Source organism: Nothoprocta perdicaria, unplaced genomic scaffold (genome assembly GCF_003342845.1).
Source record: "Nothoprocta perdicaria isolate Ctin4 unplaced genomic scaffold, notPer1 scaffold_201, whole genome shotgun sequence".
NCBI lineage: Eukaryota > Metazoa > Chordata > Aves > Tinamiformes > Tinamidae > Nothoprocta > Nothoprocta perdicaria.
Window position 1 is genome coordinate 759,660 of NW_020455217.1, and position 144,179 is coordinate 903,838.

Genomic DNA, 144,179 nt, shown 5'->3' on the forward strand with positions numbered 1-144,179 from the left:
CCCTTTAAAGGTCTCCTGAGCAAAGAGGGGCAAAGCAGGGGGGGCACAAGGCAGAGACAGCTGCTRATCCCTGCTTTTCTGCCCTATCTGGACCTAGATCACATGGTGGTCCTGGGGGGTGAGAGACGGACGCCGTCTCTCACCTCTCCTAAAATTGGGCACTTTGAGCTGCGGTTTCCAGCTTTAGAGCCCCAACTGCCACCACCAAAATGGACCCAGGGCTGTTGCAGGCTGGCTTCCCTTTAACGCAGGGAATATAGTTCTGTGTGCTTGCTTAGTACTCTGTCGACACAACACCAGTTTTATTTGGTTTCTGCGCAGGCCCGGGTAGCTCAGCAGTGCCTTGTTAATGTCCCCTTAAAAACATCTACCTGCGCGCCCTGAATTCGGCTCTTTTTATACATTCCAGGGAGCGCTTTGTCCCCGTTTGCTTGTCCTTTCGCCCCTTGGCTGCGGATCTGTTTCAGCAAGATAAAGAACTCCAGTGCATTCAGGCAGTACGCGCTTTCGCTAACAATCCTCATGTTTTTGCACAACTTACCTATGTGATTTAGTTGCTGGGAGCAAGAGGGAGAGGGAATGTACTTCAGCCGAAACTGGCACCAGCAGGCTATATTTTGATGCGAAACTCGCTTTGCCTGCTGCTTTCTATAGTTACAGATCAGGCTGATATAAGATGCCTGCATTAACCTCCACTGGGTCAGCGCTGCAAGTGTGAGAAAATGGCCAGTGTATTCCCTGGCCTAAATTAAAGACCGCTTTAATGGGGACTGTGCAAGTCAGGAAATTGTTTGCACAATATAGTCTTTCACCTGTAGGTGCCAGCTTGAATTCAGCCCCAGCTTGCAGGGATTGAATGCGCTTATCATCAGCTTTCTTGTTGTTCAAGTGAAATAACTTTGACGGATCTCAAGCTACTCCTCCTTAGAAGACAAGTATCCACTTGCCAAAACTTTTGCAACCCTTGGCAGACGTGGGTGACCCCGTTCTGGCAGGCTCCCCTCTTTCCCACAGCCACCTCCTTTGGGATTCAACAGGCCATGGGAACCAGAGTCACCTCTAGAGATGCTTCTCCTTTGTCTGGCTTGGGAGGATGTTGACGGGATGCTGTCAGGGATACCTACAACGTAACTCATCAGCGCTGGAGCTGTCCCACTCAAGCAGGACAAGGTCCAGTTATGAGGCTATTCTTCCTCGGAATTCATGTTAGGTGAAAAAGCAATTTAGGTCCAATTTCATTAGCCTGCTGCTTTTAGAGATGGACTGGATGAAACTCACTGACAGAAACATCCCCAATATCTGAAAAAAAAATTGCAGTCAAGAGCCTTTTCCAATAACTCATACTTCTAATGTACCACAGATAAATGTCACTCACTGTGGAGGGGGGAGTGAGGGGGACAACAACTTACCAGTGCTGAGCAGGTTCATGAGTTTGTAAATACCAAGGCTAGAAGGGAGACACAGCTAACATCCAGAAAACAAGGCACATACTCCCTTAATTTCCATCACATTTGATTTGTAGCAGAGGAAGTGTGCTCTTGAAAAATTACCTGAGAGGGAGAATTGACCACAGCCTGTAAAAAAGACATTCCAACGCTTAATTACTCACAATGTTAACCATAAAGAAAATGTGGGCCTCATTCTAACCAGAGTGAAATGGTTAAATCCAGTTAATTCCCAACTCATACTGATAATGCTGTACAACTCTTGCTGTCCTCAGGAAGCAGCATCAATGCCCAATGTGGGGAAGCCGACCCACAGAGAACAGAATTTCTTGAAGTCACTCAAGTTAACAGCAGAAGCAGTGGAAGGAATAGCTAATGAATTCTGCTAGTTGTCAGAATAATTTTTGCCATATTTCAATCACCAGAGGTTTTGGAGGGGGTGAGGGAGAAGATTTTGAACATATGCAACTTTTTTTTAGTTGTTTTTAGCTTTTTGATCCTTTTGCTTACGGGTTTGACAACTGCAACTTTCTTCATCCTTGGAGATTATTCTTCAATTCCTCACAGAGGCTTCAATTTTCTCACAAATCTCTCTTCCTTTCACTTAGTTCAAACATTTTTGGCCAATTTCATGATTTAATAATGAGAAATAAAATTGGAGCTTTAATAAGTATTGAGAGAAGACCTTTCATTCCATCTGGGGATTAAGCAGGGAGTTAAAGGTATGAATACTGTTAGCCACACTGGCCTAACCTGAGATTTAGCATGTTAAAGAGCGCAAACCAAGAGATATCAAGTGCTCTTTGCCCCCACTGAGGTCCGGGAGGTCTTGTAGACTCAGAGCACATTGCAGATTTCAGCCTTGTAAAACACCAGGCTAGCATATAAATCTATAGCAGCACACACTCATAGATATTTTGCTAACAACTTTCAAATCCAACCTCATTTAATGCTACTGCCAGCTGATCAACTCAAAGCAGCTTTTTACTGCATCATTAATTTAAGGTAACAATTCACTAAGATCTTTGGTTCTGCATAAGTGCTTCTCAAATAATTTTTTGGGGTCTTTGCTGATTATCTGAGACTAATGCACACCTTTAAGTTATCTTTTAAAGCAAGCATCACTAGACTGTAATAATGYGGAGATATTATCAATAGGGAAAAGACAGGATTTATGTACTTTTCACTTCAGAAATTCATACTGAAGCTTACAACACTGAAATAAAACATATACCAGTATTGATACAGTCTAAAGATCTCTTGTCTTTTTGCAGTTTGGCATTTGCTAGCCATATTAACAGGACCACGCGATCCTCAAGCTTTTATTTAATCTCATTTCATTTTCTGGATGACTACTGTTAGACAAAGACGGCTTACCGGGTGAGTCTCTGAGATGGTGCTGGCTATCAAATTGTGGTGCCATCTGGACTCTATTGGTAACCTGGTGCTCCTCACTCCCAAACCTCCCCTGCAATGAAAACTCCTTGAAAAAGCAACCTTTTTTTYCTGAAGGGAAATGGCCTTGCCTCTTCACTGCTGGCAATATCTCATTTCAGATCCCTATTTCTATTCTGCTCAGTCAGACAAAAATGGAAGCAGCAGACAGAAACGAGTCTAGACATGGAAATGGCTGAAGCCTTCCCATGCCAAACGCTCTGGACACAACATTAGTTGTCACAACAAGATTGAGAAGTTMTGCTACTCTCTGCTCCTGGAATGGGACTTTGGCTGGGAGAATAGGACAGAAGCAGAGTGAGAAGCTGTCTCTTTATGTCTTGTGTTTAACAACTCCCTAACAGGTCTGGATCTCACTCGGAAAAAGATGCGGGCTGAGTATGTAGGCTGCCAACTTTCATAATAATTAACCGTTAATGTTAGCAAACACTTGGCAAATCTCCACCAGCTTTCACATGAAACACTGAGTCCTCTGCAAACATGAATGAATTAAATCTCACTGTCCCCCTCCAGTCCTACACACCAACCCTACAAATTTCCTTCACTTCTCTATTCTCTCACTACCACAATATCCAAAAGCCTCATAATCTTCAGGATATTTAGTAACCCATGGGAGGTTCTGAAGTACTAACATCATCCCCATTTTATGATGCAGAGTTGAGACCCAGATTCCCCAAGTCCCAGAGAGAGCTGCTGTCACAGCCGTGGAATGACAGACCCTAGTTTGCTACAATATAGTTAGCACCTTGAACCCTCTTCCATCCTTCCTCTGCTYTGCAGCTCCTTATCCCTGTCTGATTGCTAGAGATCAGGCACAAGAGACACGGGATTAGCACGAAGTCCCCCAGAGATCGGCAAACCAGTAGAACAAGAGCTTTGCTGCCATTTTGACTGCCAGGACACGATGGCCACTGCAGACAGAAATAAACACGAGCAAGACAGAGACTAGCCAGACCGTAACATCCCCTCTGACAGCATCGCCTGCTGTGCTTGATAGGCACTGGTGACATTTTTGCCATCCGCCTAGGCCATCCTTGCTGTTGCTATTTAATAGATCCCTATAGGCAATTTTTTTGGTTTAAGAAAAAGAAAAAGAAAAAAAAAGAAAAAAAAAAGAAAAAAAGACTTGGTTACAGAATTACAGAATGATTCTGATTCTCCCTTGAAATATAGTGTCCACCTTGGGAAATTATAATGACATAGCTAGATCAGAGTGACTATTGTGTCTGCTAAATGAGCGAACTTCCCCCTACAAAGACAGTCCTTTCCAAAACTCTGCTTTTATCTTTAAAGCTTAACTTCAAAAAGAAATATCCATCCCTTTGACCCAGTCACGTGGCCGACAGCATGCCAGGGCCATCTGAAATGGCCAAACAGATCTTCCTCATGGATGAGGACAACCTGGATCACAGGACTTGGAAGCCCAAACCCTTGGTAGTCTTATGCCAGTTTCTGTCTCCCTACCACTTTCGGACCTCCAGTTTTGGCTGCATGAAGGTTAAAAGCTGTTGTGACCTATAAATAGCTCAGGAATAAAACYAGAGGCTGTGTGTTCACTTGCTTGTCCCAGTTTAGTTCAACAAGCAATTATCAAGAGCGTCTTCTGCAGCTACACTCACAAACGTGCAAGGGTATTTACTGTAGATGCTGGAAGAACAATCAGTTTTAGGCAGACAGATAAGTCATCTCACTGCTCACCTGGGAATAAGAAGTCTTTCTTCTTTTCATCCCCTAGATCATTCCCCTCATTTGCATTCACTTTTGGCTCAGAAATAAATTACTTGAAATCTCGGCTCAGCTAGAGCTAAGCCTGAAAATCCAGAAGACTAAATTCATGAACATTTCCTGGGAGTTCAGGCAAAAGCCAATTTGAGATTTTATTTTCCTTTAACAGAAACTGAGCAACATGAAGAGTATTTTTGGGGATGAATAGGGAAGACAAAGGTGCTTGTAAGGAAGTGACAGAAAAAGAAAAAAGACTACAGGGCTGAAAAAGGATGTGTCTCCCCATAGTGGTTCTTGTTTACCTTCTCCTCACTAATATCAGGTAGTTTCTCCCTTACCTTCATGAAGATTTTGTCCCAAGCAGAGCAGTAACTCCTCTCTGTTCTCCATATTACACACATTTTTTTTTTTAGCAGCTATTTTGCACTAGTTCAGCAGCATAGCATCAACTGATTTAAAGGAGATAAGTGGTTGCAGAGTCCTAACAGGCTGTGAGCAAAGCCTTGGCCTGCCAACAATGACCCTATATACTATCTTTACTCTCCAATAGACATTTTCTCTCCCCTGCAAACTAAGCTCAATATATGAGAAACAGAAAACATACCAAACACAACAAAAAACAGAAAGGATTAAAATACACTAATCAATCAAACTAGGAAAGTACCATTACCAAAAAATGTAAGTCAAGAAACAAGTAGATCGTACCTCTTGCCGTTGTAATAAACTGTTATTTATCACCTTGTAAAGGATATTTTTAAATCAAATGGCCAAATAGTTCCCTTTATAGATGGAGATGCTTCAAGATAGTTATGCAATAGCAAACCTAGTCAGAAAATATATACCTGCTAGTCTGACAAGAGCCTTGCCAATCTTTTTACAGCCACTACTATGTCATGTCGGTCCTTAAGAACTGCCAGCTACACTGGAAACTACAAACCCAAACACAGGAGAGAAGTGGGCATTTRTTGTTTTTGCTAGCTTCCTTCGTTTCTGTAGTGACGGGATTTTAGGGAACGCTTTGGAGAGCCCGTGCTGCTTGGCCCTCGGTGCTGTGGATGTGCYGCGCTCTCCCAGGAGACGGCCGCATCTCAGCAGCGAGGCAGGCGCTCCTCATCCCAGCCTGGAGCGTGTTCTGGGACCGAACACCACAATCCTCCTGTAAATCAGGCTGTTAACTCAATTGGAGCGCAGCGCGCTGCGTCTTGGAGAGGGAAAAAAATCTCCCTGAAAGACGTATAAACCTGATCATTGTCTGATCCAGCAGACACTGATTTTCCCATTGGCATATCAAGTTCCAGAGGAGCCTATTTATACTGAATTCATAAGTGCCACTTTGTACCCAGAAGAGTTCAGCTCTGTATTTTCAATCAGTTAGTGGCCATCAAATTATAATGGGGTTTCTGGAACTGTGGGTGCTTTATACTCTAACTCAGCAGGCATGTAGGCACACTTAGCCTTTGCTTTGCTAGCTCTGCTCAAGTACATTCAGAAGTGCCGTCCCTCTCGCAGTTAGATATTTCCCTGATTGACAGAAACATATTTCAGCAAGAATGGACAAAGCTCAGCAGACTTTCAAGGATCAAGTATAAGCTCAAATTTACATTTTACCATTTCTAATGGAAGCTTGAAATTTCTTTTGCAGTTTGCTCACATCCTCACATCTAACCCCAGTTACCCTGTGCCCATAACTGCCATTACCCAGGCTGTAGGTCTCTTCACATGCTTATATGCAACTGTTGGGACTGGCACCCCTTCCAGACACTTTTTGGGACTCAGACTCTCTGCAAAATAAAGCAAAGCAAAGCAAAACACAATAACAAGTTTTGTGGCCACTTCCTCCAAAAAGTGCTGTCTGGTCACTTACCTATTGAACCACTTTGGGTACAAGGAGGGGGAAGGAGTTGGGAAGGGAGAAGCTGCTTGTATCCGCAACGGRCAAAACGATATCTGTCTCAGAAGCAACACCATCAAAAGGCTTCARTCTCCATTTTATCATTTTCAACAGKTTTTTTTTTTTTTTTTTYCCCATAAAGTCCCATGGGTTCTCAGTCCAAGAACAACCCCTGCTATCTTAATTGTGTCACTGAGTTCAGTAAATGCCCCAGCCTTGCCCTGAAGAAAGGTGTCCAAATCTTGCTAATACTTTTGCCCATGCAGCCTCAGGGGAAAAAGCAGCTTTTTATCATCAAGCCTGGAACAAAAACACAAACCCAGATTTTATCCCAACAGGAGCCTTTCAGCTAGGGCTTCTGCCTGAGCAGCAGCAGCAGAACTGGGTTCAAGTAAGTAAGGCTGAGACCCTCCTGCTGCATGGGGGCCAAGCAGCCCTGGGAACGCAGGTTAGTGTCATCCCCACCTCACAAACCCCCAACCTGCAACGTGGGGCTCCTGTAATGGAAGGGGCAGCAGATAGGCCAAGCACAAAGCTGGAAGGGATAAAGCAAAGTATTACATTTTAATTGATCTAATCTTTGGCTCCCAGCGGAATCTGCAGGGATATCTTACTAGAATTACTCAAGTTTTATCAAGAGATGGCTATTCTGGGAAAGTGCATTTTGGACAGCAAACCACTCCAGATCTTGAACTTCATTAGCATGAGGATTGGCTGAGCAAAAGAGGCCCCTACAATAGTTTCAAAGTTGAGAGAAAAAGCTAGCGAGAGAGAGAACACATGATGTGTAAAACCATACTCCTGGGCATGCAATGCATAGGAATACAAAACCTGGGCATATACATAATAGTGTCTGTTGTGGTGTCCTCCAGGGTGTGTAAAAACCTGTATGTATTCACTGGTGATAAGAAAATGTAGGTCCTACACACACACACACACACACACACACACACACACTAGAAAAGGCACCCCAGATAAAGCAGCTTTTATCGGTCTGCTAGTATTCTGAGGTCCATTTCTGCTTTGAGTGTAAATAATCTGATAATAGCTAGAGGAAAAAGAGGGAAAGAGGATCATGAAAAAAACCTCCTTAAAATACASATCCACCTATATGGGAAAAGAAAGCTAACAGGAAGCAAAAAATAAGAATTAAAATAGTGAGAACATAGAGAAACCAGGTGGTTTCTCGTCATTTTTTTCCTGACAGCTTCTGTCTGAGGAGATCACTGTGAGATCTTTGGAGAAGCAAAGGAAAGATGTCTGGCTCTGTCAAATTCTCTCTTTATTCATCACAGTGAGGTGGTGAAAAAAGAAATCAGGTCTGATAAATGATTCATGGAACCTTTTCTTTTGCTAATCTGTAAATAAATTTTAAAAGCAGCTCCTTTTTGATGAATATATTCTGCTGCTCATAAAAACATGTCAGCTTTTAAACACTACACGGGCACCTTCAGATGTCTCTGGTGCTCTTGTCAGTGCACCTCACCAAGGGACAAGAGTCCTTTGAAAGCCAGAGCTCGGCTCCTTGCAGAGTACCAGCCTCCCAAAGCAATGGAGGACATGCTGATTTGCACCAGCAGAGGATCTGCCCTCTWATCTTGCACACCAGATTGCCAGGCTGTGACAAACTCTTACCTCATCACCCTCCTSAAACACCTCACCTCCTGCTCCCAGCATCATTGTGGCATGTCCTTGTATGTCCTCCTCACAAACATCTGTTGGAGATGGAATACTGCACCGTGTAGGGCCACTCGTCCGATCTGCTGTACCTAAACCTCAACCCAAGGCCAAAGGAGTTCCAAGGAGGAGGTTTGCAAGAGGCAGTAGCTGATGCTGTCCTCCTCTTGCTGAGAACCTAGCCCTCCTGGAGATACTGCAATGTGGTTTGTTATGTCCTGTCCCACCCCCTCCCACCTCCTCCTCACCGTTTATATCCTGGGCATTTTTTTTTTTTGCCTCTCTTCCCCATTTCCATCCAGCTGCAGACAGCAGCATCAATGTAGGTGAGGATATAATCAAGCACAGAGACCTGCACCGGCTACAGCACCTCCTCTGCGGCAGCAGAACCTGAGAACTGTCASTCTCCCTTCAGCTGGGGACCTGCTGCGTTTCTCCCTGAGCAGACGGGACTCGAACTGCCTCGCGACTTTTGTCAGTGTGGACGAGAAAGAAAAAGAGAGAAAAAGGCATAATTATACAAGGACATCTTTATTTCAGTACATTCAAGACAAAAAGAAAAGAAAACAATTCAAGAACAGGATGTACCTTCACTCAAGGCTTCTGTTCATCTCCCCTACCCCTCTCCATTTCCATTTCTTTCCTTTTACAATCAGAAATTGCATAGAATTTGTTTTTCAATCAGAAAATTAAACTCATCAATGTAAAAACCCATGTCTGTACCAAGCAGAGGGTGAGCTGCTGCTGTTGCTAGGGAAGTAAATATTTTCCTTGCACAAGATCCCAAGATTGGTTTTCTCAAATGCTGTGTGACATCTTTGCAGCTAGGCATGGGCAGGGAGACATCCTCAGAGCTGAGGATGCTCCATGGGTCACAGACATGGGGAGCTCCTGAGCTGGGCTCAGTTGCTTGGTTTGGGCAGGTGCAGAGCACGGGTTTCTACAACTTTTGGAAGTGACAGCGGGCAGTAAACACCACCTCCCTCCACTTGTGGGAAAGGGCAACAGCGCCCAGAGAATCTACGGAAATGCACAGCACCAGCTGCTCTCTCCTGCTCCCATTTTGCCTTTCGCAAAAGACTTCCCCACCCATACCCCCAAGCCAGTAAAGAAATAAGCAAAGAATAACCCCAAAACAAAGCAAAAAAGAAGACACAGAACCCCTGAAGTTCCAGGCGTTTCAAGGCCTCTTTGAGTTCACTGTGTTTGTTGGTTGGTTTTTGGCATCTTAATATATATATATCTGTTTATATATATATATATATATGTATATGTGTTTTAACAGCTCCTCAAAAGGACTTTTGTTATATGCTGTTTTTAACTGGGACCATGTCCCATCGCTTCTTTCCTCATTCCACCAGCCAACCCACCACAAAGGAAGAAGAGTTTAGCACCTGAAACCTGGTGCGTGGGAGACTAGGTCCTGAAGTACCCAAAACAAAATAAAATAATTACTCCTCCCTTCCCATCCCCTTTTCCTTCTCAAATAAAAACACCCTCCCCCCGCCCGTTGCCAACACCCCCCTGTAAGTCTATGTAATTGGAAAAGATAGCACTAGCATCCTTTCTCCTGGCCTGGGACAGAGAAGTTCCAGGAACAACTCTTGGCCCGGGGTGGGCAATACCTGGTACAGGAATTACCCAGTCAACGCYTCCTTCCCACCTTGGAGCTGCAAGGCAGTAGGAGATGACTGCTGAAGATGGGCCAGCCAGAGGAACCTCCTCCTGGCGCGTCGCAACTCAGCGGGACGGGCGTCCTATCAGACCCCAATAGCAAAGCCAATGCTCTGGCCAGGCCTGCTCGTCAGCCCCGAGGGTTTTGTCTTGCTCTGGAGAAGCTGGGTAACTGCTTTTGATTTAAAAAGGAGTTTGACATTATACAAGTCCATGTTCTGTAAAATGGAACAGGACCCTCTTGGCCCACCCCAGTGCCCCCGCGCCAGCTTTACTCAGGCTCGCTGCTGTTGGTGGTCTTCTCCCACTCCAAGCTCTCCTCGCTCTGCGCCGGCGAGCCTGGGGTCGGCCGTGCCCGGAGCCCCTGGAACCTGCGGCACTCGGGGCACACGCGGATGTGCGTGCAGCCCCGCGCCACGAGGGCAGCCTCCTGCGCGAGTCTTTGTGCCAGGGCGTCGGGCTCTGCCCCGCTGCACAGCTTCCCGTTGCTGAGGGTGGCCGTGCTGCGGGCTCGGCGCTCCTCGGGGATCGCGGCGCGAGTCCGAATGAGCCCCCCTCGCCTCCTACGAGGGTGGAAACTGTCCTTGCAGAGAATGATGTTGCGCAGCTCGGCCACCATCTCTTGGCACACCGACACCTGCAAGACAGGCCCAGGAGATGCTGCTCACTCAAGTCAGCTGCAAGCCCCGCACGGTTGCGTCTGCTCTGCTTTTTGATGCCAAAGTGCTACTTGAATCTTGCCACTGGCTTTAAGATACCAATGKTTGGACATTCACATCTGCTTTATTCCCACCCGTTACCCCTCTAATCAAAGACTATCCTATATTCCAGATCCCCAAATGAACATGAGACCCAAACCTCCAGAAGACTGTATTAATGAGGCCCCACAAACAGCAGTAAACACATCCCGCTTCCAGGACACTTTTAGGTCCTACCTCTGACTGTTCAGAGTGCCGAAGGCTCCACAAAAACTCCAACATTGCCATAAAAATTGCTACGATTAAGCCACAGATGAGAACCACGAAGATTCCACCAATATTCTCCATTCCCAGGCCTAAAATAAAGTAGAGGACACAGTGCTGTGGCAAGACAGACCAACATAAATTGCACTCATCATGTGTGCAACCCAACTCTTTGCTGTTTAATTGTCATTGCACACATCCAACCAGGGACCAAAAACTCAGACAACACTGTCCATTAAAATCAAACCGCTCAGGTTGCAAACAGAATGACTTGCAATAACTACTCGATCGAAGGTGCATTCTCAGAAATGATGATTTTGCAGATAAACAGCAAGTACATTAGAGGGAAGTACAAAGCAATTTGTGGACAAACTGAAAACAGGAAAAAAAAATAAGATGGAAGATCAATTGGGCACATTAATCCTCACAAATTATTCACCCAGCTCTAGTTGCTTTGAACTTTGCAAAGGGAGATGAGGAATGCTGTTAAAGAAGCAGAGATGAAGACGACAAGAAGGAGTACTAAAGGAAGCTGGCACCAAGAAAAGCTCTTTTGATCACATTAGAAAGTGCTGTTGAAAAATGACTACAGCTGCTTGTATTACAGCAGCAAGGAGAGGTCCCAAACAAGACCAGGGCCCCGCACTCTTTGACAGCACATAGGGAGACACAGAGGTTCACCGTGGTGGTGTTTTTGGGCCTCAAGTGGACTGGGCTGCTGACTGAATTGATTACTAAAAAGCATGCCATGCTTTGCACCGAGGTGTCTGTAGGAGGCCATTAGTCAACTAGAACATCTATAAACATCTTCTTCTCCCCTCTGTAACACTAAATCAAAGTGCAAGAAGCAATGATTTATTGACTTAATCTCTASATGGCTTTTAGACATAAAATCTCACCAAAATCCTTGTAAATTGCTGACCCGCTTTGTTTTAAAACTTACGAGGTCACATTTCTCCCCGTTTTCCGTCATTCCTTTGTCATTGCCCCTGCGGCAATCTAGAGGCTGCGTAAATCAGCCTTTTGTGGAGAGATGCCTCCTCTAACACAGAACTTCTCCAGTTGCTGCCCAAATGAGTCTTTCTCCAAACACCTGAGCTTTCTCTCAGCTAAAATATAACTGAGTATTTATTAAAACAAACAAGCAAATAAATGGAAACATTTTCTCATTTTCATTCCAGTTTTTTTCACACAATCAGCAGGCTACAGACTTCCTAATTTCCCAGGCTGGGAAACCGAAGCATGAAAGGCAGAGAAAGGAAGAAAAAATTGTCCAAGGTCACAGAGCAAGCCAAACAGTGCAAGAAACAGAGCCCTGTTTCCCTGCTGCCCCTGTCAAACCCATCTCAAAATGGAGTTGTTTTTCACACAGGCTATGAAGGAAAGGACTCCCACATGTCTGCTCTCCTTCAAACGCAGCTCATTTAATATCCCATGACATGGTGCTCAGGCATTAYGCCTTGCTCTGGACCTGTATGTGATGCCTAGAGGAAGCACCAGCTCCAAGGCCCCACAGTGCCTCACCCAGCCTAGCTCATCAACCACACACACACTGAGATCYGCAGTGAGGGATATGCTAATGTCAGAAAACAAAACAGCTATCATAGACCCTTTTTGGCTCTCTATCTCTGCGCTCAGAAAGGTCAAAAGACTTCTTTCAGCTGGGGAACCTTCTGGCCTCCCAGAAAAATGCTTGCTGAGGTAAGGATGACTGCCAAAACCAAAAAATGCAGCAACTACGTTAAGCTGGCAACAGTTGCAGTGCTGGGACATCAGCCTAATGCGGTGGCTTTTATGGCAATTAGCATAGCATTACCCAAAAGAATTTGCTCTTCAATTTTACAGATTTACTAATAAAGTCCTTGTGTCCCTTCCTTGTCTGTTTAAAAGGAGCTTTCACTCAGAGCCATTAACCAGCAGGCCTGTGGTGGAGACGCATCTCCTTTTAAAGGAATCCAGGATTTTGGTCTGATCCCTTTAGCCATCCATTTTCCCATGCAATGCTCCAGACATTCATTAGAAGCTAATTTACCCTCCATATGCCTCCAATATTTGTCATTTGGTCGTTCCTGCTATCTTTGCCCCAAGCAAAAAAACACAGCATGAGGCACAGCAGAGCTGTTTGGCTTTCTCCTTGAATTGCGAAGAAAGTAAACTCAGGTCAGAAAAAGGGGGGAAAAAATAGCAATTCTCAGGCAGAAAAACTGTGCAAGCTCATGTGCGAGCTGGTGAGGATGTCCCCTAGTGCCAGATACCTTGAGCAAACAAACGTAGAAGAGTGCTGCATACCTTTAGCTCTGTGGTCCTCCTCCTTGGGACACTTTCCTCCTTCCCACCACTTGCGCTTCAGGATTTCCAGGCGGTTGTTCTCTTGCAGCTGGAGAATGGCCAGGTCAAACTCATCCCGAAAGACAGAGCCTGCAACACCAAGAGGTCCATTATAAAGTACTGCCTCAACCAGCCTTCCTGCCCATTCATTCCCACCACAAATACCTTGCCAAAGTGCCTGACTACCAAAGCTCTTCCCTGGAAGGTCTGGAGGGGAGTCTATGTGCGCCATGGACACTCACAGCCTCCTTTTGTCAACAAATTAATGCCTGTTGCAGGCAGTGATTTTACCTGGCCACCAGGACCCACTTAAACCATTTTTAAAAACTGCATTACAAGGGAGAGCTCTGGCTTGCTAGGCAGGATTCAAAGGAACCGTTCAGTGTTGCACTCCTCCTCCAGACCGTTTGGGTCCAACTCCTGCCATTCAGCCCCTAATCTTCCCCTTGCTCTAAGGATCATTCCCTCCAAAAGGAGCACTGCAACAGCAGCGAATCCAATCAACACACCAGCCCAAACCTCCTGGAGAGGAGGCTCAGTTCCACGCTCAACACCACACACTGCTCCAGTCTTCATAATTTCTACTTATCAGAGATGCAGAAGACAGACCGTGGGAAAGACTGCAGTTCTCCTCGTAACTCTGCACTATTGTAACAGGGAGAAGCTTTATACTCGTTTTATCTGCTACAATTTCACTGTTTAACAAGACAATGTCAGAACAAATTTTGTCCTGAAAATAAGGATTTGTACTCATGATCAGGTTACTGTGACTTTACAAGCTTACGCATGTCAGCTAAACTATAGTGACTRTTTGTGTGACTGTTCTTATGTAATCCGACTTAACTTTGTATTGCTAAGTGCAGGTGTTTAAAGGTCAGGAATCAGGCTTCCTGAAACTGAGAGACTGGCCCAAAGGATCAGTTGATCATTTGGAATAACAAGTATTACATCCTCTTTCTTTGCTACCCTGGGAGATGATGTTCTCTTGTTAGCTCTCATGTTTTAAAGAAAATAGACGAGCATTTGTTAAAACCTGATTACTAGCTGAGATAATCAGTAAATTGCCTGATTCTCTGTTCTGGGATTTTAAGAAACACCAGCTGTTAAGAAACTTGTGCTAAAAACTACAAGAATTGCAATAGCGTCACTTTTAGAGAACTTCCAAGATATAATATGAAGCACAAAATAATTCAAAAACACTGATTCAAAGGGGAAACAGTCAGCAAAGAGCATATATACAGAAAACAAAGAGCAACTTAGCAAAATCTTTCACATGAATTACTTATAGAGCTGCAGTCACATGTTACACGGCTCTGGACCAGTGCTGGGTCTCCTGCATTCAGCTCAGAGTGTGCACCTTGGACAACTGCAATGTATTTGATTTTCCTCCCAAGAYAAAAAAGACCCTGGGCAGAGCCGTGAAACGTGACATTGGTTTTAGAGCCGGGTCAGCCTTTCACATGCTCCGGTCCTCTGCTGACAGCTGAGAAGGACTAGAATTTTTCTTCACTGCCTACCGACGGGCATGCCAATCCCGTAGCCCTTGGTGTCCAGAAGGCCCCCGACCTGCGTGAGGTTGCAATTGCGCTGGCGATAATACTCGTTCATGGTGGACTCCAGCAGGAAGGCGTAATTGGAGTTCAGCACCCGCGCAATCCCTTCCTCCGTGCTCTTCACAAACACGCTTGGCTGCTTGGAGTACATGTAATTCCACATCCGCTGGTATGTCTGATAGCGGGAATTCTGCAGAAGAAAGGAAGCACGTGGAGCTAAGGCAGGAATGTCGTTTTTGTAGCATAACCCCCTAAATTGGATGCTATTAAAAATGCCATAATGTGGAAAGCAGTCAAAGAGATTTTGTGCCAAAGCCACAAAGGGATTTAGCTGCCTAACTGCTATTTATTCTGATGCGATTTACTCTTAAACTGCTCAATGATTGCCATGCAGCTTACATCATATTGTTTGTCAAAGCAACCTTGTGCTTAAGAGTCACTGCCAGAGCAAGACACTACCAGCCCAAGAAGGGCTTGGAGTTCTGTGTGTAAAGCCAAATCATGAACTAAAATGAAGTACCTATGTAAGTGAACTGGAGTCTTTTCATTGACTGCAATAAACTAAAGCTCAAACAGACACAAATCCTGAGACTTTGCAGGTGTGGAACCCATTTTGTTGGGAGTGAAGGAAAAGCTGACTGCTGTTAATCTCTTGCTTGGGCTGAGTGAAAAGTGAAACCTGCTTGCACTGAAGCTGTAAATGGTCACACTCCGGTCTGTGCTAGGACTTTCCAAATTTCGCTTTTACCTCTCACACTTGTATTCTGCAGCACATGAATCCCTCGCACCAGCCTTCCCTCAGTTCTGGCAACCACATCAGGTGAGCGATGCTCTTAACCAGCCTCCTGGACAACCAGATGGCCATTGCTCTTTTAAGAGCTAATTTCCTGTGGTTCATGAGCTACGGTGGAGAGTCTAAGTCGATCTTCTGCTGACCTAGTTACTGTCCCCATCTGGGTCTTCTATCCTCTGGGTACAATCACTTGTGCAAGAGACAGATGAACAGGTTGTGTGCTTGTTCCTGAATCACTGTACTTTTAAACCCTGCGTATTAGCAGCAGTGGAAACTGCTGCCAGCAGAGGTTAATAGCCAAGGTGATTTAGGAAAGCACATATGTTTCAAACAGCCAGTAACTGAGATGAGGACAGCATCAGCTATGCCTGCTTAATCYGTCACTGCATTTGACTCACCGCCTCTATGAGCCATGGAAAACAGATCCCAACACAGTGCAAACTGCTGCATATGGTACTGAACATGTTTTGCTAATTTCTTTTCTGATCCTACTGACTCCAGCACACACAAAGCAATGTAGAGCTGCAGACAGGCTTCTTTACTTGAAAGCCTTCCTGAAAAGAACTAAGTGCCTCATATGCAACTACCTTATTCACTTGGGCTCTGCTCAGCTTATTTTAGATGTAACATTCTGCTTAAAAGCAGCTTTTTGCCAAACCCCTGAAGGGTGTAAAGTCAGGCTGAAAAGCTCAGGATCATTCGAGAGATTTCCCAGGCTCCTCAATTCAGTTCAGACTGGGAGGGGGAAAAAAAAGTGAGAAAAGCTTTATATTTTCTTGATTTTTCAACATATAATTAATAAATAAATAATTCTCAACAATTCTAAATGTGTTTAGAGCATCACAGGAAAAAATCAATTTGTTTTCCTCTATACAGAAAAGGTAAGATGRAATTAAAACTGGGCTAAATGCCAAGCATCCTTTTACACATACATGACTTGTGTATTTTCCATGTTACTAAATACATACTAATTATGTTTTACACATGCAATTTTACCTACGTGAGACTGCCTGTAGTTTGTGTATGTTTCTTATCTAACATAAGGAATGTACACGAAGAAGTGAAAAGACACATCAAAATGCATAACCATTTAAATTATGCCATCAACATCCACTGTGAAACTAGCCAAGTCCTGTGCAACCAACTAGCCAGGGGGTTCTCCAAATAACCCCTCCATGCCAGAAATCACAAGGCAACACACCAGACACAGGTATAACTGGCTGGGACAAAATCCGATTGGGATTAAAGAGTGCCATTTGCACCTTCTTCCCAGTTAGCAAGAGAACAGGGTTTACTTGGAAGAAGGTCATGCTGGAGCCTCCGTGAATGGTGCCGTACTCGATCGCCGTCTGGTCRGCCAGGTCATCCACAGACTCAATGGGAACATCCATCCGCTGCACAGTGAGGAAGGCTGCTAGATTGGCTGTGTAGGAGGAGATGATGATCAAGGTGAACGCCCACCTAGGGACAGTGGAAGCAAAGAAAGCAAGAGAATCTGTAACCTAGGATTTCTCCATGGTAGGAGCCTTATCTCCATCCCTACTGCCTGCTTTTCCATGCGTTTTTGTCCAGAAAAGGCCCACAGAGAAGCAAAGCATGTACAAAGTTCCCTGAAAATGCAAAATTTCATCAACCATTCCCCTATTTTGCTCACAGCAGGCCTACTTTGCCTAGGTCCCACTCTGRCTAAAGAGTCCGCTCGGATTGCTCCTTGAAACGAAAGCTGGACCTCCTTACCAGACTCCACTGACGCAGCGCGTGGATAGTGCTTGGGGCGCGATGGTAGAGCCCTGCTGCATGAACCCTCCGACTGGGAACCACAAGCTATTGCCGAGAGAGTACTGATTCACGAGAAGATTGCATCTTCCTTGCGAGCAGGGGTGAGGGCTGTACCACTCGTATGGGGTCAAGCTAAAACAACAACCACCAAGAAGCCCGGTTAGCTTGCTAGAGAATGCAGCACTTGGAAGAAAGAAAGCAAAAAGAGAAAGTGTAAAGCCCTAATTCTGCTGAAGGCTGAATTTTCTGAAGAGGAAACTCTTTGCTGTCATTTGAYGCCCAGGGCTCTGAGCAGAGTTACATGCTGCGAAATACAGAAGCCAGAGGCTTTTTTGTAAAGTTTACCAAGGTTTTCAGAGGCTGTGCTGGAAATCTGGCTGTGGAGAAGCTAGAGCCCTGTTTGCAGGCTTGTACCTCAGACAAGAACAACAGTAATGCAATAGGTGCACAGATTTGATGTGAAATCAAATGTCTTCTATTGCATTCCTTGCCGGAGAATGAACATCAACAGCAAACTCAAACATATCACACCTGACTGCAGAACAGCATCAAGACAAATACTCGTACTGGTGCAAAAGGCTGGTCCAAGGTCTACTTGGCAAAGGCGCAGACCCTGGAGGGCAGAGGCCAGCGGAGCTGGGACACCCTCGCCCCTGGCACTGTGGCCTCCAGGTGCATGGCCCAGGGGTCTTGCCACGCTTCCCCGCACGGGGCCAAGCGCATGACGCTAGATGGCACCGCGAGGAAAGGAACAGCGATGCGAGCCACGTTACCGAGCTACCAAGAAGAGGACACAGCTGACGGCCAGGTAGGCGAGCAACATGAAGAGCCAGACGCCGGGTGAAAAGGGATCCAGGAAAGAGAAGTAGCCAGGTTTGCGGCCCTGGAAGGGAAGCGAAGAAAGAGTTTCACCTATGTTTATTTCATTAAATTAATTGGCACTGCTAAAAATGGCACAAGGAAGCACGTCTGCCCTGATGCTTACAGAAGACGGGAGCAATCGACGGGAAGTAAAGGAAAGGGGATTTGCAGAGGTCTTGCACAGGACTCGGGTGAGACATCACGGAAACACAGATCACCGAGTCCTGCATCTCACCAGGTGGACATGTCTCCTCTTCCCACATCAACAACTTTTGTTCCTCCAGGCAAACAGAAACAGGTAAATTGTCAAGAAAGAAAATTTAGAGGCCATGCTAGGGCCATGCACAATGGTATAAAGCCTTTTAGAGACACACAATTGGCAGCCTAAGGGCTCCTGTCCTTGCTAAGAACGGTGTGGGCTACTGTCACCTCCTGGACAACGTGACCTTGGAGCTTCCCTTCACCTCTCATCTTGCAGAACCTCAAAAGGGGATGCCCAGATGTGCAGCCCTGCTTCATCCAGGCGGTCTTTACACCCAGAAGGGGTCCCCTGTGGGGAATATGCCGGAGCTGAGAGGTGGGTGGATTGTCCTTTGCAAAAAGCCAAGTGGGAGAAAATATTCCTATGGAGAGTGGAATAAAGGAAACGTTTGCAATATTTCTATTTTTCTTTCTTCAGCCTTGAATTGTTATTTCTTTACATAACCTGATAAAATGATTACTTTTATCTCAGGGAACATGGTATTTTTATCTTCAAGATGCGTCAGAATTTCCTGCCTTTTTTTTCCCCTGTAAAACCACCTTTACTTGAAAAATAAGACCCTCACTGACAGAAACAGTGGGTTGGTATTCTCCTAGGATAACTTAAACTTTCCACTGCTGCCCCTGAAATCTTGTCAAGTTTCATGAAACTTGTACAAAGGGAGGATGAATCTCCAGGAGAAATTTTTCCAAGCTGAACACCTCCCAGGTGTGCATATGCATGTCCTCTGGGACACAGCCAGCTCCAGGATGTGACAGTTCCTTAGTCCACTGTGCTATCCTACCCATCTGTGACACCACACGAACTAAAAACAGCTAGCAATAATTAACATCTGACCTCAATTGCCATATAACACCCAGTATTGTCATACAACCATGCTTTCTTTTTTTTTTTTTTTTTTTTTTTATTTTATTTTATTTTTTTTTTTTTTAAAGAACTATGCTTAAACCAAAGGCAGAGAATGATTTAATATTTTCACAAAAATCCTCTGGAAATAGAGCTGGAACTTTTTTCCTCCCCTAAGCTCAAGAGGGTCACTTTAAATTCTGTTCCCATAAAAGTACTGTTTTAATATTGAAATATGCCTGAATTTATGCAAAAAAATACAATTTTCACAAGGTTTTGGTAGTTCTTATGAAGTCTTATGAAGATGCTGCTAAAAGAAGGAAGTAGTACTTGCAAAAAAACTTCCTCCAATAAAAGTATCTACTGTGATATTCAGAACTCTAGGTACCAGCTGGGACCAGAATATTTCAGAAGCTTTCTAAAGTAATCCCTGCCCTGTAGGAAGCCAAGATCCAAACCATAATCACTTACTCCATATCCTCAAGGACAAGAAGTGTTTGAGGTTGAGATCTATACTTTAAAAAATTCTTTTTCTTTTTCTTTTTTTTTTCCCCCTTTTAGAGAGAATCTTGCCTTTTAACAAATAGATGAATTAAAAATCAGTGGTTCAGAACACTCTGCTTCATTTTTGGGTTAATTTAAAACTATTGCCCAAGAAAAGGTTCATATTCTCGTGAGGATAACTCCAGAATGTATCTCTTCAAGACTAGCTTTCTTCCCTATATGGAGTTATCACATATTGTGTGGTATAAGCATGTGAGTGAATCCGATAAACCATGGAAGAGATTACATTCTTCTTTTGTTCTTTTATCTTTTTCTTTGGTTAATTGCTGCCACATTCTGCTTTTCCCTCTATTCTTCACAGAATCTCAGAGATAGACAAATGATTACCAAACCTAACATCTGGGCCTGAATTAAGGTCTTTCTACCCTTGGCCAAACGAGCTAGAGCTTCTCAAGCAGAAGATTCATCCAAGGAACTTATACTTCCCTGGCATCTCACATCATGTGGACAAGGGGAAATTCTCAAGTATGCCCAGGTAACAGCGGAGGCTCCCTTGTGAGATGTTCTCGCAACAAAGCTCCTTTCTGTAATTAGAGCCTTCATGTCTTCTCTATGTTTCTGGGGCAGTTTGTCAATAAATTATACTCATTACAGAAATCGAGTTGGAAGCTTTAAATTCCAGACTTAGCAATGATTCTCTCCGGTGATTTTTAAGTAGTAGTTCTGGGTCTTTTCAGCTACAGTCATTTTCAAGCTGCTGCTACAAATTCTTTTCATTCACAGTAGTGGATAAGAATAAAGATGCTCTGTTCCCACGGAGGGTGCAAATTCTCTCTTATCTCTGTTTTGAAGATGGGAATGACAATATCTGGTGTCTATCAGATATTTTTAGCAGGTCCCAATACAGCTTTGTTAATTGGAAGAGATATTTTTCCTGGAATAGAAGTGTTCAAAATATCCAATAATTGATGAAGACCTCCTGCAACGCCTCAGATGGAGGCATGGGAGATTCATTTACCCTATTCAGCACTTCCTCTAAGTCATTTGCAATTAGGGAAGAGAGTTTTCTGGAGGGAGCAGATACCAGTGGCCGAATATCCAGAATATACATGAACAGAGGAGATGCTGAGCTACACGGTGTGCTCACACACCGTAGGTCTGTAAGAGACCTCCCTGCGTGGCCTGCAGACTCACCYACACATACAAAAAGCAGTCCAGAGGGACTCCACAGCTTGTCTGCTCCCTCTCGGCAAAACAGGCAGCTATACCTACATCACTTCTAATAAATGCTCCTTAAAAAGTCGTCAAAAGTGTCCTCTTCTGTCTCATTAAGGAAGAAGAAAAGAATAACTCAGCCTYAGGTCAGTTAGTCTAAAAGCAATTTTCCCAACTAAGGACTCTCTAGGGCTCGCACGCAAAAATTTCAACATATCTCTCTGCAGAAATGACATCGGACACCAGCGCTCGGCCCTGTGCTGAGCAGAGTGACAGCTCAGGGCTTGTCACCTGTSTCCTGCTGTCCACGAGATCCCACGCACCGGCCAGAGCGGGAAAATAATAAAAGAGAACAAGCCTTTTCTTTCAGCTGCCCCCAAGTCAGAAAGCCTATTAGAGTCCCCGTGTCAGAAATCCATGCTTGATTATATCACAACAAATGAAATTGAGAGAAATGACAGCCCCATTTAAAGCTGCCATATTTGGTTATGTGTGATAAGAGAGACATGCAACGTGGTGGCTAAGCTGGGGGAGGAAGGAGGAGAAGGGGAGGGAGAAGTCATTTGCAGCTAGAGTTATGTGGAAATTAAAATAAAATGTCATCACATTGGGAGGCAACTAGGGCATGGAGGCAACTCCTCAGCCAGGGTTTTATTTGTGCTTGTTTATTAAGCAAAGTCTCATCCGTGCTGTGATTAACATATGACAGTGCTTATTTTTGACACTGCAAAGATATTTGTTGGGGAGGAGGCAGGAGWAGGGAGAGGGTAAAACCAGATTTGGCTGTGGGGCTGCCTTCATCTCCTTTGCAAACTAAATCCTTCCAGAAAACACAGAGCAATTAGCTACCTTGCCTTTCGCTGTAGAATAAATATTTACCAGTTTAATTAGTTAATTGCCACACAGCTCTCAGATGCTCTGCTCATGCTAGGCAGGAGAAGTCTGGCCAAAGAGTCTAAATGCTGGAGAGGGAGGAAAGTGCTTGCRAGACCCCACAGAAAGACACGGTTTCCTGTACAGTGACACTACTGACTATGAGAGACCCTGCATTCCTCCTGCCATCATCTGGACGCCTGACATCTGGAAAAACCAACTACAGAAGGTCTCTTCTGGCTCCTTCATGATGCAACTGAAGAGCAAGTCCTCCATGACGGCAAGGGACTATCGGCTAACACTTCTTAGACTCTCTCAATATGAGGTCCAAAGGCCAGACTGGAAGGTGGCCTGTTGCATTGCTGGTGTACCAGCAGAGAGGTGCAGATGGTCCCTGTCCTGCAGACCTTACGCTAGCTAAACGTGTCAGATAACATTTCTATCCAGCTTGCACAGCAGGAACAGCAAGTACCTCACGAGCGGATCACATGCAAGCCCTGTACTGCTATTCTCCAGAGTGGAGCTACACCAACCTCACACCATCCTGGCTCAACATTACAGCAGAAAATCAAAGACAGAACATGCACGTTACCCAATMCCAAACTCCAAAAATGCACGTGGAGGAGATTGTGAAAAAAACAGTTTCTATTTGATGTGCAACYGAGTGATATCCAAAGAAACAGTCTGCAACATAGGGACAGCTGGAATGGAATAAAGCAAGTGACAGGGAAAGAGAGATTTGCAAGTACTTGATCACTGGAGGAACAAAAGAGTCTGAACCTTTCTGATCACTTAACCCATTGATCCCAAATTCTGCACGTACCAGAAGAAACAGAATTTTAACTACATTTTAATTACTTGTTTATTCTTGGCAGGAGGAACTCAGCACAGAGATGCATGTGCAAGTCTGTTCCTGTTCATACTACATCTTCACCAGCCCTGTGATTTGAGCAAGGGGGGACTGTGAGATGCAGCTCAAATTGCTCCATCCTTTTGGCTGCTGTTGTTGAGCAGCCAAGTGGGAAAAAGCAAGACACTAATTCCCATCACACGTGGCATCACATGGAACATGTATTCAAAACAGAGTGGGAATAAGGCAATATGCTGTTACAAASGGCCTCAGAGCCAGAGCTTGCCCGCGGTGACACCTGGGACACACAGGTGTCACCAAGGAAAATCTCTGCCCTTCAGAGCTTTGTAAATAAGAGAGCAGGAGAAGARCTGGGAGTCCAGCATGGCCTAGGCAATGACACATGCATGGCTYGCACAAGGTCCCACGGGCTCTACCACCAGGTTCAGCCCAGGGCTCTACCCAGGTTATGCACTGCCAAAAAACCACCTGTGTGACCAGAGGGCACTGAGTTAACAGCCTCTGCTCACCAAACTTCTCCTAATGCCCGAGAGCTCTGCGTGCTTGGAGAGGACAGGGAACTAACAGGGATGGAGGTTTGAATGATGGGAGCTAAGGCTGAAACAAGGCAGAGAAATTGAGAGAGGGAGAGAAGGAAATAAAAGGTCCAGCACATTTGCGTTTAAATAAGAAACCAAAATATTTTTATGAGTCATTCATTATTCTTCCATAACCAGGCACGTTTGCAAGCAAATAATGGAACCACATAAACGGTTATAAAATAAGTCTCTTACCATATGAACTCGGTAGAGAATGCTAATTCCCAAAGTCATGAATGGTTTAGAGAAATCAATCACCTTCTCCCGCTCAGCGGTAATCGTCAGCCCAGCCACTGCCAGGTCGGCTTTCTGAGGAGAGGAAAGGAAAGCAGAGAAAAATCAGGATTGCCAGTTCAGGGCAAGGAAAGGAAGCAACAGAGGCAGGTCCTGGGGAACACCCTGCTCCTGAAGGGTGGGCAGCCCTCCATTTGGGACAGAGCAACACAGGTAGGAAATTATAACAAAACAGAATCATTATCAACACACACTATGTCATGACATTTGAAAGTCTCCCAATCCAAGACTTCCAAAATCGAAAAGCAATCACCGAAAAAAAAAAAAAAAATTCAGAGCAAAAATTAATCCAGATTGACTTGCAAAGAAAACGACATTAGGGGAGAAAAAAAAAAAAAAAAAAGGATTTCTTCCAATGTTAATAGCCTTGGAATATAGATAAGGGATTTGAATTTTAAATATTATTTTTATTACTATAGCTCTTTTAATGTCTATAATTGCTTTCTGTAGAAAACGAAGTATCCTTCATTCCCTTGCATATTTGTTTACCTCTTTTGCGGGAGGGTGATTATACAATGTGGATCAAGAGAAACAGGGGAAACAGTTTGCACTTTTCTGTCTCTGCATTTCATAAGGTGTGCGCAGAAGCCAAGGCACCATCAAGGCCTGAAGACTCAATAAAATATGCAGCTTATCTCCCAGGATCCATGCCCTAGTTGTAAATGCACCATGCAAAGGCAAATTTGTGTGTGCCTCTCTTAGCAGGCTCTCTGAATCTGCTGCTGCACTCACTTCCCACAAGAAAAAATAGCATTCATCACCTGCTGGCAGAGGTTCTCCAGATGTTTCCTTCCTTCCTCTCCCAAAGTACCTGCCCGTTTAAAGCCAAGCAGAGAGAAAGGACCAATAAACGGTAGGAGCTCTGAGAGGTAAAAGGAGTGCAGTGTTTCTGGGCTTGCAAGAGGAAGAAGAGGGAAAAGAAAGGCTAAGAGAGCTGCAAAATGCCATAAATACAGTGCAGGGGTCAAGGGGAATGTATCTTTCACAGTCCGTGCAGCGCTGCTTTATTGGACAAACCCAGTGCCAGGTTTTGCAATTGCTTGCAAGCAGCTATTATATTCCTGGAGGTTTAGGCTGGAATGAATTACGAGCTAGGAAGAATTTCTGTCTAGCCAGACATTTACCCACAGGGTTTTTAAAAGGCACCAATAATCATAGCATGGAGTGTGAGCATTTAAGCCCTATGTAAACACCAGCAGATTACAAAGATGGGATCAATTCATCTATGGAACATGGCACATGGGGAATTTTATCTGCAGGGAAAGCCTAAAGCTTCCTAAACCTCTCTTGTCTGACTTAAAAGGGTTTACAGGTACTATTGTCCCAGTGAGAGCGCTACCAGCAAAGCCCCTCATGAAGACACAGCTTATTCTGACAACAGCTTTCTTCCTCCAGTTCTCCAAACTGAGTATGATTCCACCAGCAAAATCACATGCTCGATAAATGTCAAATACACCACATCAAAGGTGATTCTCTTAAGCTCTAGGGCCGTTTTCATTCCCCGATGTGGCCAGCACAAGGGGTTCATGCAAAGGAGCATCCTGGCCCTATCCTTACCCTGCTCAGTGGGGTGACAGCCACCCATGCCGGGGCTCTGTCCCTCACCCGGCCACCATCCACCCCAGGGSTGACAGGGGATGCCCTCAGGGAATCTGTGGGCTCTGCTGTTCCCCCTTTGGGGCATTTCCAGACCACACAGGCAGCAGCATCTCCAAAGCTGCTCTTTCCTATGCGAAATATGATTCAAATCCATCGCTGTCGCTTTGCCTGCAGGGCTGCAGCTCAGCACGGCGGAGCTGCCCTTCCCTGGCACCCCGTGCTGGGGGTGCAGCCTTGCCGCCCTCCAGGCTCTCCGTTCTGTCCGCACGGGAGCTCCCACGGGATGTACCTTCCACCTGCTCGGACGCTCCCGCAGCCCCGGCGGAGGTGTGAGGGCTCTCAGGGCTTTCAATCCCTCACGCTCGCTCCCTGCCTAGCCAACGTCAATCCTTTCAGGACTTGTGGCAAGGTCCGAGCTCGCAGCAGCTTCCAAGGCTGCTCTGACCTATGCACAACTCGATGCAAATCTGCCTCCTCCTCCGCCAGACGCGTCCCGCAGTGGAGACCTGCAGTCCTCGCAGCCCCGTTTGGCCGTGCGCCGTCAAAGCCTGACCTTCCCTCCCGGCTCAGGAGTCAGGCAAGTCAAGAGCTGATTTCTGACGGCAACAAACTCTGATCTGGGAATCGCAAGCCACATCCTCTCTGCCTGAATATCATCCGTTTCACGCTTTCAACTTTGCTTCCTGATGTTCACACAGCTTCTGGGGCCTCCCTGAGGTCAGCACGTCTTAGCTACAGAGGGAGCTCTGCAAATCCTGCTGCTTCCAGCTCTGAGCAGAAAGTAGCATTTTACAGATGTGAGGGGGAAGGGGCTTTGCTTGGCACTCGAGCACTCGGTCCAACCCAGATCTGCGTCGCTTCCGCGCGTGCCCCTCCGCAGCCTCGCACGTCAGCGCTGCCGATGCCTCCCGCGCCCCCCGCTCCCCTCGCCCGCGCGCAGCTCTGCTCGCCGAGCACCAACACCCACTCCCCAGCGCGGAGGGGACTCTGCCAGCTTGGAAATAGCTTCTCCCTCCTTCCCGCTCCCATCCCCTTCCTGCCAGTACTGCTTTGGAGCGGAACAAGGCGAGAGCCAATCTACTTGATTGCAAAACACCTTGCCAGCATCCAGCGACCAGCAGGCAAAAAGTAACCTCGGCCCCTGAAGGCAAAAAGTCCTGTAAGTTCCTAGCATTGCTCCTGCCGAGTTAGAGACAGTCCTTGTGGCATGAGAGGTGCCAACCTCTTCAGCACGTGCACCAGCCACAGCAGCAGAGAGCCAGATGCTCTGGACAGGGGCGCCCAGCAGCGCGGGGGCTGATCCCTGCTTGCAGCAGAGCTCAGATGTCCGAGGAGGCTCTGCAGAGTCACTGCAGTTTCAGACGCTTGCCAGTAAAGCTTCCTGGCAAAACCTAGCCAAACCACCCCCTGTCAGCTCAGCCTAGCTCTGCTCTCCACCAGTGACTCCGAGACGGGGAGTTGCAGGAATTGCTGCTGAGGGACTTCTGGGCACAAGCTCACATCAGCCTGGCCAGGACAGCAAGGTAGCTCATCAACAAGGCTCATTGCTGATGTACGTACAGGCACCAGGTACACGCCACGACCAAGACAAAAATACAATTTCAGCAAAGAGAAAGCTGTTGTGTTGCCTTAAAAACACATTCACCGGCTCATATCGGACTAGTGAATTCATTCCAGCTTGAGGATGTAATGGAAAGCAAAGAAAGTGAAGACGAGACAACCATTTGGGATTCAAAGAGAGAGAGACTATACGGCAATGGGAAGAATTGAAACATAATTCTTTCAGTCCTTCCCTATTGTTCCTGAAGGCTATGACACCGAACAAGAGGAGACAACAAGATTTACTGTTTCTTCTGCTTTTCTTGGTACAGATAGCACACGTGTAAAGTGTCATCCTGACTGCCCGAGACTGAAGTCTTCTGTTCCAGGATCTGGCAAGGCTAACTGTACACCATCCAAAAGGGCTTTTATGTCCCTGCTCACTGATGGAGTCCAGAAAGGAGCTCAGGCTTCCTGCCCTTTATCCCTAGTGGGACCAATCTTTCCCAATTTGGGACATCTTTTATTTAGGAAGAGGTCTGAGCCCTTCCAAGTGATTTTTCCCAAGCCAAACCTCCATCAATTTGTAACAAAATTTACAGGTGTGCTGAGTCAAATTGCTGACCCAGATGTGGAAGTATCTGCAGCCTGTCCACTAACCCCCATGCCATGCTGCTCCCCGTGTTCCTTAGCTCTTAATTACTTTTGTGAGCAAGTCGATAAGATATGTACTTGTGAATTTGGGTCAACAACGAATTTATGTTTATATAGCTTCCTCTCAATCATATTATAGTGCACAATTAGCTGTAATAGAATTTTCAGCACATAAGAATAAATCAATGGCTGGTTAATTTAGAAGCAATAAAATAAAATGTTTTTCTCATATAGCACATAGTTGCTCTGAGGACATTCCTCAGATTAGAGATAAAAAAAAACCAAAAAAACCACCACGTAGTGGAAACATACCACACAGATCTGGGGATTTTACTGATATCCAACATCCAACTGATCAGGGGCAGGTAAGAATCACTTTCTTGGGCAGCAGAGCACACAATCTGGTGCAGAGCTCTTAGGAAACAAATGCACTGAGAAAGTATGTGTGAACCCAACATATCATCTCCTAGCTCTTCTGTTAGGAGTGGTCCTTAATATAGCTTCACAAATAAATAAGGAGCTGGAACAAGGACAAACCCTCTTCTGGGCTATCCCAAGCAAAGTGAACCCCCTAGGGCAGTGAAATGACCTCAAAAAGCAAAATCCTAAACAATCCCAAATAAACAGCATGACCACGGCCAGATTTGTCCTGGCTAAACTAAGTCAAACTGCAGTTCCTCGGAACAATTAAAAAACTAGCTGAAACTAATGGAATTACTTTAAAAGGTTTAGCAAGAACAAAGCAGAGAAAGCTTTTTCTCTTCTCTCATTTTTGATTCAGCTTCACACAGGATTTGCCAGCTGTCCTACTGAAGCACAAAATCCTCCTAAATAAGGCTAGAGCTCAAGAAATAAATTTCTATGTGAAGATGAAGTTAAAACACTTATCTCTCTCCCCGCTAAATAAACCCCCAGCATTTCCCATTTGATAGAGAGGCACTGCCAAGGTTATCGGCCAAAAATCTGATGGCTATTCCTTCCCTTTGTTTGCAGAGATCACATGCTGCTTTGCATGCCTTCCTGCTTGCCTCCCAAAAGAAAGATCGCAGAACAGTTGTATATGTATTTGTATATGTACATGCATATATGTATATATAAATGTAGATGTACAAAAACTATGCCAATAGCCCAGAGCATTTGCAAACAACCATAAAGAAAATTCCTCGGAAGAGCCAGACAGAGGTAGAATTTCAGCTGGCGCCAAACACTATCGCACTGCTGAGGAAAGGATGCTACGGGAGAGAGGACATTGCTTAAGCAGGGCTTTGGAGTCAGTATATTCCCTGTCCTGTGTGAACTTAAGCCCCTCATTCCAATCCCAACTACAGACACTTGGTTGAAGCATTTTAGGAAGTCTGTTGCTCAGGATGCCTGTGGAAGGACTACGTTTAGCTGTTGAGCAAAACATGAACAGAGACGGGGGTACAGCCTGAGCGAGCACACACGAACACAAAATTGTTGTCAAACCCAGAAAAAAGCATCAAGCTTTCAGTCTACTTGCTGTGCTGCAACACCTCGGATCAGAGCTGTGAAAAGAACTCCATCTACGTATTTCAAGCAAACCAGAATGTTCCCCGCCAAAAATGATACCAAAAGTTAAGGTGTTGAAACAAATCAGTCAAAACTTTGCTGGGTACAAGTGTGATATTTACTCCCTGTCCAAAAAGTCTGTTACTGGAAATTTTCTACAATTTCCACCTCCAGAGTCTGCATATTGGCCTACTTCAAATTTCATTCATTTTTTCTTGCACTCAATGCAAAAAAAAAAAAAAAAAAAAAAAAAAAGCGCAGTTCTGCAACCAGCTCTTACCCAGGGAGCTCAATTTCTCAAATTCTAGGCCAGTCTTCCAGCAAGAGCAGACATCCCCTACCAGAGCCCCCTGACTGGGCCCTAGCTCGTCTGCTTCAAAAGCTGTCACAGCGATACAAATGCATTTGCAATTAGGAGACTCCATTAAATGGAGAACCTCCTGTCAGAGTCTCACAAATGAACCAAAACCCGAATCTGACCTTATCATCTCGGAGCACTTAATAAAGCATCAGGGCTTTTCACTGCCAAGTCCCGCTCGAGCTGAGTTAAAGAGAAGGGCTAATTCACTTACCCGAGCAATCAGCTCCCCGACCATCCCTGTCCACGTGCCGTTCGCCTCTGGGACTCCATACACTCCATCGCCAACCAGGTGGATCTTGTAGTTGAAGCGCAGGATCTCCGCCAGCTCCTTCAGCATGTCCACGCAGAAGCCCTCGTAGCGGTCGTTGCCCTCCAGCTCCTGATGGTTCCACTTCAGCATTAAGTAAGGGTTTTCCTGCATCGAAACTGGGCAGCTGTCATTCCCATCTTAGCTGAGGAGTCCCAGCAGCATGGCACCGGACAACAATATGCACCCAGGGCCATCTCCAGCCCACGTATCTCCATTTGACCATGCTCTAAGAGAGCCTGAACGCTGCTGCAAGCCATCCCTGGGAACCCAAGGGACTGTAAAGCCAATAGAGCCATTTCTACAGCAATATTCCCTGGCCGTGCCAGGGATACACAGCAAATTTATGCCATGTTAGGGAATAAGTTAGAGCTCAGCGGGCATACTTTGGTCACTTTTTCCAACTAAAAGATGATAGAGCAGCCTTGTGACTGCTCCGAGTTACACAGGAGATATTAAAACATCTTTAAGAAGGAACAGAGGCACTAGAAGAAAAAGTCACGGGATAGGTAGCAGAGTGCTGGATAAGAAGCAAATGAAGGGGGAATTTCATTATATGTGGACAGTAATGCCTGTAGATGCAGAGTCTCAGGTTACACCCATGGAAGGCTATTTTAGTAATTTTATGTATAGAAGGGACAACTGTCCCTTTCAACTTACCAGCTGTACACAGAGCAAGAACATCATTCACAGATGAATGTAAAATGGCAACTTATCCCCATCCCAGTCCTCTCCCCAGCTGCTTCTGAACTCATCAAATATCATTTCCATATGAAACATCAACTTGAATTTAATTACACTGTCATGAATTGTCCTCAGTGCTGTAATTAGAGATTTGATCTTCTGTTCTTTATAAAATCAGTGTGCAATGCTGCATGCTGGGGGCTGAGGGGGGAAGAGGAGGAAATAATATTCTAGCTGATTGACACCCCTAAACACTGGGCTGGTAAAGAACTAATGGGAACTGTAGGTGACTCCCCTCACTTACCAGGATGGTTGTGACAATGAGTGTGGTATTGAACAGGCTGTCTGATACGTTGGAGGAGAAGATTCTGTTGTCCATGCTGAGCCCTTCGGAAACATGCCAGTGGCCAATCTGGAAACACAAAGAGCACGATAATCAAATTTACAGGAGAAATTACTGTACGCACCCACCATACGGCTATTGTGACTGATAACCATCAAGCCAGCCCTGAAAGGCGTATTTAGGGTCCCAGGCACCTGCATCGTAGCAGTGGGATTGTCTTACCAGCAGCCCCATGGCCAGCACCATCTTCTACTATCTCCGTGACTTCCAGCAAAGGATTTCACCTGCCTGAACACAAGCACAACCTCTCGCTCTCCTCCACACAGTGTCATTAAAAGCTGGTATAGAGTGCTATCAATCCTTGTAGCAAAGAAAACACTTCTAAAGGACTATTGCAGCATCACAGACTCTGCTATTAAGAAGCAGAGACTAGTAGCATTGATCTGGGGCAAAATGCTTTCTGACCTTGATCAAGCACCTTCACCTTAAGAGCAGGTATGAAATAAAGCCATGTTCTCAACAGTGCTACACTGTGACTCATCTGTTCTCTGCCTGGTATAATGGATGCCAACTACTATGATTACCACTTGATTGAAGCTCATCACGCCCAACAGTTCCACGGACAGGTTAATTCACCTCATGCAAGCATCCATGTCACTGCAGTAAGCTCAAGTCACGCCATCAGTGTGAGGGGACAGCTCCCCGCTTCAGCGCTCAGGAGAACATCGTGACTCAACCGTAACTCAACATAACCAGTGGCTGACTACAGCAAGGAGGAAGAATATTCACAGAATGTAATTTTAGACTCCCAGGGCCTAAACTCCCTCAGAGGACTGGACAGGGAGATGAACACCTCCAGCATCTGCTCCACAATTCCCTCACGCTAATACAAGCGGTTAGGGACACTGTCGGTCTCAGGCAGGTTATCCTTTTTCCGTGCCACAGTTGTCAGGCCGATAGGAACAAATCAATTTCTCTTCCTTCGAAGAGTAATCCTATTACATTCAAAGACGTGGGTGGATAGCAACGCAGAGGTACGGTCCAGGCTAGTGCATCATCACGGAAATGGATGGAAACCATGCTGATTTACACCGCCCTAGGATTTGCCCCATGTACTCAGGAGCTCTTTTTGGCAGTGCTTTTCCTCTGGCATGACTGATGACTTGAAGACCTCAGATTCACTTCCCAGCTTGTACATCTGAATGGAACATAACCTGAAACTGCAGCGATGCTGTGCTACTGCACTGACGGGCACTTGAATTGCTCTGGAAGCTGAGATAAAGGCAGGCTTTTTTTTTCCCTCTTGGCTGTAGGTTGAAATTGAAGAGCCTCAGAAATCTCCAGATCCTAATTCTAGAGCCTCCTTGTCTCTAGGCAGAGGAACAATTGGGCAATGGGGGAGTAAGAACCAGACCAGTTACAGTCCAAGTCTCTGCAGCAAGGCATGGAAAGCAAGGACAGGGGCATGCATTTCTCTCCGCTCCTGGCCGAGATAGAGACACCTTGAGGTAGCTGCACAGGTAGAGGCAGCTGAGTCCCTACAGGAGGTCTTGTTTACTCTGCAGATGACACAACAAAGATTATTCCTCGGTTGTCAGTCCACCCCCTCCACAATATTAATATCACTCCACTAGAAACACTTATCACAGCAAGGACCTCCAAGTGTTTTGCAAGCATTAACTCTTCAAGGCTCACCAGGAACATGAAAAGCGCTGAGCACTCATTAGCCTTGCCTGACAAACAGGGAGATCAGAGCAGTGACGGATGTGTCAGAGCACTGGCAGTAGAGGCAGGAGCCTGTTTCTCTCCGTAGCTCATTGGGCCTTAACTATAGCGAGCTTGTAGCAGCACAGTGACACCGCAGCATGGGGCTAATCTCTAGTAAGGACAGTCTCAGATCAGGAGATTTAGTGTTTACTTCATGGACACAGAGCACTTGGAGCACAACTTAAATTGTACAGGTGCAAGAGGATGGATTTGTTCTGGTTCGCATTCCCTGGCTCTGCACAAAGCTCTTGCTGTGACTGCCAAGCAAAAGACCCTCTGCAGCAATTGCATCTCTGAGTGAGCGATCACTCATAAACCCTGCCTAATTCTTCTTTCCTCCAGTTTTCACCACCAGAGATTAGTGACAGATTAACTTTAATTTCAACAGCCCTCACTGTTCTCAAATTTGTCCCTCCCCTGCTGGCATATTGAGACTAATTGACTGCCTCCTCCTCTGACAGCGCAGTGCATTTGACCTTGCTTTCAACACCGCGCCAAGGCTAAACACTTCTGTGGGTTCTTCCACCTCATTCTGGGCTTCTTCCAGCTCACCACTGACCCCCTTGCCAGTACGATAATGACACTACTTGTGTCCTCATGCAGTTTGGTATTTCTGAAGTTTAATGCATCAGTATGTATCTGGGATCCTCAAGCTCTCTCCGACTGCAAGACAGAGGCCAAGGTGATTTTATTCGTATCTATATGTAAAGGACCTCTGAAAAACAGCAAACGTGTTAATCTGAAAAATGCTTTAGAAAACAAGCAAATGTTTTCTAAACAATCAAACAATCAAACGTTCTATTCAGGTTTGGATAAGATGGCCCCGTTGTTAAGGCTCTGGAGGAGCACTCAGGAGTTTTTAGGATTTGGGAGTTTTTAAAGGAGGATGTGATTGGTTTATATAAATACAGCAGGTGGAGGAGGTCCATAGCAAGTAGTAGAACAGCTTTTGAAGCTAAAACGATAGTGTTGGCACAAAAATAAATAGATATAACCAGCCAGGAATAAACAGGCTGAAAATTAAAGGAGGGTTTCTAATGATCACAAGCGCTGAAGTGAGTACCTTTTCCAGCAGAGCAGAGAGAGTGACATAACCACCTGACTGCAAGCTGGAGCTCTGCACCTTTAGAACAGGAACAACGCAACTTGGCGGCATGCGGCAGCCCACAGCCCCAGCAGGGACATCTCATGCCGTGTCCCCTCCTGCTGTCCGGCTCTCTGCAGACACTCCCGTCCCCTGGCCTGTCCTCGGTGCGAGGGCTGCCATGTGTCTCGAGGCAAGACGTGTTTCTTGTTGCTTGTCCTTGTCACTAGGCAGGAAGCTAACAGGCAGATTCAGCGCAAGCCAGCCCAAAGAGCAAACACAGAGCATGGAATAAGCACAAAAGTGACATTGCTCGTGACACTTCCCCATCTCTGCAGGTAGGCAAGATTTCTCAAATTAGCTGCTCCTCAACAGGCATTCTTGGAAACGGTGACACTTATTCTCGTAGGAAACTGCCAGTGCCTGACGCGAGGCGAAGTGCGGCGTTCCAGCCTCCCTCCTTCAAGGAGTTCAGCTCCTCCAGATCTCACGGTGAACACTAATGACGCCGAGGCTTTCAAGCTCCTTGTAGCACAAGATGGCAAAACACTGCTCACACTAATGACGCTAAGGAAGTCTTCTGCTCAGTGCCCCGCAGGCCTGCAGGAAGCTGGTGGCAGGGAGAGATGACATGGAGAGGACGCTCCATGGACTTCAGAGGCACCAGGGGCACTTACCAGCCCTGCTCCTCACCCAAATTCACATCCTCAATATGGATCTCTTAAGAGAGACAGGAAACTCCCACTGTGAAAATGACAGATATTTTCCGGGCTCTGAACAACAGCCCCAGTCCCGTAGAGGTTGCACTGGTGAACCTCTTGCTCCCCCATGTCTCCAGAAAAAGGAAGGAGAGCAAACTCAATCAGTTTTCACCAGGTATACATTTGGGAATCCTTTTCAGTGCTATCGGGAAAGGGACTGTTCCGGTAAGAGATGCAATTAGACAAGTACTTCTAAGTAGGTGCCTAAAAAGAGGAGGCCATTAGCATCTTTGTGTGGAAAAAAAGGCAAACTAGCAAAGAACCTACTCAGAGGACACCACAGAAGCCTGTCATGCTACTCACTTGCCCTGAAGGACACTGAGCACTGATACCAACAAGGACTTTCCAGAAGGGGCATGGCACAGAGCACCATCTCCTCAAACCTGTAAAACCACCAATACACATGCAACCCAMCTCTGAGACCACCCACCACTCCCTGCAACCCCTTCTATTCCCAGAGATTCCTTCAGACAACAGGATCAACACCTAGCTTAGTCCAGAAAGGACTCGAAGCCGGGATACACTGATTTCACTGAGTCCTGGGAGGTAGAGAGCATCACCTCTTTGCGGGATCTGTCCCCAAATTCTTGCTTGAGGTAATAATAGAGGAGCAGGTCCCATCGAGACTGATTAGCCACATATAAGTTAAGAAGTTTTGACGTGGCAGGGATGATAGAGGGTCTCGAAGTTATTAGCTGCTAGCTCATCTGTAACTCATCATTACCACACCAATTAGGCAATCCCCCTGCCACAGCTCTGGGTCAGGGCATCCTCCAAGCCCTCTAGCTAAATAGCAACTCATTGGCCATGCCTAGGACAGGAAGGGAGCAGGAGAGAGCAGCCAGAGCAGGGCCACTGCGAAGGGTTGTTCCAGAGAGCTCCTTTCCTGGGGTCCTGCAAACAATATCTCCTTCACTCCCCCTCTCCTGCTACAATGCCAAACCTAAGCCCTTGTTTTACTGCAAAGCACTCACCAGAAACATGCTGCAAAGTGTTGGCTTTTTTCAAAGGGGCAAAGAAAGGGAAAAAATAAAAAGATGACATTTACAAACCCAGCCCTTGTCAGATTTACGGATCAACGACATATTAATGAGCCTGTGCCTTATCAGGCATCCTACGGACGGACAGCAGTTCTCATACGGTTGGGGAAAAATTTCCACTAGTTAAGCTAAATCAGGAAAAACATGTTTGGTGCATTACATAAATATATTAAAAATTAAATGCCATGAAGTTCCATCCCCCCCTGCCCAAAAGCAATAGCAAGTTTGAAAATCTATGTGTCTCTAATTTGTTTGCTGGCTGAGATCAGAATCAGCTTCAAGACTTGGTGAATTCTCTATCAAAGCTGATGAGCTGAAAGTCCCTATAGCTTCGATAGATGGAGAGAGAGAGAGAGAGAGAGAGAGGGAGAGGGAGAGAGAGAGAGAGAGAGAGAGAGAGAGAGAGAGAGAGAGAGAGAGAGAAATGGGCAGAGAGCACGAGCTTGATTAAAAAAAGGAGGGAATAAATGCGTTTCAAACAAGAGTCTGTGCAAATCAGTTAATATGACCCTCGGGAACAAGATTGTCTCCAGGATGTGAATATTTGTTCCTCACCCCATTGCCTCACGGTGGGTTTAATTAAATGATTTTTAATGATTTATTCAGTTATTTTCATTACAACAAGCTTGGATGCTGGAGAAGTACATAACCATCTGTGGCACGGCAGAGACATTCCAGCCCCAAGGCCTTTGGTTTCCCAAAGGATAGAGGGAGGGAGGGCAGGGCAAGACCATGTGGGCGACCACGCCAGATGCTGTGCCTGAGCCCTGTGGCTCCGTCTGCATCCGCAGGGAGATAGCTGGGGAAAGCTGCAGGATTTAGGACCAGGAGATGTGTTTTAGAGGTCTGCATGGAGCAGCCTGCCTGTGGAAATGCCTGGAAGGGCTGGCAGATTGGAATTGCTGAAGAGGAGCAGAGACTCTTGCCTCAGAGATGGGCCAGAGAGCCCATTTGGGATGCGCCATCAGACACTGCACATGACAAACACAGCAGCCATAGGGGTTAAAGCTCTTGGTTCCCCCGCTGCAACTGAATGGATACTCTTATTAACACATGTGGCTTTGGACCTGTCACTTTTACTCAGCATATGCTGGGTTCAGGAAATGATTAAAAGGGCAGTGGTGCTATAAGAGACCTCGCTGTGGGGAAAAGGCCACCCTGATCCTCTGCTGGCTCACAGCGAGCTATAGGCAACATCAAAGTTGAGCTGGCACTTGACAGGTAAGAGCTGGCAGGTAACATCCCTGCCAAGACTAAAATTGGCTGCTGCCAGCAGAAGAGACTTCCTAATCTTAAATTGCTGTGCTGGTGTGGGGTAGGATAGCTTGTTCTCTGTGGTGTTCTGAAAAAGTGGCAATGCCAGGAAAAGGAGGGGTATAAAGCTGTCAGCACAGAAATAATACACATGAAAATCCACTTTCTAGGACTCCACTGTTGCCCAAAAGAGATTCGGATTCACCAATAAAATGCAAATTGCTCAAACGTGTCCTTCAGTCCCACCAATTCCATACCTGTGGTACCATGCAGTACCCCAACTAYACCTCAATCCAAAAAACATCTCTCAGAGAGAAGGCAGCACAGTGGAAAAGGGTTAACCACGTGAGGAGCCTTGCAACGTGACAAGAAGCAAATCCAAGTCCGAGAAAAACAAACAACCTAAAGAGGTGTATGCACATAAATCAGAGGTAAATTATCTTGCAGCTACTCCAGCATGCCACATACCAAGCACAGATGGCATGCAGCACCTGACATGGAATTTCYCCCTTCATTTTCCCTCACAGAAGCAGAAGAATAGCTGAGAAAGGTTGATACAACCTTTTTCCACATTTCATGGGCAATGCTCACCTTTTTCCCCACCCAAAACACATGGAAATCATCCTGAATAGGGGCACCCCACAACCTCAAGCAGCAAAGGGCGAGGAGGCCAGTCCTACCTGTCGGAAGCCGCTGCGCGTGTACTGCAGAATTTTCAAGGCGTAGTTGGATCGCTGCCCTTTGCTGTTGAATTCGATGTGGCCAGTGAGACCTTCCAATTCTACCTGTCCAAGAGACGGTGAGTTACAGCGCCCATTGGGACAGCTCAGCGCCTGAGCACCCAGCCTCTCCCTCCAAACACAGGATGGCAGAGGAATGCAGGTTGGATACAGCTCTCAGAGCCTGGCTAGGGTGGCATGGAGAGAAGTGGAGCAGAAAAACCCACCAGGAAAGCTGCATCACACCTTGACATTCGCCCTCCCCAGCCCCTTGCTGTCTGTCCCCATCCCAAAGACAACAACACAGGGCTCTGCCACAAGCTCCAGCTTTTAATCGCATCTTACTGCATCGCTAGCTGGGGATTCCTCCACAAACTGTTACATGCTGTTTTACTGCATCAGGTTCATGTTTAACACAGGAGCACGTTGCAAAGGGAGCTGACGTGATCGTGTAGCCTTGCGGTGCAGATTAAATGTTGCTCGCTTGCTGTTGGAGCATCTTTTCAATARGTGCAGTGCACTAACCATTACTGAACTAAGGGGCCTCCTGGAAGAGSCAGGGGAAGCTGGAAAATTTATTTGTCTTTGGCTAAGGGTGAGATTTAAAGCAGGGTTCACATGCCTGGGCCAAAGCACCATAAGGTTCAGGTTTGGCTGATCCTCACTTTGTGAAAATGTCTCTTGAAATTTCTTCTCATTATTTCAGTTGCATCTTAAACAGCACCAGAAAGTATGCCCCTCTCACATGCCTCCAGTCTAAAAATACAGTTTATGTTCTGCTCTGAGGGATCAGAGTGACAAACTCCAACCATTTCATGGAGCTAAACCTGGAGGTCTGCTCTTTTGCCAGAAAGACGTTTGATCTGTTCCAGTAACCAGTGTCTTAGGTTCAAAGGAGACCAGACCCCTCCATAGGGAAACTCACTTCTTGGCACTGATCTTTAAGCAGTTGTACTGCATGACCTTATATCAACTTAAGTTCGCTCAAAATAGAGCTCAAATCACTGAGAAACGTTCACTATTTAAAAAAAAAAAAATCATTGAATTTCATTTTTCTGTAGCAAAGCCTGAAAGATGGAGAGTTTCATGTCGTTCCAAGGCCAATGACAAACCACCTCTCAGATCTCCCCTCTTTTCACCTCCCCAGTGCTACCTTCAAACAGACCGATTCTTGCGCTTGAAAACTCTGCCAACATCAATGCGTACGTATGTATTTTTTGTTGCTGGCAGGGAAAAGCACTAGCTAGTGACACCATGGCAAACTTCAGTCCCTTCTCACCATTCTCAGGTAGTTCATCAGGCTGGTGCCGTGCTGCCAGATCTGGGAAGATCCACAGGACAGGGGCTTCACACCAATCTCTTGGCTCCGGTTCAGCTCCTGCACAGCACTCACCACAGCATAAACAGCATCAAAGAGCAAGGCTGAAGAGAGCTGGGGGCAAAGGAAGGAAAAAATGAGATGCTGCAGGACTGGCACTAAAGGATAGACAATTAAATAAGGCTTTCCATTATGCTCCATGTYGTTGCCCCATCCACACCAACCTGAAGGATACCAAAGGGCAAAAGCGAGGACTGCAGTTTTGTGCAAGTATGCACAAAGGATCACAGGGGCACATGTGATCCCATTGCCAGCCCCTAACCCGTCCTAGCCTGTGACATTTCTCCATTTTGCTTGTTTCCTTATCCCTTATAGCTCTGCATGCTAGTTCCTCACTATTTCTTCAATTATTCTTGTTCTTTATTTGCTTGTCCCATTCCCTTCTATCAGTTCCCTGAAGACACTTTCTCAGCCCTTTGATGGCACCAAGAATGGGCAGAATAAAGATTCTATACCTGCATCCACAACACAAAATATGACTACGATGCTCCAGCCTTTATTAAGCATCAAAGAAGTCTCATTCAGGCACCTCTGAGATGTAAATTTGCAAGAAATGAAGCTTAGCTGCTCTCAGACACCTTGGTGTTGGCTGTCAGACCCCACAGAGACCATTTAGTCTGTCACCACAGCCTGTGGCTTCCTGCCGGCTGTTATCCGCACTGTAATGGCTCTGCTGAAGCAATGGCCAGAATCCACGGAGCTCACCCCCACTCCTCCTTGCCTTTGCTTTGCTTGCCCTTCATCGGATTTCTGTCCAGCAAGCCTCACGCACCGTGTTTCTTAGCCAAGCACAACATTTTTGATGTTTCCGATCTAGTTCCTAATCGGTCATTTGCTCTCTCATGTTCATTGCTGTGACTAAGATTTCGCTTTTAATTATTGTCACCTCCTGACTCCGATGGAATTAAGCCGTTGCAGCTCATTACTACGAAGGCGACATTTTCCTCATGGCTACTTCYGAGGGCAGCCTCTTGCCATCCCAGATCCCAGCAAAGTATTCATTGTCCAGCCTGAGGCTCATTCCCCCCATCCTACCCCGTTTGGGGCTGATGACAGGTCACCAACATCTGAAACCTCCTGTTTCTCCCCGAGCCCGATTAGGTTTATGCATTTCTGCCAGCTGCCYGACAGGGACAATCCCACCCGGTTCAATCATTCCAATGAGCTTTTGGCTCCTACCAACAGGACTCATTTGAAGAGGGAGAGACAGATTTAACCCTGATTGATCTTACTCAGATCAGTGGTAAAATTTTGGTCATCTTCAATAGTCTGGCATTAGGCAGTTAACAAGCAACCTAGGGCTTAGAAATGGACTAGCCAGCATGAGTTAAAAGGCACAATTACAGCCAAGTACTAATATATTAAAATATATTATAAGAGAATATATTAAAGTATATTAAAATAACATCCCTCACCATGGCCTCTGTTCAACGAAGCTCTTCAGTAGACACTTAATTTTAACCGTGGACTGAATTCCATTCAAATTACAGGTTACCATACATGATTATCAATTGCTTTCCTGATTAGTAGTACCCATACTAATAACAAAAGGCCAAATGAAAATGTTTCTGAGAGCAAATACAACTCCTGAGGTCCCAAAGTCTCGCCAGCTCATACCAGATATGAAAATTGGCTCCTCACTGGATGGAGAGCAGCCACACGGGCTCCTGTGCCTTAAGCTGCAACCTTTAGCAGAGCAGCACAGACAGAGCTGGAGRCAGCATCTTGTTAACTCACCCCAAGCCAACTCAGGAGGGAATATCTGTCCCTGCTCTCAGGTACACGGCCTCAGGTTTCTGTACACTGCCTGTAAAACCTCTCGCTACTCTTACATTCTTGCTTTAAACCACAGCTTTGTCACTCTGTCATAAAAAGCCAATTTGCTTGCTAACAAATTGATCCTTTTCCTTGCCTGCCTCACCTGATTTGTGCAGAGCACTGTAGTTTTTATACTTTTCCTGCAGTGTAATAGCTGCACAACAGACTGCATGCCAACGACTTGGTAAGCCTACTACCTAGCAGCCTCCTCCGTCTCAGGAGACCTCCCTCAAAACTTAAAGCCTAATTCTTGGTGATGAAAGCTGCTGATGAAAATTGCCACTTGATGGATGTTCATCAGAGTAAGGCTCCAGCAAAGGGAGCAGACCGGCTCTTCACATGGAGAGCAAGTCACTAATTCAAACAGGGCAAGAAGCACATCTCTAGTCCTTGCACACACAGCTGGCAGGACCATTCTCCCCTGTGCAATTTCCMAAGGAGGCAAGGGTGGTACCTGATCTCAGCCCTCCTTACTGGATGCAGCACAGCTTCCTCAAAATGCCAGTTCTGGCCTTCTAGAAATTAACAGCATGGTTGAGTGGAAAAATCCCACTGTAGTTTTTATTTACAGAAATATCATACATAAAGGCCATCTTTAAAGGCAAACTGTTCTCCAGGGAAATGTGGGCAGGTTGGGTTSGTTCAGAGTTGGTGGTTTTGCTTTGTTTTTTTCCTTCCTTCCTTCCTAGAATATTGTCATCTGTATCTTTGCCCCCAAACAAAACACACAGAATTTAAACCATTAAAATCCTSTGAAATAGACTTTACAATCTGGATTTTATTCAATGAAATAAACACTTAATTACAAACATCTGTTTTAGCCTAAATTCTAATTACCTAATCTAGCCATCTGTAATTTGAATGATTTTGTCTGATTTCCTTTCTTTGCAATGTGATTAATGAGAATGGCATTAGAGCGAGCAGCTCCCTCCTCCTGTCTGAGATGCCTTCTCAACCCTTGCAAGAAAGCCCTGGGATTCTGCAGCTCAGAGGAAACCTCCCTCCTGTCACTCACAGCTGTTGAGCTTTTCTTTCTCTCTTCAGTATGAGCTATCTCAACTTACTGCTTGGGAATTAAAGATAAGTTTCCCCTTGGTTTCTCTTGACACATGTTCCGGACACATCTACTGCAGCTTTTGACTAATGGAAGCTGTGTTTGATGTGAAGGAGTTTACTTACTGCTGGCCCAGTAAAGGGAGCGTGATCGCAGTTCTCCTGCCAGGACTGGTTGAGACTCTGGACAAACTCTTGGAAGAATGCATGAGACTGGTTGAAAATGGAAAATCCCAGGATATTGACTCGGTCATCCAGCAGGTTGTCCAGTCGCTGGAGGGAAAACTCCTAAAGCAGACCAGAAATGCAACAGAATTAGTGAAGAAAACAGGCACTGAAATCTCAAAACTATACAATACCTGGGGACATACGGCCAAGAAGCTACAAGAACTTGCAGCCAGACTGGCCATCGGCTAGAGATGGACTCAGCTGGCAGCCTTTCTCAGTCTTTTTCTAAAGCTGCCAGCTAAGTCCTGTATGCTACCTGACAAGCTTCATAAAAAGGTCGCTCTAGAGTTGCAGAAACTTCTCATTCTTGAGCCATGGTTCTTGCTGAGAACACCTGATATCTACAAGAATGCCAAGCAAGAGAAATTTAGTATTTAGTAGGAGCTGCATCACATAAAGTTCCTCTTTTAAAACAGAAAATAGTGCTTTCCTTGTAGTTTGTAGACCAACTCTCTGTCAGGCCAGCAGGAGATCCCCTGTAACAGAAAGGCTACAGTAGATATAAGAAAATGCCTAAATGATTTCAGGTGAAGTGCTGCTCCACCGCCATTTCCAAACTCTTGATACCAAGTTTTAATTATTAAATTAAAGCAGATCCCTCACACAGGGCATGCATACACGGCTCCTACTCAATGGTCATACAGTCTCCTAAYGCTCCTGCAGACAGGATGCTCCACAGAGTCCTACTTCTATGGTAAGATGACAAGGGCAGAGGGGAAAAAAAGAAAAAGAAAACCTACAAGCAAAATGAGAGAGCTGTTCATGTCAGTGGAAACATTATTTGACAAAATGCCAATTTCCTGGAGAAGAGTCCAGCCCTCCTTGTCCTATTAGCAGGAAATAATGGTGCCTTCTTCACTAATTTCTCTTTTGCTAATTGCTAAAATGGAGTGAGAAGGTGGGAGTAATGGTTTCAGAAACTGCTGCATACCCATTCTCTTCCATCACTAATATGAATGTCTTTGGCTTGGTGGACTCTAAGATCTCAGTGAGCCTAGTCATTTTTTATCTTTCCTTCCCGCGCACGAGGGCACGTAGGAACAATGTCCGTAAATCTCCGAAACGGGGAGTTACAAGACTATTGCTGTACAGCAAACTCCTCTGAGAATGTGATCAGACACAGGATTAAGTGCATTTTGGACACAACTGTGTTAACGTTAGGTAACATGAAATTGCCTGTGAACTATTGATTCATTTGAATGATATTATCCCTCCTGCCTTCTTGACAGGTTATCCATTTCCACCTGCATCCTGTCAACCTGCAGAACGAGGGCAGATGGCTAATGAGGGTCTGGGTGCAAACAGAGCAGCAGCAGACCTGTTAGTCCAATTTCCTCAGTTTCAACTATGAATTCCTTCAGGACAGGAGTCAGCACCACTCTTCTCACCGTAACAAGGGGGAAACTTAGGCACAAATTGCTGTGATTAAGCAACAAAATGGTCACAATGCCAAGACCTCTAGTGACCTGATCACTAGCGAGTGTCCTTGGCAGGGATTATTCCCAGTGCTCATCCAGGCTCCTTACAGAGCCCATGGCTGGACAAAGCAGCTAAGGATAGACGCTGTGCATGCTGCCCATGGACTCAAAAATCCAATTCGAGTGCAAGTTTTGGTCGGGTTCTGTAGCCAACTCTCTACACATCTTTCTTTTTCTAGGCAAACCTCCAGCTACAGAAAACTCTATTTCAGCTGCTGTCAGGCCCGTAAAGCATCCACTCCATAATGCAGGGGATTGCATGGCCTGTGTGAACCCAATTCCCTGTGCAGTGTCCCATTCTTTCCCTCTGTTCTGGCTCCAATCTCCTTCCTTTACGTGCTTTTTCTGTCAGATGTGCACCAGAACCATGTGCTCCATCAGAAGTCCTGTTCTAGAGCCAAACATTATATCTCCCTTCTTAGGGGGTCAGTAATCACAATAAGTGGGCAGAGTTTTGCCCTCCGTTTCAGCCCAGCTCCTTAGCAGAGCCTTGTGCCAACTCAAGGCACAAGGACAACCATGAAGGACCATTCATTTCATGTACAGTAACTCTGGCCACCTGAATTGCAGCCCTCTCTGGGCTTAGTTTTTAGAGTGCCCAGAAAAAGTCAATAGAGTGGTTTGTGAAATCTCAGAAAATGCAGGCCCTTAGGGTGTGCAGCCAGAATTAATGAATTTTTACAAAGGAAAAAAAATCCCCAGGCTTTGTTCAAATCACAGCAAAGTCTGCCGCAGCACCAGGCAATTACAGCGCAGATTTTCTGACTTCTACTACAGGGCTGCAGCCACTAAATATGTGCTGTTAAATAACAACACTTAGCAATTCTATGGCACTCTATATTTTCCAAGTGGTAGGCACACATTAGCTAATTGAATACAAAGGGGTTCCCTGGGAGATGGCACTGGAGGAGTTATTAGAGGATGAAGTCACTCTTGGGTTTCTGCTCCTCATGCAGCTCTCAGCCCGCATTCTCCCTTTACAGCATCAGGCAAAACCTTTGGAGTGACCGACCTTTCAGACCTTTTAGTGACATTTAGATCATCGGCAGAATCCACCCAATAAAATATACACAACCAAGCTCTGTAATTCATGATTCTAAAGCTGTGAGCTGGATTTTCTAACAACAGTAGCTATGAATTACGATCTGCAGATTTACAGGCTATAGTCTCCCTTCCATTGGGAATATAAACCCATAAGGTGCGAGCACATTGCTCCATGCAGGTCGCTAGAATCGCATGTTCAGACCACAATACTAGCCTGATCCTGACYGGGACTCAGTACCCATAGCCCCTCTCCAGTTGCAGTCAAGGCTGGCAGGGGGAATCCTGCAAAATCTGATTGAAATTCCACTCCTACCTTGTCAGCTCCATTCTATTTCTCAATAATACAACATCAATATGCTCCTCTTCACATTGTCACTGTCAGTGGACTTTTGCAAAACGCTTTATGAATGTGTAAAATCACTAGCATAACTCTGTGGTTTTATATGCCAAGGAATTATTATAGCCTCAAAACAGAGGAGTAAACTGAGGCAGAGAATAGTAAAAAGCAAGCAGTCAAAAACTGGGGATTAAAGAGAGTGACATTCCCAGGGGCTGGTGGCCTCCCACCTTGCCTTCATGAAACAGAGACCCATCAGAGACCCCATCCCACTACCTCAGTGTTGGACTCATGGGCAAAAACAGGGAAAAGAGCTGCCTTTGCCTCTCTAGGTTTTGCTGCCTTTAGGGCCCAGAGGCCGAGTCTGTTAATTATTCCTAACCTGCTCTAAAAACATATTTATTTCCTGAAGTGGACAATATTATGCTAAGTGCTTTATGGTTTTCTTGAAGGGCCTGGCTTATTTACTGACAGAGTCAATAAGTTTATAATGGGCCATATGTAAAAATCAATTTCTCTGGAAGAAAAAACTCATCACAGCAACAAATTGTATCCTTTTGAGTACATAAGTGGATGGGAAAGATCTATCCAACATACCACATGACTTGGCTATTCATGTAGTTAAATAGGATCTGTGAACTCAATGAACTTAGTGGCAGGTTAGGGGAATTGTCCTTATATAATCTGATTGCTTTAGGAAATTATCGCCTCACAAATCCATCACAGTATGCCATATACAAGTAAGGCTGAGTCTTTCATCCTGGCATACAAGGAGCACTACTAAATTTTGGAAGCTCTTCCTCAAATGAGAGCACTTGCACTTTAGCAAAATACATTGGGCAAATCTGTGGTAAAAGCCATTTCCTTCAACTTCCCTGCAGGGAGCATGAGGTTTGAAGAGTGACAAATGCTCCAAGAAGGATCAAATGCTAACACTGGGACCTGTAAAGTAACCATCTTGGAAAACCCAGGGTAGAGTCTGAAAGACCAACAGGATGAGGYATGCAAGGGAAAAACAAGAGATTTGCTCTCCCAGCAGAGTTAATGGGCTGTAAGAGAATGATTTACTCAACAACTGGAAATCAAATATAGGACAGACCGGGAAAATGATATATAAAGAGCATCCAAGACTGGTAAGATAATTCAGGCAGAAAAACAGAGATGTAGGATTCACGGCTTTGTCAAAAAATTCCTTTCTTCACATTAACTAAAATAAGAAGAAATTGATTTGGCACCCTCACAAAATCTGGACGTTCATCTGTCCTGCTAACATGTACCACAGAAAACATGAACCRTAAATCCAGGGAATGACTAGGACTTTGCAAAAAGGTTTGCATCAGCTACCGAAAATCTGGAAGGTAAGCAGGTCTGCAAGGTAAAATATGTCATAGGATGACAGAGCTTGAGCTCTTGACCAGCCCTGGAGAATACAAGAGCGCTGGGGAAGCTTGGACAGGCAAACCTACGTGTAAGCGGAGTGCAAACCTGGCTTGTGACAAAAACTGAGTGACAGAACAGACAGAAATGCAGGTAACTGAAGCATGGGGGCACTGACATACCCAAAATGGCACTAAGGAGGGCTAAAACCCTAAGGTCTGCCATTCCATTCAGCCAAGAATCTTTAGACCAGTTTATCTCCATTTTAGATTATAATTTCCCCTTTCCATGATTGAGACAAAATGTGACTGAAATTTGGGATACTTTTGGGGTGATTTGGACACTGGACTCTCAACCTATTCCAATGGTGGTATCCAGATCCACAGTGTCATCTTGAAAATCTCATCCTAGAGAAAGAACATCCTCTTTGTAAATCACTAACAAAGAAAAACAAAACAACAACAAAATAAACAGCAAAACTGATTTATCTGGTCTCTGGAAATTGAATACAGCAGCTGTTTTATCAGCAACACCACCTTTGTGCTGTATTGTTGGAGAAGTAAACTAAATCCAATGAATAGATTGTCTGACTCAAGGCACTAGTAAAACTCCTTTACATCTTCTTCCTTACAGTAATAATTTTAATTGTTTCAATTATTTCCATCTAATCTCCTTGATAAAGGCTTTGAAATTTAAAACCAGCTCAAGTCCATATGTTATATAAAAAAGCAAATGAAAACAAAAAAGGCAGACAAAAATCAACAAGCAGCTACATAGAATTAACAAAGCCACCAGAATTAATTCTAATACAGGGTTTTAGATGTATCCAACATCACTCTTGCTCAGCATTGCTGTTAATGTCAAGAATTTCCAGACTAGGAGAAACAACAGTTTTCAATTCACAATACCCAGCCTGTAATTCTCTATTACACAAATGCCAAGGAATGGCTTTGCTCCTTGAGTTTCCTTAGGACTCCTGGAAAATCTGCTGAACTTCTGTTCCTACTGGAGCTGAGATGTAAATAGCTAACGGGTGGGCTATGCTTATTAAATAAAATTAAGGCTGGGATATAGAGAGAGAATTCCCATCTACTGCCTGAGGGCAGGTGTTTAATGCAGCATTTTATCCCCTTTTCTCTTCTTTCTGGCCTGACATATTTTACCATCTTCAAGTGGTTTAATGCTATACAGACTGTCTATTTCCTTTCTGATGGGTTCTGCCTCCATTTAAAGTCATCTTTTTGCTTGCTCCCCTTGATAGCAGTTCACTATGATTTTATCTTTTCTATTAGGCAGTGATTGCAAAATCTCAGAGGGTTCATTAGGAGCTTGATAATCCCTCTAGATTTATTAGCCTAAATTGCTCACTCCCATCTCTCATCCCCATTTAAATATTACTAATTTCCTTAACCATCTCTTCCATCTGCCCAGGTTTTGCCTGATGTCACCTTTCTTCTTTTACGATCCCTGTCAAAAGTCTGGTTAGTTTTGCTGAGGGCTGGTCTTTCGGACAAAACTGTAAAATAAATCAGGGTAAACAGATTTATCTCCTGTGAGAGGGAGTAACCGCCAAGTTCACTTCTCTCTAATGTCCTCACAAAAGCAGTACCGGCTTTCAAAGACAAATTTCAGCTCTTGACTGACATACAAATGCTAACCAARCTCACAATAAAACTAGGACCAGGAGGAGGTAAATAATGTTTTAGTTATTTTGTTATACAGGCCCCATACGTGAACATACATCGTGCTAGGGGATATGCACAGCGATATGAACATCCTTACTATTTTCCTTACAGCAACATTCATGCACCAAATGAGGAATAGGGGACCACAAAATGTTCCCAATAAATCAACATTTTGACCGGGAAGGGAGAAGGACAGTTGCTGTCGTGCACCAAATATCCAAGCAGCACAGCCACGGTCTGATTTGGAGCAGGGATGGGAGAGCAGAAACACTAATGCAGCAACTCGTGTGGTAAACAGAGGACCAGGGAGCTACATGAGGCTGGACTGACACCAGGCAAGGTCAGGACCTATGGATTGAATGCTGCRCAGGGAGCTGAACTCTCTTAGCTCAGGTGGAAAGCGTGTGGGTAACACTTTTCTCTCACTGMCATCTCCTTGCTCTCTCCCCGTTTCCAAGCTGTGTCCCCATTGCTCTCCGGGCTTTCAGCCCTCCGTTCCTCTCCTCCCCCTCCTCTTCTCCGCTCTCCTTCCTACGCGTTTGGCTCCATCCGCTCCCGTCTGTCTCCCACCCAAACACAAAGCGTGATTCAGCTCTCGGCTTTCCTGGCACACGCAGGCGCTGGCATAAATATTAATAGAAATTAGAGAATATGAGTATCATTTGGGCTTGGAAGGCACCTCCACTTCATCTTCCAGCCTGTCCTGCCCCACTCAGGTTTCCATCATCCCTACAGCAGCATTAATAGGCAGGTATCTGCTCTCTCCAGGGGCAGCATTTCCCTCATCCCACTTGGCAGCTCGTTCAAGAGCTTTGTAGCTGCTGCAGCAAGAGAAGTTGTCCTAATGTTTATTCTGGGCTTCCCCCTGCTGCTGCCTAAACCCATTACTCCTTGTTTAGCACAGTACTCGGGGATTTAAGTGCACGATCCCCCCATTAATGTTATTAGTAGCTGTAAAACCAAACCACCAGGGGCTGCATCGAAAAGATATACCCTGCTCCGCACAGGCAGCAGGAGGATGGTGCAGCCTGAGCACGGCGCTGAGCCGGCAGTCGTCCGGCCCTGTTGGTGGCTGCTGAGCACGCACACAACTCATTGCACAGGCTTGGAGAATCCCATCTGCAGTCACGCCTATGGATGCCTCCTCGGCCTGCCGCCCTTGCAAGGATCAGCTGCCATTAACAGGTCCCTGCCCGCGCGCGGGAGAAGAGCCGAGAAAAACGTCTTACCAGATTAGTGAAGATGTACGTGTAATAGGCAGACGCCATCCCCAGCTCGGCTGCCTGTGAAGGAGAGGGAAGGAGATTAGAGCACAAACTGACAACCCTCCATCTCGCTTCCCGCAAGGCATGGACCGGCTCGCGTTTGCTTTTCCATCCTTATCACGCCGCACAAACGCTGCTGTCTCCTGGCAAGCAGGGAAGGGGGGAACACAGCAACGCCATTTGACCTGTGAAATTAACGTCCTGGGAGCCAGTTTTTCAGCAGGACTTCACCTCCCTCCGAAACTAGGAACACAGACAGTTCTCCAGAATTTAGACAAGGTTTTCATGGCCAGAGAATAGAGAGCAAGTCAGCAGAAGTACATGGAGATGGAAGGAAAAGGGCGGTTTACGCAGATTTTAATTTGAGGCGACCCATTCTAGAGGTCAAGGGCCAGACCATCCAAATTTTTCTCCAAAATCTGCATTCTCAGCACACAAAGAGTTGGTTGTGGGAACAGATGCTCAGGAAAGTGGGGGATTAATCTGCAAATCTTTCTGAAATCAGGAGCTTCTGTTGCATTGCCAAGCACAGCTGGTCTCAAATCGTGCCTTGGACCTTGGCAGAGAGGCCTGCAGATCAGCTTAGACCATTTAGAGGCATTGAAGGCGAGATGGACGGACCAAGGGGAGCACCCTCCTTTCCCATCTCCCCCACTAGCTGGAGGATGGACTCAGCAGAGAGTGAGTGAAGGAAGAAGGTTCAGAAAAGAGGGGGCTTAGAGTGCACCTTGACCTATTCCTATGCACTAGCTTTGCCTATTCCCCTACAATTAAATGTCGTGGGCACTGTGCTGGATGCACACGCCTGCTTTTTGAGGGGCTCCACGAGCATCATGGTACATTTGCTTTCAAGGGCAGAACATCAAATGTGTCTTACTCTATCCCTCGCTCTCGGCCGCCTCATGCATCCACCGCCAGGTGGGAAGCCCAGACAGGCTGGTAATCTGGGAAGCAACCGTGTGCCTCGGCACCATATGTGGAGGGCGAGAGACGAGGAATTGCAATCTCTCTCATTGCCCAAGGCCAGCAAAGGACTGCTAGTGAGGTCTGAGCACAGGCACATGCACATCTGTGGCGCATTTTCTTTACATTTCCTTGCTCAACCTTTGCGCTGGGGACTTTCCACTCTCTCGCTGTGCTTGCTTCTCTAAAAGGAAACCACTTTCCAGGCTCCCTGGGTACAAGAAGTCCCTAGTTAATAAGCTTTTTATTTTTTACCCCTTTCTGCAATCCTTTAGGCGAGAAGGCTTGCTTAAATTCTCTGGACCTGCTGAAAGATCTTGGCAATCTTCGATATCCTTATCGGTCACAGCGCTAGCGCGCTGGTGAGCGGGGAAGGGAGCCCGTGTGCGCCCGAAGCGCTGCTGCCGCTGCACGATGGTGGCAAGTCACTATGGCAACAGATGGAGGGGACAGCCCGCAGGAGCCAGGCAGCCCGTGATTAGCTCAAAAACCAAAAAATAAATTAAAATAAAATAATAATTTTTTATAAAGTTGGGGAGGACCAAAACCTGCCGTCACTCCAGCCAGAACACCTTTGGAACATGATGAGATGCCTCACTGATTCTGGCATTTTCAAGTAGCAGATTTGCATTCTACCTTGAAATAACTGCTCATTTGGAAGTATAAAATTACATTCAGTGGGTAAAACCATTCTAATGGTTTCTGCTGGCAGTCAGCAGGGCTGAATTTGATACATGTCAGGGCCTTTGAACGACTGACTCCTTGCTAACGAATGCATCCAGGACACTGTGTGCAGCGCATGCAACAGCAGCCGCCCCGCACCACGAGCTGACTCCACCTCCTCCATCCTGCCTCCATGCAGAAAAGAACTCCTTGTTCCTTAGAGGATCTGGGAAGCTAGGCACAACTTTAGGCTCCATCTGGAGCCGCTGCTCAATTTTGAAGGGCTAAATAAACAAACGATAAAAACTGTAGCAAGAGTCCATTGAAAAATAAACATGACTAAAATAAAACCTTGATTAATAAGATAAAGGGAAACAAAAAGTTAGAAACATATTTCAAGGGGGGAAAAATTCTCCTGCACCAATTGACTGATTTCGAAGTGTTAAGCTAGAAACCAAATAGATGAGCTCAGAGCAATTACACTTTTCCTTCTATAGACAGCAAATTATTTTCCCAGGAACTCTACCAGTGGCCAGGCTATTCCTTTCCTAGCAGACATCACACCCAGTGCTACAGCAGAAACTTTTGCATTTGAACATCACACAGTATTTGCACGTTCACACTCATATACATGCACAGTATCTCATTCTATGGAAGCAACAGCATTGACAAAGGTAGCACTTAATAGACACTTACCTTCTGCAAAATGGTATGAGACATGGAGGCATTGGCATGTACTATGATGGTAGCTGTCTTGTCGTCTCTGATTTCTTTCAGGAGCGGGGTAGGGTCCCGGCTGTCATCTAGCATCCGGACTGAGAGGGTATCCTTGGAAATGAGGAACTGGCGAAGCAACTTCTCTAGGTTTAAAAGGCCTTGAAATAAAAGGGAAAATAAATGGGCGCTTTAAAATGGGTGCTTGGTTCAAACAGCTTCTCTCCAAGGAGTTGTGGTCACCCCGACAGGAACAGTTCTGCCCCATACTAGCTCCACATCTGCACACTGGAAAGGCTAGAGTCAACCAGTGGTATGAAAAAGATGGAGTTTCTCCAGTTGTTTTCCAGCTTCCCAAAAAAGTAGCTTTGAAAACCCTAAGGGAAGAAATAACATACAAATTCCCTCAGGACTGCATAATTTAGGCATGTTTTCTGTTATCTTATTGCATATGGAGGCGTTTTTTGGTTATCATTGGTTGTTGGAAGATGATTCTTCATTGTAAGCCTTTGCATTACTAACTCCTAAACCAAGGGGGCACAGCCTGACACTTTGGAAGATCCTGAAGTCCTATGAGAGGGAGATGCTCATTTTCCAGGACGTGTACCCCCAGGGGCTGAAATGCTCCGCAGTGTGTCAGATGAAGCAGAAATCATGTTAAGAATACAAAATTAGGTCTACATAAAAAGAGCTATGGTTCCATGAGCATAGTCCTAGCACAGGGCAGACTTAATTATGGACTGCGGATTCCTAGAGTAAATCCTTAAAAGAAAGAAAACAAAACAGAAAATGAAAAAGAAAACAAGTAGTAGTATGTTTGCTGCTTCACAGAGAAATCAGGGAGCAAAGTAGGAAGGTGATTGCAGACCAATGGTTCAATCACTGGGCAACATCTCCAAAGACCTGCTTTCTACCTCCACATCACATCACTCCTTCCTCCTTCTTCCCTGCCATTTATCTTTCCATATTCCCTGTATTTCCACTGAAAATTCCCTCACGCAAGACATGAGCAGCACAGAAAGGGGCCATCACTCAGGGTAGCTCAAGACTCTCCAAGTGGCCTACAGACCCGGGAACTGCATGTGGCCAAGGAGAGCGCTAAAGAAAAAAATCAATCATTAGTGAGCATGCACATGAATGAGACTTGACTTCCCTGGACTCGCGTCTTATTGCCTTTGGCATTTCTGACTGAAGTTTCCTCCTGCAGTTAGGTAATTGCAAAGGCTCCTTCCAGCATGGCTTCTTTGATGTCTAATAAGAGATCAAAGCTCCTGCTGCAGCTTTGCTTAGTGAAGAAAACATATTTGATAGAATCTCTTCTATCCAGCTGCTTATTTTCATGTAGGAAATAACCCCCTCTCTCAAATTTGATTGACCAAACAGGCTGCCAGATTTAATCATTAGCAAGACACAGACAGCTACATGGTCATGCACATCTTGTTCCTACAGGAACGCAGCTTAAAAAAGAGGGGAGAAGTTGAACTGAACAAAATTAAAATTGTGAACAGTAAAAGAACAGAACTAAGAAGAATCAAGGCCCAGCTGGCGGAGAGACAAGAAAAGAAAAGCTTAATTTCGAGTCACAGCTCTTCTCTTAACCTAAACATAGCTTTGAGTCTATTAAACAGTTCATTCACCCAGAAGGTCCAGGGATGGGGAACCGATACAATGCAGCAGATTAGAGGTAAAGTGCTGCTTTCAAGGACTCCTAGCACTTCACAAAGGTAACAAAGCAACATATTAAAATGACTACATCCTAGACGAGGAGCCTCTTATTCACAGCAAAGAGTTTCTCAGCAAGACAAGTTTGTACAGAGCTCTTTACAACACATTGTCTCTCACCTTGTCCCTTTACTGCAGTTTGGAACTCCACAGGAAACCACTAAAACAGCCCTAACCAGGACTTCTCTGGATCACACAGGCTTCATCTTTTCCAGGGTGGGGGCATTTTCTCTGTGCAGAGGACACAAGACCTAGACTCTACTTAAACACTTTTCTTTGGATGCTTAAGTTAACCCTAAGTTTTGCCTAAACCCTCCACTTGATTTCCGTAGGGATAATTTTTCACCTTATTCCATAACCTACATAGGATCAGAAAGGTTGCTGTGAATAACAAGCTTAGTTTGGGCTCAACACGGCAAATTGTGCTCCTGCAAAGCTGCAGAAGACTTTAAGAACACTTTATTCAATAAAAATCTTGGACCGAAAAATAAGAAAGAAAATAAAGATAGGAATTTACCCAGGTTTCTCACAGTGGTCTCAATTTTATGGCATTTTGCGCTATACTTCTTAAGATGTGGGAGCCAAGCTAGATGCAGCTCCCCAAGTACCCATTACCAAGCCTGAACCGATTTCAAGTCAGTGAGATGAGGGCTGAGCAGATCTGTCCCAGTAAGTGATGCCAGAAAGCATCATTAGAGCTGGCACTAAAATCCAGGAGCCTTGCCTTGCTTTCACCAGGAAAGATTCAGGTTGCACAGCGCATCCTAGACCCTGGGCTATCCAGGAATACAGTAAAACAAACTGGTTTGACTCAATTAAAAGGATGTTAGTTTAATGCAAGTAATTTGGTTCCCAAGGTTTTTGATCCAGTTAAATGAAGAATCAAATTAATAGCATGCTGCCTTCAATGGAAAGTACGTGCATGTTTCTGCAGGCAGCTGTGGAAGAGAGCAGGGATCCACAGAGATGAGACACTGTGTGCCCGTGCTCCATGCCCGGCAGCAGTGCAAGGGCAGAACTATGAATGTGTTGCACTGCAGGTGAGAAAATCCAATCGTCTTCCTTGCTCCCATCTATCTTTATTTCTTCTTCTTTAAGGCTAGGGTTATACAATAAAAAATACCAGCACTGAAAGTAAGGTAGGAACATTTGCATTATTTTGATTGCATCATTTTAGGCCAGGTCCTCTATTAGGGTACATCTGAGCATACCTATTGAGATCCATTTCCTGATTTATATCAACTGAGGATGTGGGCTCCCAAGGGTCCATAAAGCCAAATGAAAAGTCAAGGACTCTTTTACTGTTCTGTCTATGTTGAGGATTTAACCATGCTGCTTTGTGTTACTAGCACATCTGGAAATGCTGGTAGATGGTAGAAAGGATGCCACCTTTCCTACATGTGCATGAGACCCACAGACAAAGGCTGGAATAGCATCTGCTGCTAAGATATTGCCAATGTCCCAGAGCTCATGCAGGATCTGTACATTTTTTCATTTAGGGTTATTTGTTCACTCTTGTCCTAATGAATTTGACTGCAGCATAAGTACTATACCTATCCACATGGTGACATTAAGAAAAAAAAAAAACACTGAAACCCTGAACACTGAACAACAGCAGAGAAAGCAAGACATCAAAACAGAAACAACAACAACAAGCTTTCCTCTTCTAAAAAGCACTACAGTGCAGAGCCTGCTTCAGTTGTTTTAGGCGAGTTACACAGAGATGAATATGGTCTTGCTGAGGTGAAGGCTGAAGGCTCCAGCATCCAGATGCACAGCTGCCAGCAGATGTACTGCTGCAGAGCCCAAGAGGGCGGGCAGCGCATCAACTATTAATCAAGTCCTGTAATTAGGCCACAAAGCGTGTGGTTTGGGGAAAGACAGATAACAAAAGAGGAATACTTGCCTGAAATGATCTCCAGAAAAACGCTTTAGCCTTTACCCCCCCCCCCCCGCCCATTTGGAAAACCCACCCGTGCAAGAAAACCACTCCTCAGATGATCAAAGAGAAGGCAGGCAGTCTCTCCCCATCCCCTTTCCACCTCTTGCACGCACCAGGAACACCTCCACGCGGCAACAGGGTGCAAAACCTGCCTGGCAGGTCGCCCTGTTCCAGTTTGCTCTGCCTCCACAGGCAGAGAAACAAGCAGTGGGATTGGYGGCAAATTCTCCATAGCAGGAGGCACCAGCCACACAGAGGGCAATAAAACCCAAGGTAGTCGGGAGCAGGGAGATGCTGAGCCCTGCCTGGGAACTACTTACATTCAGCTTTGGCACAGATGAGGCAGGCAGTGGTGCAGTTGAAGAAGTTGAGGATTCCTGCCACAGCCACGCTGATATCGGTGTTGCTGGGGTGGAGGTTCAAGGTGGTGAAGCGCTGGAATTGCAGCTTCAGGAACTCCTCTGGAGCCACTTTGAAATGGGGAACCTAAGCGGGGAGGAGGGAAAAGAAAAYATAATCAAAGAGGAAAGAGAAATAAAAACAAGTAAATCTACCATAAAGAACCTTTGGTGTGAAATGCTCAGCAGGCAGAAAGTGAAATATTCCAATAAAACTACAGAAGAATCACCGGAGCGAGGAAGGGAGGGTGGGATTTGTTCAATGGCAAAGGAAAATAATTATCACAGCAACAAGAAGCCCTGAGAAGAAGCGGATCAGGAAGAGTCTTGCCGAGCCACTCAGAGCAAGGCAACAGGGGATGTGATTACTGCACAGGAAGCCATTTCGGATGAGTTCARCATAATTAGCTCGGGAACTAATTGTAACCAGCCCCACACCTGATTTTGGGCTTGTTACCTCAGTAAATTCCGAGGATGCTTTGCAGGCAGGCAGTTACAAAGCCTGTTTTGGAGACCCCCGGATCATTGCTCTTGGGATCCCAGCTAGACAGATGACGTGCTGCAAATCCGCCCGTACCAGGAGTACCAACGTGCCGTCAGATAATTAGAAGAGATGAAGGGAAGAACAAGATGACTCCACACTGGTAAGGCTCGGGAGATGGAGAAACAGATGCGGCAGCCAGAAGCTTTGGGTTTTTCTTTGTTTTTGATCAGAAGTGAGGAAACAGGTGGCCATAAGGCAGGCAAACTCCAGTGGGACTATAAATGCAAGTCCTAATAATACGGTGCTTGCCATTAATAAATTAGAGCAGGCAGCACGAGTGGGATGCTGTTTCCCAGGGAATACAGCCCAGGGAAAGCAGAGGAGATGGTGAGGCACCACCGGAGGACTTCCTCCAGGACAGCTCTGCTGCACATCTGGGCACACAGGAGCCAGCGGGCAAGGAGATCAAGCAAAAAGTACAGAGAGTTGACCAAACAAGGAAAAGGAGTATTGTTTTCCTTTTGCTGAGTGAAAGATTTGGAAGAAATAGCAGACAGCAAAAGGGAAACATCTGCTTCTGCTTCATTAAAGTAGTATCGAGCCCTCTCCTCTTCCATCATCAGTCCTTGTGGAAGATCCCACCCCATACCCCTCGTCTCTCCCCTCTTGTGAAAGGCTGTTAGCAAGTGGTGACGGCTGCTTTATTGACAGCATAAGCTGCTTGGTTAGCAATAGGAAATTTAAGGAGGAATAAGCTGCTATCTGCCTTGATTTCACTCTGCAGTGCTCACCTGGAGCTCTGTTAGCAAGGGGGCAGATRCCTTTAACTAAAGCGGACAGGGCAGCTACAGCGCAAGCCTCTGGATTATCCTCAAAGCCAGATGCAGTTGGAGGCTTTCAGTAACCACTGCTAATAGAGGAAAGAGAATCCCTGGACCAACTCAGGAGATACATGTTCACTTCCAAGTTTTGCCACATGTTCCTTGTGAATCTCAGGCCAGTTGCTCCATCCTCCCACATCTCAGTCAAAAAAGCGTGGATACTCTTTAAGTGATGGATGTCTGCAAGTACAATGTCTCTGCCTGTGTTGCTGTATAACATTTAACTCAATGGCACCGACTGATGCTCCTGTGACATAAATCACGGGSAGTTACTGCGGGTTTACACCACTAGGAGGGTGGATGGGATCAAGCTGGAGAATAAAACACCCAAAAAGTGCACTAAAATTCACCTTTCATTTCTGAAAAAATGAAGAGACAGATGAGATCAGACTGCATATGAATTTCAGGGGAAACATACTTGCAATCTGTTACCACAGAGTTGTCTTTGCCTGGGATGGAGCACCTGTCTGGGACATTTAACTGGAGAAAGCACAACAAAATACACTCAAGAGACCCATCCCACTATAGCCGAGAGCACTAGGTCTAAAAGATCTCTTCCATCTCTTTAACACTTGTGACTCTCAGGGAGCAAGGAACAGCACTCATTTGTGAATGCAAGCTATTTACAGCGCTCACTTGCAGACACTCCCCCTGCTCGGAGGCTTCAGAGAGTCCGCTAAATGGCTGAGAGATGTTATCTGGCTTTAAAAGGATGAAGTATGAGAAAAGAACTCAATTTCTTTTTCCCAGAGCAGAGCTAGATCAGTGCAAGATGGTTCAAGGCTTATAAAATATTAAATCAGGCACACAGTCGGACAGAGATAAAAAGAGTTTGCAGTGATGGAGTAGCAGCAGGCAGGAAAGGGAGTGTCACTTTCCACAGGGGCTGCACACAAGGTCATGTCACAGCCAGGAACTATCAAAGGCAGTTCAAGGACTCGGGCACCCGCCATGAGTGGAGAAGACAGTAGAGAATTATCCCAATGTGGGACGTTTCCACTTACCTCTTTCTCCCCGCAGATATTGCTGATGATAGAGCTYGACGCTGGACTTGAGGAAGGTCCTAGGACGCCTACCACCCCTTTGGGAAGGATCTGGCACACTGCGGGCATCGGAGAGAGGAGGCACATGTGAGATGAGATGCCTTTATCCTCAATTTCCCATTGGCAATGCTGCCTACACTATCTGCCTTGCACAAAGGTCACCTGGTGTCATCTCCTCCTTCACACAATCTGTTGTCACTTGGCCTACGTCCATCACCTCTGCCTTTCCCCTCCAAATCCCACCCGAGTTCAACTCCAAGCCCCCAAATCCTGTCTTTGACTCTAAACTAGCTCCCACACTTTTAAAATATCCCTCTTTAGCCCAATCTGCTTTGCTTCAGGGACAATTATTAAGTGCAGTTTATGGAAGATACTAAACACAGCAGTGACCTAGCTTTAAAGTATCATATCACAGGAAACAAACTCAAATGATTTTTTTCACTTTACCGTCTGCAGAGCTTAGTGGTAATAACAAGGATTGCATTACTGCACTATTGTTTTTCTTCTCTTTTTTCTTTTTTTTTTTTTCTCTCCCCTGCCCTGGCAGTAGTTAATCTTCTGGCTCCATGCCACCAAGGTTAGTAGAACAATAAAAAGACCCTGACAAAATGAAGAAGTTAAATCTCTCCCCACAAGCTTTGCGGCTGAAACTGCAGTCTTTTTTGTTCCTTTAATTCACAGCACAAATTTAGCCAAATGGCACTCCAAGGATTACCCCAGCTGGTGCCACCTCCATGATGCAACTCCAATCAGCCATATGGCTCAGAAATGCTCCTCCAGAACCGATTGCCTGTACAAAGCCTCACAGACAGAGGTGAGAGCCTCTGAACTCCAGGACTCTGCAAGGGTCACTTGGATTATTGCTTATTTGGGAAGATCAGGCCACCTGCCCAGCTCAGTGCTGCCAACACACATGAGTTCTTCCTAACTGCACCGCAGAAGCCACAGCAACCWCACATGCACAATCCTTACTTTAGGTCTTTGGCTTATTTGTCAGACAAGCCTTGTAACTTGTAATAAAGTTATCTACATACACGGGCTGGGAAAAGAAACCAGAAAAATTCATATCAGACCTTTTTTTTTTTTGCTGTGAGGGTAAATTAATCATCAAAACAGTCATAACTACAGGACATGGTAGATTTTCTATCAACATGATGTTTTTAAATCAAGGCTGGACATCAAATGAGAGCACACCGTGCTTTATTTATTTATTTCTGTGAGCTACAGGATTCAATATAATATTCAGCAAACGAATGTCTAGAGCACAAGATCCAATCAGAGGAACATTTCTGGTCCAGGACTCAGTAAGCCTCGATAGTTTAGTGGCTTAGAACATGAGACCAAAAGCTGAAGACTCGGTTTGTGACTCTGGGGAACTGGTTTTACTTCTCTACCTGAGTAAGAGGGCAGAACTAAGAAGGATGCTTACACAATTAATGGTGAAATTTCAGTTGCTCTCACATGCAGACTGCCTTGTTCAATAACTCCACGGGTAGGAGCTTTTGAAATATACATTTAGCACAAGCAAGGCATACAAAAATTAATGCAGAAAACCTCTGCCTCAGGTCCAGTTCCACAACTGCTTCTCCCTTGCCATTTTCCTCACTACAAACCTAGAGGAGCTGCTCTTGGAGGTCAGCAAAACTCCATGATCTCTCCCCAAGGCCTGGACTTCTGGATTTCACCTTTCTGCTTGGAAAGGTGATGGAGGCTTTCTGATGAGCAAGAGTTAAGAACATACCATATGTCTACTATCAGTCTCTGCACGAGACTACCAGAGAATCAGGCTGAGAAAGAACTAAGCTCTCTGCATTAGCAGGCCCCTAAGTATACTAATATCCCAAACTTCTTACAGAAAGTGCCAGTGATATATGCAAACATCTTCTGTGGGGTTTTTCTTCCTTCCACACTCTCACCCTGCACCATCTCAGCCAGTTACAGCACTTGAGCAATATTCCTCTGCAGCCTCTTCAAAGGAATCCAGCACTTGCTTTTCCTCTGTGCTTAAAAGAATTTACTGGCACTTACACCTCTTCAGCAGTTCTTTTTAAGCAAGAGTCCCAGCAATTTGAAAGCTCTACACTCTAATGCAGCAGCACTCGTCAGGCCCTCCAGGCTGCAGTGAACCCCTGTGTTTCCTGCACTCAGCATCAAGGAGCAAGGTGCTGCTGAGGGTCCTGTTTATCCACAGGACACAGAGGCAAAAGTCCTGGGGGAAATTTTGCTGTGCACACAGGATAAAGTTTGGCAGACACCTTTCCTCTTGTCTCCGCTAGCTGAGAACAAAACGTGGGTTAAGTAGTCATAGCAACAGAGTTGTAACAACTGTCAGAGAAAAGAGAAACAGCTCATCACTCCAAGGGTGAAACCTCCAGTGGAAATCAGGAGAATGAATGGAAACGAAGCAGAGATGCCCGAGGCAGAGGCTTAGACCATGGTGGTAGAGCTCCCCTTGTAATCCAGACACATTTCCTATTGCAGAACATTACCTAAYGCTGTTGGCATCAACAAGGAGAAGAGGTTTCACCCTGTTAGCATCCTGCACTGTGGATTCACATAAGCGCTTGCAGCAATGTCAGCCTCGAACCAAAAATTCATCCCCGATACTACGTCCGGCACTTCAGTGGCACTATCCTGCAGACAACATCAACTAACCTGAAAACCATAGGTACTGGTGGTACCCGTGCCATGGAAATCTGTTCCTATTTCAACATACGGAAGCCATATGAGGAATACATTGTGCAGCATGGGATTTGCTCCCTGTTCAGCTCTGCAAGCATTCACCCGAGCTCCCTCTGTACAAAGCAGAGTTGAGAGTGCTCCAGGGAGAGTATCCCCACAACCAGCACAAACCGCAGCATCTCCCATGCTACACACAGCTACCAGGTACAAGAGCTTAAAGCAGCGAGCAAAGACCATTCCTGTCTCTAACTGAAAATAAATGAGCAGGGAAGATATGCAACTACCTGAACATTTCTGTAACTGCAAAACATACCAGAGGATCTTGAAGGACAGGGAATGGTCAGGACTCAGTTCTTCTACTAAACCTGCCAAATGCATGAACAGAAGGTGCAGGGGACACGCAGGTACCATCCCATTTGAGCTAGCAGTCACTGAACACACAGATCAGGTTCTTTGAAATGTTTGCATGAATCAGTGTAAATTAAACCTCCTCTGACTGCTCACCCTAACTGCTGACCTGCCCTGAGATGTTTGGATTAGCCACAGAAAGCATCTTCCTAGACTCAAAAGCACAAGGCAGTCAGAGACAGAGTGATAAATGGGAAAATCCACCCCTCCCTGGATCTCAAAGGGAATGAGGTGTTTTAGATAAAGACATGATTAAACAAGCCATTTTGGATCTCTGTAAAAGGAGTTGAAACATCAAATACACAGAGAAAACAGACTTTGCTTACAAAGGCAAAACACCTCTCTCCATATCCTTTCACCTGCAACTTATTTCAAAACACAGTAATTTGCAGATGTTGCTTACAGGAACAGTCAGTGTTTGTCTACCTGAATATATAAAGCTGAAATAGCAAATCATGCATGACTGTGATTAAGATCAACTYATTTTTTACCGCCTGTAAAAACTGCGAGTTTTATGCACCCATAACAGTTAGATGTCTGAGTCAGGAGGGGGGAAAAAAAGTGAGGGGAGGAAAAWTAGCTCAACACTAAAATAAAAACTAACTCACAAAGAGTACTTTTCTGAAAGTATTAACTGTGTATGAAAAGTCACCAATGAGATGCAACAACATTCCTTGCATCATTCAACTAAACATACTGGCTCCGATACTTAAGAATGATTCAGAGAGCGTGAAATTTGAAAACGGCATTAAACAGATAACAGCTTTGCAGCCACAAGTTAAAACATCTAAACTACTTTTATTAATATTACGTGTGATAACAAGCATCAGTGCTGTGTTAAAGCCAACAAGGCAGCCATTTGAAAACGATGATAGCCTTGAAATTTAAGTTAAGGATCTGATTCTCCTTTGCTATCAATATAAATGAAGTATAACTTTAGCGACATTAATAGCTGAGCCATGCAAAATCCAGATTTTTCTTTTCATGAGAAATACTTCAAGACATTTTTCCCTCTGGAGAAAAGACAAATAGCATATTGCAAAACTTTGTGTGAAATCTCACTTCAGCAAAATCAAAACATTTTGCTCCAAATTCTAACTTTTTATGTTCAGCAAGTCAAAGTAGACAAAACAAAGTAAATCACCAAGTGAAAATTCAAAATGGAAGATGACTCTCTCATTTATCTCATTTCCATTTTCTCCCAAGACACCACATTTGTTGAGATCAACACATCYTTGCAAAATACTTCCTTCTCAAATCAGTATTATATTTCCAAAAAGAAATAATTCTGAGCAACATTGCTTCGGCACAAGCAACAAAAATTCATTTCAAGATCTTTACCACAACCCTGGGGTCATTTAGCAATCTGGCCAGTTTCCTGAAAGAAGGTAAAATAGCAGAAACAGGGCAACATAAACAAGATTTGTGAGAAAGGAAAAAAGAACAGAACTAAAAATGTTGCTATCATTTCTTTCAAGGCTGGAGACAAAAGGGTAAAGCAAACAAAAGCAGCAATTTGCTCACTCTCTAGGAGGTTTACTTGGAGATCTGTGATAATATGGAGGGGAAAAGCCGGAATGGACCTGGAGGCACTCACACCGGCTTCCCCCATGCCTCCTGCCTAGGACAGGTGACCKGGCCACTGCAACTGGATGCACTCCCTTGCTGTGCCCACCGAGAAGGAACAGCATGGGCGCAATCCTGGGCTAATGGACAGAGCAAAAAAAGTGGGAGATGCAAGGGATCCTGAAAGGCAGAGGGAGAGCTGTCGTTTGAAATGCTCCCTGTGAAGCTGCACGCTATGATTTTCATTTAACCACCTCACGGGCGACGTCTCTATAAATAGACACGCAGGTACTTGCTAATCGAACACTTCTATTACCAGCACACGCACTAATTTGGGAAAGGCAGCAGCACCCTGAGCCCCGCTCCTGAGCGGTGCTGAGTGCCAGGGTACCCATTCAGCCTGCCAGGCATGCAGGCACTCAGCACTGTGCAGAACTGGGGCAAAAGTTCCGTAAAAATACAACAACCCAGCCCCATTTATAAACACCGCCTCAACTTTATGGTACTCTGCAGATTACACAGGCTTATACAACCAAAGCCACAGGGAAACTAATCTAAAACTGCTCTTATTTGAAATGGTTTCTGCAATGTTTTCAAAGCAACTTTAAAAAAAAAAACTAATCACCCTCTTCAGAACTCTAAAGGTTGTCTTAAATGTTATTCTAAAGGAATATTATTCTATTGCAAAGGGTTTTTCCTACCTACGTATAGAAGCTATGGCTCCTGAGAGATTGCAAGACACTGACAATCGAATTTTCTTATTCATAAGCATGTGGATTGACATATTGGGCATATGAAGGAACACCTATACTAGAAATCTGTTTGCACGGAAGGCATCTCAAGTGACACAGAATGTATATGGCTCTTTCAAAAATAGCTCACTTTAACGCACACCGTTTTAAACACGGCTTGAAAATTCCACTTCATGCATAAAATAATGTAACCACACCGAACTCGCCCACGGCGTCTCTCACCTGCAGCCCATGAGGGGCTGCCCGGGAAGCAAGATCTCACTGCAGGATGCCACACTGCTAGCTTGGACCAAAAGCGGTGTTTTTAGCCTGTGCATCCCCATRTGTATGAAAAAGAGTGTTGCTGGACTGGCGACCCCGGGGAGCTCGCGGAAGCCGCGCGCACACGGGAGGACTCACTGGTTTCYGCTGTCTCGTACTCGCTGTCCCGCAGCAGCTCGAAGATGTCCACCTCCACCTTGGCCTTGCCCGCTCTCTCCGGCGCGCGGTTGATGCGGTTCTTCGCCAGGGTGATGGACAGCCTCTCGCCCCGGCTGCACTCCATGGGGTCATCCAGCACGGCGGCTGCGGAGAGCAGGGCACAAACAAGAGCCATCAGGTTGGGGCAGAACCCCCTAATTCCCACTCCCCTTCTGGTGGTGTCGGCACACCTGCTCCTGARGGAGTTTTTATTAGTGCATGGCGCACCGCTCCCGCACGCGGCCTCCCCATCTGCTTTGCCCACCAACAGGCTCGCCAGACGTGTGGGTGGCCCGTGTCCTGCTGCGTTACCTGCCTGCTCGCAGGGGCAGAGCTCCGGGCAGCAGCCCCAGGTTGGGCAATGGGGTGGCCACAGGGTGTGCAAACAGCATCCCCAAACCCTCCACCCGCCCGCTCCCAGCAGCGCTGGCACAGGGCCACCACAGCCGAGCAGCTCTCCGAGTGGGAGTATTTCAGGAAGCGGGTGGGCAGCAGTGGGTGGGAAAAGACAAATATTTTTCAAACAGAAAGCACTTGACTTCTGAACTCAGCTCCTGGCCAGCCCACTGCAATCTGCACCAGGCGCAGGGAGAGAACGTGGGGTATTACTTTTGTTTTCCTGATAGAAAGCAAGAAAGAAATTGGAGCCAGACATTAATTATGGTGTGTGTTTATGAGCTGGCAGAACTTGGTGCACCCCAACAAGCTTATCCCTGCTAATCCGAGATCTCATTCCAGCAAGGAGCTCTTCAATCTTATCCGARGAGGAAGAGCATCCTTTTTTGTTGTACATATTAGATGCTCACCTTGCCTTTCCCAAAACCATTCTGAAGGGAGTGATGGCACGCACAGCAACAGAACAACTGAGGGGTTACTGAGTCCCTGCTCAGCACTGAATCAGGCCCTGCTCTGCATGGGTTGGCAATGTGGGGATTAGCAAGGCTCTGTTGGCTGTTAGATGSTGTGCCAGGGAACTACGGAACTAACTCCAGCAGCTGGGTACCATTTTTTTTTAGTTTTGAAAGGCTTTTTTTTAAAAAAAAAAAAAAAGAGTTAAATAAGTAAACCAACTGGCAGCTGAAGCAAAGCAAGCTGGCTATCTCCTGGAGGTGTGCATTGCTCTGCAGCACTCCCCAAACTGTGCAACCATCTGACCTCAAAGGAAGCTTGAAGCCCTTGAGCAGACTGACTGCAACCATCTGACCAGAGCACCCCACCACATAAGGAGACATTATGAGTGCCAGACAACTGGCTGGGCCAGGGGAAGCAGGGAAGAGTGCATGCACACATCTGCACAGGAGCTGTGGAGCTACTGTCGAAGGGGCGCATATTGGGGCTACACATACCAGTGCACTCAGGTGTCTTCTTCTCTTGCCTTTTCCCCCACACYTTTTCACACTATACGACACAGGGGACACAGACAGACAACTTGTGACCCAAGATGCAGGTGGCACTCACAAAAACCAACTACTAATCATGATACTTCCCATGTCCCTGCGGGCTCATGGCAGAACCCACCCCAAATTTGTCTGCTTGCATTTTGGGAGACTAGTTAGTGTTGCCAAATATTAAACCGGTCCACAGAATGGACTGGGTAATGAGGCTGAACTAATCTTTATTTATTGCAGCTAGCGGATGAAAAAGGTCATTTAATGTTTTAAAAAAAGATTGATTTTAAAACTTTATGTCTTGGGATGCAGTGCCAAAGCTCATCTAATAGTAGCATCATTAAGTATGAACTAAAATCTTTATTTAAATTCCCTTTCATCCATTCCTGTCTATTAAATATGTGAAGATGCATCAAGTAAATCTTTAATCCTGAAAACTTACAGTCAAATCTTTGAACTTTGCTAGCCTCAGAAATCACTTCTCTCCTCCCCATCGTAATAAATGYCTCCAATTTAGGGTACCTAAATTGTGTGAAGACAACATGGGCTAGCAGACAGCAAGCATTTCTCAAGAGTTGGTTGGAAACATCTTTTCCCATGCGACATTATCATCATAACAGATAAACATCCCTTTTATAAAAATCTATGTTTTAATTCAATATGCCCAAATTTTCATAACAACCAGCAGAGAAAGCACGAACCCAAGGGGCTATAAGCCAAAAACGTGCATCAATATAGATATTCATAGAAAAGAGCCAAGTTACAGCTACTCAAAACTTAAGTAACAMGTGACTTTTCAATTGCAAATTTCCATAAAGCACAAATTTCTAATTAAGCACTCCAAGTTAATGATTAGACAGCAAGAATGACAAAAAGATACTTGCAAAACACCAGACTACAGGGAGCCAAAAAAAACTGTAAATGACATGACAGCGGTCACTCCCCCAAAGCAAACAAATTCACTCTATTTTTTCCTCTAAGAAACACCCTCTGTCATTTCTCCTGCCCCACGGTGGCAAGCCCCAGGGGGAAGGGAAGGCAGGAACGTGGCCATTCACTCTTTATGGCTGGTTTAATATTTTAATTCCACTTAAGCACAGCTACGGCAATGTGAACGGTAGATACTTGGAAGTCTTTCGCCTTGTCCTCTCTTCCCCTGAAGAAGTCTGAGGTTATTCCTCCCTGAGCAATTCATCCCTGCTCCGTGTTCCTGGAGGAGCTGAGGGCGGGACAGCAGCGCTGTCAGCTTGCATGGTTTTAGTGGTGTCGACAGCTGTCTTCCTGGAGCGGGGCTGAGACAGAGCAACTCATCCTATTAAAAGCACCAGGGGACACAGATTCAATCATTTTTGCATCCTCAGCTGGGTTCGACCAGTGCTAAAAGAGCAGCAAAGGTCAGTGCGTGCAACGAGCCTGGCACCATCACATGCCTCACTGCCTGTCACTGCTGCCTCCATAGGGCTACCACAATCTAAGAAAGCCACTTTTTAAATACAATAACATGGACAGATGTTTCTGGGAGTTTTATATACTATATAACAAAGAGTGTTCAGCTGACCTTTCCCTAATAAGTTTATTAACTTCATTAATGTCCACTTTCTGTAAGATGCTTTTCATAATACTGTGGTGATAAGCTGTCCTGAACAACGCAACTGCCATCTCTAGCCTGGTGGCTTGAACATCCAGATTTAACCAAGCAAACTGGCTGGGCAAACAGAAGATATTTCATTTTCTCTAACTTTGTCCTGCAAGGTAAGAAGTTAYGAATCCATCCATAATTTCTCAGGTCTCTCCTCTGAGGTAAGGTCACACCTACCACCTCTTCCAACTTACATTACAAACACACTCCTCCAAACACTTTATGTACCCATAGCAAACAGATCCTCAAATTAGAAATTGCAATGCAAGTTCCACCAGATTTAGGAATGCACATAGCAGAGCTAATACCCAGGATCTGAATGAATTTCTCCTTGTTCTCCAACCCAAGAACACTTCATACCAAAGAAACACCAGAAAACACACCACTCCTCCACATGCACATGTCCAGTGAGGACATATCAGCTGCAGAGGATGCCCCAGGGTTGGGGGGGATCACCTCCAAGCCCTCTCCCGGACATTTGTACTCTGTTTTCCCATGGGCTGCACTGCCAGTAGGTCCAGGACCCACCCACAGCTCCTGGTTTCACTCACCCCAATCAGCTCAGAAACCCCAGTAATCAGGTTCATCTGTGGGGATCAACTGATCAGAAAGGGCTGCAAATTTGCCTAATTTTGCAAATCTCCCTTGGCTGGATTCAGTATCAACCCTTCAGGCTGGTAATACAGTAAATTCTAAGAAATTTGCCAGCTTCCTCATTACCAGGCTGTCAAGCACAGCTCCACTGGAGAAACAGGTGGGATTGTGTTTCCATTATAATCTCTGAAGTGCTGCTTAAAAATAAAAAAAAAAATCATCAATGCGCTATTACTCRGAGAGGAAAAAGGATCTCATTGAGGGGAAAAAAAAAAAAAAAACCTTAATAATATAAACTCTGCCCTTCACAAAGAGACTTGATAATGTTTGTCTRATCTGAGTAGCAGAGGGCTATTTATTGCTCTTGGCCAACACCTAAAATCTGCATTTATATGGAGCTTCCTTCTTGTTTCTGCTATCCAGAGAGAGCCAATTCAGGAGAGAAAGAGAAGAGAAGGGATGATGGAAAACAGCTCAGGGCTGTTTATTTTATGCTGCTTAAAATGCATCCTCTCTTTCCTCTTCTTTAATAATTGCTTTGTGTACATAAAATCAAAATAGCATTCCCTCAGACGGGGAGTTTCTAGGAAGATGGACGGCTGTGCTCCCTGTCCTCCCTGTGTCTGCAAAGAAACASTCTTTGCTGCTATCCTGAGGGCAGGTATCTGTTGGACAGGTCTCATTTCCTTCTCTCACTCCCCAGTCTGATGCAYAGGGGAAAAAGAAAGCGCTCTAATGAGACAAGGTCCTGCTCTTCTGGTACAGCTCATCCACCTGTTTGAATACCAATCTAGATGCAAGGCAGCTGATGAAACATCTCAGCAACAAGACAGAATCAGAAGAGCACAAAGGAGTAAGAGAGGGGTCTGAAGTGGAAGTGCTATTTCCAAGGCTGGAAAACCATTTGGAACCATCCTCTTGTACAAAAGCAGCTGTGGATAAAGCCCGATCTGTAAATTCAAATAATGTGATTTGGAACTAGGTAAGTCCTATTAAATCCCCCAGAAAAATCTGTTGAGAGAGTTCCCCAAGATGAGGAGAGAAAAGCAGGGAGAAAGAGRAATGAGTGACTTAACCTTGCTGAGGTGTTAAGGTCATGTTGAGGCAGGGAATAAATAATCAAGACTCCAGCAAGCTGGATTGGAAAAGCAAACCAGAAAGACCTTCCACCTAAACCTATATAACAACAGACTGAACTTGGAAACACTGTTTTCCCYCTTGTCTGTTGTTTCAATAACATCAAGTTGAGTAGAATTTTGAGAGGAAGCTTTTCTACCCATTTCCATGGTCTCGAGTGATCAGCATCAGCTGCAGATTTTAGGAGGAGAGCAGTGGAAGCCCTGGTGGAGTCAGCAAACTCAGTGACACCACAAACAAGCAAGAACTTAATTAAGTCAGCAGAGAGTATAAATACAAGAAAAATAACTGCACTAATCCCAAGTGCCCTTCCAGCCAAATAATATGCAAAATTCCAAGGGGGGGGGGGGGRGGGGAAGRGGAGRGTGGGTGGGGAAGGATAAGTCAATCAGGATTTATAGTTATAATCACAGATTTGAGAGATAGTAATGCTCAGTGTAGCTGTGGGATTCTGCATTTGAGTGCAGACAACCACCACAACCAAGGGAAAGAGACTGCCAGAGGATGTAGAGGCCAAAAATGAAACTGTTGTAAATTCCCAGATGATGCTCCGTTCCTTTCTGGTTGCACACAAACCCCAAACATGTTGTGTGCCCAGACAACTGCTCATCACAGCATCCCAGAGGGGCTCCATCCCATGAGGTGGCTGCGTTTCAGGGTCAGCCAAGGCTGTTCCAGCACACACAAATCTGTACAATACTTTAGGATTTAGAGATTGTCAGTGATGCAAGGAGAGCGATGTTTCCAGATCTGATAATTTGCCCCTTCCAGATGGAGCCATTTCTCAAACCTCCAGTCRGTTCCAGATTAAAGGAATTGGGGACAACTTGTAAAGCCAATGGATTTACATTTATGTAAGTAAGGTTTGGAACAGGGCTTCTGTTTTCCTCTTAACCCTTCCTGGGATCCTGACCATTAGGGCCAATTTGCTCTTGTTTCAGCAGCTCCCTCATTTCAAGGATGCTAAGGTTGTGGCATCACTATGCAGCATCTTTGCTGTTTTTTTTTTCCCCAGGTTGGCAAGAACCAGTACATTGCAGAGGATGCACAGCTCAGACCAAACGATGGAGTGCATAAATGCCAAGACCAAGTTCCAGGCTTGCCACAGCCAGCTGACTAATTGAATATATAGATAGTAAATAGCCTTTGATATATCTGCAATGTCAAGGTGAGGAAGGGATAAACGTCTCAGTATCTGAGGAACTGGCTTTCTGCTTTCACCAACGTGGAGAGTTCGCAGATAGCCATAGCTTAAAAATCCCTAAAAGATGTATCCAAGACAAGGATCTACCATGCTGAGTGTGGATACCAGATATCACTTTAGGCTTTCCATTTAGAGGCACTGAAACTTGACACTTTTGCTTCAACCTACAGGATCCAAATAGCACGCAAACCCAAATGAGCACTGTTAATTAACAGGGCATTTGAGGGAAGGGTCTCTCCACCAAAGAGAGCAAGTTATGAAAACCACACAGTGGTTGGCAGACCCAGAAAAGGTGCATAAACACTGCTCACCTTTGAGCCCGAAAGCTCCTCACCCAACCCCTTTCTGCAGCATTTGTTTGGATGGCTGGTAGGTGGACAAGAAGGCAACTCTGTTTGAATTGCGTGGGAAACTCTCCAGGAGAAGTGTATTATGCGTGGAGATCAGTGTCAATGTTAGGTGGCTGAGCACAGCATGGATGGGAGATTCARACTAAATTCAGAGTCTTTATGGACTCTGGAAATGGAAAGAATAGGAACCCCACAGAAGGCAATTTAGACCAACTAATTTAGGTAATCATCTGTCCTTAGTAAGTACTCTGAAATGACCTTTAGAGTAACTTTTCTCTATGTACCTACTCCACAGGAAAAAATCACACCCTACCACGAGTATCTCCTTCAGCTGGCTAACCCAGCTACTGCCTCTGTGCCCAGGTGCTAGTGCCCAGACTGCAAGGGTGTCCTAGGAGCGGAGGGGACCACGAGGAGGCTCAGGGGAAGAAGATGAACAAAGGTGGAAAAAGGTCACAACCAAAACCTCACCCATATCCCATAAGATGCAATCGCATTAATTAAACTTCATGAAGGAGTTCGATCCAATTACACAACTATGCGACCCAAGCCCTTTGCTGACGCATCTCAGGATTGTTTTCCTCTCCTTGCTTTACTGTTAGAAAGAAATCAACTTTTCCTGCTGAGTCATACCAAAGTGAGATGCTAAAGAGCTGCCACATAGATGTGATAGCCCTTCACATCCAACTTTCATCAATCCACAGAGTCTCTATTTATTTATTTTTTGACACTCAGYCCTCAGTAATTTAATAGGCTACTTCAATGTCTTCCTGCCTTTTCCCCAATTTCTTTCAGCTCCTGCATGGAAAAGACAGGGATTCTCCTCTCGCTGAAGTCTGACATGGGTTCCTTCCCTTTGCATCCGTTTTATTAGCAAACTGCTAATTGAGTTTTAAATACAATGCACAATAACAGGAAAAGGTTTGGGAGGTGAAAGCAAGAAAATATTTAAAAAAAAACCCTCAGCTGCAGAAAGTAAATCACATACGCACACAAAAAGCCTGTAGTGAACAAGAAGGAAGAAACACAAATTGGTACTCCAAACGCTGAACAGTTCTGAACAGTTCAGCCCTCAGGCACAAGGGAAGCAGCAGCACTAGAGTGCAGGACCAGCTGGTGGGATCAGAGCAGAATTGGCACCAACACTGGGTCATGAAAGAGAAACACCAGAACCAGACATATTTGTCTTCTAAAGCAAAGGCTGAGGAGAGTGAATTACATCTCTCCTAACTTTTTATGAGCCTTCTCAGAGGGGATACCAAATTAGCTGCATCGGTGTAGCAACAACAGGATCAGGTTCACAGTAATAAGCTTAATTAAACAATAGAATTATCCATAGACTTTGTTCTGTGTTATAAATAAGTAACATCTAAGATGATTAAAGTCATGGCTCAGATCATYAAGTCCTCCTACTTCTGACCATCCTGATAACAAACACAGGATCAGAACCCAACCACAAACATTTTGACATTTGCAGGCCTGAGTACACACAGAGAGGCAAAGGGATATCTGTCAGTGGCACCCTACCACTGAGAAGGCCTGCACTCAGGTTGCTTTTCTGGTAGATGTTGAGGCTTCTCCATCAAGAGTTTGCTTTGCATCTTGTCACACAAACAGTTAGGATTGCTAGCAGCAGCCAGCATCACATTCTCCCTAATTCTCAAAAATCTATAAAAGATGCCTTAACATAACAGTGCAAACCTCTCTGCAACAGGGAAGTGTGTCAGCTGTCCTCACTGATTCAATTCTTTTTCATTATCCCAGCCAGCAGRACTTGTCTGGAGAGACAGGCTGCTTCATCATCCTTCCCACCTCTCCCAGAGTGAGCACTGCCCAGTCTCACCTCCGCGAGGACATGTACTATGTCACCCCAAAACTTCCAGACCCCCATTCCCATTGCTCCCTCTTTGAGTTAGAGGGAAAAACTGCGGCCCCTTAGAAAAGGTAGCACAAAAATATTCACCCCATGGCATTTGATTCCGATTTAACTGCTACTCTGAACTRGGATGAATCCAGGCTTGTGTTTAATTCTCATTCTAATATTATGGAAAACAGGACAGTGCCTTCCCTCCCCCCTCTGCCTCTTTTTCAACTTCTTACTTCTCTCGGCATCTGAGAGGTTTTATACAGCACTGATGTATGACCTAGTTGGTCTGAATTGTAAAGCCAGTTTGGGAGGCAAGGGTTTGCTTAAACTCATCTATCTGATCTGCTCACAGACCCATAGGTTATTAAAATTGAGAGCTGGTCAAGTTATTGTTATATTCTGTCTGCTTGGAGAATATTATCATCCCTCCCTGTAACCCCCAACCCTCCCTCATGAATGATTCATGAATCCATCCTGATCCCTGCAAAAAGACTGGGCTTGTGGTTTGTGCAAACAGTTTTTCTACTCGTGAAGCACAATCACAAAATGTCCATTTTACATATACCCAGAGAGAGAGACAGCCTCTTGGTTTGAGCTGACCTACCAGGACAAATCCTGTGATGCACCGTCTGGGCAGTCTTATATGGCTTCACAGGGCCAATCTGCATGACTACCATGGCTATTCCTGCAAAACATCACTTGCAAATCCTGTGATGGAAACACGTAAGATTTTGGTCATAGAATTTGGTACACAGCCATCATTAGACGAGAGAAGGTGACCGAGAACTACTCGCATCATCATTTTACTCCTGCTCTCTACAACAAGCGAAGCAATGATGCTACAATGGGAGTTTTGACATTGAACCCAGAGGAAACCAAGTCTAAGCCGTAAGTCATTAAGGAGCCTATCAAATGGTCCCAGCAAATGCTACAAAGATGGTTATCATCTTCATCTCTCCCAGTTGTTTCCTTTTTTATTTTATTTTTTAAACACAATCTTACTAGATTGGGAATTGACTAATGACAATAATAATGAAAGAAACCTTGTTTACTATCAGTTTCAGGATTGGGACTATTTCCTTCATCTATTCACCATCCTAGAAATTGCCTTTTAAAAGGATAACAATGATTGTGAGGGTCCAGTTATTACCTTGAAACCTCACATTTTGATGCATTCAATGCTGCTCTGTTATATAAATAACAGTTATTACTGTAAAGCGATTTCCTCTCCTCCCCTCTGATGCTTCCAAAGAGTTCCTGCAGGAGATGGCAAAGAAAATGGTTCCATTAATATTACACTTAGGCCCTGTTGCTTTCATACTTTAACTCCCATTATTAATCTTCTAATGTGTCTTTAAACAAATGTCACTTATTCCACAACACTCTGCCTGCTATTCTTCTCTTTTTCCCCTCCCTTTCCCCAAATACCCTTCTCCCGCAAAGTGGGAGCTCTTCCTCTCCTGACTCATCAGTGGGTGTTGTGCTCCTGCCAGTCAGGAAAAAGCGTTTCAGCTCTTATTCAGGCAGTTTACTGGTAATTACAAGAAAAATATGAGCGCCCACAATCAGGAAACACACATCAGTAGGAGCTGCGATGGGGGGATTTCAGTCCTCCCTGCAGCCTCACAATGAGGATCACTAGACTGCGCCGACGAGGTTATTCTACATTAATCCTAGGGTGACTGTCGCCACTATAGAGCTGGGTCCTTCCACAGACATTCAGCRCAGGAGATAACGTCACCACACTGCATCCTCGGGCAGCRAGTGCAGAATGCTGGGGGCAAGCCRCAGGTGTTTCAAGGAGCTGGCTGCCACAGGGGGTTGYATCTACAAGGCAGTGCAGCGTGTGACGCTCCTCCAARCKCCAGCCAGAGCGGGCTCCGCAGGCATCATCAGGATCCTGCTCACACTGCCAAGAGCGCCAGGCCAGAACGCCGATCCAGCGAGGGGAGGACACACTGACCTTCCACCAAAGACAAAAAAAAAAAATGTTTGCTGGACTAATTAAGCTAATTAAGGCTAATTATACATTACCATGAGGTACACGGACATAAAACCACAGTTCCAAGAAACTGGGCAACTTTCTGTTTCTAAGCTTCAGAGGTGAGGGTTCTGGCACCCATGAAGCCATTTCCCAAAAATATTTGAGAATTTAGTCCTTCAGGCAAAGAGTCTGTCCATATAACTTGCAGGTGCATTGGACAGGAACTTTTTAACAGAAAAGGACCCCTTCCTAAACTTTCATTTCTGTAAATAGGCTGCTGATAAGACCAAGCCGTAATATGAATTGAAGATAAAAAGCAAACAACCTTCACAGACTATCCTATTCAGAGTGAATCAATCTTCCCTTGGCATCTACCATCTCTAGCACCAGAAATAGCAAAGATTAACATCTCAAGTTATCTTGGGTAAATTCTGGACTTACGGACTTCTCCATTTTCCCCTCATCCCAAGAGTAATGATATCCCTTCTACCCTTTCTTGGTTTCAGCCTCTTCATTATCATCTGTCAAGATAAATTAACATGTGCACCAACATCAGGGAAGATTATTTCTGAAGTCTCCTGTGGGAGCCAGCTGACAGGAGTCTCCACCCTCAAGATGTTTGGGTAAACACTCCAGCAGTTTTCCATCTCTATCCAAATGACTCCTCCCCAGGGAACCTTCGAGCACGTAACATGCATTTTGCAGCATTCACCTGCAGGAGTAGTAGACATTTTGCCTGTCTGAAGAGTAAGCAAAGCTCCTTTTACCAACTAGACAACTTTTTTTTAATCAACCAGACAGTTAATAGACTCCAGCCCTACCAAGAGCAGCAAAATTCTGTCCTGCACTTGACCCGATTGATTGCTGACCACAGGCCCTGGCAGAGGACAATTTATTAAAGTACTTGTGCCCACACCAGTCCTCACAAGCTTACACTCAGCAAAAAACATCTGCTGACATTGCTTGCGGCAGCTTCCAAGAGACAGCTCCATCTCCAGCACCCTCACCCCTGAGCAGKATTGCACCAACCCCAGCCCCAAGGACCTCCAACAAACTTTCCTTTCACAACAAACTCAAGAACAGAACATATACGTCCCAATCGCCTCGGCTCAAACAGATATTAAAAACTATCACGTACCTAGACTGACAAGGTTGGCAACACCCATAGCTCAACATTCAGCACTTCAATTAAATCAATTAGTGTCCCTATACACGGCTAATATTGGAGACTTAGGAGAGGTTTTATTATCCAAATAGAAAATCAGTTTTTGTGTCCAGATGGTCACTGGAGGCGCTGTAATTACCATACTATGGCTGTAACTGTGTGCATTTGGGCCAGTTTCAATGGAACCGGCTATGTTTATCTGCCTGGAGTAGAGCCTGTGCCATCTGGGCAGGATGAGGTTCATTGTCTGCCTGGCATTGACGGGGTAAACACAGCTCCCCCATTGACTCAATTGCTATTTATTAATATTGACTCTTCTGGAGGATGAAAAGTGGTGAGAGTGACATGAAAAAGACTTTTCACTGAGTGGAAGATGACACAGCCTAGGAACRCTCTCTAGTCTGGAAAAGACAGGGCCTTTCACATCCTCTTGGCTAACTAAATTAACTAGCTGCTTGCTATTCTGCAAAGGTACCTGAAAGTGACCCAGGTCCAACCCCAGTCACAAAGCATGCAGAAGGCTCAGCCGTAACCGTGAACGCACTCCAGCTTGCTACCTGCTATTGCAATGGCAGGTGGGGAGTGCTCAGAGCCAGTTAAGTCTCTAAATACCGTTAGAACTCTCCCATTAGTCTCCTCATGTCATCTCCCTGTCTGATAAAGCAGGAGGATAATCCTCCTGCTCTCACATCCTTTATGCAATCCCCCTCGTCTGAGGTAGAGATCCTCTCTCCCCATGTAGCCCTACGTTAAACTCCCTTGCATAGCACCAAGGGCAGTTACTGCAGCATGGCTAATCAAAACAAAGCAAACAACACAAAAGCAAACAACACAAAGACGTCTGCCTGCGCAGGAATGAAAAATATTATGTGAGGACCTTTTTATTAGAAAGAAGACAGGGAAAATCTTGGAAGACACAAAGCCCAACGTGGTTCTATTAAGACCGAAGCAGGTTACAAAAATGAGTCCATGAAAATGGATTTATCATTCTCTCCTGACCTGACACTGCCTCAATTAAGTTTTCTTATTGAGGTAACCCAGAGCCAGCACAGCTAGRTAACAGATGGAAAGGACTGCCTGTGAGGGTAAGTAGAGGGTTTTCCTGTCTAGAATTACATAAAGCAATTTATTGTTCCTTTTTTTATTCTCCTGCGTTCAGTATTTCTGATGAGGTCAACAGGGAGGGAGCAGAGAAAGACCAGATTCATATTCAGATTTTTCACATCGCAGGGGAAAGAGTCAAATTGAAAAAGCTCTGCAAGGAGTAACTAGAAAAATTTCTACATGCCTCTACTCACCTCCAATCCTATTCTCTTCATTTTCTTAAATATTATTCCATTAACTTGTTTTCAAGAAAATCATAAAGCTCCTCTGCATTTCCCAACACGGCACTCTGATTTTCTCTCTAGGGAAAGCAACCATTGCATTCACTGCTACCAACCACTTCAATGGTGCACATCACTATTCCCAAGATGGCCAGGAGCCTCTGGGTATTGGTCTTGCCTTGCTCTTTGATTTTTATGTATTATCAGTTCCCTGCAGTGCTTTTTCTGAAGCTGGCCAGAAAGCTGCCAGTTCTTCTTCCTTATTGAGACCTCACAGAGCTCGCTTGTCTCAGTGTCACCTTCGGGCGATTGCAGTGGGCTTTATTTAGAGATGTTCCTGAAACCACTCCAGAACTTCCTCCCATCCCTGCTCTTCGTATTTCACATTAGATTAATCAACAACAAGAGAAACTTGAATCCCTGCCTTTAAGTTTCTGAGCTCATCTACTCTGCAGCTTTTCCTCTCCAGAAGAGCTTATTTAACCTGACGTTCTTAATTCCTAGTGCCTGAGGAGACAGAGATTTGCACATTTTCTGGCAGAGATTTAACAGCACCCCAATGGAGCTGCTGCCAGGGAAGGCAGCAAAACACGCCGCATCCTCACGGAGGGCTCGGAGGACCTCCTGTCTGCTCAGGGCTTTGCACCTCGCTCCTTAATGCCCCAGCGCTTATCTGGCAGCTGGAGCTCAATGACTCAACAAGAGGTGAATCGGAGGGATCTCCCTCTATTAAAGGCCTGTCAGCTTCCATAGGCCCAGAGCAGCATCAGCTGCCCTGCTGGAAGGGATTTGGGGAGGTTTACTCAGTGCTGCGGGTAATCCATCAGCCAGGCAGAGCCCTCAGCCGGGCAGCGGGGCCTTCCCCAGCTCTCTCCCTGGTGACATTTCCATGGCCTCAGCTGGACAAGTGTTTGCCCTATGATGACAATAAAAGCATGAGAAACTTCTCCCAGTCAAAGGAACTGGAAATTGGGCAGAATTCTCCAGGCACAAACACCACTGTATAGCAAAGATCCATCTGAAGCTACTACATGAGCAGCATCACTTAAAAACTATTATCACTGCTTTTCTTAAGACAATTCAAAAAAAAAAAAAAAGACATATTTTCCATCCCTGCCATTAGTTATTCTGTCTAGACAGATCCTTAAAGAAATGCATTTAATTTGGGGCTTCCCATTACAAAATACTGCAAAACCCATAGCCTAATTTCAGGTTGGGACATACCCAAAAAGGAACAAATTGTTTTAGTAGTTCTAAATAAACTCTGGAAGGMGAGAGAAGACCTGTATGACATACATTTTCATTTTGGGGCTATTTCATGCAGTGCAATATGCTTTTCATTGCTGCACAGCAATTACTTCCTCCTGTCTATTGCRTGGTACAGATCTCAGCGGCTCAAATGCTACCAACAGGGAGCAGGGAATACAGCACTAATCACCTGCCTCCCCATACCGTTTCATAAATCCTCAGACCAGCCCTCTCTTTAACAAATGCAGCGCTTCCATCTGAAGCCTCCTCTCATCCCRACCTGCTGCTGAAGGTTGCACAGGACCCTTTCACTAGAAGCACCAGGAGATGCACAACACCAGGACACCAGCTGTGGGCARCCACCGATGAGTGACAGATTCACAACCTGAGGTCAAGTGTGCAGAACGGCTCAGGATGCCAGATCACGTTATGCTTAGGCAGGACAAAACCTCGACACCAACATCGCTCTCAGCCCAGGTCAATTCAGTCTTTATTTTTTTTCATTATGTATAAAACCTTTCTCTATTTTGTTTCTAGCTCTTTTTTTGCACCAACTTTATGATGCCTTCAGCAAACCTCTGCACCAGGTTATACATTGCAATAACCAAGACAAATGGTGGTACTGTAATTCAGACTCCGGGCATGGCTATCATTAATGTTCTTGCGTTACTGCAAGTGTGAGACATTCACACAATGATTTTTAAAAAGTCTGTTTTACTGGCTGATGGAGTCTTCCTGACTTTGATTCCTGGGAGAGAAAGAAAAGAAAAAACAGGTCATCTAGCTCCACTTTCTCCTCATTCTGTTCCCTTCTTTATATGAATTGATCACAAAACATACAGAGCGAGTTTCCGGCCTCTTGGATCTGATTTCTTCATCCCTTTCTTCAGCTTAGAAATTTTCACTCTAGACTACTTCTTTGCCCTTTGAGTCCTCAGGGCCACAAAAACAAAGCTGCCCAATATTTGTGCTCACTGTATTACTCAATTGCGTCACCTTCCTGGTCRTTATCAGCCTTGCAGGAGGAAGAGAAAAGGGAGGAATGTCACGGGAAGTGCAGCCAGTCTTTGGATATGCTCAGCATGAGTCCTGCCACCGCACGAGCCTTTGGCAGGGAGGACTACTACTGCTAGTAGCAAAAAGAGGGTCAGATCAAGCATCACAAGTGGTATATGAGTTGGTGCCTCCAACTGCAACACTGCCTTCCTGAGACACCCAGACCTGAGCTAAACTCCTTGAGATTAGGGGAAGCCCGACACACAGCTAAAAGACAGAGGTAATCTCGTCCCTACTCCTGGGGACGGATGTAATGCAGGGGGACCATCAACAGCAGAGTTCTAAAAAGAAAAGCTTCAGTAGATAAAGCTTCAATTATCTCCTCAATGCCATAAGTAGAAGCTCTAAGTCACAAGCTAACATGAATGTTCTAGTTCAGCTTATTTTAACTGGAATTGTTTTATTCTTCAGTACCTCACTGTCTAACTCTAAGGTCTCCCATTTCTCTTCCCGCCTGGATTTGTACAGCACCTAAAATTAAACAGGGCCATTCAGGTATTACCACAGCACCTATAAACAGCAGCCATTTAACAACAGCCTCAAACAAGGGTGAAATGGATTTATAAAAACCAACAGTTAAACCAGTTTAACACCTGTTGCCTGTGCAGGACCTTGGCTGAAACAGACTGAAAGAAATTCAGAGCCTTCTCCCTCTGATTCCACACTGCTCCACTCCCTCCATCCATCTCATAACCATGCCACCAAAAGCCATCCTCAAAGAAATAACAATAACAAGTCTTGGTGCATTGAAAGCAAGCATTAGTCAAACACTTTACTCCTTATTTTCCTTCCCTTTTAAGTTTTCTCGTTCGAAAAAAAGACGGGAAGTTTTATATTGTGCGGGGGAAAGTGGTTATGTGTCTCTTTGGGGTTGAGGCAGGTATTGGGAGCAGACAACCTCCAGATGTTTCTGCCTGCGTCCCAGGCAGCAGGGGAAAAGTGAGTCATACCTTCTAACCGCAATCTCTTTGTACCCTTCATTTCCCCACCACCACCCAAAATACCCTTCAGAGTCTCAAGAAACTAATGCAGCAAACTCAATTACCTCTAAAGTGCCACTGCCATAAATCACCTTAAAACAAACTACACTCAAGTGTTCTAACCAGAAAAGATGACAAGGGCTTTGTACAATCGTCAATTATCACAGAAGAGTGAATTAATAACATAAATATAAGTGACGAGGGCTATTTTCTAAGTACACCATTCAATTCTCTAAAACGCTCTTCTCTCTCCATCAGCTGCAAAGTAGGGTCCCACCACCTGGAAAAGCTCAGAAATAGCCAGGGCCAAGGAGGAGGCAAGAACAGCTCAGACAAGAAGGAAGTTAAGAGGTCAGAGAACTGGGTCTGTTTCTACATAAACAAGTGCACAGCAGTGACAAAACTTGGGGAGTTTGCTGACTCCCAGCTTTGCACTACCACAGCCTCACAAAATACAGCATTTTGCAGCTGCAAGGCACATGCCTGAACCTTGAGCTCTTAATTGCACATATTAAACCTAGCCACATTAGCATGCGTACGGGATGGAAACACAGTTGTTAGGCTCTGATCACATATCTAAATCCTAAGACTCACATCTAYTGTGTGCACAGATCGTGATAGCATGGGAGAAAGATTCGGGTGCAGAGGCATTTGATAGCCATTGCAACGGCACAAACTGTCCTCAGCAAGGACTGGGTGAACAGAGGGGCTCTACCTCATACCAGCTACTAGCTCCATCACACAGAAGATGAAGCATTGCTTTACTGAAAGAATTACTGAACCTTTATCCCCCTTTTATTACAAGCTTTTATAAAAATGCTAAACGCCTAGGCTAAGAGCCATCAATATGGATTATTAAAYGCATGTGAAAAAGGCTAGAAGGTATCCTTCATATTCACCGTAAATACTAAGGTCAATAAAAGACAGATACAGGCTTTGAAGACAGATAATCTATTATGATGGAGTTCATCAAGTTACTTTCAAGCATGGTTTGATTAGCAATATGTTTATAGCCAGTTATTACATACAGTACTCGGGTAGGTAGCTAGTATCTGAAGAAGACTGTAGCAAATTTGTAAGGGCTTCAGTATGTGCTGACACCCAGTCAAGCAATATAAGGTATTTTCACTATCTATTCATGCTTGAAAAGGTCTCTACAAATATAACCTTRGTATATATCAGGTCTGGTCATGTAGAATTCCAATGATTAAGTTACGTACTTGTCCCAAAAGAAATCAAAAAAAACACAAAAAAAAACTTAATATTATTTTCTTACAAAGGGAGCAAATTTTGTAAGAAAATATTATTTACCTGGTCTTTTTGCCTGTTTGTTTTGGTTTTAGTACTAAACATTTACATTCCCAGTCTCATCTTCCTTGCTTCTGAATACATTATTAAGAGGGGATTTTAAACCCCACTGGTCAGCCTTCAGATAGCACAACAGCGTTCATTTTATTACTCCTCTCCCTCTGAAGCCATTGGTTGGGCTTTGTTTTCCTTTACATTAATTATTATTATTTTTGCTCTGCACACCAAGCAGCTGGTCATCTCCACTGTTCTGCTTTCCTGGTGTTTCCCAGGGCACCTCGCGTGACTATCACATCCTTGCTCACGTGTTTTTGCAGAGTTAGAGCTTCCCTATCTTATTTTGCAGAGGAGATGGAGCACTCTCTCCAGCCCTGACTTCTTCAACAGGAAGCAGCACACCAAAATGATCCAGCTTGTTGGGGTTATAAAGGCCTGGCAAGGTGTAAAGCCAAAGGTGCCTGCCTCACTTTTGAAAATAAGTTTCCAGCCAACTGCAAAGTGCATCAAGCAACTGGCAGAACAAGCTCCTGACTAGACCAGGTGTGCAGAAGTTGCCTGAGAAACCAATGCACAGGTATAGGCTGCTGGGGAAAGCTCAGACTAGACAAGAGCATTAACAAAAAAAAAAAAAAAAAAAAAAAAAAAAAAAAAGGTTAAAAATTTGGTTAAAAAGTTAGTCACTTTGCAAACCATGCCTGAGCAGGAAGGTTTTCCCGCAGGGCAGAGCTGAGCTATCAGTCAGGAACTCTCTAAGGTAGAGTGAAATCCAGGAACTTAAATGCAGCAGCAGCCTCTGGCTTGTGTTACTGATCTGGCTGTAATATGAGAGTGACAGAATTAACACTGATGTCCTCAAAAGGAACAGTTTATTACTCGCTCTTGTTTATCTGTATCTCTATTGTTGCCATTAATATTTAATGYCTCTGGAGGAAGGGTTCCGCTCCAGCATAACAAGCTCTGCTGCAGGATTAATCAGTGTCAGAGCTCCACACCTCCTGACACCCTCCTAGCCTGTGGGCTGCCAGGGCAGAGGGGGACGGACACCCTRCCAGCCTCTCCGACTGGAAATGCTCTCCTTCCCATTGCCGGCAGAAAGGCTGCCGAGAAAGGGTACAAACACAGCTTCTTCTCTCCAGCAAAACATCAGCTCGTTGCCCTCTCTATGTCCTGCGCACTTCTGTCCCTCCGGGCACACCTTGGCCTCTCCGTTTCACCTACTAACAGACTTGATTTTTACATAGGTGGGAAAAGACAGACCCATCCATATCTGGAAAAGCTGGAAAGGAAGTCTGAGGCACAGATGGAAACTRAATCCAAGTCCTCACATCTACCTCTGCATCCCCACCATGGAACTCTTCCTTTAATACCCTGACCAGAGGACTCTGAAGAAGCAAAGGGGAAATAGCCGACCCCTACATCCCTGAAAGCCACAGATAGCTCCCCAGAGCCTCGTTGCAAAAGCCCTTAATGTCAGTTTATTGGAACATGCTTTGTCTTTGCTCCGCTCCCAGTAACAAGCCCTTTCTCCCGCACGCACTCGCACACATGGTGCGTTGTGCTCCAGACAAAAGCCTTAGAGAACAAAGGGTGAAAGCTTGTGTTTGATGGCTTCCTGTGTTTGATGGCTTCCAACTCTCCTAATTTTCATATATCTTGAGGGATGCTAGCTAACCCAGATAACCAGAGCTTTGCACTGTGATATAATGAACTAATCCCAGCTCCTGGGAAAGGATCCACAGCGCAGAAGCTACCCTTGCTGCCACCATGCACACAGCCAACTCCAGAAAACCACACAAAAGCAATCAGGCATTGGCACTTCAACTACAGACTGTGGAAGGAGTGAGTCAGTTAATACTTTTAATAGCAAAAGAATAGCCCACCAAAATTATAAATACATGGAATTACATCCACAATGCTATTGAGGGTCCATTTTATCTCTGCAGGGTGCAGACTTAATGGTCAGGGTTTGTTGCCATGCACAGCCTAGGGCAAGTGAAGCTCGTCCTGTTTGTCCTAYGAAATAAAGAATTTTGGGCCAGCCCTTTTGATTTAAGCCTTTCCGCGTTCTGTTAATCAGAATACAGTTGGAAGAATTATTTCCTTTCTGTATTTCCTTCTGAATCTTGGCCCTGAATATCAGTGCCAATTCCTCTTTTATTTACTGAAAGCTCATTCTAAATCTTTTCATACCAGAAATGCCAGTCCCACAAACAATTACTCTGGCAACATCAGGCCCTGCAACATTAGTCATTTGCTACATTTTCCATCAGCATTAGTCATCTGATGACATATCATTGCTCTTACAGGATCTGGGTGCCTTTTCCCTCCAGTCCTCCTTGTCCCTTTCTCATCTGTGGCCTCCCAAAACTCATCTCTGGGTCAGGCAACATCAGACATTGCATTTCTCTGTCTTCCTGTCTACCGTTAATGATCAGTCTTTCATCAGACCTAGGCATGTGGCTTGTCCTGCAGTCACCAGCTCAGGAGCTTCCACCAAAATTAAAATTCATTATTAATAGCATGGAGCTTGGGAGCCTCTTAATGCAAAAGCACATTCTCCTTACAGAAGGAAAGCCACAAGTTTTCTCCATCTGTCTGGCTCATCTTCCCCTTTGGAAGCAGTAAAACACTATATGGTGCATCCTTTTGGTGCCAGACTTTGCAGGCTGTACCTAGGTCATAGTACCAGCWACATGTGAAACAACGGCACCTAACCTCAGCCTTGCTGCAAGTTGGGTTTCAGCCCACAAGCCCTCCCTAAAAGCAAAACATATAAATGTTTGTATTCAATGGTTTGCCCCTTCCCTTATGGAATTCTTTGAGAGAAAACTTAGGCTAAAAATGGAGTTTCCCATTTTCTGCTAGACCAAGAAAAAARCAAACTAGTGCGCTCTTTTTGCATACATATGTTTGGTGTCAAAAAGACAGAGCAGGTCATTCTTAAAAAAGGCACTTCAAATACCACAACTCCCTGTCATCTCAGCTTTCCATCAGAAAATAACAGTCTCATACTTCAAAACAAGATGTAATAAAACCACATTTATCCCCATCATGCTGTAATCATATTAGACAGTTCCACCAATTTAACTTTACAGGTTCCTTAACTATCTGAAAAAACACATGTATAGACCAACGTTTTACTACACAGAAACAGACACCTACAGAATCCTTTTGAAAACAGCACCCTATGGTCAATAAGGAGTCTTCTGTTTGGGCTTGAACTTCCTGCTAAGATCTCATTTTCTTTAAGAGATTTTGCAGCTTTTGAACACGTCAGATTTCGTTTAATCAAAAGTCTGTGGCGCGTGCTCGGCTRTGATAGGCACAACCATAACATTGCTGGATCCTCAATATATGAGTGCCTACATGYTTGAGAATCTGGGTGGGGATATGTATGAGGATGTTGTTGCGAATCACCGCACAGACTTACTTAAATGATGTGCCTGCTTGCCCCTACAGAGAGGGAGGCAGGCATGTGTGTGCATCCAGTGCAGAGGCTTTTGCAAYACCACGGATTCAATTTTAAGGTTATTTTCATTTTAAAATGCTGGTTTCCAGTAGCACATCAGCCAGATGCAATTAACCTTTGCAACATCCTGCTGCTTCCAACGACCACAAGCCAATCTTGTCCCCTGGATCCCCTCAGAGAGCTCCCTAGAGAAGCAATAGGTGCCTCCCAGAGAAAGAAAGGGAAAGCTGGCCCTATTCCAAGCACTGCCAATTTAGGGAAGGGAATAGCTGCAGCAGCCAATTTATTTGCTACCTAGGTGAAAATCTCAGTGAGATCCCTTTGAACGTCTGTGCTTTTTCCCCATAGCTGACATTTTCACTAGAAGGYGCCTGTGCTGACAGGACATGTACTGGCAGCAGCTCTAAGTGGACACAAAAAAACAGTCTGGATGGGTGAGTAACCCTGCCTCAATGCACCACAGTCCTATCTTGTCTAACAGCGAGTTGCGGACGGACATCCATCCTGAACGGAAATCAGGAACTTTACCATGTCCTGGGAAAAACTGACCGACCTTTCTCTGCAAGCAAACCTCTAACAAAGTCTATTTTCAAAATGTGTTTTGAACTGCTGGTGACAGGGTACCCAAGTGGCAGTCTCAGGGATGGAAGCAATCCTTCCACTTGCAAAACTGCAAGCTGAGCACAGTGCATAGCCAGGTTTTGCTCAGTACATGCTATATAGAGACACACATGAACTACTCAAGTCTTTATGCAATATTCAATATATTGTGACAGCGGCAAAACCAAATGCTGGAGGCTGAGAGGAAAGCACACAGCCTCACCTCTGCAGGGTGGCAATGCCCACTGCTCACTGATCGAAACCTGCACAGACCTCAGGCTGCTGCRCTTGCTGCCCAGGCACAAGCCCTGGAGACTGCTTCACTCTTGCTGCTTCCCAGCTCCGGCACTGCAGCCTCTCTGTCACCCACAGTGAACTGCTCCCTGGCACACACTTCCTTCTGAGATTCGCCCTGTGCCCCAAAACMTCTCCTAAGTTGCCTGCAAGCACAAGTTACTAAAATAAGTCAAACTCACAGGCAAAAACGAAAGGCTGAGGTAGCATCTCCTGCACGCTCTGTTGGGGAATGCTGAAGACCAGTAAGTTTGGTCTAAAAGAACAGTGTGATAACAAAATGGAATTTGGCAGCTCTCATAGCTCCTGTTCCCCTTGGGATGAGAGTGGGGATTACTCACTGCTGGAAGCAGGCTGCAGTATTAATTCAGACTAGCTCCAAATCTGCAGCTGCATCAAGTAGTGATCACTGAGAGAAGTCTCACAACCCAAACCGAAAGACAGTTACAGACGTTTAAAGGAGCAAATCTGTTAAGCTTTGTCTCTACTACTTAGGTCAGTACAGTACCTTCTTTCTATCCACTGCTTGTGTGTGATCAAAGGAATTCAGCACACTTTCTGAAATGCACTGGGAGATCATAGGGAAATCAGGACAGCAACTCTTCTGCTCAGTTCTGCCTCTCATGGAAGACTACAGTGATGACTGTGCTGTTAGCAGTACATCAATCGTATTTTTCTTCCACTGGGATGAGTCAAATGATGAGTTTTTACTGTAGGGCAGACCTGGAAATCATGGTCCCCTTCTCTCTACTGTGCAAAAAGCATTGCAGAAGACAAGGAACACAGTCCTTGTCACTCCTCCTAAGTAGCCTGGGAGCTGAGCATTGCTGTCCAGMTCATTCCCAGCTCAGGCTGAACTCACTGCAATATAACACAGTTAACTTCAGAGCACTAAAAATGCAGAAATCAGAAACAATAAAATCAATGGAGGGGGGTGGAGGAGGTGAGAATGCAGCAGGAAAGATGAGTGAAAGAATGAACAGTATTATTGCAAAATAAAAAAAGCCAGTCTAATGAAATACCACACAGACCACAATGCAAAATCACATTATACAGAGATTGCCACGTCCAGAGTCCCAGTCACATACACCTGATCCCATTTTTRTCTGTACGATCCTAGCAGAGAAACAGATTATGAAAATAGGTAGCTTGCATTGCAATATTGAGTATTTCCATTTTCCTCTAATAAGACACACTGCCATCAGAGGGCAAAGCCATTAGACACAATTTGTTTATTCAAATTAATGACAAGGCTGTGTCAAAACACTGCCTCCCCATGGCCCTGGTCTCAGACAGTGTTCTGAGTCAGAATGATTGATGGAGCCCACGGTCCCCTGTTAACTCCAGAGGCCTTTGCACGGGGCTGCTATGATCGCTGCTACTCAAGGACCGTCTCCTGTGCAGAGCTGACCTGCTTCCCCGTTGATGCCAGCTGTGCAACTAGCTCACTTGTACGCAACAAGCTGTGTCCACCAGCTGCTTCCCAGCTGAGCACCTTGAGCCTGAAGCACCATTTCTCATCGCGCCCAGTCTACTTGCACAGTAGCCTCCATCACACCCCACTGAACACGCTCGGCTGACACCTAAGGCTCCCCGTTCCCTGCAGATCTGTCCCACCTGCTACAGCTTTCATGTCCTCAGAACTAAGGACATCAAAAAAGCCCTGTCCGAGATGGTTCAACTCACTAGGGCACCTTTGATACTCGCAGGGGTTTCAGGAAGATCCATGCTGATTATGCCCATACTAGTCAGCCACTAACCCAGTCTCCAGGAAGGTACAAAAGCAAGCAAACGCTTAACTTGCTGCACACCTTACATATCCCGAGTGATTTCAGAAGGATTCTGGTAAAGACCTCTAGTGCTCCTTTCTCTATCCATTTATGAAAGGCTCTTGCACACATCACTGCACAGAGATTCAGTGTCACGCTCCCCGCTCCCAGGGTTAATTGGCCCTCAGCATCTCCAGGGCTGCTTTCTCCTTTAATAGCCAATTAGACCTTATTAGCTACATTGTCATTTACATCCAAGGCTCCCAGCAGCAGTCCGGAAGCTACAAATATGCTGCAGTAGTCCTTCTCATAAGACTGCACGGCCCTTTGCATAACMAGCTGACCCTTCTGCTTCGCTCGTGGCCTCGCTGCTCCAGCACGCCTTCTGGTCAGCCCTTCACAAGCGCACTGATGTTAGGAGGCCCCCGCAGGGAGCCCATATGGAAGGACCCTTGGAAGGTCTAGGCCATCAGAAGAGACCAATCTGTTCGGCATGGCTTCTAATGGGCCTTAGCAGAACCGCACGCAGACACACTAAGTGGACCACGGTCTGCTTGTAGCCATCTGCCAGAGCATGTTGACATGCTGCAGCATGGATCAATAGAGGAGAGCTGGATAATGGCATCGATTTTACACCTGTAATAAAGTTGTTGAGTCTCTGATTCAGGCATTACTAAGTGCTCATTTTATTGACTTGAGAGTCAAGGAGACCRAGATGCTTTGTTGAGTCCGTTTAAGAAAAACAAATACCACTAGCTAATGAGAAATGGTGTGGTTCGCTCAACATCTCCCCCCTTCTCTGCTTGGTACAATCACAGCTGAAACCCACCAACAAAAGCCTTACGGTTTCTAAGCACCATCATGATGATGGTCGCCCATGCTCTGGTCCAAGGCGTTAGTGCTCTAGCCCCATTACAGAAAGTCTCCTACCTGCACTCACTAGACCAGATCCACAGATCCACCTCATTTCAGAGAGGCCAGAAACAGATGCTACCCTGTATTTTTGCAAGAGCAATGRGAAGACTGCTGTATTCCCTTATCAATTTTCAGATCGGAATGCTAAGAAAGGAGCTGTGCCAGCTTCTAGCATCTCTGCACTTCAAAGCAGGACTTAGTGCAGGAGCTGATGAAGCAATTAAAAATTACAAGAGGATCCTTTTGCTGGCAAGCCCAGGACGTTGTGGCTGACATGCTAAGGCTTTGTCACGGAYGTTTTGGTTAGTAATTATTATTCAAATCCTTCCTTTGGATTAGAAGCAGCAAGACTTCATATTAGGAACAATCACTTGGGTAATGCAACCCACCCCTAAGAAAATTCCTATGTTGGCCAATCACAGAGCCTTATCTCCTGAGCTTTTAACATCAGGGTGAAACACAAGCAAAAAATCACAAACAACAGGTAACAGCAGCTCCCCAGAACACTAGGCATTGGTTCCAGGAACCCCTCGCTCCTGCCTTCACAGCCACCATCATCTCCCCTGTGGTRCTTCTGGCAAGTGGGTTGCATTTCAGCACCTTTCAKTCTTGATGGACAACACGCTAGGCTGGGACTGGGGAGATGCGGGTGCTAATTTGAGATCTTGCTAAAGGCAATTCTTTTTATTTTCTCTGTGCCTCTGCTTCATACCTAGATTGTAAGAACAAATGTTACTGTCAAACGGAAAGTCCACCTAATAATTCCTGCTAATAGCCTCCCAGCCTTCAGCTACGCTCAGGTCAGGTAACTGCCAAAACTGATGTTGTTTATATAGTTAGTAAGGTGTGTTTCTCTTCCTGGTGATTGCCCAGTCTCCCCTGAAACCTATGAAAGYTTTGTACCCACGACATCCTTTGGCAAAGAACTCAACGTGTCAACCACCTCCTGCATGAAAACTGCTGACTTCTATTCATTCTGAGCTTAGCTCATATAGTCTCTTTGAGTGCCCTCTAGTTCTCCTACCACGAGAGACAGCAACTGATCTGCCCCACCTTCCCTATACCGCTCTTGAGCTCTTATTCTCCTATCCTCCTGCCAACTCTTTGGTATATCTCCTGCTATTCATGCAGCAGCTGGCATTGGGGTGCTCCATCTCAGCTGAGCATCACCATAAGCAGAGGAAGGGCTACCTGAGTGCACTTACAGAGCAGTGCTGTGTGGTGACCTGTTCACCTGCACCGCGCTCACGCAGCCGCATTCCAGGCACATGCCTCCTTTCGGAGAGTGAYTGAATTCAGCCCTGCACGGAATCTCCAGGCTCCATTAGAAGCTGATAAATTGTTTTCTGCTCTCCTGCTTGACTCCATATTGGCTTATCTATGTGGAAACRTAATTTGTTTGCTGATATCAAAATGCTGCCGCTCACTCGAGGGATTAACATGGTGACAAAATCATTAGGAACCTAGAGAACTGGAGGCCTTTCCAGTTTGCAGAAAATTCATTCATCAAGCTAATGAATGTCTTTTTCCAAGCAGCTATACAGCCATCACAAGCCTTATCTGCTGGTCAGATCCCACTAGACCCACCAGAAACATGCTCACGTGCTTGGGCTCAGCTCAGCCAAAGAGGCCAGAAACATTTGAGGCCAAAGAAGAGCTTAGATTGCAGCAGCAGTGCCATGGCACTGGAAGGAATCCCATCACTACACCGTAACACCTTCATGCATCTGCCTGGCCCCTGCTCTCTCCAAGAGTGCAAGATGAGCTRGACATGCCCAAGTGCTTGCAAGTCCTGGGGTAAAGAGCCCACAGCGCTAGAGCATTTCCCTACTCCTCCACCTCTGTGTCTCACCTTCTCTCATGTATTTGCTGTTTCCCCCAGGCACTCTACACAGGAGACAAAACATTTCTCTTACAACTCTCCGCTCTGCTCTCCGCGAGACACTATTCCTGCATGACGCTAGGAATTGGCAATGAGTCACYGTCACTCCTGGGGAAGGGGGAGAAAAGCGACCTTTGCTTTGCTGATTCACTGCCAAAATCCCCACGTAATGCAAGCTGTCTGCTCCATGCTAAAGACTCCTTCCACAGCAGGCTGGAGAATATTTTTCTGTTACCCTGCCACCAAGGTGACATGATCAAACATTTTTTCCAAACAGTGCTCTAAGCAACACAGAAATTTGCATTTCAATTTGAATTCATTCTTATGGTTCAAATGAACTTCTGAAATACCTCTTCATGTGTGGTTAAGAAGCGCTCTCTCTCTCTCCAGATATACACGCATATATTTTTAGCCTTGATCCCTACATTAGAGAAAAGTYACCCTTTTAAAAGAGCAGTTTTATTGCCAAGTGATATTAGCACAATGAAGAAAATCGCTCCTAATTTTTATAAATTATCTCATCATCTGCAACTAATTAGCAGCTGCTGAAAGCTGGGAAATCGCTCTTCACCCCAGAGAGACTAGCTCCAAGCTATGCAGAATTCAAATGCCCCTCATGGTCAAGGATTTCATTGCAAGACTCCAGCTGGATCCTCCGAGCAGCCTCTGCTGCCCATCTCACAGCAAGGTCGGGTGTTGCGTGCACAAACAGCACCCCTACCAGCTCCACTGCAAGCAGCAGTCATGATGCAGCTTAGTTGGAAACTTTATTAAAATCCAATCTAATCAAGCTGTTGCTACTCTCCATTCTCCTTACCCTTGCTCCTAGGCTCTACTGCCTCCGTCTGCACTGCTGCAAATGTGTCTATAAAAGTAAAATGAGCAAGCAGCCAACGGCTAAATGGCACTTAATCAGAAGAAAATGTATACCCTGGTGGATAGTAAACTATTATTAAGGTGGGGGGGAGACAGAAGAAAATAATAAGCTATAAATGGACAACCAAATAAATCTCCTGCCATTCCAAGTGAGAGCACATCTGGTTAGGTGCCACCTCCAATGAGTTGTGAGCAAAATATTTATTTGTCGCCAAGTACCTGGCGGCAGCAGAAGGAAGGGATTAGAGCTTGGAGAGCAGCGCTGCTTTCAGTGCCTCACTGAATACCCCTGGAGCGACAGCAAACAGCAGGTTCGTGCCCTCTTCAGCTACAGCAAAAGCCCATCTCAAAACATGAGACCTTCCAAGCCGCCACTGACAAGTCTCAAGGGTGCCCACAGCCAGCAGACCAGTCCAGCTCACTGGATACAAGCTTTAAAAGACATCTCCTCTCAAACAAGGTAAAATGCTTTCCCCCTACTCCATTGCTTTAAGCTGCTCAGGCTCCATCCCTCTCCAATCCCTAAGAGGATCAAAAAGGCACCAGGCAATAAAGCAGAGCTACCGCATATTACCTAGAGACTCCAGTGCTATCAATAACAACGGATTTACAGACCTCCAACCCTTAAGAGAGTCTTAATTTAATATACAGCACTTTAGCACTAGGAGGAAATGTGACTGGGGAATTGGAAGGCCCCAAGGGAAGAGCTCCTGAGAGAGGGGCACCATTGCAGAAGGATTTAATCACCATAATCACGAGCTTAGATCAAAGATCTCCATTTTGGCCTCCTGAAGGATGCTCAGGACCTCCAGCTCTTGCAGAAGTTCAGTGCAGAGCAGGATGAGACAAGCAATTTGAGGGAAAAGTTGTTGAACTTTTTAGCTAAGACTCATCTGTCTTAGCTAAGCATGATCAACTCCCATCTCCCTAAGCAGGCAAAACAGAGCGGATATATCAGCTTTGGTGTTCCCTGCAAGATCTGAGCACTACAGGCATCGACTTTGGGTTTTCTTGCAAGACTCAAGTACTATAGACCGAGAGATTTTGCTATTATTCCTCCTCCCTATTATAGATTTAAAGCAATAAAGGGGTTCAGAGAATAATACATATACATCCAGTCCCACCCACCTGTTCCTGCCAAAACACAGACAATCTGACAGGGGAGACAAAAGCAGCTTCCTCCACTAATCACCCAATTTGGCTCAGCTAAGGAAGCTCCTTCTCAGTAGGACAGCACAAAGAAATAATTACTAGCTGCGTTCCGCTCTAGGTCAGCAAGTATGGTAGTTAGCTGGGAAGGCTGAAACCTGAACAATGTGATGTGCCTATATGTGCAAAACAATACATCAGGGCAGCAGCAGAACCCTGTGCACAGGTTTCCCATTTCCACACCTAAAGCAAAGTGTTTCARGTTCACTGCAAAACAGACAAAGATATTCCTGGCGATCATAAACTTGGGCTCAGGTAGTCAGTGGCACCTCTCCTGGACTTAATTCGRTTCAAGTAGAGAGATTTATAAAACCAGCAGAGCAGTAACGATATTCCAGGTTTCCAAAGTGAACTGCCACGTTTTACAGCAGYGCCTGCGCTCCCAGCCCAGCAGCAAGCTGCAGCCCAGCGAGGCTGCAGAGACCTGCCCAAGTGGAGAAGGTGAAGAAGTACATCACCCCCATAYACATGTCTGGCCACTCATTTCTGTGCTGGCCCTTGAGAAGGCTGCACGCAAAGGCAAGCAGACCAACYGGTGCAGTGCTCCTGGCAGGTGCCGGCGGTAGCCCCGGCAGCTCAGCACGGCGCGCCACGTCGTCAGGCCTTTCAAGCATGAATGATGCTGGACTGTTTCCAGGTGCGAGGCGAGGGAARAGGAGAGACAGGACATTTAAAACAAAAGTGCACGGCTGTATTCACTGAATGACTGTATTTCAAAAGGGTTTGCAGTGCTAGTCACTCAGATGCTCTTTGTTGCATTTATTCTGGAGTTCAAAGCACAGGGTTTTATTACTAATACTATTTTTGTTCTCACTCTACCTTTTCATGTTGAAAAATCAACCATGCTTCATACTAAAGGTGGCTGTATTACAGCCACAGGAGAGAGAACTCTCAAACCCAGTGCTTTTCTAAAGCAAACTACAAAAACTCTTTCAGGTTAGTTGATTCACTAAGTGTCAGGACATGTTTTCAAGGTGTGCTTAGCAGCATCAGCTCTGCTTTAAGACCCTCTATACTGCTAGGCACTCATGACAATTGTTTTTCTTTTCCTTGCCATAAAACTGATAGTCTTAGGACAGTGAACCCCCAGCAGAAGACATTTACTACTGTTTGCCACCAAAAAAACAGATGAGTCCAGCTATGAGAAGGAGAAGCAAAAGCGGCAGGAGGGACCACAACTGGCTCAAAGCTGCACTGGGAACGCATGGCTGCCTAGACCACCATGAAAAACACCTTGTGCCTAAAAGTCCTGAGTGTGGGGAAATCAACGCATCTTTCAGTTGACTGTTGCGTTAGAGGCTTGCTGACTCCTCCTTGCTGCTATACACTTTGCAGAGACATCTACTGTGACCTCAAAGAAGCTGCTATGCACCATGAATGCTAGAGTTGGACGAGATGACCAAGAAGCTATTACTTGATAAACAGTGACTGCTCCTCCAGAACTATTACAGGCTATCAAGTAAATGAGTCATGTTACAGGGAAAAAAAAAGGAGCAAAGAGTCTGTATTTACACAAAAGCCCATAATGACTCCATCGCTGTGTCAGCTTCGCATGCTTGACAAGGCAGACGCACACAAACTTTGAGTCTGCTGCCTTCATTTCATTTCCTTTTCATAAAGCAAAGTGTAATGATCACGGATGAATTCTCCACTCTCCCTTCCTCTTCCCGGATTTAACTTAAGATGTCCTTAAATCACTCAAGCCGAAGGGTGAGGCTGGGCCTGGCTCAACGTCAATCTATAAATAACACACAAACCACAACACAGCAGCAGAGCTTCAAACAACCATCAGGGTTAGCGAAGTAGCTGAAGTGTTCAGCACCTTTTGTGCTCACACCCAATGTCTCACTTCATTTTTCTGAGCTGTTTTCACCTTCCTCATCTTGCTATCCAGCTAAAAGCAAAGCAACCAGCAAGATGCTGCTTTAGTTTTTTTTTTTTTTTCTATTGGCCTTTGTGCTTACAGCTTATGGTTCATTTCCTGTCAACTGTGGAGAACTTGTAATGTTCAGAGAGACCCTGCCACGCTGCTGCACAGATGCCAGCCCCAAGAGGAGCTGCTGCTCTTTCTCCTTGCTGCTCTTCCCACCCCAAATAAGCGGCACTGAAGCATTCAGACACATAACTTTCCACCACAGATGTTCCCATAGCGATCTGTGGATTGTGTGCACCATTCCCCATGGGAACACTCCTGCCTCTGTCTCATTCACTATACCTTGCCATGCACTCAGGGCACATTATATCCCCTTTTCTAAGCCTACATGCATCTTCCTAACCCATGCACACCACAGCTCTTCCACTCATTTTGTTCCCAGTGTCAGGATCAGAAACAAAATCCTATTTCACCAGGATTATTTGCAGGGCTGTGGGCACTGAAAAAAAACCACAGAAATAGAAAACAGTAACCTAGAGACGGGGAAGGGAAGGAGTTCAAAGTGCTTTCCTGCTAAAACAACAACCCAAGCTGCTTGCAAATAAAACTCTGGAGCTCATCAAGCAACTCTGACCACTGAGGGTGCTTAATAAAGATTACTTTTCTATAGCTCGACTTGCCCGAGGCATCATTCTTTGGTAATGAGCTGCTCCATGGGATTTAAAGGCAGGATGGTAGAACAGGTTTTTCAGTCATAGCCATTAGAAGAAAACAAGCTTTCTGCTCTAAAAACCAAGCACTCAGCCCCCTGCCCCAGGCTGTTGGTGGGAGAAGGGTACTGTGAGCACCCGTCTCCTGCCAGTTACCCGAGGACAGCCCTGCAGGGGCAAGAACCACACAACACATTCAGCCGCATTTTATCCTTGTCACAATTTAATGACCATGTCTCCTAGAAGAACTGCTCCGGATCCTCACTCATGGCAAGCCTGACAAGCACACTGCTGCCTGCGAGACCCGAGAGGCAGTTATCCCCCAGTGCTGCCCACACAGGGCTCATCCTATCAGGGACTTTGGGACAAGCCCTGCTGGGGACTGCTGAGTGGACAGAAACCACCACATCCACTTGCCTGTCCCCAAATGGCTCAACACAGGCTTCTGCAATGAACCTGCACGAGTGTGCCTGGGGAGGCCCCTAGGGTGGCTATTGCATGGGACTTGCACAGGCTGTTGCACAGGAATTTGCATGAGTTTTGCCACATTTTTCAATGCCACAGGTTTTTAGACTTCCTTTTTGCTTTGTTCTGTATGATCACTGACTRAGATTGTGGCATTTCTGAGCATGCCTGGAAGCTCAAGTACTTCTTTCCACTGTAGCAAGGCCTCCAGCAAAGAAAAGCATGCCAAAAAATTCCACATGCCACTGAAACGGATACAAACACAGCAGATAATAAATGCTAGAGGTCTGCCACTGCCAAGCCATCTTCTATGCAAGGGATACGGAACAAAATGTTCCCAAGTGCAGAAGCCAAATGACAAAACCAACTTCTGCTGCCAGTACAAGGGGAAGAGGTGTGGGGCAGCTGAACATGACTGGCAAAACAACCCTGCGGGGTATATACAGGAGTTAAATATGGTTAGGGTCTCCTGCCATGGTAACATTAAATGTCCCTGAATCAGATTTGGTGCGAGGTGGGTGCATTCAGATATACTGTGGAGAACCACAGCCAAACCCAAGCTGACACCACATTACTATTTTTCAGGCTTCATTACCCCTAGGATTTGGCAAGAAGATCACAGGAGCCCTAAGCTCACRTGGGCTACAGCTTTAGGCGACATCTCAGGACTTCACCCTGACCCACACTTCTACAGTATGAAACCAGGATGAATTCCAGAAAAYGCAACACAAAGATAAATTCCAATGGCTTCTGCACAGTTACAGGTAGGTTAACTAGCAGCAATCCCCCCGCCCCAGAAGACACATGTGCAAATATACGGGCTAACAAGGACCCTTCTCTGTCTTTTTCCTATAATCTCAAATCTAACTTACTCCCTGAACACAAGAATAGCAGAATCAAATGCATGAGACTGTAGCCAGGCCATTTCCCTATTCTAAAGGTACCTCAGCACTATTGTTAATCATAATATCTTTTCAGCATTTATAGACATCAGGTTACCCATGGACTATTAAAGTGATTGGATAGCAGCCCTCTGGGAAACGCTAGGCAAATAACAACAGCCTCCTTCATTTTCAGCTGTGCAAAAACAGCTTGTTGGCTCTTGAATGTCCTCAAGTACAGAGCAGGAGAGATTCTGAAACCTCAAAACTAGTTATACAAATGAGAGGAACAAAGCCCATCTCTCCTTGTGCTTTAGCCTTCTGCACCTTGCAGGGTAAGACCCTGCCTTGTAAACCRTTTGCCCAACCTGCTCGCTGCAAGCTGTCTGGCTCAGATACAGATCACACTGAGTGCAGACTGTCCAACACGAAGATCTGGTCCTTCCTTCTGCGGACAATTTCAGAAGCATCTGGAGCTGTTGTGCTTTCATAACTACCACTAAAAAGARATGGTTAAGAAACACATGCAAGTTGACAGGTAACATCTGCATTTAGACGGGCAGCCAGCTCAAGTTAGCTGGGAGCACGTGGTTGCTCTTCTGTAATGGGTCTGCTCAGTACCTATCAACAACTGCTAGATCATCTCACCATAACACCAGGGCATCCCACAGGACTTCTTGCATTTGCATTCCCTTGTTTTACATACTGTGAGGTTACTCTCTCTTGAAACACCTCTTTCCAGCCATCAAGCTGGACAACCTGCTCACTGTTCTGTGCCCAGCCCTGCGGTCCTTTCCCTACATCATGTGCACATCCCCACCATGGGCCAAGGTCTCCCTCCACAAACCCCTGCAGYAGATTAAAACTCAGTTGATTAAATAGGACAGTGCTCAACAAGGGTAATCTGCAGATAATTTCACTCATTTAAACTCTATTTCATCTCAACMAAATAGACTTATTTCCATTTAGCAATCAATTCTTTTAGCACCTTCCAGCTCCCAAATTGGCTTCGGCAGCAGAATCGACACTCAGCCATCGTTGGCGCATCAAGACCCTTTAGTCTCTCCAAGCACTTCAGCAGCTGGAGGGATTCATGAGCTGAATCCCTGGCAAAACACACTGTGCTTCCTCTCGGTCAGAAAGCCTCCCCTTCATCCTCACTGGCATAAGGGTTTTTCACTTGCTGTAGGTTCAGTCCACATGGAGAGCAAGAGCTAGAGCTRCTGAACCCAAGCCAGGCAAGCCTGGGCTTTTAGCCCTACAAGGGGGTGCACGTTTTAAACTGAGACACTAGCAATTAGCTGCAGAAGGATAAGAGCCCTCCCAGGTCCAAAGCATCTTTTCTGGGAAAGTTGCCCGACCAGCCCACAGTGCCCTATGCTCCCTGGAGTGCTCCCACACCTGGTGCATCCTGCGGCACCGGTCCCTGCGCTCTCAGGCCACGTCTCTGGGCATGCAGAGGAGCAAGCCTGCTCAGAGTTACTCAGCAGGAGACGTGGGAATGTATCTCAATGCATGCGGCATAAAGCTGCAAGTAGAAAGATACCCCACTTCATGCACAGAGCAGGGATACTAAGCTCTGCTCCGCTGGATCACCTGGGGTTAGAGCTGCTTCACTTTCCTCCTCCTCCCATCTGCCATCCTGCAGCTCGCCCTCTCAGAAGGGCTGCAATAGTTCAGAGGTAGTGACTTCAGCTTTATTTCAGTTCACCTTTAGAAACTTGAGCTGTTTCCTTTAAGCTGCAGGGCTGTCCTCCATCTCACTTCCTAAAAACAGCCTTAAAACGCACGTCMCAGCCATTACAGATATGCAGCTCCCTAAAAGCAAGTAATCACACTCTTCAGTGAAGTTTCCAGAGATACCCTGTGCTCTGTCATCAGCCTTGTAACTACTCACGGCTCTTCCATGCTACAGCTGGCTGTTCAGAACAAAAGCTTTCCTCCCTCACGTGCTCATTCAAATACTATAAACCCAGCCCAACTTCTGCCCACATCCAAGAAATCTCCTGCTCAGTTCAGGCCCTGCTCTAAAACCAAGTTAATTGGTCCATGGGGAGGAACAGATCTGAAGCTCAAAACATTGCTGATGCTGGCACCAAGATCACAAGTGCTCAAAGATGCCAAGACAGATGCTTTCTACCAAGTGAGCACTGCTTTAAGGGTGAAGGCTCTCATTCGCACAAGGGTCACTGGAGGATATTTAATTCGGGCTTATCCTGTAGGGAAGTGAAGCTCCCTACCAGGCATGTGAAAATCATCCTTCCTCAGCTGGCCACAGGGAGAGCCAAGGGCAAGGGGCTGGGCAGCAGTAATCTGTAATACAGACTAATGCAATAGTCTATCTCACGCGGCACTGGAGCTTTCAGCAGAAATTCCAGCTTCACTGAGCTTGTCTGGAAGTTGGAATTAATTTTGGCAGCTGTTTAGGCAGAGAAGTAGACATCTTTCATTCATGTAATTGATCTTTCCATACATACACATATATTTTTTTGACAAAAAATGAAAGAAGTGACAGAATAGCTCTAAGACTAGCTTTCTTTCTAAGAAAAGAAAAGGGCTGGCTGCATTAAAAATGGCTGAGGCAGTAAATACATAAAGTACTGCCCAGGGATAACAATAGTATTCAGATATAAAACAATCATCTGGGATTTCATGCCTCTCAGGTCTTGATCCTTGGCTTAGAAACCCTTAACATGCAGGAGGAGAAATCAGATTGCAAAGGAAAATCTCYGTTTACTCTGTTTTTGTGTCCCTCYTCAGCATCTCCTGATTGCRCTGAACTGCAATTCTAAGAGATCCTATGACATTTTCAGTGATGTGCTCCTCCTTCCCTGGCTCCTCTCCTTCAGCCTCTTTTCCACGACCTGCTGAATTGGCATCTACAGCAAGACACAGGCAGGTTCCCAACCTGCACAACAGCAAAATGCACCATGGTATAGGGCATCACACSGTTGCAATAGGACTTGCACAGGACTTTCACCAGTTCTGGATAATAAATAGCTTTCATTAAACAATGCAAATAAAAAAAATTAAAAATTTTTGGCTGTTTCCCATAACTACCAGATGTCTTTCCAATCCAGATGSCCTGCACACACAAATAGACAGTTAATACATGTATGTGCGTGTGTCTACGTATGTACACATACACATATGTGCGTATATATATGTACATACATATGTTTTGATTCATCATGTATAAAGTTTGAGGCTTTTGGGGATGTACAACGGCATTAGTCTGTCTCAGATATTACTGAACAGAAGAGATCAATAAAGATACCGATCTGCTGGAAAAGGAGGGAAGAGGAGACAAACCATAGAGGTGCAGGACACACAAAGATTGTCTGTCTCACCGAAGCTAAACCTTTTTTTCACTTTCATGCTCTGTAGCATTGATCTGGGATATAAATCTGCTTATTACTTATTATTCATATTATTTACAGTGCTAGATTTCTTAGCTGCAAATGAGGTATTCATTACATTTTGTTTGGCAAAAAAAAAAAAAAAAAAAAAAAGAAAGAAAAAAGTCACAGTCTAGATATACCCCCAGGATGCCAGCATCACTCGTATCATGTCATCCCCCTTCACCCCAAACCCATCCTTCTTCTGTGAGATCCATGCACATAAACATCTCAGGCATTTTTGAGCCCTGGCCATACACAACTCAACATAGTCATCTCCATACTGAAAGAAACCACCCATCCCTTACTTCTTGGCACTCTGTCTTCAACCAATATGTCAAACTGGATGTCTAAAACCAAGCAGGACAAGGCACAGAGATGGGGTWACTTCTAAGACATGAAAAAAGGACAGCAATACTTTGGAGATCTCTTAGGGAATGCTGATATCCAGCAGGATCAGGTGGTTTCCTAAAAACAGTGTGTAAATGCTTAAATAGAGACCCACACTGAAAGCGTTCCAGAAAGATGTCTTTTATCTGATTTCTGAAGGAAAAGAAAAAGATAGAAAATGGACTGCTGAAGGCAAATGGCATATTTACGGATATTTTTCTTTAACTGGGAATTTATGTACATAATGAAAGAAACATAAATAAAATATCACTCTCCTAGAAGGCTAATGAAAACAAAATTAAAAGGGCAAATAGTTAATATGTGAATATTGTGTTTTTTCCTCTACCTCTCACCAGTCTTCAGTAGCAAATGACAAATAACCATGAATCTGCTATACCTTAATGAATTTAGTTGGACCTTTTTAATATAGGAGGAAATGAAATATTAATAAATATGTCCAGAATATAATAAAGGCAAGTATCAACAAATATGTTGATACTTCTCCTCATCATCCCACACAATTCTCTCTTTCTTTAGATTCTAGGAAAGCCCTGAATGAAATAAGAAACCTCTCAAAAGAATATATACAAAATCAATAAAGGTCAAACTCTTCATGCAAGTACTCAAAGGAGCTGAGCAAGATATGAATCAAGCAGATGAAGAAACAGTAACATGGCTGTCTAGAAGAATTTACCCTCTCCAAGGACCAAGACTGCTGGTGGATTATATTCCTGTGGAATATTCCCACATTCCTATACTCCAAGAGACAGACATCTACTGTACGGGCTTTAAAGCAGCCACGGCACACATGTGGCCAAGCATCCAGCTAGGTGCCTCGGGGTTGAGACCCCAAAATACACATGCAATGCATTTATCCACGCTTAAGTGAAATTAATTCTCCTTAGCCACAGTAGCCACTTGCTCAGCCACTTGCAATCCCATTTAGTAATACGACAGTGCAAACATGACAGGGCTTGAAAGAGCACATCTGAAGAGCGCTGGTGCTGCCCTGCCAATCACGCAGAAGGGCACTGTGCACATTGCACATAGGGCAGCTAACCCAGAAGGATTATCTTTAATGCCTTAAAGACATTTAGGTGTACACAAGGASAGGCCAGCTAAACACACGTGTGACAATGACCTGCTGGTTTCCAGCTCGGCTCCAGCCCTTGCCAGTCTACTCCCTTGGGTCTAGGAGAAATTTGCTCTGCCCTCTCCCCAATTAGCGGGACCTAAAGTCTGCAACACTCAAGACTATCTGCCAGACAAGAGCAGGCAACTAACTCTCTGCCCGCAGCTTTGCTCCTGTTAGACCTCAGTCATATTTGCAAGCGGAAAGGTTTTCCAGCAACAGTACCACCATATGAGGCTTAGGGAGAGCGTTTCCCTTCTTGGAGCTCATCAGGGCATTGCAGCAACATTGGCTAAAGGGGGCCTTGCAAGAAGACTTTGTCAGTAGGTGCTATGTCAGCAATAGGGAGCCTACTGCTGCTTAGGACAACGTTATGAATAAACTACAACTCTGGTTTGTATATGAATTTTAAACGAGTTGTTAGTACATCCAATGAATCTAGCAAAAGAATACCAATTTAGGGCTCTGACAATCTGGCTCTATAAAACCAAGTAAATAACTTAGTAAATAACTCAAGTAAATTTCCTGACACTTTATTGAGCATTAGTGAACAAATAAAAAAAAAAAAAAAAAACCAAATCCCAAATTACTTTTACAGGCAGATTAAGCTGCATAAGACCAGAATTGAGGACAGATACCAGCCCATTTTGGGCAAGCACCAACTCTTTGGTTTGTTCCCAAGATAATTTTGCATTGGCTTTTTCAMTGGCTACAGGATGTCTCTAGGCACTTCCTCATCTATCCCCTACAGGTCCTCAAAACATCTGAGAACATGTCCACTCCTGCCCATCTCTTCATCCCCCATCACAATCAATTTTTAAACAACTAAGGAGAAAATATCTCACTGAGCTGAAAGAAACAAGAGAAAAGGGAAGTGATCTAAAGTAAAACATGTAGGAAATGTCAGTGAGCGAAATGCACTATTTCCACCTCACAGAAGTGTCCAGGACAACGAAAACTAGTAGATTTTCTCCAGGATTAGAGGGGAAGATACAGAGYTCAAGGATGAGAAAAAACTTTGGACCAATATCTTTCCTGATTATCCTGCAAAGGAATAGTACAGTAACATCCCCAAACATATGATAGCCTACAAATTGCTCATGTTCATGTCAAAGTTGAAGAGAGGGTCACCCTATAGCCTGTATTCTGACCATAGTTTTGCGCAGACTGTGTTGCTAAAGCTCACAGCAATGCAGCATGTAGTGGGTTCCAGTCAGGCTAATGAAACAACATTAGCTTTTTTTTTTTTTCTCCCACTGCATGCTCAGAGATGAAGCAATCTGCTGCCTAGAGCTTTATTGCAAAGTTCTGGGGCCAAGATCCACTGCAAGCCCCAGAGAGCAGCAGTGGGGATGCTGGGTGCTTGGTTTAAAAGCCAAGCCACRTCCCGCTGACTCAGCACCACGCTGTGTGCCTCCAGCTGCGAAGCCATGCACAGCACAAAGTTCTCTCTCCTGGCCAGTGACGAGGAGCAAGGGCACGGCCTTGCCTCTGGTCGCCTCACATTATTAATCAAAGCTGTGYGTTTGACCGGTCCATTACCAGATGGCTTTCAGAGTTATTTTAAATGTTAGCTTGCATTTTCTTGGAATATTCACATGTTCATGCTGCTCTGTTTTCCTTCTCTACGCAGTGTATTGATTTATGTTGCTAGATACTGTATCTTTCTGGCTTGCCATAAGTATGCATTTGGGAATGATTTCTGGGCTGCTGGTAATATTTTCTTCTCCTTTTATTTTGTACTTTATTTTTATTAACTTTTTTGCTGAATATACTGGTAAAATAAAACTGCATCTTCAAGAAACAAAATCAAATCCCCAAGCCCCTCCTCAGCTTTTTGCCTATCTGCCTCAAACTCCATTTGCATGGAAGTTCACTCCCTGATCCTAAGTACAACAGCAGCAGTACCTATATATAAACATATCTACCTGAGCTTCCCGCTCCTCAGGAAATTCTTGCTTCAGGATGAAGTCTGAGGAGCATTCATCAGGTTCTGAACCCCTAGCATCATTTCCTTCAGCTGTTTCTATCAATTGACCCACTTCATTTGTACCACGGGTAGACCCTAGGACCACTGTGAAGCGTCAAGGTCTCCCTGCACAGAGTAGCAGGTAGAAAACGCACCCTCCGTCCCCATCTCCATCTGTCGGCTCCAGTGGAGGACCTGTCCATCAACGTGAAATGCAGCCTGCCGAGCTAAGGATTATGCAGCACAAGTGCTGCCCATGAATCAGAGATGTCGGGATATAAAATACGGAGCCACCCTCCCCATACTGCTGCCAGCCCTCCCTTGCTATATTTCTGAGCTGCACCAATCCTAGCCAAGAGGAGAAGTAATTTCACTTAGAGTATCACCTATGAAAGTTGCATATGGGGGCAGGAGAAGATTAGCTTATCTGCAACAAACAGTTAATACAAACAGCTAGCAGCTCCAGAGAGAGCAGGCATGAAAAGCAGTCTCCTTTCTAAACACCAGAGTAAGGTGTCACTGCTATGAGGCAAGTTTCACTATAACGCATTTCTTGGATGCATTTCTTGTCCCTAATCCACACAGGCAGCAAGCAAAGATGACAGTGTCTCTTAAACCYTTTTCAATAAAGCCCAGAGGAGACTGAATGCATAGAAATTTCTTACAAATTGAGCATTTTCAAGTTACTAATGTTTCCGCGGCCCTTCTAAACTATGTTCAGCTGGGGCTCAAACACTCCTTGCTCATCAACATGAGGACAAATAAATTTGTGGCAGAAAAATCATTTCCTATTGTGTGGAGTTTACCAGAGCATCAAGGGGGATGGGGTATAAGGGGACCTAGTTTCATTCCTCGGTGCCTCCTCCAGCAGTAACTTCCACTTCAAATTTATACAGAAAAAGATTCCCATCAGGTAACATTATCGCCATAAAATCAATGCAAATATATACAGTCACTGTAAACTGCATTTCATTTACATCCCTGGAATACGATCACAGTCCTTAGAGAAGAGCTCRATCTGAGGCAGCCGCCAAAGCCTTGACTTTTCCCTCAAGACGAAGGTGAGAACGTTTCAACAAATACAAGCGGGACAAAACCTCAGTGAGCCAACGGACCACACTGGAGTAGGGCACATGCCATTAACTCAAGGTGTCCAGCAACCCCAAGGCTTGACTGTCCTTGCCCCAACACATCCACGCAACAGCAGCRAGCTGTGTACTCACCGATCCTCAGGGAATGGGGGCTGGAGGCACTCGTCATTAGCCACAGCAGAAGGAGCACCAGAGGCGCCAAGACACGGGGCATCTTCTATAAATCCTCATGGAGCCCTTTGGTGGTCTGGGCATGACATAACTCTGCGGAGAGGAAGACACGGCAGCGTGAGCACCCCAGCTCTCCAACCAGCGACTCAGCAGAATGACACGGCTTGGAGCTTGCCAAGCGCTTGGGACAAAGCGTCTATTTACCAAAGGAGGAGGAGGAAGCTATTTACAGACTATGAATTATTCAAGAATTGGAGTCAAGCTGGGCAAAGAGCTTCTAACAAAAAAATGGGAAGAAACCCAAGGAAAAGTCCAAATATTTCATCTCGGCATTTTTAGCTCTTCCACAAAAAAGTGGAAATCAATATTGAGTCATATCTATTTAATTTCTCTCTCTCTCTCTCTCTCTCTTTTTTTTTTTTTCTCCTCTCTCTCATTTAAAGCATCCTGGATCTTGAAATATAATGCTGAGTTCTAGTTTTAGGGTAGGTCAAAACCAACCATAATTTAAGGAATGATAGTCAGAGAAAGTCAGTAACTTGGGCCATCGAACTAGAGAACAACACTGCATTGCTCCAGCGAAAGTGACCATCTTTCTTCTTTTTCACATAAAAGACAATGCAAGACAAAATCAAGAGTAAGTCCATTTCTTTCTCCCCTTACAGGCAACCTAAGTCCCAACACTCCCTGCTCCAGCTTKTAACACCATTAAAACGGAGGGCAGTGGGAGAAGGATTCACAAAACGATCCTTATTACAGAAATTGGCACTGATGATCTCACAGCAGATTCTCCAAAGCAGTAGAACAAGTTGTTAACAAATACCATTTAAACAGTTAGAGAGAGAGGAGATATTACATTACAGGGGAAATGGCTGTTCCTCATATTGATAAAATTATCTCCACAGGCAGTAATGTCCTTAAATGCTGACTTGGATTATTTCATCTGTTGCCTTATCTATCCCTTCTTTACTGGCAAATGTTCTCACACTATTTGTCTAATTCATGGGCCAAATACTGAAGTCCTGACATAGGCAAAGTCTTTAATCTGCCTTTGAAATTATGAGGAGAAAGGCATTTTTTTTTTACCTGCAATTTTTCAATTCAGCTATTTTTAGATCACACACAGACTTCCACCATCTCACCTCCACACTCCCTAGACGAGTTATCCCCTTTTTGCAGACAGAGAATAGAACAGAAACACCTGGATCTGGTCATAGATCAAAGTGAAACACAGACTCAGCACAGGACATCACGTAGGGGTCCGGCTACCCTCCACGTAGCTCCTCTGCACTGCTGATTGATCCCTGTGTGGTTCCTAGTGCTGCCTGGAAATTGACCCCATCAGCCTTGATTTCCGAGTCCCTATTTGATCAGTTTCGGAAAAGAAAAGGGACTCCTAAGTCTGAACATCAGTCAGAAGCTTGCAGAGTCCTGATTCCATAAGGTGAGTCCTCAGGCATTTCACATGACAAAATCTACCAAAAAATCACCCAGAAACCATTAGCTACCTCTAAGAAACACGGTGACAATTTTCTTTCCTTTGGTGTTACTGAGCAATTCCTATGGAGAAARAGCCCTAAAAGGTTACCCATATGGCGAATTGGTTACTCAGAAGTGTTGGCAGCAACATAGACAGGTTGTGGAGCAACATATCATTTGAACACTTTGAAGCAGTTATTTCAAAATTTCCCAAGTTATTGACAAAACAGCAGGATGAAGTCAAATTTACTCACACGGGTATTACAGCAAGAGCAGTGGAACTGGCACTCTCGACACCAAAAAAATCACTCTCCACACACACGCACCCTCTCAATCCACTTCCCAACAGAGCAGGAGGGAGAATCTCCTGCAGATCCCGGAGGGGCTGAGCCTCTCTCAGGACTCACTTTTAGGGTCCTCCCTTAGGTCCCATAGCTAGTATTTCTCCCTCAGATGCAATGCCTGCAATGCAAAAAGCAAACAGACAAAYGTGCAAGCTCCCCAGGCTGCAGATGCGGCTGCTAATCCTCGCCAGGACTAGCAAAGTGCCTGAAATCTTCCTCCACTGCCACCTCCTGTTTGGCCAAGGCAGACTAGGAGAGAGGAGACTCCACGCTCGTTTGCTGAGCCGCAGCACAAAGAACTGGCCTTTGCTCATGCCTGCTGCTCTCGCTGCTGCAGGCAGCCAGCTCTGCCGCTCCTGCTGCCTGCCTGCTAGCAGAGCAGCCCATCCAAAGGCATCCGCACCAGAAAGCGTCCAGCACTCAGATGCTCCTGCGCTGCCCTCTGCAAGGCACAGTCCTGTCCCTCGTCCCCTGCTGCTCCGTCCCCTGGCACAACACAACCTAGGAAACAGCTGCACGCTGGGCTATGACTCAGTCCTAAGGTAAAAATTCAGGCTTGTCAGCTTTTCTACAGCAAAATGACAGTGAAGGAGAGAAGGAAACACACGGAGAAAGCAGTGAAAGGAGAGAGTTTGCAGCCTGGCTTGGCATGGAGGCAAAGCCTAAGACTCCCAGGGAAGTGGCTGTCCTTGCATCAGCAGCCTAGAGTTAATAGTAAAGCTAAATAATAAATACAGGGCACCTGCTGGGCTCTGCTATGCAAGCGGCAGGGTTGTAATTACCTAGAACATGAAGCACAGAGGGATGCTACGCTCACCTAACACATTACCCACAGCTAGGAACTGCTTCCCAATGTTTTGAGTCTTGAGTATGAACCCAAGGAACAGCTGTCAGCAAGAGAAACACACTTTGGGATTGGCTGTAAAATATTTTCTACCAAGCCTCAGTAATCAATTCCAGGTATTACCAGGGAATCCACCCCAGTGCAAACAAATGCAGTAAGTGGAAGAAAGAAAGAAAATGTTCTTCTCTTAAGTAGCACAAAGACAAAACCTCGGAAGTCAAGAAAAGAAATATTAAAGAGCAAGGATATTTAGCAACTTGCTGCACTAATCTATATTCTTGTGAAGATGACTTGTCTTAATTCACCCTTGCCACAGCTTGCTGGAAATAAATCAAACTTCCTTGACTAAAGTTTCCACCCAAAGCATGAGGACTCTTGTCAGCTGGCAGGTTTACACCTCCTGCATTAATGGTTTCTTTTTATTATATTGGAGACTTGCTAAGGTAAGCAAGCAATCCTGTCAGGCAGACAGCTGTTTTTAAAGCAGGACGTATCTGATGCCACCCAAAAGGAGTGGAAACCTGGCAAAACATTTCACAGGTGAGGGTGGTACGTGAACTGATGCAAGTACCAACTGAGGTATGACAGGTTGGACATTGGCTTCTCTGCACAGGAGAAGGATGCATTTTTCCACCCATTATGCCCTTTTTCTTGTTTAGTTCTGAAAGTCCAGGAGAATAAAATAAATCAAGACTATATGGAATAGTTCTGAATTTTCTCTGAAGATAAAAGTGTCTAAATACCAGTCAAAATTACAGAGCACTTGCTTCTCAGAGGAAGCTACTAGCTTCTGAAATGACTTATGCATTTTTAATGACTGTGTGAGACAGTACCCTTCTTCTCTGCTATTGCCACATCTTCCTGATATTTTGAGATCTTTGCAGTATAATTCTTACTCAACACAGCAAAAGCCAAAAGGCAGAACAAAATGTTAAATCAGAGAAGAAGCCACTCCTGCAGCTGCCACATCAATAGTGGAGACATCCCTGCACACCAGTCGTCTCTCCTCTCCTTTCTCCCTAAGCTGCCAAGGACGCAAAGGGAAACCAGATGCACGACTGTTTCTGTTCACAGGTCCAAAGATAAACCCACCTTGTGAGAGCTCAGTTTACCACCTGCCCCCTGCAGAAGTGCTCTTTAAAACTGTTGGCAACTGGAGTTTTACCCAGGCAACAGGAGAAGCTGTCTTTTCCCAAATGCCAGTTTGGAGGAGGCTTTGGTGTTGATGGATCTTTCTGTGCATCACTAGAAGCCTGATGAATGGTGAGAAAATGCAGCTCAAGCAAAGCTGGAGTAATCCTCACAGCTGAGGCAAGAAATTTAACAGCTGCAGAACAGCGAGGAATTCAGAAAAACTGTCAGAGAATATCAACAAACAACTTAACAGGGCCTTTTTCATTCTTCAGACAGGCAAAGAGAGCCACTTCCCTTTGCAAAACTTCATCCGCAGAGAACCTCACAGCTAAATGGAGCTGACAAGAGGKAAAGAACCTGAAAAACATTTCAACAGGTGACTGTTGCTGGGTTTGAGAAAATGCCCGAGTGTTTCAGGGGGAGGAACCACATTGCAAGCCTGCCCCAGGGATACAGAGATGCGAGTTCAATTAAACTGAAAAATCACTCCATTTAAAGCTACCAACAATATGTTTTCCTCTGCAAAATGCATAATTAGCATGGGTAAATCATTACTACAAGGTATTGTTGCAGTCAAAACCTCAGTAAGATTGAGAGAAGGCTCAGGCATTTATAACGGGAATGAATAGCTAGTATTACAACAATAAGCCTGAAAAGCGGAAAGAAAAAAAAAGAAAAAGAAAGACTTTGGATGACATGTAAACCCTTCACGCTGCAGGGCATTGGCTAACTCCTTGCATTTGAGGGCTGGCAGAACTATCCCTTGGGGCAAATCTCCTTATACTGATTCTTGAAGCAGCTAGTACTAAAAAAAGGATATTTAACAATATGAAGCACAGTTCTGTTCCAGTCTAGCAATTTCTATGTTCCTTTAAAAACTATGTCTCCTYTCAGATTTCATCCACGCTAAAGAGCTGCTTAGCTCTCAGGCACCCAGCCTTCCCTCTCCTCGCTTTGTCCTCAACAGGATTCRCACTGTGGCTCACCAGGAACCAATTCATTCGAGGTGAGAGACAGGCCAATGGTATCTTGCTTGCCCAGGTGTCAAGGGATGAAAGGACCTCTGCCTTTCCATCACACCACCGTGGAGATGCCGCTCCAGCAAGTGTCATTCAGCTCGTGCTGGAGCAGGTGATATTCAAGGAAAGGTGATATTAGAGATAAATACCTGCTCAGCTGATGCACAAAATGGATTTTTCCCCTTCTCCTTGCTGTGTTATCTCTGTTTTTTATTTTATTTTTTAATTCCCCTTCTTTCATGACTTCCAGAAAAAGCAGCAAGAAACTTCAAGGAGAAAAGAATTCTGGAGGCAGCGAAGCAGAAGGACAAATGTATTCCTGACATTTCCCATTCCCCTGGATTATTTTCTTTTGCGTTATTTCCCCGACAATACCATGTTCTGCCTCTCAGCTCGCCTTTCTCCATCCTTCCTACCATTAGCAAAGCCTGATCAACTTTTCCTATCATTGCTTAGGGATAAAAGCAATACACATACATCTTAACATGGTAGGGATTGGTAAAGCATTGAAACACCGCAGCAACATTTTGGGAGGCTAGAAAAAGCCACAGGGCTGCTGAGAGGGAACACCTTAAGACCATAACACCGTTGATGCCTGCAGTGCACAATCCCGGCATGGTCCATGGATTTCAAGGACTGCAGATTTTGACCTCACCTCAAATTTCTAACCTCTTTAAGCAAGTTCCTAACGATAATTAMAAAGCAGATAGCTGTTTATCATGGATAAAGTTTCTGACCAGGTTCGACTCCGTCATTTTCTAAGTCAACCCAAGAAAAATGACACAAAAGTCACTCGCAGCTCCTCCAGCATAAGGTGACAGGGCTTCCCTTTCCAATATAACCCCGCAYTTACTTGGCAGACCAACCCAAGCTGTTCTGCAGGACATCACTTGCATTTACCCTTGCACTCAGTGAACCACAGAGGGGAGAGGGTGGCCAAATGTACATGAGCACTTAGAAAGAGGCAGCACAAACTGCTCTCTGCAGGGGAAATGCCCAGGTGAGCAAGATCTCGTTTGTTCTATGCCTTTTTTCTGGCAAAGAGACTTGTGGAATCCTGAATAAATAAGACCAGTCAAAGCCTCACCTTCATAAAGAGCTGTACCAGAAGAAGGAGAAAGCCTTGAAACCAGCAGCTGTGTTTCACATTAAAAAGTAAATAAACACAAATACTTTGAAATCTCAGCTTTGTCCCCATACGGAACAAACCTGACAGAACAGATACACAAAYGTGTTAACCAGGGACAAGCGAGGATTGGAAACCACAGGCATCAGCTGTTGTGCAGAAAACATCCCTCTGCACCCTGCTATCCCTCTGCAAACACAAGCAACGCGAGGCAAGGAAGCTGCTGTCGCTGCAGGGTAAATACAGACCGAGTCAAAGAAAGCACATAAGCCATTCCTAGAAAGTAGGCAATAGAGCACAAAACTCAGCCCAAATTCCACTTTCTCTTGGGTGTGTGCACACAGAGGCAAGAAGAGCCAAGCATAAAGCAAGGCGGAAAGGTCAGAGCAAGCGCAAGAGCAGCCCTGGTGCCATCTCCTGCACGACTCATGCACCAGAATGACACCCAACCTGCATATCTTCAAGCTAACGTGGCTATCTATCACCACACAGTGCTGTAAGTGCACATCAAAAATAAAATGCCAATAATGAAAATAAAAAATGGCAGGACCTCAGCTTTAATGTACCAAGGGCTGTGTTCAGAATGAACTGCTCCAAGAAGCCCTTTCCGTAAAATCTTTTTAWGCTCGGTATATATCCTTTCACAGCAGAAAGGCGAGTTGCTGAAGAAAACATTTTCCCTCCTCCTTAGRACTGGTAATTTTTCCAGTTCTGCCAAACAGCACTGTTTTTGTAAGTAGATACACTTTTGGAAATTTACTTTTGGCTGCTTGGCTCRCAGCAATTGAAAATGAACCTCTTGAAGACGAGCTGTCTTGCAAAATACCAACTTTTTCTTTGAAGGAGATCTTCATATTTTTTCACAGAAGATGGATATTTTTTGAAAAAAATTTAATTTTTATCAAAAATGCTTTGATGGAAAATTTTCAGCCCTCTCAAAAGAAAAGAATCCAACAATCACTAACCCCATTTGCTGTTAGCAAAGAACTACTACTACCACCAAATTTATTTACATGTGAAGAACGTCTTGAAATATGAACTGGATATGTGAACAAACCAGTAGTCTGGAGGGAAAAAAAAGTGCAAAAAAAGCTCTTAAATGCATCAAACTGATCTCTGGGCTAGAGACTGAAGATTAATCTATTTATTTCACTTAAATCTCTGGCAGGTTCAAGGGGAGCAAGGTGCGAAGGGGAGAAAACAAAGAAGCTTCTACAAAACCAACCTGCAAGAAATGGTTTATGGCCAAAAAGCTAGTTTTTTTTTCTTTTTACAGCTGCCAAAACTCTAAGTGAAATAGATTAATCTGCCAGTCACCACCCCAAGGACATTTTTGATACAGACAAGCTCTAACTGCCTGCACTTCAAAGTAGTCAAGGGGTCACTTGCACAGTGCTCGAGAAGATACCTGCAAGGCTTGCTCAGTGTGTATATTTCAACAGAGGGAGAATTTGGGGGCAYACATTTGGCAGACAGCAGGCTTGTGCACTGGAAAGGAGGCGGAAGAGAGGAAATATGTTAAGAATAAGCACAAGAAATCACAGGTGCGGTGGGCTTGAGAGCACACAGAGCAGGAACGTAGGCACCAGAGAACAAGTAAAGCTGCAAGACTCAAGGCTATGCAAGGAAAACTCTGGAGCTAGCAGATGGATGCACATGCAATAGGAACACTGAACATGGCAACCAGATACAAATGAGCGAGTTGCTGAAATACTGGAATACAGTAGGAAATAAATAAAGATTTGCAAAAGGGAGCAGAACTCAGGTCCAACCTGCTAACTGATGTTGTATTTAAAAGGAATTAATTTGCATGACAGAACCTTTTAATCTTGCTTGTAGCCTAAGTAGCACAAAAAACATATTTCAAGAAACCTATATGTTTGATTAAAGTTTAACATGAAAGAGCACCCAATTAGAGGCACAAGTCTATAGCGTTACTAAGATGAAACACCCAAGTCTCAGAAGGAAGAAGAGAACAGGCTGCTTTGGCCTAACTGTCCCTTCATGCACCAATTGTAACTATGCCCCAAATACAGGAAAAATCTCCTGTTAAACTTTACTGAGCTCACGCCCTTTGGTCACAGCAGCCAAGTGAAATGATGACTCTGGAGCACAAACGCCATTATAACCAAAACAAGGGCAGCCCAGCACACGTAAATAGACCCTTAAATTAAAGGCAGAAGCAACTGCCATCCTCTCAGTCGCTTCCCACTGTACAAACAGCTCCTGCCCCCAAGACATGTCACTTTGGAAGCCACCTGCATTCATTCAATGATGCCACCCAAGGTGCTCTGCCACCCAAACTCTCGAGCCAGGAAGACAATTTCACACCCATGTTTCAGCCATCTCCTTTTCCTTCACCAGGCACTTAGGAGGACATATAGCTAGGAAAGATCAGTGCAGAAAGCCCTGGATACACCCCTGAAAAAAAATATGTACCTATTCCCTGAGTAAACAGTGCATAATTGGCTATTAATGAAGTGCTGGATTAGCTGTGGCCCCTGCGTGGCCGCAGATACACCATCCTGCAGGACCTGGCCTGACAGCAATTCCAGAGCTGCTCATTAGGGGCTGAGCAGATGCCAGGCCCCTTCAGATCAATGTTGCTCTTGCCTCACAAGGACACAAGGTCTGCAATCATTTGAGCCTCCTCAAAAAAACCAACAGAGTTCATTTCTGTAGATGGCTAGTGCAGACCTTTATCCTTATATGCTCACAACTATTATAATGGGGTGCTCAGCCCAGCAAGCACCACACAGGGCTTCCAGCAGCCTCAACATGGCAAGGCTGGGAAAGCGAGGACACAGATAGCACAGTGCACACAGAGCTCCAAGAAACCTCCTTCCTTCAAAGGGAGGATGGAGGCAAAGGGAAAGCATCCAAGTCCCCATGGCACAAAGGAGAGGAAGCTGTTTCCACCTCTATTGCCCGAAACTCCAAGACATCCACATCAGCCCAGCTAGGTATCTGGGAGCCCCCCCACAACGGTCCTTGTCAAGGCTGATAAAAGCAGCACTGAAGTCTCAGCACTTTCTTCATCACCTTCCTCCTCCTCACCCTGCACGTTCAGGCTCCTGGCTTCTCTTAGCGGACCGACTGTCACTCACAGAGCCACAGGTCTCCAGGGAGAAGTGGCCACAGTGCTTTCAAAGCCTCCTTCCTCCTGCTGACAGCAGCCTTCCAGCTCAACAGCAGCCCCAAAGGCTGGCGAAGACAAAGATATGTATTTTTATGAGAGCATCTCCCCTTCAAAAAATCTTCTAAAGCTTCTTTTCACAAGCACTTTGAAATAATTAAAGTCTTCCATCAAATTATACTGAAGATTGCTCTATGAAAAGCGTTTAATTTCCATTTGCTTAATGTAACTCCATCCACCAGATGAACTCTGTGGGGGGCTCTCTTTCTCTCTTCCCCCCCYACCCCCCCATTCCTCCCTGTTTCGGAGTTTTTTTCCGCCACCACCACCCCCGTCCTTCCCTCATCTCATTTTCCTTCTCTCCTAAAATTATCATGCTGGGAAACTTTAATTTGATTTCAGCCTGACTGGAATCCCGGACGCTGCCACATCGTTTYGCTGCTCGCAGCTGCAGCAGCGGTCACCAGCACCACAGCTTTCCTGCATCTCAGGAGAAGCTCGCGCAGAGCCCATGATTGGTGCAGGAAGCCCGGGCATTCCCAAGAATCCCAAGCTCTGATCCTTCCCAACCCATGACTCCCACAGCCAGGCAGAAATACCCTAAAATGGTCCAGGCAGCGGGGATTTCTAGCCAAGCAGCCATGGTTTTGTATTTTGACAAGAGGCCAGTGCAACCACATAGGGCATCCTCGTATGCACCACAGCCTCTAGCTGCAAGTGATGAAGCCAAGACTAAGGACAAACCAAAAAAAGAAAAGAGAAAACTGAATTCCCATGTCCCTATTGCTGTAGCAGTTTAGTCACTCCAAAGCCTATTTGCCTTTACACAAATGAGAAGAGTCTGCTCCCCAGACTGTTCAGGCCATCTGTGTGCTGCACGCTAGCATCTCCGGATGGCRTGCTCGCCGCCGCCGAGCACCACGGTGCAAAGATGGAGCCCACTCTCACCACACACTCCAGCTCCAGAGGTGCAACCCTTCCTGGACGAGCAGGGAGCTGTGGGATCAGAGCTAGCACCTCCAAACTGCACCCAGCAATCAGGAGGAGGAAGAGGGCAACGGTGGATGAGCAGGCACTGATACTGGAGATCAATCTGCTGAGRCCATGGCATGTACTGGTGGGGTTGGCAGTAGCTTGCAGTGGGGACACAAGTTTGGGTCTCTGATGCTGCAGCCTCCTTGGTGAAGCTCTGGCCATGCTTGGTGAGCAATTTATGAGAGCTAAAGCACTGCCATGTGGTATTTGCAGCAGCTGCTCAGCAGAAGGGAGAAGCTGATCATCAGCTCATGTTTGATTTTGTACTGTAAGCACACAGCAGATGCTGGAGGTGGGGTTAGAAACTCTTTATGGGTCCCACCAAAACTGGCAGGCAAGAAAGTCAGCATGCCAGAACAAGGAACATGAACTTACTGAGCTTCACTTGGAAATCAAAACACCAGCAAACTCGGAGASTTGAAAAGGGCGATGTGCTCTACAAGGTACAGCATGAGACTGAGTTTCAGGACACCCAATTTATCCCCAGTTCTGCTGCATAGCTAAGCTACTTTCTCTCCTAAAGCCYTGATTCGACCACCTGCTCTTAGTGAGATTCATGTTCCAGAACTCTTCAGTGATGTGCTCAGAGGCCTCAGGAGGAAGAGATTTCTGGAAGACTCATGTATCATCATTAACTCTGACCAGGAATAGCCCAGAACTGCAAGGCTGGAGCAGCATTTTCCAGTTACATTGGAATATCCATCCCTCCTTCAAACCTCACTGTATTAGACTTACACTCCCATCTTCTGCCTAGCTGGACTTTGTCATTTATTTTAAATAAAACAGTACTCTGAAGTTTCCGATGAAATCCTTATCCCCAAATGCCAAGCTGCTGTCACCCACACCAAGAAGCCCTGGTCCTAAGAGCCAAGTGAGGTGAGGAGGAGGACCAGAAATAGAGTCCAGGCCTCCCGAAGCACTGCTGTAACTAGAAGACACTGCCTTTAACATTTGGTGCCTTAAGTTTCTAGTCTGCACTTACTGAGAACACTGACATTTAGTAAAATGACAAGATACTAAGTTGTAGCAACATTCTCACCTCCCTTGGATTTTGCAGAGCCTTTTATCCTACAGTCAAGTCAGCTCAGCTATTCCCATTCCCCTCCACAGCAGGGCAGGACACACCAAACCCATCCCTCAACAGCAAGTGCCAACAGTTCACCGCAAACACGAACTGGGTGGCACGAGGTGAACTTCTAKTGGAGCCGCTCTCTGCCTCACACCAAACAGCAGCATCCCCCAAGTGATTTACCAGCCCAAGGGACTCTAATAGTTCTCCTGATGGGGGCTCAGGACACAGGCTGGTACCATCAGGTCCTTGCTCTGCCTCCATGCAGTGTCCAGAACAGCGCCAGGATGAAGGCAATTCACAATGTGATAACTAAGCTGTTTAGTCRTCTGCTGTGCCTACAATTCATTTCTGTCATGTGTGACTAGAGCGCAACGCTTGGCAGAGCCTGCTATGGACATGGATGTGCATGGTCCTTGCTACCACACAGCAGGTTTGCTGGTGTTTCCGGAGGAGTCTCTGCACATCTCTCCAAACAGTCAAGTCCAAATAGAACAGATACTTCCCACCAGCAAGAAACAGAAAGGCAACAAATGCAAGGCCCTTCTGCAGCCCCAGTCTGCACACTCGCCCCCTCACAGACCCTCAGTACTGTGAACTTCATGTCGCAGAAGGGAAGCCAAGACTCAGAGAAATGAAGTATTTTAACCAGAGTCACACATGCAGCCTGTGGCTGACAAACATGGAACTGAGATCAACAGCAAATACCWCAAGCCCTAAAACATGCCTCCTACCCCCAAAAAAGCATGAAAAACATTATGAAAAACAGCTGACAAACAAGCTTTGGGTTCAGATCTCTCTGTATTTCGTCCCTTTAGAAGCCCAGGAAGAACTGAGACATTTTCTGCGCACTGAGCATGTCTGGGCACAGCCATACCTGATGCTCCTGCAGCTAAAGATGGCTCACTTTGCACCAGAAACAAATGACATCTAATTTCACCTTCCCTGCACTAGATGTCTCATCAAAACAGGGCTCGAGTTTGTGTACCTATAGGAAAAACAAATTTAATGGTTTCATTCCTCTTTTAGGCTTTGTACCAGACAGGAAGTGACAAAAGCCTAGCTAAATAATCTAAGAGGAATTAATTTCCATGGAAATCAGGATCTAGAAGTAACAGATGCTTCTCCAAGGATTCCCATCTTAGCTACCTAGACCGAGGGGCAGGCGTATTTACACTAACAGCCAGGGAAATTTTGGCAATTCCTCTAAAATTGCCTCACGGAGTTTTGAGGGTTCACCCATGAGGAATGTCTGACACAGTAACTGAGATTATGACTGTGTGGGTGAGTGCATGTTTGTGCCTGGTAGCAAGGCTGTGAAAGATAACACACACAGTGTGATCGCTTGCTCTATTGAATTGGGACTCCAGAAATCCATTTTTAGCTTTGCAGCCATCCTGTTCCCTCTCCTTAGAGTAACTCACTGCCTCCCTTTCCACTGTTTCCCCCTCCATAAATTAGGAAACGTTCCCTGCCGGAGACAGACAGAAATGCAACAGAGACGAGAGCACACGAGGCGGCAGTGAGATCACTAAGACGGCAAAGGGAGAAGCAGCAGCCCCAGATTTATGTCCAGGTTCATAAGTCTGCTGAAGCAGAAGGTCAGAGGAACAGCCCTACTTGCCAGAGAAGGAGAGCAGTAAATCCTACCTCCTACCACAGCTGGCTTTGGAAATTTTAAAAGGAGGATAGAATTACTCTATTACACAATCCTGAAAGATGTTATGGTTTTCCCCAGAACCATAGACCAGAGATCTTCCCATATGGAGCTATTACAATCCATAGTGCTACCTCTTCAGCTGCATTAGTACAGAAAGAGTAACTGGATCCAAAGCAGCAAGGCATTTTAGGAAACACCCAAGCCACACGAGGTTAGGACCACATATGCAGCCACAGGATAATGCTGCTAAGGTAGGGAGATAGACACAAGAAAATCAGGTAGAGCAAGCCATCAGGAAGCACAAGGGACTTTGAGCCTTTTACCATCCCAGAGAAAACAGAAAGAGATGGAGCTGACTGCACATAAATGCATGGCCTACTAGAGGGAGAAAATGCGAGTTGGGACTTGCCAGAATAGCATAAATTTGTCTCGTTCTCGGGTATATATACACACACACACACACACACACACACACACATATATATAAAGACATTTTAAATGTTTTAATTAGTAAAGCACTTTTTCATTCATCAACCTTCAAAAAGTCGATAAATACTGAACTTGCCAAGTGATAATTAATATGGGGTGATTCCTCTCCCTCACCTCCTTAAAAACAGCACAGAATTGAGGTTCTTTGGAGCCAAACCACCGCAAATAGTGGTGCCAACTGCTATTAATAAGAAGCTGCCTGTGCCCTGGAGAAACTCAGCCATTGTCATTGGAACATTTTACCCACTCTTGAATTTTAGTTTTCATTCATTACAAAATAATCATGGAAAAAAAGAAAAATAATTCAGATGTGGCTAAGAATGGCACTTAAAAGTGTTTGTTGTTTTATAGCCATTCGTCGTGATTAATTATAGACGTGTTATAACTTCTGCGATTCTCCTTCCTGCAGAGAGTTGCATAACCACTCACAACCACATGCTTCCACCTACAACAGCAATGCTCCAGCATAAGGGCCGGATCTCACTAAGCCTTCGTTTCCCAGAGCTCATTAGYGCGAGTAGTCGGAGCGACACCGACACGCAGCAGCTCATCACCACGAGCGGTCCTTGGGCGGCAGCGAGACCGCAGGCAGAGCTCACCACCGTCTATGTGTGCTCTTAAACAGCAGCTGCAAGGAGCTGCACATGTGGCGAGGCTCTGCTCCAAGAGCCTGCTGGAAGAGAGCAAGGGATTTCAGGGACAGCTTTGGCTCTCGGCTGACACTAAGRTTTTGATCCGTTAGGCAGTTGTGGAGCCACTAACTTCTCTTGTGATGACTGATACTTAAGCCCTCGCACACAAACTTGTCCTGCCGTCTGAGACCAAAGGGCTTAAGAGACTCTCAGGATACAGCAACTTTACTGACCCTGCAGATTTACAACAAGCTCAACAGATGCCACGCTTCCTTGCAAGTGCACCTAGGCACTGAACAAAACACACAGCTTATTACAAAAGAAATCACTTGCCTTTCCATCACAGAGGACCTGGGCTGAAACAAGTAAACAAATGTTACTGAACACAGTCACACTAAAAATCACGGTTTCCTGTCTGCATTGTGACCATCGCAACTAAGTTACATGCATTTTTTTCCACAAATAAATGTTTTAAACTTAATCCGATCTGGAAAAGGAAAGCAGATCTTGCATGAAAAGAGCACGCCTCCAAGAAGCACGCTTTCCTGGTAAAACATTACATACCGACTCAAAAAGCTGCAACAAAACCATGGAAGCTTATAACTTTTATACAGCTTCAGAACATGAAGTCGCAGCATGAGATGGATATCGCTGCTAGCCTCCAACCTGGCCAAAATCTTCGCCAAGGCTGCAAGCCAGCTGGTATTYGGGCACTAGGCACCAGCCACAGCGCCACCGGTCCCTGCTGTCCCCAAGACAGAGTCCTCAACCTATGACCACGGCTACCAAGAGAGCCCTGCCCTCGTTACAGCCAAGAGGCTTTGAGATTGCATGGGCAAAGAGGCAGGACCATCAGAGAGTGATGTCAAGGGCCAAATTCCGCTGCTCACAGCAGCTCCCGAGTTGCGGCTTATGCTGGAAGGAAATGTGCCCACAAAGATAGRGACTCACATGGGTGATGTGTCCAGAGACATCAGCTGCCACTCGGCATCTGTGGGTGGCAGAGGGGACCCATCTCTGCTTGGGACACATGGATGCACACGATGCATCCGGCTGCTGCACAGATTAAYCAAAAGCCTCAGCCCACAGCCACATCAGAGACTTCACAAGAGCGATTTATCACCGTAATTAAAAAAGCATTACAGGGATATTGCAGACAGCCATCGGTCAAGGAGCGGAGCAGGAAAAAAAGCGTTCCCTCAGCTCTAACAGGTTGCCTTTTATTAGCCTTCTACCCAATAACTGATCATTTCCAACTAACATTAAAGGAGGCAGCAGCAAGCTCAGGAACCTGTCACATCACCTTCTCTTTTTCTTCCCTGTACCTTCCTCACCTCTCCATTCACTTTGTGCATTATGTTACAACCCAAAAGGGAAGGGAAAAGGGGAATAAGACATAAAAGTTTATTGATTGATTTGAAATTATGCTTTGAAACAAAGCCCCTTGGATTGGAAAAGCTTGCATTTCGACACAAAAAGGGACGGCACAACTCAGGAAACACACCGTGAAACAAACAACCTCGTCTCAGAGAGTATATTTCGTCTTCATTATGCCCCTGAGAACGTGTTAATATACTATGTACAATGTATTAATCACCCATCTAACTTCCAAATGCGAAATGCATCATTAACATTCATGTTGTTTTCAATTACTTTGCTGTATGGGAAGGAGGGGAACAGAGGCAGGTTCCTTCACTAAATTTTGTTTCATTCACAGAGCTTGGGAATCATAAAAGGCAGCCTGGATAAAATCCTGCACTCCTGCCGCACATAAGGGTCTGCTGACACCAGGATGCAGAAAGGCTTTTAATTGATATGGCTGTCAGAAAAACCCAAGGCCAAAGTAATGTTTTCAGACAACCTGGCAACGTAGAAGTGCAAGTCCATCTTCAGGCGTGATTCAAGTACTTTGGGCCAGTTTTTCTAAAGGTAGCTACCTTTTAAAAAGGCAAACCACTTGGTGGGATTTCTAAGAGCTCATGAACTAATGAGGCCCCTAATTCCTATTGATGCTTTCATTTAAAAACAAGGGCTTTGATGCTCTTTTGATCCCAAGTTTTAGCAGTTCTCCAGCAGATGCAAGCTCTTCTATGGAGGGAACACAAGCCTGACAACATGTTTGTTCCCATCAGCCAAGCCTTCATCATTCACACACTTTGGCAATTGGACTRAAGTTGCCAATTTGCTCATTTATGGTGCCATCCCTTGGGCACGTGTTTCTCTAAAAGCAACTAAATGTCTGTCCATTAGTTGTTATCACTGAAACTTGAAAGGATTTCATACCTAGATGTTGACCACCCTTGTGTTCCCCTCATACCTAGAAGGGCAACAAGAGCAGTTGGTTAGGTGCAAAATTTCTCATTGCATTGAACCCTCAMGATCTGTCCGTTTTTGCAAGAACTCATGTTTGGCAGCATAGCTGGAGTACTTCAAAAGAGCTTACAGGAAAACATGTTCATGCTGAACTCTTGCTAAACTCGCTCCCACTTAAAGATCAGCATGGATCCTGGCAATCGTCCAGGCCACCTTCCCCAAAAAAGCAGACCGGAGGCCTTCTTGAAACCATTCCAATTTCCACTAAAGCCTTTCAGAAAAACCATGCAATCACCCTGCAAAGTTGCCATTCATGGACAATTGACCACAAGCCTTAGGGGACATATTACAGTTTCTAATTAATCTCTCTGTTCAAAAACGTGTGTCTTATTTGTAGGCTGAGCATCTTGAACTCCATTTTTTTTTCTTTTTTTTTCTTTTTTCCTTATTCTTTTGCAGATGGCTCAGTGCATTTGTGAGATTGAAGGATCTGAAGTCACCTTGATCGTAGGCAAAAAAAAAAAGAAAAAAAAAAGCATTTTGTCAAGAGGCAATCAGACATTCTGACCCCATCAGGATGACTCACATCTGAGATAGCACCTCCAGAGGGAACGCAGTCTCTTCATATTGATTCCTCTATATCAATTCCTCTACACTGACTTGAGGAGACTAGATGCTTAGTGAAAGCAAGTGGGATAGATCCAGGGCAAGTTCATATCTGAGAGCTGAGCTGCCCYGAAAAGTCAAAACAGATGCTCCAACATTCAACCCGAGGACGACTGCTAAAGAAATACCAGAGAAACTCCATGGTTCAATGCAGGAACTGAGGACGACGCACCCAAGGACAGACAACTGAAATTGGATCAACCTCACATTTTAGCTATGAAGATGCACTGCTGCCACTAACATCTCCCAAGCTGTCATCCCTTCCTGCACTCCRAAGCAGAGCCACTGCTGGCGCTGGTGACTGCATACAGAAAGCAGCAGAGTTCAGCTGCTGTGCCCCAATGTGGGCAGCAATAACCAAAAACTCTCTCACGGATCAAGGCCAAGACAAATACTGATCTCTTTCTAATTAACAGGAGTTACGTGCATCTTTCTCTTAACTATGGCAGCAAATTCCACTTAATCCCCCTCATTATATCATGTGCGCTGTTAAACAAAATAGCCTCTTGCTTAAAAGTGACACAGTCGATGATGGACAGGGCTGCCTGTCTCAGTTTAATGCTCAGCACAAAACTGTTTCTTGCCCATTCCCTAACCACAATCCTTTATAGATGGTTACAGAATAGCATCCCATAGGGAATGAGCCAAGCCAAAATGCTCTCAGTCTCAAGACCTGAAACCACCCAGTGGAATAGGTTGCTATGGTTGCCAAGATTTAATCCAAATTGATATAGGTAAAGAAAAAAAATAGTGATTAAAAATAAATAAATAGACCAATCTGGGCCTTGTGCCATGAAAAATGTGAAGTTGCCCTTGACTCCGGTAGCAAATGAGGCATGAAATGTATCAAAATGTGATACTGAATATAAGGATGCTTTTAACATTTTCCAACATGGAAAACTTTCTTATAAAGGAGTCAGACAATAAATCATGATGAGGGGCYACTTCTTCCCTTCTCTCTCTCCTCTTTACCTCCACTTGTTCACAGACAGGTTTGAGTACCTGAATCATGTAGCAGAAAAGAAAGCATAGCATKCCTCATAAGAACAGCAGAGATGCCTTATTTGTCCATCAAGAGCAGTAAGTTCTCATTAATCACCTATTCTGCTTGAAAGTCACTGTTAATTTCTGCAAACGTCCATTCTCCACAGCTATTTCCTGCAAGGCTTCACAGAGAGCCTGAAGGCTCCAGGCAAACCTCTACGCAAAGGACATCTCCACCATCAGTGCATTTAACCAGTTGCATTAATTACATATCTGAGTTAACAGTTATCATCTTGCCGCTTATTTGTTATTTCATTCATATATGCTAATTTTGCTCCCTGTTTTGATGCTAAACATCAAAGCTGGGGAAGATCAGCATCATCTCATGAACTGTAGGGTTTGTTGGACAAGTGACAGGTCCGGCATGCAGCAGCGCTTCTGCATAGCTTCTGGGTGCGAGAGGAAATACATATTTCACTCCTCACACTTCTTAGCATGAAAGTACACACACCATTTTCATTACCGCTTTTGCTTAAGCACACTCCTGAAAATGACTAACACTGGAAAGGTAATGTGATTTTGGAGAGATTTTATCTGCAGCGGAGAAATGGATCATTTTTTAATATCCTGTGTGCCATTTAAATAACATGCTGGTAACCACACTATGGTACTCACTGAAAACAAGAACTGACACATTTAAATCGCATCCAGTGGCCATGGTTAACGAGCAGTTCTAATTAAAGTAGCACGCTCGCCTTTCCTGGGTGCCATGTCGCGTTTGTCACCATGTTAACGGATGTGTTTATTCACGCTCTTCTAGAACTAACCAATTCCCAAGGGATATAACAAAATAAAATCCCCCAAACTCTCCCCAAACCTCCTTTCTCCTGCCAGAAACGCAAGAGAACAAATGGCTTCACCATTTCCAGCAGGGTCATATTAAAGGTACACCTAGGCCGGAAATTCCTCTTAGCTTGAAGCTTTTATGCATTTATCTTCAATTCATTCCTTACCGCCTACACTTCCAGCCCGCTTTCCTACGCCAAGCGGCTCCGCTGACCAGCTGCCTGTCAGCCTCCCACACCCATGTTCAAACCTGCTAGCCAACCGCAGCCAAATCCGACAGAGCCAGCGCTCTCAAATGCTTCAAGTCACACAAAAATAGGCTGCTGAGAGACAACAGCCAGCCTCTCGCCATCCTTGCTCACCACACAAATTTCTCCAAAGCTTCTTCCACGGTTGGGGCATTCAGTCAAAGCTTGCACTTATTTAGCTATCAATGAATGCAACCATGGGGAAGAAAACACATAGGAAACCAGGCTTCATTACTTGCACCGCTCATGCAGCTGCTGCAAAGACTGGGCAGAAAAAGAAAAACATTGATACTTCAAGCAAGGGCGCTTCCAACACTTACCTTGAAATTCATTGCCCAGACTAATTGAATTGCTTCTTTACTGCATTGCAAACTAACTCCTGCTCAAGGAGTAAGAAATCTGAGCAGAGACCGAGAGGCTTTACCCAAACCAGTAGCACTGTGGGTCCAACCCATTTGGTGATCCTTGTGCATCACAGAGAGGGTCACAGCGTCCTTCTACTTCACCCTGTTACAGCCCCTGGGAAACACCTGTATCTAACAAACCCATTAGCAGCTACTCAGGAAAATGCAACATTGTTTTTAGTTCAAAAGAAACATTGCCCATCCAGTTTAATCTTTACAAACATAATTAAAGAATGAAACATAATTTCAAAACTCCTCCTTAGGTGTAACCATCAAAGCATGCTATTTACAAGACRCCACAGCAGCACATTTACTCCTTTCTAGGATTTTAGCCCAATCTCTCTGCTTTCCTAAGCATAGAGATAAACTTGCTCAGCCTGGCTAGAAGCACGCAAGCAGCCTGCACACTCCACTGCTGCAGCCCTATCCCTGGCGGATGCTCCATGCAATCAGCTCTCACCGAAAGCGACGACAAGCGCAGGAGGAGATCAGGGCACCGGGACTCACCTGCCCTTGCTCCCTTCCRCAGGTAGGAGGCTGCAGGGGAGCATCCCAAGACGCGGCAGCCTCCCGGATGGTRCGAGGCTCCACGTGCCCGCGGGATGACTCACCTGCCTCGCGCTCCCACGGCGCTTGTTTTGCAGAAGCGACGCACCTTCGCTTCGCTGCCACCCACCACCAGCAACGGGYTCCTCTCGGCAACCGCTTTAACTCCCCCTGCAGATTTCCTGCCTCCGGTAAAACCCCTGCAACCCGACTGCATCCMCAGACCTCCTCCTGGCCCTGCTCCCCAACACCTCTGCTCCTCCACCCAGGTGCACTCATCTTCCCCCACAGGATACAGCTGTTCTGACAACCGAGACCRTTCTATACTTCTAAAATCACAAAGAGAAACTGCTGAACTACAGAGCTTTAATTTAGGGGAGGGAAAGGATTGATTGCCCCTTGGTTCTGCAGTACTAGATGAATCTATTCCACTATCTAAGATTTCTCAATGTGTCTCTCCAGCTGGGATGCTACATCCCAGATTTGTCCTCACTAAAGGACACCATTCTCTTCCTCAAGACCTGGAARGCCCCACAAGTCAGCTCTGTAATGCTTCTAATCCAGTGCTCATGCAGCACTTGCTGGAATAAATGCACCCCACTTACTCAAATTCAAATGCCAGTAGCTGCATCCAACAGGTCTTTATTTTATTCTCTTTTCTCCCTTGCCATCTCCAGAAGACATTTCCATCCACCATTCTCTGCCTCAGCAACTCTAAGTAAAACCTATGAAAAAGGGTGTCTCTATTCATTTCATCAAGAAGTAATTAGAAGTAAGAACAGGAGTCAAGAACGTAGATGTTTTCTTTACTAAAAAGAAAGCAGATTTCTAATTAGTGAAAGGAACAGTTTCTGCAGGATTCTTTTTCCACRCAGCTGTTGCTGAGGGATCATCTGTCTTAATTCTTTTTTCCCTCTCCTGCTGTAAAAAGTTCATTTATTTTACCATGTGTATCTGTTGCAGGACCCTATTAAGGCAGACATAGCAAGGCTAGGSGGAAAGGAGACTCTGAAATGAAATAAAGGTGACCTCGTGAATCCTAGACCATTGCTCCATTACAAACTGAGATCTGCTCAGTGGACAGCTCCTCCACAGGACTCCTTCTGCCCAAGGATAATATTGGCTCAAAAACTAATGGAGCTAAGCACGTCCTAAATTAATTTAGGCTGAAGTCCTGAAGACGTGCCCACCCATTAGAGCAGCAAAGACCAGCCTTCACCAGAACTACCAAGGGAAAAAGCAGGAGCACATTCAAGTTACAGCTCACTAAGTTTTACCAAAGGGAGTAYTGAAGTACGGTATCTGTAATTACAGGGGACTGTGCTTCTCCTAAGGTCCCTTTCCAGGCTAACATCCAATATTCCTTCAACACATCACCTGAGAGAACAGAGCAATGCATATCTATGTAGCACACACTGTCTTCAGCCAAACCTGCCGCTTCTTGGAGAGAAAGGTAGTTGCGGCACACGCAGACATATTGTGCACCTAAGATGCATATAAACAAACACACCTACAAAGCCATTTCATGCTGAACTAGCTCCTCTCCRATCTCCATGCCAAAGCTTCCAGTTCTGGACAAACCCAATGCCATGAATACAGCACAACACTGTCAGGTGGTCAAATAACCAAAGAGSTTTTATACCAAGCCCTGGAGTAGTAGAAAATACAACTTAGCACTAAGCGTTGACATTTAAGTGACCCCTTAATAATTCAGTGAAAACCAGGCTGCCTCACTTAGACCTGGACAGACCACCCACTCTTGGTAATCTAAGAGTCCCTCCATGGGTTGTTTTTCCTGCCTAGAAAACCCATGGRAAACACAGACCCCTGAAGGAGCCTGGCTATTGCCAAAGCAACACAGACCTGTCAAAATAAGCCCCCTTCACAACCCAAAGCTCTGGCTTCAGTCAGACACAACAGTGTAAGAGACTTCTCATATGTGACAGCTGGAAAAGGTTACAAAACGCACGCTCGACGACTGTCCTCAGAAAGCCTATATGTGCCCCAGGCATCCAAGCTCCCCCACAAACATGTCTCTGCTTGCAGAGAAATGCTCTCCTCTACATTTTTGCTTTCCAAAAACAAAGACTCATGTGCCCACTTAAAACATAAAAAATAATTAAAAAAAAAAAAAAAGAGTAAAGAAAATCTGTAAGAACAAATGCATTCAGAGATAACTTCCAAGCAAATAGGCAGAGCAATACGTTCCTGCCCTGAGCCTGGCACATCAGGAATATCACCTAGAAACATAAACAGCCAAAAAAGGAGGAGGGCACAGAGAATCACCAAACATAAACACTTAAGGTGCCCAAGGAGTGTATCAGACGTGATCTTGCTCTACATATATGTCCAAGGCTTGGAGAGCTGTAAGGGTCAAGCAACAGGTCAAGCCTCTACAAGACTTTCAATAGCTGAAAGGGTCTTTGATCAAGCATCTTAGAGAACACAGGCACATGGCAGGGTGAAAGAACAAGTTGAGGCGTCCCAGAAGGAACTCTGCCCTGGATCACGTACATCCTGCAACAAGGCAGCTCCAGGGCTCTCATCCTGTCCTCACAGGCTGCCTCCACTCCAGCCATATCTACAATGGTTCCTATTATGCCATCTCAATCCATGGGTATAAACAAGTGCCTCATAAGCATCATCTTGATTACAGAGTTTGCTGCCCATAATAAATGTGTACYGTGTATACATAGGAAGCAAGAGACACCTCTCTATTTTTGTTTTTGTAAAGACAAATAGCCTCAATTGCTTAATCAATAAAAATGCCTCTCCTGCTCCTACTGTTATTACAAAGCAATTTCAGACAGAGTGAAAAAGAACCATTGCATCTATATTCCTGTCAAAGGAGACAGCGACTGATCGGCCAGTGAACAAACTACCTGGACATGTCCTTTATGTTACTCCCAGATTCCCAAAGCTCATGCAAGGCCAATTCTAGCCTAAAGCAAGCTGAATCACCAGTGCATCCYGGGGGCTGCTTGGAAGAGCTAACCCCAAGCAGCCCTTTGGTCAGGACTCAGCTTCAGCTCTTGTATTTCCTCTCTATCACCTTTGTCCAGCCTAGCATATTCCTGGGAGGTGGGTAAGAGCTGCTGAACCAAGACTCCCTCTCAGAGCCAGAGCTGGAAAGGTGCCACACATTCCCACGTCAAGGCAGATTCTCTTCCTTATCACTGCCTTTGAAGGTTCATGTCATCAGGGGACTAGTGAGACAGCAGACTCAATTCTACTTTTTCTCTACAAATAAATTTCTTTTCAACAACAGACAAAGAAGATGTTTTTTTCCTCTTTTCATTTCCCTTTCCTCTCCTCAAGGCTGCAAATTACCTGCCAGTTTCTCCTAGTGTGGCACACTGCTTTCTGGCTCCTTGCCAGATCACTGGGTGTCATTCCCCTCTCCTTTTGTTTTTCATCCTCCTTGCGGCTCTKCTCTTCCTCTCTCCAATTTATCTCATTCTCCCTTGAGGCTTCTTGATCTCACACCTCCTGGCTGGTGGACTCATGACCACCAGCGCGCACCAAGTCTGATCTCACCCACGTCCCTGTCATATCAATGTCTCCTTCTCCTGGCCTCCTGCACTCTGGGAGCAGAACTTGGCTGCTGTCTTCCTCAGGGGACAAATTCCCAGAGGAGAGGAGGAGAAAAAGGGAAACGTACCAAGACAGACCACAATATCGTAAAGATCCCCTGGCAGACACACCCAAATCAAAACTGTCCTTCAACTCCCTCCAAGTGCAACTGCTGCTAGCAAAAAGAAAAACACCTTTTCCTTGTCCCTGGGGGAATGGAGGTTAAAGATGTTCTGGGGCCTGAGGACAAAAAATCAGTCAATGGCAAGAGAGAAGGTGCTTTCAGGGAGAGAGAGAGAGGTGGTGTTTGTCAGGATGAGGAGAAGCTATGGGGAGAAAACAAGAAGAGCAATGAAGAGGGGACAGAGAGAAAGATAATATGAGACTACAAAAAGAGGATTTTGCAAGCAGCTCTGCACTCCAAAACGACTTTGGGTAGAGAGAAGAAACTGATGCCACAAACCTCTTGTTTCTGATCCAAGCAAATAGCACTTCAAGCAGTCTGACATCAAAAAACAGGAGAAAAAAAAAAAAAAGAGGGAGGAAATCATATTCTTGTTCGCTTCCTTTCTTTGCCACGACCTTGCACCAAGCTCCCCATGGCTCTCTTGTGCACCCCTATGAGTCTCCTCCCTCTCCTGCCCGCCTTGGCTGGAGGTGAGAAAATCTAGCCTTATGTCTCTAAAACAGAAAGGGCAGATCACACTTGCCTTATGAAGACCTCTCTGAAAAATTAATCCTGACAATAAAGAGACATACACACACACAAAAATGAACAGCTCTTTGCAGAGTACCCACGAAAGAGAAAGCCATATTTGGTCAGGAAAGATGATTACTTTAATATAACAACTCCCCCTCTCCACATATTTCGAGCAAACCTGTTTTGTGGTTTCCTCTGTTGCAAAGCAGTAATATCCCCACAAATACTCAGTCAGCTACAATAAAAGCCACATCACAATAAAACAGCTGAAAGGCCATTGTATGAAACACATTTTCAATAAAATCACAAGAAAAAGAGAAGAAAAAACAATAAAGGCAACATTTTCAGAGAGAAACCTCAGTGTCTTCTGCCCATTGGTTTCATGGTCACATTTGCAAATTGCCACATTTTTAAAGTCTTCCGTTTTTYACCCTGGGAGGGTTTTGCAGGGTCACTGAGGCAAACGGACTTTCCCTCCAGTGTGCAACCTCAGCCAGCGCGTCGTGATGACAGGGACACGGGGCAGGACCTTGCTCTGCCTTCTAGTATTCTCACAGGCACACAAGCCATCCTAAACCAACATGAGCGAGACCGGGCTAATGCTGCTCAGGTCAGCAGCTGCACAGAGCCATCGCGGCAGGATGCCGCGGCACGCAGCAGCTCCCGGGGCACAGGGAACATAGGTCATTAGCAAAGCATGCGACTGATGAGCACAKATGCAGCCCCCTCGGGTCACACTGCTGTCCCTTTGGTCTGGCCGCCAGGTCCCGACTGCAGACAGCTCTCAGTACTTCAGAAGAAAGTGCCCAGAAGAAAGACAGAAGAGAGTCAGCTTGTCCTGAGGATAAGTTTCTGCTAGACTCTCATTAAGCAGAAGTTAGGTCATATCCTGAAGCACAAGAATTTATAACTTTCTATTCATTTATGCTTTTACACTTACAACTCCGTAAAAAGTCTGATAAGCCACATAAATATCTACTCTCAGCTCCAATTATACTGTGTGACAATGAATACCAGGGGCTATTTTTTCATGATACTCAGGAATTAACCTACATCAGTAACTCAAGTTTGGTTTTAAATTACCTTGTCCTTCCTGATGGCTTCGCCTGAATGATCCATCCACATCATTTTCTTTGCTCATCATGAAGGAAAGCTYGCACATCAAAAGCAGGGAAGGGATTTCTTCTTGTCTGGACTCAGTTTGTCAGGTAGAGCTTGGTCTCCAGATGCCATAAGCAAGACCCGACAGATGCTAATCCTTGTGCAAGATGTGGAACCACTTTGCCAGTGCACAAAGCATCCCATATTGCACAACCTGGCTGAGCGTGGAGGAGCCAACTGGCTCAGGAGAGGCCACCCCATGAAGAGAAGCAAGCAGCCAGGTGACCTCCCACACGAGTGCTGCCCAGGTTTCCCTGCTCCTGCGCTGGTTTCCCTGCACAGCTCGGCCCTTCCTGTGATCCGGAATGGTCTCGGGGGAGAGGGGAGACCTCAACGAAGGGAGGACAAGCATTGCACACTGGCGAGCAAGAGATGGACGCCTCCTCCTCCAAGGACTTCTCCTCTCATGTCACTCCGCCGACAGGTCTGCTGTGGCGCCTGATGCCGAGCCCGTGGGGACATTGCTATTCCAAGCACACCTGCACAGATGGCTGCAGAGCTGCTCTGCTCTCCTACTGGAAACTTCACTGCCAACAGCCTCTCCAGAGCCTCCCCTCCAGAGGRGCATGGAGCAAAGAGCCCTGATGTGGGGGACACTGCCCCTTGCATCTCACTGCACTGCTCCAGGTGTCAGGAGGAAAAGCCATCGTGGCCCTCAGTTGCTGCTTCAGTCTGAAAGTTAACATCATGAGTTCTTAAGACATCAGCAATGAAGAATCCTATTGTCTTCCTAACTAATTCCGTAATCTCAGTGAAATAATACGAGCTGCAATTGTAATTCCACACTCACCCCTCGACCACTGGAATCAACTAATTAAATAACAATCAGCAATACCGTTTGCATTTAGAAGATGGACTCTTCCTTTTTATTGCCGCAATTAGGGAACGCAGTCAATAATCAGAATGAAACACAAATTTACCCGCGAGCCCACTAAATTATGACCATTCATACTTTGTTTTCTTTTCATCCTAGCAGACAAGATGGCAATTTTCCCTCCTCCCCAGTTGGAAAGGGCAGTCTAGAGATCCAAACGAGCTGCCRGCAGCCTTGCTGTGCAAGCACCATCTTTTCTTTCTCCCCCTTAGGATAACTAATCCCTGTGTTTTTCATGAAGATCCCTCATAATCATYGCAGACTGCATCCTGCATTGACTCAACAAGTATGGGGCTGCAGACGCAGCCTCTCTGACTTGGTGAGTGAGGACACAAACTTTCTAAACCTTGCTATTCAGACTCTCCTGCCAGCTTTGCTTAAAAGGTAGAAGCAGTCAGAAAAAYAGGGTGGTACAGAAAACATCCCTGTTGGCATGTTACTGTGATCAAATGAGCCCAGCTTCCTCTGTTAAAAGCACATCATTCTGCATCTAGCTTAACTGCCAGTCCTGCAAGCGCACACTGGAGCTGGGGACTAATGTGAGTTGTTTCTTTTTTGGCTGCTATTAGTCATAAAGATCATGAGAGCCCCATGCAACTTGCGAGCCCCTCAGGCTCTGGAGAACCTGGCTCTGCTTCCAGGGGATGCAGAAGTGCAGCTGACTGGTCCTTCTATGGAGGCTTCATTAGTGCTGCTGCAAAAGCCAGAGCAAAGGACAACTCCTGCAGCTGCCACGCTGTCCTCACCGGGCTGAAGGAGCAAGGAAGGGAGAGCACAGGCTCCTTCACTGAGGTGAAAGCACAGCCACAGATGGATGAAGCATCTTGGTACCACTACCTCACTGAAAGATGCCCACCTCTGAGGCAATCACCACGATCCACGGTTCAAATAGAGACGGCTCTGCCTCAGTTAGAAAACCAATCTAACTACTCCCGCCATGTTCATGACCAGAGCTTCCAAGAGGGCCATTAAAGACGTTAAGGTCTCAAAGGCAGAAAAAGTGCTATTAGCTCCCCTGGACCCGTGCGGCGATAACAAACAGCGGGCTGAGCTGAAGAAAGGCCTTATCTTGAAATCGATAGGACTTAAGCACAAATCTGCAGTTAACCACATGCTCCAGTACTGCCTTGATTGGCATTGGACCCCTTTTCCCCAAGGTCACAGAGGGAAGCGGTGACAAAGGCAGGTCTGGAGTCCAGGTCTACCTGGCTCACAGAGACAGTGACAGCAGCCTTGTTGTCCCCCCCAACCCAATCCGGAGTCTTGAAGGGAATAGCTTCAATGAAGTCMAGAGACACCCACTCCAAATGTGGACAGGGACAGCAGTGGCAGGAGGAGGTGTGAAGATTAATTTGGGAGAAAGGCAGGTGCTCGGGAAGAAGCAGAGCCTGCAAGGAAGGCAGGAGAGCTAAAGTCAGCAAGGAAATAGATCTGTCATAGCACCGTACTGCTGTCACCCACAAACATCAGCAAAACACTCGTGTCCACTGCCAGAAAAATAAATACCAGGTGCTGCAGACTAATCAGTCCATCACCCAGCTTTGAGGATGAACCACATCCCGCGGGAGAGGACGGGGTGCCCATGGTGCAGCAGGACAATGGCCTTTCGGCAGCATCCCTGCATCCCCACGTGGGAGGAAGCCCGTGGGGCCAGGAGGGCAGAGCAGCTCCCCACTGCCACCCAACAGAGGCAYGTCATGCAGGGAGCCCTTCAGATCAAGTGGCATCCGTGCCGCAGGAATAACGAGCTGTGATTGCACAGGAGCGAGGCCAAACGCATTATAGCCAGGACTGGAGAGCATTCCTCAAACAGTTTTTGTCAAAAGAATGGCCCTCTTCCAAAAAATGATTTTTTTTTCTTTTTGTATTTGCAATCCTCCCCACCACCAGGAAGTTTGCAGCTTCCCCCACAAACCTCTCAAGTAACCTTCGCAGCTTTCTCTCTCTTTTCTTACGGCTTGCTTACAGAAAAGAGCTCTTACTAAAAAAAAAAGAAAAAAAAAAAAAAAAAAAAAACGAGCAGAAGGGAAAAGAGGCAGTGGGAAGGAGAAATGCGGCTTTTGTTTTTCACCTCCAAAATGGCAACTGTTTTCCTATGTACATATTTTTGCCATTTTGCAAGCCTCCTCCAACTCTCACGTGTGTATTCAAGCCCACAGAAAGGAAGGAGGAGATGGGACAACCCTTGTTCCTTGGTGCCATGTGTGCTCTAGAGTCAGGTCAGTAATGGGAAGAGGACCAAGGGGATCCTGTCCACATGGAAGGGATTGCAGGATCATAGTCTTACAGATATTTACCAGATAAACAGGTGCTAAAACTCAATCCAAGCAGCAGTGCCCAGAGCAGCCTTTCCCTCCAATGCCATCACTGTTGTGCCCTACAAGTGCCTCCAGTCAGGGACATATCAGTACTCTAGCTAGTTAATATGAGCTGATACTCCCACTGATTATACTATCCATATATTTTACAAATAAAATTTTACTGCTTTCCCTTCCACTTAATGGCCTGAGGAATATCCCTGCAATAACACTGCTCAGAACCCCTCTGCCCTGCCTGGCATGTCTTGCTGCCACACTACCTAACACTGCACTTTCAGCCAGGAAAGGAGGCAATGGGCAGGCTCAGGTTCATCCCCGATTCTGTCACTGATTTCCCACATCTTGCTCCGGATATTTATGCTCCTTCATGTCTATTCCTTAGTGACCAAGGCTGTGGAAATACAAGGAGAGAGGCCAGTGCGATGCAAGAGGAACCTCTAGGATGCCACAAACGCTCATGTTTCCGATCACTCAGCGCCGCTTTCCTCCTCCAGCCCCAGCGCTCTCGCTGCCAGGTAACCTTGTCCCTGCTCCAGGYGCTTTGGAGCCGAGCCTGGCCGGGCACTTCTTCTGCTCCAGGACCAGCTGCAGCTGGTGCCAGCACCCCCGGGGGCGATACCATGGTGGGGCACAGGCTGCTTCCCCATCACAGCGTCTCCCCTTCACACGCGCTCACGTCCCCGCTACGCAGCAAGGCTTGCTCCTCGCGGCTCTGAGCTCCAGTGATTTAAGAGTCTGCCTACTAATTACCCAACCATAATGAACTAAAGCAGCTTGTAGCAGAGCTGTTATGTTCAAGTCAAACATCTTTCTTTTTAATCTTATTAATCAGTGACCCAAACATTTTGGCACAGACGCCACAACTCCAAGGGATGCAGCACAYGGGTTGCACTCCCAGTGATTTGCCTGTCTGCAAAAAGCCCCTTCAGACACGCAGGCCCTACCTGTTTACATCATCCTGCTTTGACAATAAAGTCACTCAGAAATGACTGGAGGCTTTTCCTATAAAAGGAGTACAAGCAGTTAGTCTAATTGGAGACAATTCATCCTCAACACATAATTCGCTGTAAACGCGGTTTTACAGCCACAAGAGCTAGAAAGGACTTCAAAATTTGGTTTCCTTTGCCTGTGGTATAACCTGGTATCCTATGAATGGACTAAAAACAGATTAACCTGATCTGAGGGGAAATTATCCCTATCTGCTTCTATGACTGCATCAGCAAGATTTTCACCTTTTTCAAGCCACCCTCATGGCATAACTCCTCCTTTCCTCAGCTTTGCTTCTCCCACCGCCTCTTTGGTGCCCGACCTGGTGGCTTTGGATTCAAGGATACGGGGCAGCATCCAGATCCTCAGGCAGGTGCTGTGCTAAGTGGAAAAAGGCCAAGTTGCTGCTCGCCATGAGCCCCGGCAGACGAAGGGAGGAGCACGTTCCAGCTGCCCTGTCCCCCGTCCCACCTGTCCACCAAATCCAGGCCAAATCCCTGTCACAGGTCACTAAGGGGTTGCTACAGCCACTTGCACTGCCCTTCTGGGGGTGAGGAGCCATCCCCGTGGCATCAGGCCAACACATCCGCATTGCGAACAGCGGGTGAAGGAAAGGCAAGAGGAAACCATGGGAAAGTTCAGATCTTTTTCTCAAATTTAGTGGAACCTGCATAAATAAGGTCAGAATAAGGGCCTACAATCCTACCTAGAGCAGGGAACAAAAATAATCAAACAAAACTGACAAATAACAGAACAAACCTTCAGCAATAATTCGGACTGCTAGACCAAAAACTTAAACAATTTTTTGCTTCTCCTTTTTGTGGRAAGCAGGCACAGAACTTTTTTCTTGAAATAAAAAAAGCTGAGAGACTTTTCCAATGCAGCTTCTTTTCTTGAACCAACCATTCTCAGAGCAATTAATTAAACCAATCCACCTTCAGCAGCAAATTATTAGCTCCTGGAAACAGCAGGGTATCTCTACAAGGGAGAAAAAACAGAAACCAGAAGCACAAACAGTAGGAAAGGTGCTGCTATAATCAAGCTATTAAAAGCTCTAATCACAGCCCTATAAATCAGGTCTAACTTGATTAGTCAAGCCCGATTTGGGGAGGTCCTCCCCACTGGGGCTCCCTGCCCTCCTGACCGTATTTGACCTGCTCAACACCAGCGTTCCCTTGGCAGCGAGAAGAGGGATGCTCCAGCTGGAGAAGGGGTCATTACAAATGCAGGAGGCACCGCGCACTACTCGCCTGTCATGTTTCACTCACCCTCTCGCTCTAATAAAATTTGCCACACTAATACAAAGCCGCCTTTTATCAGTTCCTCTCCCCGTATCCCCCCACTCCCGCAGTTGTTACAGCTCGTCCTGATTCCYGCCTGCTAATTAAGGGGAGAGCGAAATTCGGTCGCTAATAAGGGAGATGTTTTTGTACGGCACCAGTGTCTCGGCAGTGGCTTTGTGTTTTTTCCAGCACTGCCATAACCCCTGTGCCCCAACCCACGCTACTCCAGCCCTAATGAGGGCACCGATCCGTGCTGCTGCAAACGAAGGAAATGGGCATCCTGGTGACATGCCTTTGGAGCTCGGGGACAGAGTTTCCCTGGGGCATCCAGAYGTGCCTTCTCTATCCACAGAGACCCAAAAGGATTAGGACCAGGGTCAGGACAACAAGTGCTGGAAGGCACAAACATGCTCAGGAGCTGTCAGTAAAGCTGAAAACCTGTTTGCCATCTGTATTCACAGGGACACATTTTCAGCAAGTTTCTTTCAGTGCATCTACAATATTTAACCTAGAGATTGTGCCTAAGAGAGACGCTCAGCATCCTCCAAGTCTTGTTGCACCAACCCAGAGCAATACTGAGCCAGAGCCTGCTATAAGCAGCACTGTTGCTCTCCTCTCTTTTTAGAGCAGGCTAATTGCACAGTGCAGCACGATCCTGAGGAACACAAGCAATTCCTGCAGGAGCTACTTACCTATGGCCACGCTCTCCATGTTTTGTTTTAGACCACATGTGGTGGAAAACAATCCCTTCAAGGCACAAATAAGGGGATGTTCTGCATAGACAAAGCAAATATATATTCAAGCAATGAAATATACCGAAATGCTGGCTTGTTCCCTCTCCTTTCCATCTCTTTGGCAAAGCTCATAGACCTCACGAAAAACGTGCATCACAGGCAGCTCTTAAGATTATTATTTTTTCCAAGTCCCATTTATTCCAGCTGCTTCCCTGAAAGCCAGCCCTAACTTGGAGCCCTTCTGCTGACACAAGCCCTTTAAATAAAAAAAAAAAAAGGGCTTTGTTGTTGTTCTTGTTGTCATCGACATTTACAAATTCTGCTGCATCCATCTGTCCAGTTAATTACTTTGTGCAGTAGCCTGTTAGCTTCTTTAAAAACAACAACAAGAAAGGACCCAATTATCATTCCAAGCAGCTCCCGCCCTCCCTCCCACAGAAGCGGCACATCCCCAGTGCCTTCGTCACCCTTTAGAGCTGGCAGGCGGCAGAGCCTGCTCCGTCCCGGCGGAAGGAGGGCAGCGCCGAGCGGAGCGCCACATGCCCGGGAAGCGCACGGAGGGCCGCCAGCRCGGTCCAGCGGGAGCCAGGCTCAGCTCCTCAATGGGAGCATTTTTCCCGGGAACAAGGAGGCGACTCCAGCTGCCGGCGCTGTCTGGGCGCCCGGAGTTGCCGGAGTAACGGCACCCCGGAGCTGCCAGGACGGGGCTGCAGGGGAGGGCGCCGCTCAGCCTGCAGAACAGCAGGCGCCAGCGCTCGCCTTGGGGACCCGCTCCACACAGGCAGTTCCCTCGCACAGGGAGAACGCCGCCCACGCTTCGCTCATCGGGAGCGCTAGCACAGCCCTCTGCCCCGGAGCACGCCATCCCTCTGGACCAAACAAAACACCCCGTGACTTTCCTTTCAGAGGCAGGACGAGTTACCCCATATCCATCTATTCCTTCAACGCTTTGGCCCCTTCCAGCACTTGGCAAATCCGCAYGGCCCATCCATTCCCCCTCTTTCCCTCTCCGGCGCTCATGTTTTTGTAAATTGGATTTCCATCGTCAGCCTGCTCCTCACCTCGCTCCACAGCCTAGCTTTGTGGAGATCTAGATTGAAACAGACAGTAAAGCACACATGCCTATGCCCCCCAGTCTTCTCAGCACTCTCGTATCATAGCACTACAAACACTAGGGGAAAACACTCATAAATAAGTCAAATAACTGCAGACACAAGCAGACTTAGCATTGCATAGGAAGAGCTTGCATTTATCCTATACATGCAAACCAAGACCAGAGCGTTGCCATACCAGGGCTTTTCGACGTCTTTGAATATGAACAAGCTCTGTCTCTCTGCTGATTGCCTCGCTGCGAAGCCAGGAGACCCAGCCAACCCTGCCATGCACGCTGTCTTGCTCCCTCACTGCCTGCTTTGCAATTTTAATTTCTGACTTTCCTAAACAGCAAAAGATTTATCACACTCTTGACAGAAATATTTAATTTTCCAAATGTATTGTTTCTCTCCTTCTTGAGGCCCCCGAAGTCTTGAGCTATAACTTTTTACATAACGCCCTTCCCAATTTACATAAAACCTGCCTGAAAAGAAGGGCCTGCACGCTATGGGGAGCAGAACCGCTTCCAGTGTGCCAGGCTAAATACAGAGGTGTTCAGGTGTAGTAAAAATGGTTTATTACTGTAAGCTTGGTCCTGCTTTTGTCCTCAGGAATCACGGGATACAATCCAGACCTCTTACCCTTTACTCGCCTTGCTCATCCACTGACTGTAGAACAACATAGCTCATCCTGGGTTCCCAACTTGGCTCCCAGCTCTGTTGCTTCATGTTTGGCTGTGCTTCAGGAGATTAATATGACTCACCCAAAGTTACTAGGAAATCTCTCACAGTGGAAAATGCTGACTGTAACTTAAGTACCTGTTCATATGCTTTTCCTTACCCTACAGGAATGCCAGGTGACCTGCTGGTGGGAATGCTCAGGACCTAGCACTGCTGTAACTTATTGTGCCGTGCTGATTAGACCTTGTGGTGTGGCTCAAGGAGMTGCATACCACAGAAACAGCATGCTGAGCAGAGGCTCTAAGGGAGGCACAGCTTGTCCAGCCTTGCAAAGACACAGGGAAAAATATACCTGCTGCCTGGTACCAACGAGGGGGCGATTACGGCTACACTGATGCTCATGAAAGAATCATTGAAAACAGGAGTAAATGAAGAGGTCTGTTAATCCACCTGCCTAACCAAAAGATCAATGCTTCCAAGCCATTTGTCTAATCTCTTCTTTATAATCTCCAGTGACAGATACTCTGCAAACTCCCTTAGCAATCTATTTTAGTGCTTCACTCTCTTTACTGTTCAACAATGTTTCCTGATGTCCAGTCTCAATTTTTCTTGCTGCAATTCATGCTCTTGAGGAGAGTTCATTCTCTGTGAGATTGCTTCACTCTGATTTCTATGGGCACGTGCTGAGCACTGAGATGGCAGCAGGTTCCCATGCTTTAATAAATCAAATAATATCGAATAAGATTGACAGGCCACCTTATTCAAACTACCCTTTGCAAGCCCAACTCTGAAATTTGCTGTCACTGTATTGCCAWTCTAGCCCATGTACATCGCAGAGSTAATGCAACAGCACAAATAGGATCTCTATGTATTAAAGCCTCAAACTGGCAACCAAAACTGGAACAGTTGGAAAGAGCCAGTGTCTAAAGGCACTGGCCTATTTTTTTCCCATACACATTGGCCACACAGAAGTCATACCCTTGTATTCAAAGAGCTTGAATTTCAGATGAGTTAATTAGTGATTTCCAGAGAAATAAGAATCTAAGGGCTACTTCTGTGCTGAAAACATGGATGTAGCAGTGCAACCTTTATCTTTCAGATGTGAAACACTGGCTTGTGGCCTTGGGAAACCAGCATGAGAGGGAAGCGGTGCAGTGGCATCTAGCTGGGACCTAGCAAGCACCAGCCAGGGTCAAGCAACGCAAGCTCGCTCTAAACAATGCGGTAGATGGCAGGGATTGGGAGCGCTGGGCAGCAAGCAAATGAGAAGCAAAGCTCCCCAAATAGCGCCAGTAAGATAGGCCCCATCCCACACCTGCTGCAGAAGCTGAATTGCTGAAGAGCCTTTCTGCTTCTAAACAGCTCACTAACCTGCTCATGTGTAACAGCCTTCCAACAACCATCGCTGCTAGTTGCACACTTTAAGAATGGGGAAGGTTCYCAGAGGCTCGATGTGGCACACACAAGACATCTTTCCAGACATCTCAATATTCTTCTCATGTCAACCAGTCCTGCTGCCTGCCACTGAACCTGAGTGAAGTGAAGAGTGCAGCTCTCCTCTGCCCAGCACCGTAAGGGTCAAGGGACGCCAAAGCTAGGCATCTGTATATACTGAGTGAGAGAAAAAAAACAAGACAGCCAAATTTCCTCCCCATTTGATGTGCAGGAGGCTTGTTTTCTCTCTCTCACACACACACCGCACACCTAGCCAGTAACCGCTTGACTGCAGATAGCTGCAATCCAGATAGATGCCTCCATTACAATACTACTCTCCTCTTTTTCATCCTTCCAGACGACTCTATAATGCTGTTTTGTCCTTTGTGCTGCTTCTTTATCTCCCTTTAGTTCATGCAACCTTCTTTTTCCTTCCCACACAGGCACTTTTGTCCAGGAAGGATGGGAGAGCAAGCCCTAACTAATCACCTAAGACATTAACAACCGCATATGCAATTATTTGCAAGCCCTGCTCCCCTGATGAATTCCATCCTGCGCCTCTGCAGGCTGTATCCATTTGTTCCCTGCCTTTTGCTCCCACATCCCATAAACAACTTTCCCCTGTCATCATTAGGGCTGGTGTCTTCTCGCACTCATTGACTAACTGCTCCCGGTGGCTCCATGTTACTCTGTGCATCTTAAAATATTCCTTGCTACTTCATTTCAGATGCAAAACAATACACCAAATGCAAAASAGTTCTGAGGGCCCTTGGATAGGAGCAAACGCCTGACATGCCCAAGTACATCTCATCCTGCTAGGCTAGACCAATAATACACAAACACCAATCAAGCCACGCTTACACCCTCCTTGCTGTTCAAAGCACATGCTTCTGCAAGGAGGGAAAGGAAGCCAGCACACACCTAGCAGCTGGCTAGGTGCTTCTCATCCACTCGCATCTGTCTCRCCAGTAATTAGAGGTTTTAGCTGCTCTAACAAGGCTAACTTCGGATCCACCCACAAGGCAAAGTTCAGTAGGAGAACCCAGCAAAAGAAAAGAACAAAAAAGTGCAGTGAATTAACAATCAAAAGCTAGTTATCTTAGTGGGAACATCCAAGTACATGGCTTCCTTCACCTACTAGAAAGAGTCACCTCCCTCATTTTACCAGCACCTTTTTGTAAGGTAGGAGTTATTTGAAATTTCTATTAATGATTATCTCAAAAGAACATGTGCCCATCTGAAGCTACCTCATTCCACATCCCAGATATTTCAGTGTTAAGGAGGGATGACATAAGGCCATGAGGATCAAAAATCTTGCACAGGAGAAAATGCTTTGCAAATACATAAACATTGATCTTTGAATATGGAGTGAAACATCACTCTTGGAAGCAGGAGAAATGGTCCTCCCTCCACAGGAGCATTCCCAAGCATGACTGATTTCTGAAAATGCCTGATGCCAAGAAAGCATCAGCTCAGTGAGCTGGGGTACAGGGACTTAGCCCAAACAGATGGCATAACAGGCCCCGGGTCATCTGCTGAGCTTCTCAGGGTGGAACACAAAGCTTTGCATGAAAGAGGCAGAGAAAAGTGAAAAATCACAGCACCAAGGCGGCAGCAAATCCAAAAGTATCCCCAACACAGGTACTAAGTTTTGACCTTTCCAAGCTGTTCAGGACCTGTGCTTGTGACCGAGGCAATTCCTGAACCCAGAACTCCAACAGTATTTAAACCAAATGRGCCAGGATAAGTCACCAGGTATGCTGGGAACAGGCAGAACATCCAGTGACAAAGGCACCCCAAGGTATATAGCTCAGCAATTCCAGCTGTATAAGTAAATTTTGAATATGTCATCCTGAGGTCTGTAATACACCCTGGCCTGGAAATAGTGGCTATTCTGGCATGACAAACATATAYCTGCATAGACACAAGTTCTCCATCGCTTCCAAATATTCTCATCCCAAGAATGAACAGGGGAAGGGTAGTGGCTTTATTGGGCAGATGTAACAGCTCTAAAAGCTGCATTTAGGCAAGAACATAGAGCATATCAGCCCTGCTGTTTTAACACCTATGTCTGCAAATAAGGCTCAGATTTTCTATTTAATTTTGCTTATATCTTCTACCAACACCMTTATGTCATCTTCCTATTCCTGAAGACCACCTATACATACGTTCTTAGCTTGTGCGCTGTCCTCTCCTCTCTCCCTGAGCTTTGCAACAACTGGAATAARTCCAATAGGATTTTCCTCTTGACAACAATAATCCAGAGACCTAAGAGCTATAGAGCAAATTCTTATACAATATAATTGACTCAGCCTCCAAAGGATAAACATGTCAAGATACTAAAACCATTTCTTTTCTTTTCTTACCAATGCAGTGATGATGTGATTGAAAATGTCGTGTTCTGGGTGTACGAGCAATATTCTCATAACTCATCGCCCAAAATAAATTGTTCTATCATTTGTACTAGTTAGAAGCTATTCCAAGTCAGACAAGCTGAAAGCAGGAGTTTAAACATACTCAGCATGGTAGGAAGGATATTAATTCGCCTTCCTTCCTATATGAATGTTAAACCATAATCTCTCACAGAAGGTTAATCAATCTTTCAAAAATGCCTGAGTCTACTAAACACAGCAGAAAGATTTTAAAGACTAGCCAATTGCTTCAGGAGAGCCCCCTGCAAATTTAAGACTTCCTGCAAAATTTAGGACAGAAGAAATAAYTGAGTTCACAAAACTTCAGGCATCCGGATGTAATACCACAAGTCACATTCTTTGAGGAGAAGGCAATTACTCGGGATGCAGCAGACCACGCGACGGATCCGGMAGAGCCAACAAAAGGTATCCTGTAGTGAATGGGCTTACGGGAACCTGCTCCCCTGCTCTTCTCGTGGTACAGAAGCCACGGGAGGACATGCAGCACAGGGCCCCGTGCACCCGGGCACCGCGGCTCCCTCGCATGCAAGAGCTTGGCCCGAGCGCTGCCCCGGTTTTGCTGCCACTCGCCTTGGTGCTCACTCTGGGCATCCATCTCTCCACAARCAGACGCACACATTGCCCTCGGGGAGCCTGAAGAGCTTTCATGAAGTGCTAGAAAAGGCTCTGACAAGCCTSCAGCAAAAAGCATTGCACGAGCTCACATATATTCTCATTGCTACCGACCAGTTAGCCTGTACRACTGGCCCACAATTACCTGCCTACTCAGCCATTTAGGTGAAAGACGCTATAAAAGAGCTGTTGGGATGACACTAGCTTTTGTTTTTCGTTTTCCCTCATTCCCATAAAACACTATCCACTTCCATAATTGAACTCTTTGCAACAAAGAACCTCTAACAAATAAAGCAATTCCTGGAGAAACTCGCACCCTAAATCCACCTAGACAACAGCTCTTGGACTGAGTTCAAATGCATCTGCCGGTTAAGTTCTTGTCTTGGGCCACTTAAAAACCCTGAAGTATTAGATGTATTAAAGGTATTTGAGAGAGAATRAACATGGCACACAGGCTGAGATCACTTCAAAGAGGAGGAGATGATGCTAATGGCACAGCTAGTAAAACTGAGTCATTGAGGAAGAAAAAATGAATAGTCAAGACGGTGCAGTGTTGCGAGAGCAGCTATACTATTTAATGGGTGGTAGGCCATCTACTTCAAATGAGAATAATAGATTACATCAAGGTAGTGACAGGCAATCAATGAACACTCAATTAACAGTTACAATATTACTAACTTAAGCAAAATGTGTTTTTGCAAATGGTATTCTCTCCCTCGTGCTGATATAGCCCTAATTTAATTTTCTTCAGTGCACCAACACCAAACATGGAGAGAAAAGAAAAAAAATTCAATGCCACTATCTGAAAAGAAATACCTGCTGATTCTGCTACAAACGGAGTCAAAGAGTTTGAAAAAGATGAGAAAATGAAGCACATTGGTCATCTAGAAAGGTTTCCTACATAGGATGGAGAAGCAGTAAGGTCCTACAACAGAGTCCTAAACCAAGAGTTTGGAGAGCCACCCACAAACATCATCATGAGATGCCCTGTCTTTAGCCTCCTCTTTGAGGCACATCCTGTGGTCACAGAGCATAGCAATAGCATTCATAACTAAAACGTCTGTAGCCAGTCAACTCCATTTAACAGCACCCTCTGGGCCAGTGATATTTACTGACATCAACTGACATTTGAATGGGACATCAACTGGAGAGTTTCTAGTCCAGCACAGTAGGTATTTAAATAACAAGACTTACAAATAAGAACATAGAGAATATCTGATGGGAGAAGACAGAGTGAAGACAGGTGACGTAGGGKTTGAATTTCAGTAGGGACCTTTATTTCCCCTGTGCACAGGGAAGTTATTTGTCCTGAGGGCCCTACAGTGACAACTCTTCATTTCTATATATTTTCTACGCCCTGTAGGTAGTGATTCTAACCAAAGCTCTTAAAATCCCAGCTGTAACATCCTGTTAGAAATAAGTCTGGTTTTGGACAAGTTCATTCTACCTGTTTCTGTCCTAATCATAGTGAGAATGTGTGATTCTTTCATGGTTGTTCAGACAGAGGATAAATCCTCAAAAAGCAAAGTCTCAGCAAGAATGATGGTTCAGACCTAGAGATGGGCTCAGCTGATAACAACCCTATCTTCTCAGTACAGCAGCCCAACTCCATGGTAGATTTTGCTCCCTCTCAAAAAAAAGAGATTAGTAATGAAATCGATAGATTTGAAGAACTATGACCATTTTGATATCCTTGTTTTACTTGCTATTGACTCATGCTGAGTTCTCCTTGACTACGTCTCCACAGTTTGCACTCAAAATGCTATATCTTGAAGAGTTGCTTTAGGTCATGCCCTGTGTAATTTGCTCCTGTGCTTAAATATAAACCTGTAAAACAACAAAACATCTACCTTCTTCATTTATCTAGCTTGAGCTTCTAGCCACAGAGCCATATTCTGCCTCTGTACCTCTAGCTTGCAGAAGTTTTCACCCCTTGCTAAATACTCATGGACAATAAGCAAGTCACCCCTCAAAGTCCGCTTTGCTACAAGAAACAGATGGAGCTTCTGTCACTCCCTCTCCCGCACACTTTAGCTTTACAGACCTCAAATCATCCTTGTAGCTCTTCTCTTACCTCTTGCCAGTTTGCTAAGATCATTTTTAAGGCATACATACCACAACTGCACACAATGTTCTTCCTGCTTGTATTCATTATTTCTTCACTTAAAGAGCCAAAGATGGCATTAACGCCCCTGAGAATTCACAACACAGCCCAAGACCAGCCAGTAATTTCATTACCTTATCAATAAAACTCCAGCTCCTCACCTTGATGCGGTGACTCCCAGAGGCTCCTTCTTCCAGCTCTGGGTTTCACTCCGCACTCTGGCTCAGATGGATTACTAAGTCATCACTTGCCATTCCTGCCACAAGAGCTGTCTGTACTTTTACCCTTTTCCCACTGTAAACACAAGCTCGCTT

At 45.4% G+C, this 144,179-nt stretch overlaps 1 protein-coding gene across 1 annotated transcript; it reads right to left on the reverse strand.

Annotated features, from left to right (window-relative positions):
* Positions 1–10,138: 10,138 nt before the first annotated feature.
* Positions 10,139–103,960, reverse strand: GRIK4 (glutamate ionotropic receptor kainate type subunit 4). Its single transcript, XM_026038116.1, has 19 exons — positions 103,869–103,960; positions 63,509–63,673; positions 57,663–57,760; positions 55,216–55,381; positions 51,214–51,392; positions 48,856–48,909; positions 41,604–41,765; positions 38,508–38,660; positions 37,190–37,294; positions 30,565–30,672; positions 29,481–29,684; positions 23,488–23,601; positions 18,056–18,165; positions 17,241–17,414; positions 16,799–16,964; positions 14,675–14,900; positions 13,119–13,247; positions 10,803–10,921; positions 10,139–10,504 (listed from the first exon to the last, which is right to left on the reverse strand). Exons 1-19 carry the CDS (start codon positions 103,948–103,950, stop codon positions 10,139–10,141), a joined length of 2,880 nt encoding a protein of 959 aa, XP_025893901.1. The 5' UTR covers positions 103,951–103,960.
* Between the last annotated feature and the right edge of the window lie 40,219 nt (positions 103,961–144,179).